The following is a 119637-nucleotide window of genomic DNA, read 5'->3' as shown; positions in this document are numbered from 1 at the left end:
AAATACTTGTCAGTTTATCCATTTAGGCAAAACAAACTGACAGGAGGAGGAATTTCTGGGATTAAGTAATTTCCTGTTGCAAGAGTGATAGGGGCAAATCTACATTCTGCCCTTTTTTTTTTTCTGTGGCCTCGAAGGATGTTTCCCTCAGTTGCTGGCAGCTGGAGCAGTACAGAGCTGTCCTGGCCAAAGTGAACATGGCGGGAGTCAGTGCAGAACAAGAACAGCATCAAGTTGTTCCCTGCAAAGGGCTAAATCCGTGCCGCTTGAATGAGGCAAAAAGCTACTGTATGTTGGAACCATGCACAACAGCTATACCAGGGATTACAGATTTGACTAGCATGGTATGTAAATGTTAATGATTACATTTTCTTTCTTGTCAACATATGTTCCCTTTTGTTTCTTACTGGAGCAGACTGGGAGACAGAATGGCTTCTCGGACTTTTCAGTTATGTCTTCAAGAGCATTGCTAAATGTAGTGAAACTGTCAAGCCTATGCGTGCTCAGACAAAAAAGGCATCTGGAAGAGGGTGAATTCAACTCAGGGCAGAACCTGACACTCTGCAAATGCTAGGTGAACAGGCTTGCTTGGATCTCCATTTCAGAATTGTTTTCTGGGAAATGCTCTTTCAAGTTAAATGCTTTCTAATTACAACCCTTACAAGCAACACACTTTCTTGTCTTACAGTGAAAATAAGGCTGCTGTAATTTTTACTGCCTGTCAGGTTTATGGCATTGATGGGGACAGATTTTAATAGTGAATGATCAAACATTAGCTCACAAAAATTGCCAGTTATTTCTGGAGTGCTATTTCGTCATCAGTGAAGGGACAATCCCTCTGGATGGTGATTAGTTCCAGCTCTGAGCTCTCATTCATAGGTCAAAATGCCTGAGAGTTTCTTAACAAGCCAAAAATAAGGGCATTGTTATCTTTTTGACAGAATGACTGCTGCTTGCACCACTCTAGCCAATGGGACTTCACATTCTGGAAGTTATTTCATGTAATACCTTTACTCTAGCTTGTTCAACAGAATTAAATCAGTATGATTTACTTATTTTGCCTGACAAGTACATGCTTATTTTACAGTGCTGTGTTATAGGAAAGCAGTATGTGTGCCCCTAAACACAGAGATTTTTTCAAGCCTAATTCATGACTGCCGTTATTTTTGTCGCGTTTTTAAAGACAGCTGAAGTCTTTATCCAGTCAAGAGTGTGACAATCATCCAAAACACTGATTTCAGGTTCTGATGCAGATTTCCTACATTTCAAGCACCAGAGACTGTTCAGAGAGACGCTTCTGCTTTGACCCTCCATAAAAGCGAGGTGGAATTCCTGACTAATACCTGATTTTTAGTGCAGATTAGATTTTGTTGTGCCACAGGGGAGGGGACTGAAGCTAAATGAAATACTTCCCATGTGCAGATCAGATTTCAAACAAGGACTGAATCTGGGTTGTTTAGGATTTTATGTTTTGATTCAAGATCACTTCTAAACACAAGGACCATAGTGTAACTATGTAACATTTAATTTCTTTATTAATTTCTTAATTAATGAAGAAATTCATTAGAACTTTGTGCAGAAGTATTTCCTTATTCTTCACTGTGAAGGCAGCAGTAAAATACCTTAAGCTCCAGATTTGTAGCATTACATCCTCTGCTAGACACTGTAAAATACCTGATGCATTGTAGTTTTGTAACAGATAAAGAAAACTAGAGACTTGCATTTTACTTTTGGATAAGTTTATTTAAACATTTGTAAGATATACTAAGTAAACAGTATATTATTTACTTCTATGTGCATGCAATTGTTGTTAAGATTCATATATAGCATTGTTAAGTCTACAGTACAGTAACTAAGAATTTTAAGCAGCATGATGCTGAAAACCTTTCTAGAAACAGTGTCTGACCCTTCTTTGATTGCACTGTGAGGTTTCTTTGTATACATAAGTAGTGCTTGTTTTTAATTAAGTTAAAATGTAAGGTTTCAAAGTGTGCCCAATAGAAAGGAATTCTCAAAAGAAGTATCCATTAAAAACCAGAAATAGCAAGAGCAGGCAGCCTCCGGAGTGATTTTTATGAAAGGTCTAGTTTAAAAGCAAGGAAGTCAGAACTTTTACCATGTGTAGATATGACTGAAGTAAAAAATGTACATGAAATATGAGGGGGTTCATCCTTCGTTATTTAAAAAAACCTGTCATGGCCCCCTCAGCCTTGGCTAACCTTGGTTAAATTCTTACTTCTCTACTTTACAGTTCCAAATACTAGCAGATACAAAGCATGGAGAGCCTTGCTGAATATGGTCCGCAGCTGGAGGCAAAACATCATTTCTATTTAAAAAGATGAGGTAAAAAACTCTTCTTTAAACTGGTTTCACAATCTTCATTGACAAATAGTTCTGTTGGGGGAGGAGGGAAGAAACAATAGAGGTAAAAAGATATACACAAAATAGTTTTGTAAATGACATTTAAGATATTAAAATGGATCAGAATGTATTCAAGGTATGGTAATTTCAGTTAAAATACAGTAAAAATGAGTAAGATATTTCAAATTAAAGTAGACTGAAACCCAGGCTCTAGACCATCTATGAACTGTTTCTAATTGTGCAGGTCATTAACACTTCTAAAGCACTCATTTGCTCATTAGTTAATAGGTTAGTTTTAACATAGATTTTAATTTTTTCTCAGTAAGAATAATTGGAAATTTTTTAGAGCTGTAAGGATATACTCTTTATCTCCTATTAAAACTGAGTAGATAGAGTCTCTTGTCTGAGTAAGGAGTGTGTCCTGTCAGTGACTCATACATAACTGAGCTTCTTAGCTCAGCTGAAGAACAGTAACTTTAAAAAATTCTTACCGGCAACGAATAGAGGAGTACTGCTACAAACAAGAGTACAATCAGCAAGATGATAAGGCCTATAAAGACCCATTTAAATCTGCGCCACACAATAAATTTCATTGTCTTGCAGGGATTTGTAAACCAAAGGAAGGAAGTATCTGGTCGGCTGCATTTTGAAAGAAACAAATATTACTCATACTATAAAAATAGGAGATACTTAAGCATAAGAATATAACACATTAAAACAGTCTGGTTTGGAGGCTGAAGAAAATACAGATAGTTTTGTAATGTAAGATAGCAGGTTCAGTAAATGTGTGCTGTTATACTGAAACCACCTTGCATTTTATCCTAATGCTTGCAGAAAGAAACAAGACTGGCTTTTATAAAGGTTTTACAAAGGATAATTGATATCTAATAGATCCTTCATGCAGATTTTGTCAAGAACATCAGAGTAGATAGATATATATTTCTCAAGTTAGTAAGAGAAAAGTGTCTTACTTTGGTAGATCAAGTTTGGGGTTCATGTTGGGTTCATCTCTTCCTTTACCAGCTGGCCTTTCCTCAGCTTCTTTTTCATTGACAACTTCCAATGTCATTTCAACTTTACCCTTCAGAAAACATGTGGGATGAGACAAGCATCATATTGAAGCAGCGCTAATAGTACTTGTTTGGTGCTTATACAGCAGAGTTTGAGACCACCTCATTGGGTGCATCTGTGTGTTTTTCATTTCCTTCTCAAAATGGAATTGTTTCTGTACTGTGACAGTGTCACCACACAGTATCACAGAATGACAGATAGAAAATGAAATCACCATGCATAAAATGGTTCTGCTAATTCATTTGTAGTTCTCTTTTAAGCTACACATTTTTTTTTCCTATTTAGCAAAACCAAACCAATTTTTCTCTTATTTCAAGAAAACCCAAAGATGGCATCTTTTCCAAATGCTTAAGCATCTCATTTTTAATTGCTGTGCCTGATAGATGCTTCTGAATATTTTTCTTCAATTAATTACATTCCTGTAATAAGCTTTAAAGGCAAAAACATTAGCAAGAAGAAGCAGACGCACCTGAAAGGCTTAACATTCTAGGAAGTGATAAATATACATTTATATTCTGTATAGAACAAGTTAAAATGCTTTAGGTCTTCTGGTTCTTTGGCTTTAAACATTTTTCTTTAGTCTTTAATGCATTTAGGATGTCTCGTGTTTCTTCTAAGCAATAACATGATAAATTCATTCACACAATAACTCTATTGGCTGCTTTGGCAAGATAACATGACTCAACTTGGTGACAGAGTCCTTCAAGTTAAACGGACTTAAAACCAAAATAAATAAATTTAAGTATTAAACTCCTACTTTAAAACAAAAAATTGTTGATGGAGCAATATTACTGAACTTGTGCATGGAATGTTCTCTTCACTCCTCATCTGTTTATCCACTGAAAGCTCACAGCTAAGCAGGAGACTCTTTACAATCTTTCTTTATAATTTGAAAAGCAAGGTGAGCACATTTTAAGTACTTTTTAAAGAAGTAATAATCATACCGCTAAAATGCGGGAGCCATCCTTTTCAATGTAACATGGCCACCACCCCTTCATGGATTTCTGTTCAAAGAGAGAGGCAGTCTTGGGAACCTTCTGGGAACCATCTGCTTTGTACTCTGGAATCATGTCTATGTTGCACTTTTCTGGAACTTTTGCTGGAATGACTGTTTTATGTAAATCAAGTTCCACAAAGCCTAGGAGATGGGTACAAAAATAAACACTGCATAACACAATCAATCATACAACATAGTGGTTCAACATCAACCTTTCTTATCTCTAAACATGTTCTACAGGAAAAACAACACACACTTTACATTCTTGCTTGTCTAAGGAGGTTGTGTGGCAGGGAAGTGGGACCTATCAGGCTGTGTTCAAACCCATCTTGCTGGTGTTGAAAGCCCTGGTGTTGCTAAATTTGACTTAGAAAGCTCTCCTCCCCCTTTCTTAATGTAAGATCACTTGATTTTTAATAGAGGTTTTTCATCCCCACACACCTAAGCAGAAGATAACCAAATACAGAAGTGTAATACTAAGGTAATTTCTACTAGTTAAACACATGATTTAGCTAACTTTAATAATGGTTATAAATAAACTGTTTATTTTCAGATTTTGAGGCCTGTATGGTTTGCATGCAAGCTAAAGGCTTTGGAGCTGTTTTAATACAGAGCAGAGAATCTTCTCCAGAACAACATCTATACAAAAGGTAAGAATTAACAGTGGTGTGAAGTAGCATTAATAGTCGTGTGAAGTAGACTGCTTAACCTATGTTACAGCCTTATGTCAATACTCTTATGTGTAATTGAAGTACTTTGTTTGATATAATTTTACTTAAAGAAATAAGCAAAGTAAGTTTTAATGCACATTATAATTTCATGTACATTGTGATAGGACTTACCTGAATGTAAAGTATCTTGGTTTACCTGCAAGTAGGCCTTTACTGAATAGTCCGTTATTCATTCATGAGCACAAGTAACCCTGTACTGCGTGGGAAAGCAGGAGTGTATTTGCATGCTCAGTGGCTCACTTTGTAAACACAGTCCTTATGCGATCATGTAAAATTGTCCATTTTTATCTCTTTCTTTGAGACAACTGTAATTGTTTTCTTAGAAGTCTTACCCAGGTAGTCATCCAAGGAGAACTTGTCATTATCCCATATTTGGATGATAAGTTTGGGTGGGATTCTGAATTCTGTTTTGTCAAGACTCCAAAAATGTTCCTAAAATGTTAAAAAAAAAAAAATCCAAGCATCTTTTAAAAATTACTTATGAGAATTCAGTGCTGTGGTCTGTTAGTACTTGTGAATTCAGGGGTTGGTGGAAGTATTAAGGACCTTGCTAAGAGGAGAGTGCTGCTGCTGACAGTGTGGTGTTCCTGGCTTGAAGGCAAAATTGAATCTGTTCGCAATAGCAGTTCAAGGAAAGTATGCAGAACTGAGCCAAACCGTCTCTTTCATTATGTCGTACAAAATTATGAGACTAATTACAATCCGTATTATAAGTATTGAAATTTTTAGAAAAACTTACCTTTTTGGAAACTACACAGAGTTGCTCTGCTGGGAGATAGTCAAAAGGAAAAACAAATCTCCAGTTAAAGTTCCCTTCACCATCCAATGATCGATAGTGAACATCCGTTTTCTGCTTATTTTCTTCATTACCAGGCATCCATCTGAAAATACAGAGGGATGTGTCTGGTGCTTGTTTGTACTGTAACCACATCATTAGGTGGTTGCAAACAAGCCGTAAGAGTTGCTCACAGAAGGCTGAAGGGTCTTTCACACCCTTTCTCAGTTTGGTTCCCATTTGGCACTGTAAATAGGAACATCTGAACTGAATTTCTGGTCTGCTAAGACCAGTACTGTATCGGTGGTGGGCTGTTGGTGGCGGCTTTTTTTTCTTTCTTTTTTAGGATAAATTAAACTAACAGCCTAGTAGTATGTTTCTCTGATTTCTCTTGTGGTTTGGGTGAGTGTTTTGTTTGTTTGTTTTGGTTGGTTGGTTGGTTTTTGTTTGTTTTGGTTTGTTTTTTCTTTTATTTTCTGGACTAGGAAATGTAAAAATTAAGAACCCAGGTTGTGCAGCACCAAAGTTAACTCACTATCTTTTCAATTGTTTCCCATCTCAAGAGATGAACTTCTGGGATCTTTCACTGCACATTAACTGGTCATACTTTATCTCCTAATACTTCTGTACTTCTCTGAGGTTAGCACTGTTTCAGAGGCCGTAGTGTGCACTGACTTGGCTGAACCAAATAATCTTTGGAACCTGTGGTCTAGGCATTCCCAGGACATTCTGACAGTTTTTCATTTGTAAGTGTTACATGATAGGGTGCTCATACCCCTTAACGTAAATGTCACTCATTTCTTCCCCTGTGATGCTCTTTTCATCCAAAAGGACGTCTTTGGTGTTCCAGACAATCACCCGCAAGACATACCTAAGAGAGATGTTTGGGGAAAGAGAATTGAATTTGCTTGTGTCAGGGCTGCCAGCTGGTATGCAGTATATATGGATACTCACTTCTTGGCTTTTCGGGGAGTGATGTTGAAGGGAGGGCCTGGAGGTCCTAAGCTTTTGGGGAAAACATCAACCCACATCTGGAGCTTTCCCTGTAGCAGTGGAGAAGATGGATGAGGGATTGTTTGTTGTATATGGTTTTGTCATGGTAATCCCATGGAACTGCTTATTGACATGCTTAAGTACTAATTTTTGCCACAGAGCAGAGCTCACCCATGTTACCAATGTCAGAGCTTCTCTAGACTTCAGATAGGAGCAAGCCCAATCCTTCATGTGATACAAGCCTCTACAAATGAACAATGCCAAGAATTCACATGATAGGGATGTTAATTCCTAGTGAATTCAGTGCAAGTTAGAGGCCTAAATAGTTCTCATTCTGGAGGTCCAACTTCCTGTTCTCTCAGAGGTGGTATTAAGCACAGTGTCATTTGTGTGGCTGATAATTTGCAGCTGGTGGCCTGTGCAGTGTACATGATCCGTCCCCTTACCTAGACTCTGAAGTAAGGCAACCACTGAAGATTATATACTCTATTTCAAATGCAGGCACCTTTATTTTTGCAGTTAAGTTTTCTGGTTGCTGCAGAAACTTTCTTACAAATACAACCGCTGGCAAGTTAGTAAATGCTAGAAAACAAATGTTAGCCTTTGTTCCTCTCTAACAGAGAGGTCCAATGTAAGACTTTGTGTTTAAACGAGCACCTTTGGACCTTGTAGAGAAATTACAAGATTGGTCTCATTTGTTGACTGTAACTTGGAAGCTCTCAAGCCAGGCTGTCTCCATTATTGTTGGTGAGGTATTAAATACATATTTCAATTTATTTCAGTACTGAAGTAATAAAAAAATCTTTCCCAATTTCCATTCCGTCAGTGTTTAAGGTGTCACTTGGGGGTCTTAGTGGCAAAACTTAACTGCATTTTTTTTACATTTCTAGACTAACTTGCCTTAGTTTCTCAGTCAAATAATGTTTTATAGCCCTCTTCCCCCTGAGTGATACCACACCATTGACAACATGACATAAATGCAGGAATGCTCTATCTCTGTATTCAAGAAACCAGAAGTAAACTGGCTCATAGTACCTGGGAGATGTTGGGCTGGAAGGTGCTATATAAGGTCCTTGTCTCCACATGTTCAGGTACCAAACCTTGGGTTCTGAGGATATGAAGGGCCAGCCGCTCTTCACCCGGACCAAGATGCTGATGCAAAATTTTGTTAGCTTCTGAAATAAAAGAAATGGACAAAGAATGTGAGTTAATGAACCAGAATTTGGATTTGAACTTTAAAAAAATTTTAAACCAGATATTTAAAATTGAGTGGAAAACTATGCTCAACATTAAAAAATATTTTTTTTTCTAATTTTCCATAAATAAATACAAAATTTATATATGTATCAATGTGTATTTAAGACAGAAATACAGAATAAGTGAATGAGCTCACCAGCTTCCTCCAAAGTATAATCTCGTCCCCCGTAGTTAATCTTTCTACCATTCTCAGAGAGGACAGGAGGAGCATAGCCTTTAAACCTGGCTACATTTTGCAGTAACTGGGTTGGTTTTAGTTGATCACGCCAGGTATTCACACCTGAACTTTTGGGAAGGAAAAGCAATACATCACAAAATTATTCAGCAGTCAGGGCATTTACATGTCACATAAAATGTATTTATTAAACTCATTCAGAAGGGGCAGCACTGTAACTGCCTAGATTGAGGCCACTTGAGTTTGAGACAGTGACATAATTTTGTACCAGCTCTATTACTTTCGAAGGCAGAATGCTTTTTTCTTTACATATCAAAGTAATTTACACTAAAAGATGCCTTCATGTTTATTTCCATGAGTAGGTCATAAAATTCTTTTAAGTGTATGTTCTCTGGACAGAAATAACACGCATTACCATGTAAAGAGAATATTAAAATGTTTGACATCATGGTTTTAAGTCAAGGTTCTTCTGAACACTTTGCAGCTTATCTTGGCATTCAGATGCTAGAGTGAGCACGACAAACACCCATGAGAAGCCATAGCATTGGTTTTTAACCATATAATTTTTAAAATGCAGGAAGCGCAGGTTTCTGGTAATAATTTTTTGTTTGTTGTTTTTTGTTTTTGTTTTTTACAGAGACTGCTTACTATATCTTACAGATAAAAAATTTTCAATAGACAGAATGACTTACATGCAATACTGCTGTGGGATGCCACAGTGAGATCCATAACGAGAAAGGAATCTGTTCTCAAGATCAATTATGGTTTCACCCACTTTTTCATCCCGAGTCAATGTGTCATAGTCATAGACTGAAATTTTCAGATCCTTTTCTTGAGGCAAGAAGCAGCTGAGTTCATACATTCTAAACATAAAAATGTCCAGTCAATGCTATCGCTCTTTTGAGCACTACTTTTTATTTTTAAACTTAAAACCAAACCAAAACAATCCCAAACTAAAACAAAAAACAACTTAAGCACTTTTGAGTTTATTTTTGAGCAATACCCTTTACAAGATATTATAGAGATGCCAGAGGGGTGGTAGATGCCTGATCCCTGGGATGAGGCCAGGCTGGCCAGCGCTCTGAGCAGCCTGATCTAGCTGAAGATGTTCCTGCTCATTGCAGGGGGGTTGGACTAGATGAGCTTTGTAGGGCCCTCTCAACCCAAACTATTCTATGATTCCAGTGCTGATAAATCTGGCAGTAGTTACTGCTCATGACGCAATTTCTGTTTTCACTTATTAATAATTCCATTAGCACTATGGATATTACATCCTTCCTTTCTGCACAGTGTATTCCTTAGATATTTTCTGTGCAGCACCTTGTATTGGGACTGAGAAAAAAAACAGTGTGGGTCTGCCAGCCACTTTAGAAAACGGATAGTTGGTCAGTCCATAGTATGTGTGTGGTTAGAAACTTTACATTTTTTTTTACCACAGTAAAACCACAGCTGGAGCCTTAAAAACTATGGTCCAAATGTTTAGCTTGTATGACTAGAAGGGATTATTCTGTCATCTAGCTGTCCTACACCAAACAGACTGTATAATTTTCTCAAATTAATTATTGGAATTTACTTCCAAGATATGCAGCCTCAGGGTTTGTACTGCTGCTGAATCTGTTACCTTTGAGGTAAAGTATTCCATGGTTAATTATTCTCTGCATCTTTTTTTGTTTTGCTTTATTTCTAGTGTAACTTTTAAACTGTGGCTTCCAGAGTAATTCTGGAAAAACTTGGAATCTTGAAGGTACTTTATACCCATAATCAAGTCTCTTTGCTGTCTATTTCTTTGCTCTAGAAACCAAGCCAGACCCAGAATTTTATTAGTAATTATAAAGATGATGTAACCTCTCCATTCCTAATTAGTATTTTTTCTATTGATATATTTCAAATTATTGTTAGTCTTTGAAGGAAAGACCAGTGTATGGGTAATGTATGTTAAGCTGATTACTCATTGTGACATCCAGTTAGTTTTCAGAGTTAAAACTTTTTCCATATTCTATAAGCTTATTTTATCATTCTTATATGCATAACAAAGGGCAGTTTTAATACATATACATTATTTGACTTTGTGCAATTTACCCATGTGATACAGAAAATCTGTAGAGTAGCCAAACACCCATGTTGTCCAGTGATTTCAAAGGGAAATGCCTTATGCAACTTTACACACAGTTAATTGTCAGTATACAACTATGACTACAGCACTAGATATTTCAGATAATTGTTTATCTTAAAAAATAGGAAAACATTCTAAAATACAATGAATTGAAAATACAAAAAAATTTGTTACCTGCCAAAAATTGGGTTGAGAGTATTAGGCACATAATTATCTCTGTCTTCAATTACTTTTTTACTCAGGGATATTTTGATATAAGGATCACACTATTTAAAATAAAAAAAATATTGTTAAGAAATAGTTATCAAGACTAACTTTATTTGAAATATACTACAGCAGAGTTAGCTCACAGACAAAAGCAAAAAAGTCTCACCAGCCCATTATTATCCTGGGGTTGAAGCTGCAAAGCTCGAACAATATAAATTCGCACGATGCACTCCTGAGGCCCGCTGTCCGGGAGCTCGCGGAACTGGCGAGGAGGAGCTGGAACAGTGGGATCATCAGGCAATGCATAGATTCTAAAGGATCCCTAAAAAATAATGTAAAGACTGAGTCAAGAGAAATGTAGCAAAGTTACTGTTAGGTTTGTTTTTTCTTATTTGTCCTCCACATTCACACTCTGTTTTATATAGAATAGCAAAATTACAGCCTGATCCATAGTCACTTAGAAGTCTTTTGGTTTGCTTTAGTGGCGTTTGGATAAGACTTACTACAAAGGCAAGGTTATATCCGTAGCTGATTTAAATCAATACAGCTCTTTTGATTTCAACAGTTACTTGGTTTTCTGCAACTGAGAATATGTAATATATATTCCATAAGCATCATTTAATGTACTGTTCTTTTTTATTTTTTTCTTTTGTTTGACCTTTTTTTTTTTTTTTTACATACCATGTTAACATTATTTTAATCTTTAAAAATCACAGAGAGAGTCACAGAAATAGTACCAAATACCTTTTCCAAATTTATTCTAAAAATATACTTTGCTCAGAACACCTGCAGGTGAAGCTTTAGGCCTGTTCACGAGGTCGTCTGGTAAAGTTCTGTACCACAGGTACCAGGGAAGGTCACAGCAGCAGGAACAGAATTAAATTAGCATGTATCACGTTTAGTGTGAGAAACATGTAGCTATACATGCCTTGAAAAAGAAGTGCCTGTACCTAAGCAGTTACGAGCATCTGTTGCCTCTGTTAGCGTGTCCATGTTTAAGCTGAAATGCTTGCATGTAGACTTACTTAATTAACCACTTACATACAAAGCACTGCATGTAGCGTTTGGTTGTTGCCCATTATTTGACATTTACCTTGAATTCCCCGACCACTGATGGATCATCACTGTCCTCAGATTTGCCTCTGTATAGCTTAAATGTGTCACAGAAGTCTGTTAAGCTATTAAATTCAGGTACCTTTTCCAATTCACAGTCGTACACCTTAAAAAAAGAAAAAGGAGAATGAAAAAAATGCAGTTTAGAAATTACCGGACAGATCATTGTGGCATTGCAAAGTGTATTGTATGTTTGATAGAATATCTTAAGGAACCAAAGCATTTGGAACATTTTTATTTTTACATCTAAGTGGAAGCAAATGCGATGCTTGGAGAACATGCTATCAAACTTCATTTAGGCCATGTTAAAAACAGAATAAATAGCATTTCACAAACTTATCTTTCTTCATGAGGTGTATTAGATGAGAAATGAAAGTGGTCTGGCTTCAACTTCTAACCAGACAGTCAAAGTACTGATCTTCTCTTTTCATACTTTCTGAATATGTCTGTTTATTTAGGATCTGCCTGGCACCAAAAGAAGTCAGGAATAAAATTCCATTTGACTGAAGTTTAGATTAAACTCTTAATACATCTCTTAGTAAATGTAGTTAAGTAGAATTGAAGCAAACGTATGTTCTCAAAACCTTCATTTCACCACATGAATTAGTTAAACTCTGAAGAGCATTTAAAAACAAAGGGCACAGCTCTGACCAGCTTTTGGGCCTATAAACATTGAGATAATTTATTTTATCCTGAGCAATACCTTTAAAGTGTCATATCCTTTTTTAATATACTGTCCACATTTTTCATGGTCTCCTATTGAAGCATAAAATTTGCTCCACCAATCAACAATTTCTTCCTCCTTAAAGAAAAGCGAATAAAAAAGTGTTATTGAGATACAAAGCCTTTTTAATATCATGCTGTACAGCAGAAACAATGAACAACAGAAACTACAAAACATACTAAAAGACAGTATACTCTAAAACTTACTATCAGTTAAGTAATAGTAAAGGTTCATCTGAAAGAAAATTAGAATGTGAATATTAAGGCTAAAAACACGGAATTTCTCTTACCCAGGTTTAGGTATCTAACCTATAATCCAGCTGCGTTGATAGTCAACAGCCAGCCATCTCCAAGCAAGCAATTAATTGCTGGCATCTAGAAACCTGTCGCAAACGACTGACTTCTGGAGGTGAGTGTATTTCTCTCCTCCATCTCTGGGCAGGGCGGCACATCTCTCGCCACCTGAGTTCTGGAGTACTTCAGTCAGGGCAAGGGAAGGGAATGTATGCTCAGCTGGTGCAGTCGTTGCTTCAGCTGCTACGGAGAAACATTGTCATACCTGGTATTCATTACAGGAATTGCATGACTTTAAATACTACAGTGAACACGTTGAAAACTTCTCCTGAGGGACAAATGTGCTAGTTTGCTTTCAGCATTCCCATTTATTTCAAAACTGTTGCCTTGTAGTAACACTGGGACAGACCTGTAAGTGCTCTAATCATGCACCATTCCGTTAAAACCAGTGGGGATTGTCTGTGTTGTGACAGAATCTGGCGTTTGGAGATTGACCTTAATGTTTACCAAAGGCACTTGAAAAAAAGGAGCAGTGAGTTTTGCTGTCTTAGAAATACTTTAGTGAGCTTCAGGAGACCCTAGATGTTAGCAATCTATACATTCCACTAAGACAGTTATTTCTGTGGGGTTTTTTTATCTTTCTTTAAGTCTGATAATCACTTTGTTCAATAGTGTGATATTTTCTGTGCTTATCCATAGGGATTGCATAATATAATTATCTGCCCCTGAAAATATCCTTCGATTGGTAATGAATAGTATTCATTCATGGTGTAAATTTGAAAAAGTCTCTAAGATTGTTTGAATTTAAGTAGAGTCTTAAAGTATGTGAGCTGTTCTTTAAAATACCTAGGGGCTTTTATTTCAGTCATGCATATTTTTCCTAAATTTGCCATTTTACAAGTTCACTGTAGGTTTTATGTCAAGCATTTTCAGAGATTACCGTTCTCATCCACATGCTTCAAATGCTAATTTAGGGGCAGTATTGATTTATTGATTTGCAGTTGGGGAAAACCAACGTGTAGATTTTCAAAAATAATACACATTACCTTTTCCGTAAGCTGGTCATGACGATCAATTGGTAAAAAGAGAGCAAAACAAAAACAGTGGTAAGGTTATGATTTTTTTTATGACTTTATGAGTTCTATACAGTTAAACAGACTTTAAATGTTTAGGATTTTTTATATAGTATGTATGTAAAGTAAGTTACTAACATCAATAATTTATATATACTTTTGAAGAATACTCAGACATCATGTTTAACTTTTTTCCTGCTGTTATGTCCTAGATACTAAACTGGAGCATATATATAAAAATTTTTAAAAGCAGGTTTTTAGGACTGTAGGACTTTATCACCCTGCGCTTTGTTCTTCATATAACAAAGCAAAACTGAAACTTGGTTTTCTATTGTGTCATTGCAGTGTTCCACTCTGAATTCTGTTTACTGATTTCCACGACAGCATGATCTGTGCCTTCATCTGCATAGAGCACTGGATCTGATTTATCTCATTTGAAAAATGTTTTTAGGAGCACTTGCAAAACTGAATCTATTCCAGAGATTGTTTTCCAAACAACTTTCACATATATAAAGTTCAAGTTATTTTTTTTTTCCTTCTTGAATATTTAGTTCTTTATAAAACAATTTCCTCAACAGCCTTTTCCCTTTTCCTTCTACTATCATTTTTCAATTGGTTACAGGCTGTGGATTTTCAGGAGTCTGGAAGAAAGTGAATTATAAAGTACAGTAACAACCAGTATATATGTCTATGGATTTATCTGTATAAGTGTATTAGCAATCTACACAATCCAAAATGCTTCACCGGTTAAATCACAGATACCATAATTGTGACCATAGTCCATTAAGAGCAAGCACCATGCATCCCATTTGGAAGCCAAGATTAGCAAGTGTGATTTCGGATAGTGTTTATGCATCATACCGTGTGTGTTAATTTAAAGGCATAATCCATAAATTTTTGTGCAAAGCAGAAGAAATATGCAAAATGTTTTATGAATACAAGCCAAATGCATCAATAGATCAGGACATCACGCTGGTATATCATGGTCATTTACTTCGATTTGCAGTCTCTAAGTAATTCTCTTGCTGGGATGTGCAGGTGTGCTGTATTTGCGTAGTCTTGTCTAACTTGAAATCAGAAATACAGATTTTTTTTTTCAGATTTGCACAGGACTGACAGAGGTTCTTAGGGACATGGTTTAGTGCTAGAATTAGGTTAGGTTACGGTTGGACTTGATAATCCTGAGGGTCTCTTCCAACTGTGAAATGATTCTGTGATTTCTTAAAGGTAATTGGTGAGATTTCTTCTCAGAAACCACGTCATGTAGTGATTTGCAAAACTTACAGGCAGAATTCATGAGGTAATTTTGAATACTTTGCCGTATTTAAATTTGTCTTTGTTTAAACACTGGTTTGTAACGTTGACAATATGAAGAGTAGTTTGCATAACTATGCAATAATAATTTAAACTCTCAATTCAAAGCCTTTTCACAAAACACATTGTGTAGAACTCCGAATCTTTCATCAAAGCATAATGTTGGAAGAGTTTAAATTAGGGTTTGTGGTTTTGTGGTGTTTGTTTGTTGTTGTTGTGATGTAGCGTTTTTTGTTTTTTCCTTGATATACCTTCATATGTCTCCTCAACTAATGCACTTGGTAGCTTTGGGAAGAAGAGATTAATAGAAAAAAAAATCAAAACCTTAAGACCTTCTTTAAAAATTCCCAAAGCAAATAATGCATTTTCAATATTTGGGTATTATTGTTACTAAAACTGGTAAGCAGGATGTTCTCACAGAATGCCAAAACATAGAATAAAATGCCATATGATAAATCTGAGATTTTGGAGTGAAATATTCACATGGTAAAGATCATGTAATGGTTACTGTCCTTTTTTTTTTTTTAACGTATCCATTAACTTTACTGCAGATTTTTATATATGAAGTTTCTAAGACACTAACACTGAACTATTAGCTTTTGGATCCTCTTGAAATTATGGGAAAAAAAATAAGAGATACGTGGATCCCTAGAAAAGCTAGACTTAGAATTTTATTTACTGTAGATTTATTTTATTCTCCAGAAAGTTCACTTTTAAACAAAGTTTTACTATTAATAGTGTAGTTAAATCCTGTTGATTTTGTGCTTTTAGTAAATAGATTCCAAATAAGTTGACACACAAAGTTTTTAATAGTTAATACATATTGTACAAACAAGGTAAGACTTTCGGAATAAGGATACCTTAATATTTGTGACTAATTATACTAGACTTATGAGCATCATCTCCTCCAAAATCTCTGTATGAAATAATTGTCAAGAGAAGTCCAGCCTTGTGACCACGTCCCATTAACACTCTTCCCTCACCCACCCCCAGTCTGGTCATCTCCATGCATTAGCTGGGGACATACATACATACATACATGCACTGTTGTTGGAGAAGCCATTTTGCTGAGTGCTGCTGACATACTGCTTAAACACTAGAAATTGGAATGTAATTGATGAAATTTTGGTATTTTGTGTCCTCAGGGTGTTCTCTGCATATCATTTACACTTTCCACAGTTGCACTAATTTCAATTTGAATTGTTTTGAATATTCTTTCCTCTGTCATAAGGATGCTATCATTGTATCTAATGTTATATTTGGCTTGCGTGATGTCAAACTCAACAAAACAAATTGTGTTTCACCTTATGTAGCATTTCAGGTTTTCCCTGCTATAGCTGAAAATGTGTTTCACCTTATGTAACATTTAAAATTTTCCCTCTTCTGGTTGAATTTAACTACACAAATTCAATCAATTTTGCCAGTGAGTTCAAAGTGATAAGTTTTCTTTGTTGTTTTAATCTCTTTTCTTAAAATTTTTAAAGGAAATAAAAATTCTCCATACCAGCTATGAAACATTTATATTAGAACAGAAGGCTTAATTCAGATAAAAGTTAAAGACTCTTGTAAAAGCCATGACTCTGATAAAATGAGCAGCCAAAGGTCTGTGTTACCTTGGCTTTGGTTCTGTACCCACCAAAGCAAACACTTTCTCCTAGCTCCTTTATTTAGAAGCACTCAGTCTGTGCAAGATCAGGCTGCTGTGACCATCAGCAGTGGACAACTGGCTGAAGTTCTACCATATGCCTTGGTAGCTACTGAACAAAGGAATTCATGCTTAAGCTACTGGGTGAACTTTACCATGCATAAACAGCTATAGTTTTATGTTTACTATATGAAAACAGAGGTTAAAATGATTAATGTATTTCCTTTGCTTTCCTGTCACAAAGTAACTTTGTTCCATCTTGCTTTGCAGGCAGAAGGTTGCATATGTTTCTGACAATTTTGCTGTCTAGATAGTTTCTCAGAAAGCACAGATCTGAAGAAGAAAGTCAGGCATCAAATTTCAAAGCTTACCTGAGCCGCTAGCAGTGGCTGCGTGTCTTCCATTTCAATTACTGTATCCTGGCGAGGTGCAGCAGAAAGGAGACTAACTGTAAGCCAAAGATTTTATTAAAGCAATATGATGCAAGGAAAATATCTTACTAAACATTTTCATCAGAGTTGAAGTCCAAACAGTTACAAAACATGTAAAAGAATTCAGTGGCTGTATGTTTGATCCTCTAAAGAAAGCAATTAGTTGCCATTTGTTGCTAAAAATACACAATATGTTTTTGTGCAGGATATGCAAACATTTCTAGAATATGTAGAATTTTTAAGAAGAGTAGAACTTGGAAAAAAAATATAGAGGAAATGTTAGCATTGTATTCAGAGCATTCTTGCTGGAATACTGGATCATGATGTTGGTACTTAGTGTAGGGGTAATATGCAGGTAGTTAAATTCCAAGTTGATCCTAAAGAAGAACTTCAGGGAACCAGTTATTATTAATAACTATTAATAACTCTGAGGGTGGACTTGCCTTTTCACTCTGCCCTCTTATGTGCCAGCTCCACAGAATACTGCATTAATACTGTGATTTTTTTTTTTCTTTCAGATCATGTTATCTCTCCAGAGGTACACGAGATGGCTATTCATCAGTACAGTATGCGGAGTAAACACTGAAGACAGGTTATTCTAGCATAAGAAAGTAGAATTTTTCATTTTCTAGCTGTTTACCTTTCAGTTGTGGTGCAATGTCTTCTTTAGCAGTGTAGGGGTCACAGCGAAAGCTTTCCAGTAAATCAATAGTACACTGTCCCACAATGGGCTTCCGTCCAAATGGCCTGTGGTCTATTACTTTAATAACAAGAGATGGACTGTACAGCTCCTCTTTTGGCAAAAGCTAAAAATGAAAGGTCAGAGTTTTTTTATAATGCCAACAGAAGAAAAATGAAGACTAAAGATTGCCTTCCTAAATTAGAGCTGTTACTTCATTTATTTAATACTGAACTATGTTCTATGGCTGTTTGGTGAATGAAAATTTCTAACCTTATATTATGATTTAATAGAAGTCAGTAGGAATAAGTTTAATTGCCTCAAATCTTGAATTTTCTTGACTCTTGCACAGATCTCATCCTAGCAATAAGAGAATAGCCACACAGGTGAATTGATGCTTTTTCATATATATATATATATATATATATATATATATATACACTGCACTGAATTATGCATAGAAGATGGTATAATTTACCAGCGATTGTACAGACATGTTTATATGATCTTGATTAGAATTTTCAGGCTCGGTAAATTGCTTAATGTTAAGTCAAAAAAGGATGTGTAAGTTTTTCTATTCATTCTTGCATAACAAAACCTTGAGCTTTCAAAATATGGGATAACTGATTTTTGCCACGGATAGCTGATATATAGCTTTTTGCAACGTACAACTTTCATGAAGAGAACCGAAGATGGAAAATTCGGTGTCTTTTTGAGATTTTTGATCACCACAGATTCCACCCTTTCACCCCCACATTCCACAATGAGACTCGGAGACATAACAGGTGCCAGCTGGTAGTTTTTCATGTTCCGCAAACCCCAAGCCAGGATCTGTAAAATAAAATCTAATATAACCAAAGGTAGAAGAGACATCAAGATGCTTAATGTGGTACTCAAAAAAGTAGGAAAGAAGAAATTAAGTATTTTCCGTAATAAAATGTGACGGGCAATATATTTCAGGGTGGTTCTTCTAGAAACATTAATGGAAAAAATGAAACTCAAAAACACAGAAAAACCCCCCCTGTATTTCTCACTATATTTTTTTCTTAAGCAAATACACAAACTTACTATCAAGAGGATGAGATGATGGTACTTGTACTCGTTTAGTTTAAGAACAACCCATACCTCAACAGCTGTAAGCTGAACTACTGGTCTGATTCCTTGAGGTACCATGTAAAGCTTTGGTGCTCTTTGTGATGGAAGAATTGGAAGGTTGGCACCACTCTATTAAGACACAAACATGAGTATTAGTTTCTCTCATCTTCCTTAAATGAAATACCTTGCAAATACGAAGACAATTCTTCACATTATAACTCACTGTGAGAGGATATATAATATATCATTATATATACACACAATAACGGTAAGAAATATACACCTTGTCCTTCAAAATAAGTTCTGCAGCAAAAAGAATGTCTCCACTGGCTTTGCCATTATTTATTACAGGATACCAGAGCAGTTTCGGTGCGATGTCCTCTTCTGGTATTAACTTGACCATGGGGGAACAAATACTTCTTCCAAGGAATTCATCTTTACCCTGCAACCAAAAATAGCAATCTTAGCCATTAATGTTATTCTCAATTAATATAAATAAATAAAAAACCAATCAGGGTAAAAAGCATTCACCTACCACTTGGTCACTGTCAAAAAGTTCAATAACAACATTAGGTGGGTTTTGGGCTACTGTCTGTGGGTTCCCATAGATCTCAATTTCATGAAATATGAGAGTTTGGTCCCACGTAGGATTTAGAGTTGAATGAATGATCTCGGTTGTTTTGCTTTGATGGAGGAAAGAAACATGAGCATATGGATCTGAAATATCATGCAAAGATTAAAAACACAGAGTTACAAACAAACAAAACCCCATCAAGCCATAAGGCATACAGGCACAATTTTTATCAAATATAGTATATTATTTTTCTTTTGTCATTACCAGTTCTATAAGCCATTCTATTTAAAACAAAAGCCCACATGTACACATAATTTACATTTAATAGAGCAAATTCCATTTCGTTACTAAATAGCTTCCTTTATTAATAGTATAAATGAAAATGATAAAACATCTCGCAAATCAGAAAGAAAATCTGAAAAATAAAATGAAACACTGGCTATACTAATCTCCCTTTAGTTATTGTCCCTAGAAGCTTTTTTTGCTTGTTGTCTCCACTGATATACAGCTGTACAGACTCATAAATAATACAAAAAAATAATTCTAGTTCTGACTAGTTGCGAAACAACATTCTCCCAAGCTGTATTGCTCAGATCAAGTTTTGGTTTCAAACATGCTTATTTATAGCAACCTCTTCTTGCAAAACAGCTGAATGATTAAAGTGGTCTAGGCCCAGTGGCAGAGCCTGATGATATAAAGACCTATAGAAGGTATCCAATGATGGTCATTAACATTTCCTGTACAAATTGCAATTACTAAGGACTGGAGGCTATTTTAAAGGTTATCTTTAGATCAGTTTCAACAGCTTCTGGCTAAGAACCTGAACAGAGTTTTACAAAATTTGGCTAAAACTTCAAACTAGTTTTAGAGGAAAATAAAATTAGACGTGCTAGTTTCTGTGTGACTGCATCTTGGGTCCCAATCTTGAATTCTACATATCCAAATTAGAGGCATGTATTGTTGTTTCTTTGTATTGTGCTGCATTTTGAAGTAAGACCAAATACACACAGGCGGCTGTATAAAAAACTCCCCTCATTTCAGAAAACAGCACTAAAATATCTGTAACTCTATGTCTTTTGTAATAAATTAGTAAATGCATCACACTTAATAATTAATTAAAACACGGAGAAAAAGAATGCCATAAATGGAGATTGATGGGGAAAGAAAATTCTAGGCTGCCCATTTCATCTTTGTCTGGACTTATTTAAAGGGAAGCGTAAAGGCATATTCTTACAGAATCTAATTTCAATTTGCCCTCTGACTACCCTGTGGAATTTTAATTCTGATTAGCAAAAATTAAATACTTGATAATCTGGGTATTGAATTAGCCTGACTACAAAGAGGCCAAATGGATACAACACTGTTGGGATACCTAAGAGCTGAAAATTGCCATTACTATTGAAGAAAGGGCAACAGGTACACTTGGATGAACAAACAAAAGCCATCCTTATTAGTAAGGGGCAGTGTAGTTTTCCACAGGTTCATCTCAGTAACTCATTAATGTAAAATACTGAACGCTGAGAGGCAGTTGGTGACATGACAGCCATCCAGCTTTCCTCATCCTTGCTTTTGTGCGAGCTTCCTGCAGGACAGCTTAGGAACCGCATGTAGGCTTTGAAGGAGAAGCTGAGGAAGGCACAGGGAGACCTTATCTGAATTCCCATTCCCTCGCTGAGAATTAGTTGGCAGCAGCAGGTGCTGCACATTCAGAGCACTTATTTTTGTGCTGCTCCTGGGGCAGTACTAACCAAATCTGGATCATATGTAATGAAGCTGAGACTTCATGGTGCAGTTTCAGTAGCTGGAACCTACCCACAGACCTTAAAGATTTAAGATATTCTATAGCTAAATCGAGTTACACAAGTGGGTTTTCTGCCCCATTATAATGATTTTTCCATACCTGAAAAACTGTCTTTGTCTAAAGCCATGAGATTTCTTGCTTGGTAGACGTAACAGCGAAGGTGGTAAGTATATACTCCTGTATGAAATAAATAAAAGAGTTCAACTGCATTATGCAGGCTTCTTTTCTGCAACGAAGGTATTTTGAGTTTATAAAAATGCTTTACACATTTTAGCTCAAGCACTGCAGCACATTTCTGCTTTTCTAGTCACAGGTGTACTAATACCAACAAGCTACCACCTGAAAGCATTTATTCCAACACTGTTTAAAGCAGAAATTAAAAATAAACATAACAAATAAACAAAAAACAAGCAAAACACAAAAAAAAACCCCACAAAACTAAAGCTACTTGGATGTTTTTCATTGCATGATCATCTAAAAATTCTTCTATTCAAAAATTCCTCTTTGAAATGCTGTGATAATCCAGTACCTCCAAAGAGAATCAAGAACTGGGCATTCCTCGGCTTAATTTAAGTGTTCACTACGGCACTTACAGGGACCTGGGAGTTTCACATTTTTAGGTGTTAGGTCTAGAAAGTTAATTCCAATTGCAACTCTATCTGTTTAGCTACAAGATTAAAAAATAAAATAAAATCACTGCAGTTAAGGCGGACTAGCGAAAACTGAGAGCAGCCCAAGCCCAGGACAGCACGTGGTTAAGTTACTTCAGCTTTTCTTTAAAAGATGTAAGCTCTAACCCTTTCAAGCCCTTGGAAAAATCTGAGCCACACACAGCCTCAGTGAGCTGAAACCCCTGAAGTCTGGCAGGAAAAGGTGCCTTTCTCCTCCTATTGTGGTCATTATTTAAAAGAAACCACAATAATCTTCCTCAGCTTCTGAAAGACAAGATTTAACATTTAGGCTCCCATTCCTGGGGGGAGATCAAGTTCTGCAGAGTCCAAATAAAGACAAGTGTTCCAGTCAGAGATCCTCAAAAAGGATTTTGAGTCTTAGGAGTGGATGCGATTGGCCTTTTTTCCTATTAACTGACAGTGGTGGATCCTATTGCAGTGATTCCAAGGCATTGAGACCCACTCCACATGGGCAAAGTTAACGTTTTGTTCACTTTGCAACTCACCTACATGGTCTTACTACTTCCTCTGGGTCAGGCATTTGTCTGACCCTGCATTGAGCTGGTTCAGTGAGCTGAAACAGCAAAAAATTGGTTGTACATACATCATCTCTGCTGGCTTAGCTTCCTGCATTGTTACGGAAGGACCTTAAGGCTAAAAAAGCATCATTTAAAATAGACTAAAATTCAGGTGCTGCAATAGCTTTAAAATTCCTGTCCTGTACAGGTTTTAAACATGTCTCCATGACAGTGGACTGAAATATCGAAATGACTAATTTTTCTTTTAGTAGCCTAAATAGAGCCCAATCAAGGATCAGATAGTAATTGTAACAGAAGGTATGTAAACCTATATGTAAACCACAAAGAACTACAATTGTGTTTGAGACCAGGGAGAAACAAACATGATTTACAAGAAAGGAATTGTTAAAGAACCTACTGTCAAAGTAGCAGGAAACAAGCGGTGTATTGGCACCAAACACCTTTGTAGCCGACTCCTTGGTTTTGTCTGGACTCTTCCCTTCTCCATCATCAACACTAGTGTCTGCTCCCTGAAGTTATATACAGAAAAAACAGTTACTGCATATTTACAAACATAGAAGGAACCTGATAAAAGTAAACTGTTTGTGGAAATATACATAGTTTCAGTCTCTCCTCCAGGACAAGGTTAAATTTAGTTTCCTGAGTAAATGTACTTAAAAAGATGTTTACTTATGTCTGAAGGTCATTTCTTGCTGCCATTGAAGCTGGGCAGAAGTAAGATCCAGTCATTTCATCTTACTTTCCAGACATTCTGGAGATACACCAACTACCTGCCAGCTCTTACTGAAGGAGAGGTGGCAGGTGTTCTGCACTGCGCTGTTGCAGAGAACTGCTCTAAGGCCTTATCCTAGCAATGGCCCAGGAAGGATACTCAGAAGAGAAACTGAATCGAGAATTTTTAAACTCTGTGGAGCCATTTATGTGGAGAAAGAAAATGCTGTCGTGAATTATGGTCGACATTTGGTGCAAAAAAGAGAAACAAACCAAGAAAAAGCCACAAACATTTGTTAATGCTATACAATCAGATTTAGAATAATTAGTTTAGACAAACAAGTAGCTCTCTCACATTATTTGCTCCAGTTTGTATTTTGGTAAATAGAGCTTGTCTATGAAGCCGTGTTAACCTTAAAAGTTGAGTAGTGGTGGTCTGTTTGTGATTTATGACATTCTGGCTTCCCAACACTTTGTTTTCCTTTCTTGTGTTTGTTTGTTTATACATGCAAATATTAATCACAGCCAGCTGTTTCAGTGCTTGTTGTTTCTATGCACCTGAAAAGCTTGAGCTATCTTTTGACTTTACTTATAGAAGGCTCATCTAGTAATTTGGCCTTTTGTTCTAAATCTCAGATAATGTAATAATAAAAATAATTTGAAAAATAAACTAATGAGCATGTTATGCAAGAGTCTCTACTCTGACTTTCATGGTCCCTTTTCAGACTCTAAACAATTTAAATGCTATAAACTCTATTAGTTCCTCAGTTATACATCAATCTAACAACTCAGGGATTAAAATATCTGATATACTAATTGTTTATTTATGGTAGATTAACAGATTGAATTTATAAAGACTTTTGATACTCTGTCCCTTACCAAAGCACCTTCAAGTTTAAAGATAGCTGCTGCACCATGTGTCTCTGAGGGAGCCATTTTTCGTCTCCATCGTCTTCGACGGAAAGTATCAGAACTGCGTTGTTTCCAGTGAAATTTCCAGCCAATCAAGGAAGCGTATTCCCATCCTTCTTGATCTTCATATGAAGACATTCCCTGGAAGACATAAATCCGTGTAATCCAGAGTGTTGTATAAATGTAATGAAAAACATCAGAACTTGCTCTGGCAGGGATAATAATCCCCTCGTAAACCAAAGCTGGAAACATCAATTTACAAAAAGACAAAAGGAATATAATGAAAACATACAAGGTTGTTCTAGATATTTTTTGTTTGGTATTAAATTATTTTTTCCGCAAATGAGTAATCTCATGTAGATAAAACTCAAACTGTTACAATGTTCCTGTGTCTGACTGCATCTCTCTTCTGCTCACCCTTTCTGCTGTTACGACTTGAGCTGGATCCCTCTTACGTTTTCGCACCAGTCTTCGTCGTCGATGTGTATGATACATTTTCTCTGCAGCAACCCATGACTTTGGTTTAGTGTCTGGAGGAATTGTAATTCCATATTCCCATCCTAAACCAGAATGGATTGGTTGGTATATTTTCAGAAACACAAGATACAGAGAAGAAAACCACAGGAAATAAAGTTGTTATATCTACAGAGGAGGAAGCTTTAGTCACAAGACTATTTGATATTGCAGACCCTAAATGCCCAATAGCAAGGGGGCAACTGACCACATTTGTGATGATGCTATATATGACAATAACAATCTCAACATTAAAATATATACATTTTAAGTTATTTTCTTTGCATTGTTGTTTTTTTTTAAATGCTAGGTATATTGATATCACATTTTCATACTTCACCACAGGAAAACTCATCCTTCATTTTTAATAAGAGTGGATTGTCCTGTGTACTCTTGCAACTCCAGCAGCTTGGCTTTAAAAGGAACACCTACTACTTGAACTCTGAACATAAAACCTTAAGAATTGGTAAACTTGTTACTGTATTTTGGCACTACAAATTATAATTCAGTTTTCAGCTATCTAGGACTCAGGTTTTTATTTAGATTTATCTCTTATTAAAAAGTTACTGCAGACTCCTACCAGAGGTTCCAGTTAAGACAGACATCAGTACTCTTTAAGATTACATTTTTGCTCTGCTCAAATAGCTATTTATTTCACTTCTATTTAAAAGCAGTAACTATTTGAGAGGTTTTATATGTTTTAGAACAAATTAAAATTGATAGTTTTGCAAAATTCTGGGCTTACTGAAGTCTTCTCTGACCTTCCCTTTTGCTTTTACTATACATTTTGTTTTCGAACCATCAAATCAATGTCCTGTAAATACTTTGCTAGGAGGGATTGAGTGCTTTTTCCTATTGCTGTAGAATCCACATTATTGTCTTATGAGATTGTTTAGATCACAACTTTCTAAGCTGGTAACAGTTTTAATTTAGTGTAAGTAACAGGCATATAAAAGTCAAAGCAACTCCAAGAAAAATGGTGGCTCTTTGCACTTAGGATTTTTTAACCTGGTCAGGTTGGTAGTACATCTAATCTGAAAAACTCTATTTAGAAGCATCAGATTCTTCACAGAATTGCCTAATAATCAGTTTCACGCTGTTAAGATTTCATCCTGATCAGTCTTGCATGGCTCCTTTCCCACACAAATTCAGGCAGTTACTCTGCTCTCAACAGTACAGGAATCCTTCACACACTTGTGTGCTGTGTGACCAACACAAACAGGTTCCTGAGTTCCTTTGGTCCCCAGACCTCCTGATTCACCTCTTAGCATTGCTTGGTGACTCGTCCCCTGGCTAAAGGCTCCAGTTAAATTACCAGATAGATCCAAAACTGGCTTTGCTACAGATTTGTGGTTCAATTATAGAGGCTTCATGTCTCAACTTAAGCTTCTGACTTCTTTAAAAAAAAAACCTCACTGTCACTAATCTATATCTTACAATCCTAACCATTGGATGCATTGACATTCAACGTGGGAAGAATGTTCTGGAAATTTATTTCAAACAAGGATGAGTTCCATTTCCAAGCACACAGTTTATACACACAGTTTTCTCAACTGGAACCTCTCACGTTAGTAGATTGTTGTTTCAATTAGCCTTCATTTTGTTAAATTTGCCAAAACTTTTGGCTCAATCTGCTGCTGCAATTAAGACTAATCTACAGCTTCTTAGATTATGTGATTCGCTCTCTAGCAGGCTCTTATAAATGCATTTATTACAAATACTGTTCAAAATACTGTCTACTTTGATCCAAGAAAGGATCAGTGAGAACAGCGAGTTTGTTGAAGAGTGATTAAAATTGAAATAGAAACAGATGCAGATAGTGAACACTTTCTCAAGGTCATTTTATCTGATTTCTTAAGCAACTGTTATCCAAATACTTCCTTGACATTCTTCCATAGGGCAATCACTATTCTGCTCACAAGTCTTGACATGTGTCGTCCTTCAGTATCGACTATGACAAATCGTCCTAATAATCAGCAGATAAACAGTAAATCTTACCATGCTCATCCACTGCTCTATTTAAATCGGATTTCCAAGCATCATCTTCCCACATCCATCCAAGAGGACAAGTGAACTCACGTGGTTGTGGAGCTTTTTCTCCGTTCTTTCATGCAGGGAAAACATAACAGTTCTGTGCATTAACAGATGAAATACACTGTGTAGCAAATCCTATAATTTCTTTTCTTAAACCTTTACTTATTCAGTGAAAAAAACAAGTCTTACCACATCTGTGTAACTGTCTTCAGCTGCTTTCCATTCCCCTCCAGGATAGCGACTCTCATTTTCATAAACCTCATCAGTGAATTCAGTATGACCAGCATCAGCTTCAGTCAACAAACTGCAAGAAGAAAGCAAATATAATATTAAACAAAATATATTTTAGTTAGGTACAGAGAATATACAGAAACAACGTACAGAGAATGTGCACACATGCTGGAATCCTGGATTGTACATCTTTGTGAATTTCTTTTTATTAACAGAGTGCAATGTAGCCCTCATCTACATGAAGGCTACTTATTTCTTTACAATGTCTTCCTAAAACTGAAGCAACTCCAGTAGTAGTGAGCAACAGAAGGAATGAATGACTAGCAGGAGGGTTTTAACTGCTGTGTTATTCAGGATCTGCCTTCAACACTCCATCTTATTAAAAGAAAAAACATCATATAGTTACGTGTAGAAAAACCCAGACTGCCCATAATAGTTATATGCACCTCTAATTTTTATACATCTACCTATGCAATAAAATTTGGCAATATATTTAATTTTGTTCTCCTTTATGCTTTTGACAAGGCAAATAATCAGTTTGCTATTATTCTTCTCACTTGCAAGTAAAATAAAAATAATAAGAGAACATTAAATCAGACAAAATAACCTTGATTTCCACTTGTGATTAACTGTGATGCAGAAAGTGCTAAAGTATGTTCTAAAACGCCACCTGCTGGTCAAATAAAGCCATGCAGATTAGTTTCCAATAAAAGCGGGTGCAAGGCACAAACTGCTTATGCATTTTAACAGTAGTTTTTTCCATTGTCTGAGAAAATATCTCCATGTCTGTTGTTGCTTTTCTTCATGTCAGATTATTAATTGAAACAACCCATTCATTGAATATTGAAATAAATCTATCCATCCATACCTATAAACTGATATGATTTAAAAATGGATCCAATAACAGCACATATTTTTCATGCACAATTTTTCTATAGCCACAGTCCTGCATTTTCATTTTTACCATCAGAACACAAGAACTTAAAGTGGGCTGAACCTTTTATTTTAAGAAAAAAATTATTTCTTTCTCACGCTGGCTTTTGTTTATGAAACAAATAAGGTACACAGTCTGGTTTAAAGCCTGGCAACACAAATATCTGACCTGGCACAACTCAGGAACTGAAAACCTCTGACAGAGCGAGTCTGAACCTGCTAGAGCTGAGGGAGGATTGACAGCTCCTGAATTCGGTTTGCCATGCAACACCACAACGTGACACCGCAGCCTTAAGCTCTGAAAACAAGCCCAGCCTTGAAATAACCTGTGACGGTTGTTTTAACAAGCTCAATGGAACTTCTCAACATTTAATGAAATAAACACACAAAAAAATATCCACTGTATGCGAATCACCACGCCAATGCTGTAATGGTGTTGATACAAAAGGAAGGGCAGATTTATACTGGATATCAGGGTTAACTACCTGCCCAAGGGTGTTTTCTGAAACCATCACAGCAGGGTGTGAGAACCTGACATAGACAGAAGTGATCCTTGCAGTAGCTTTCTAGGAAAGGAAAACTATTACTATCCTTTTTTCCAAGATGAGGCACTGAGACACAGAGAATATAAACCCATCATCACATGGGGACTTTTAAACTGGAAACTTGCACACTTTATTCTACTTTTTAAAAAAGGTAATGTTAATTTTAGTGCTATTAACCAACTTTGACTATTGGCTGGCTTTTGCTGTCCAGTTTAAAAATCTTTCTCAGCCAAGAAAACAGAGAGGAGCTTTCACTCTACAGTCTGAGATTAAACTCCTTTATTGCTGCCTGCATAAAACTAAAAAAATCTGACCTTCTTTCAGGATCAACCATCCATTCTCCTTCCCACTCCCAGCCCTTTGGGGGTAGAAAGTACTCTCTTTTCAGTTTGATTTTTCCTGTGACATCAGAAAACTTGTGGCGACCAACAAGTCCTGAGGTACCCCACTTTCCAAACAGAAGAGCCTGATTTTCATACTGTTTGAGAAAAAAGAAAAAAAAATAAATACTTTAGGAATAATAAAAAGCTTTTAGGAGGAAAAAAGAAAATATGTATTTATGTAAATGTTGCAACAGAAAGATTCTACTATATGCTTAATTTCTCTGAAATTAAGTACTCCCTTCCCACATTACTCTGCATTGTCATCATTAATAGTAGTCTTTCATTTTATTCTATGCTGCCTGGTAAACAATGATTCCACTGCTAAACTAAATTATGTTCTCAATTTAATGCCTCTCCACAACCACAGTAAAAATCCCTGCAAATTACATCTTTGTTAAATAAAATTCCATTACATTATTCAAACAAGTTTCTTCTGTTCCCTAAATGCATGATCCTCTCATTATTCCGATCTCAAATCTTCTCCTATTCATAATCCTTTGTAACATGTAAAACTGAACTACAGTCTTATCATGAAAGCTCCCAGGGGCGTGATTCTGATGTCAGCCCAGTTTATGTAGTGTATTTCCCTTCATGCCACTGCAATTATGCATTGTTTAGGATGTTCTTGAGTTTTCTGCTCTTCATAGAATACCAGGTTGGAAGGGAGTACAAGGATCATCTGGTCCAACCTTCCTGGGCAGAAGTATAGTCTAGACCAGATGGCCCAGCACCCTGTCCACCTGAATCTTAAAAGTGTAAAATTGTTGGATTGCTGTATGAAGAGCAAAAAAGAGATATTCAATAAGCTCTTCAACTTTAAATAATGTCTTTAAACACCCATTGACTATTTTAAGTGACTTACTACAGCACTACTGAATAGGTGCAATGGTGACACAAGCCTCTGTAAAAATGTCTTGTTTCATTAGCTGTTGTAAGACATTGGATTATTTGCACCATTAGGTGATGTGGTATATAAAAGACACCTGCTGCTTACCATTATTGTTAAAAATCTCTATTATATGTTGCGGGACTATTTCAAGCATTTTTATTCTAGATTTGTTAACTCCTACCATTGGAATGTTCTCATTTTGTAGCCTTTTGTCAGCAAAATCTATTGTTTTTCACCAGTTTTTCCTCTAACAATAAATTTTCTACTGCTACAAAAGACCCATTATTAAGCAAAACCACTTGTATCCAAGTATCATTTGTACAAGTGAAAAAGCAATTTAAAAAAATGGGTTATTCACATGCCAAAACATAATGGTCTAGATCCCAATCTTAATTACGCTGATAAAATCTAAACTAAATGTATTTGAAATCACTTGCATTAGCCAGATTTTCACCTGATAAACCAGTTCAGAACCTGGTCTGCTGAACTTCATCTGGTAGGCACAATGGACTTGATCATTAATTGCCTTGAACGGGGTCTACTTGTTTCAGTATAATCAATACTACTCTCCCTTTCTGCCCGGCATGCAAGAAAGAAAAATCCAGAAGAGCTCCAATTTCATTGAATTCCTAACACTCACACCCAAGTTTAAAGAAAACAATGATGGACATACCATTTCTGCAAAAACACTGAACGTTCCCTCTGCAAAGCTATTGAACTTCTTTTCATCTGCACTGAGACCCAGCCAAATGTTAATTCGCAGCTCCACAGGCATTTTAACATCTTTCGTCTTGTCCTGTGGGTACTGGCACACGAACAAAAATGTTCTTTGTTATGTTATGCAGGTATTGTAGCTTTCAGTAAAATATGCAAAGTATATTATACACAGTAACACATAGGTATGAGTAATAATACATGATTTGTCTGTTCCTGTCCTGCATTTCCTCAAAAGCCAGTAATAAATAGTTCAGGAAGGAAATATTATTTAAATGGTACCTGCCTAGGGCATGTAAAAAACACACAGAGTAACAGTAGTATCATCCCTGTTCCTCTATATTCTCCCTTAAGTCTCATCTAGCAATGAGTTTTTAATTATGACAATAACTTAAAACTTCAATCTTGATGTTAGTGTTTCTCGTCAGAAGACTCTGGAAATGCAGAGGTTTTTCAGACCGGTTCACTCAGTGTAGAAGCAACACATCGTAACATGCTTGAGAAGGGGGCTGGCACAGGAACATGAGATATAGGCTTGTCTACTAGTACTTTGACAAACTCTGTAAATGCTATTGTTCTACAATCAGATTGCCTTTTTCTGGTTAAATTTATTTCAATTAAAGACAATATAAACTTAACTAGAGAAAGGCATTCCTATTCAAGAGTAAGAATCAAAGCACGGATACATACTAGGGAACTTCTGGGTGTACGCTCTTTATTACTTGCATAAAAACATCCAAAACTTTGAATAGGTTTTTGGAACTTCTCTGACTTACACTAAGTATTCCCTCTGAAAGTCTCCGTTCACATCCAACCCCAGTAACACGTTGAAAGCCTTCTCACAATTTTGAGCTCTTTCACAAAAGCCTCATAGTTGGGGACTGATGCTGGCTTATGATGAACTTTACATTACAGTTTCTGTGATATTTTGAAGAAGCTATATGCAGTTGGCTTTTAATCTGTGCTCCGATTTGACACCTCATTGTTCATACTTTGTTTCATGCTCATGTCAGAAGGCATCACAGTTTAGGGAGTTAAAGTTAATTATTTTTTAAGGTGGAGGATGAGGGGGGAGAAGAGTACCTTTAGGAAGATTGTTTGGGTCTTTCCACAATATTTACCAGATGATTCGGGGCTTGTTGTGGAATACAGCACTTGGTGTGCAGGAACACGAGCATAAGCCAGTCTTTTCTCCCCTCGGATCATCCATATGATTACATCAGGCATACTGTTTTGTGGCTATGGATTATTTGTGGGGAAAAGAAAGTTAAGAACAGTAATTAATAGAACGTTAAACTAATGCTTACACAACAGAAACATAAATTAGGTTTTATGTCAAAGGATTTATCACTTAGAATCAATAATTAACATGAATTTATGAGAGAGGGAAGTGTTTTACTTTGCAAGTAACGCAATATATAATTCTGAAACAATCATTAAAAAACCACTGAGATTGTTGGAGAGCAAATAATTTTTATTTAATAAAAAACCCAGTTTTTATACTTTTTGCAATTTTTTCTAAAGATGTTTTGTATCTCAGTTGCTTTATGGTGACTCCAGTGACTGATCCCAAATGCTACATATTTAAGTGCTTGTAATGCCTTCCACGTTAAGGGTAGATCATCATAAGACTTTTAGCAGAAGACAGAAACAGCCTGCTGTCTTTTTGCAGCTTTTTGCACACTTTTGCATGCTAGCTGCAAGTCTGCCCTATTAACTGCTATTTTTATCTTTTTTAAATCAGTGACTTTTCAAAGCAGAAGGGACAAATAAAAATATTTCCACAATGCTGTGAAAACCAATTACAAGATAATCAAGACGAAAACTTAAGATGCTGCTGAAAATTTAAAAAACACACAAGCAAACAGATTTAACTCTGTTAGAAGTTTATTACTGAGGCTAACAAGCTGTGGAAGTACAACATATATCCTGCAATCCCTGAACCAGCAATGTGACTTGCAATTCTGGAAGAAAGAGAAGGACAAAATACTGTCACTTTAAACACAATAGTCTATTCTACAAATCACAGAGTGGTTATTTCCCAATGCACGTTCTCAGTAAAGATAGCTAACAAACTAGAAAGTTACCCATCTGGAATATTGTGTCCAGTTCTGGGCCCCTCAGTTCCAGAAGGACAGGGAACTGCTGAAGAGAGTCCAGCGCAGGGCAACAAATATGATTAAGGGAGGGAGCATCTCCCTTATGAAGAAAGGCTGAGGGAGCTGGGGCTCTTTAGCTTGGAGAAGAGGAGGCTAAGGGGGGACCTTATTAATGTCTGTAAGTATATAAAAGGTGAGTGCCATGAGGATGGAGCCAGGCTCTTCTCGGTGGCAAACAATGATAGGACAAGGGGTAATGGGATCAAGCTGGAACACAATAGGTTCCACTTAAATTTCAGAAGAAACTTCTTCTCAGTGAGGGTGACGGACACTGGAACAGGCTGCCCAGGGAGGTTGTGGAGTTTCCTTCCCTGGAGACATTCAAAACCCACCTGGACATGTTCCTGTGTGACCTCACTTAGGCGTTCCTGCTCTGGCAGGGGGATTGGACTAGATGATCTTCTGAGGTCCCTTCCAATCCCAAACATACTGTGATATTTAAGTAAATCCTAATTACAGAGGAGAACTTTCACTGCACCTGATATTACTGTTCTAAGGAGAGTGGATATTGCTTGATCAGCAGCGAACATTCCACCAGTTTGCGTTAGACAGCTATTCCTAAACTAACCGAATCACTGGTATTGTATGGTACTGACCTCTTCACTCAGTTGCAGTAATTTATCCAACCAATCCTCGATTTCTGTCAGAGTGGCTTTCACATCAGTAGCTTCATTTCTCATCCTTGCTGCTGCTTCTCCAATCTGTCTGAGAGACTTGAGGCGCAGTTTTTCTATCTGAGTGTCAAGGACTGTAACATTAGATTTGCCTTCTATGAGGGGAAATGGTTTACTGAAAAGAGAATATTTCTTATTGTTAATAATCTAAGTGGATTTTATTTACCCACACACTAAATGTGGACACGCATACAGTAGCAACAGATTGAGTGCTATTATTTCCCATGATTGAAAACCACTGGAATAGTGATATAGCATCTATTTCTGCAGAGATTTCCACCCAACAAAGTGTTTACAGTAAGCAAAGGAAATGCTGTGCTTAAATAACAAGCACCAATGGAGAACAGCTCAAGGTGTATGCTTTAATCTAGTTACTGCTAAACAAACCAAGCAAAATCTATTTCCCTGTAAACTGAAATTAGAAAATAATTGTCTCAGAACGTACAACTCAAAGATGAAATCAGTGCCTTCAGACCAAGATTAGGTTCTTTTCCTTCACTGGAAACTAAATTCTCAGAACCTTGACACACAAATACAGCTTGTGTCCATGACTAGAGTTTCCTAACTCTCTGGCAAGGGAACATCAGAGAACTCTAAAAAACCAATCCATCACATGGAACTTCTGAGTCACCAGAAGGCAGAGTGCCTATTCAATGGAACTAAGAAATCCCATAGCATTACAGTAAAGCCCAGGAAAAATGAGCTTTTTTGAGTTGGTGGAGGTGTGAGGAAAAGGCAGCTTTTCAAAGACCAATGACTATATCCCTTTAACAGAGTCCATTAAGAGGTCTTTAATATGATACTTTAAAAAAAATTTCAAACTTGGCAGTGTTTTGAGAAAGACTAACTCTTCTCTGACATGTTTTTAATGACAAGCCATGCACTCCTAAGGGCTTTGATTCTGCAAAACCTTGATACTGACTATTGTGCCTTCCACTCTAGCTCTACTAATCTGATTGCAAGTTCTGCCTGCCCTGGGTGCAATTACTTACATATGAATCAAACGTACCAGATTAGAACTTCCAGAAAACCACCTAATTTTAGGTTTAAATACTGCACTGAAAACTCCTTCAAACTCCTAACTCATTTACACTTTAGCATGGCAAGGAAGATTTGTTCTATGAATTTAACAGAAAGAATTATGTCTTTGACACAGTTCTCATGAGTTTGCTGAAAAAAAAATAAAGATCATTGTATCATATGAACAACAGGAAGCTCATCTGATTGAGATATGTAGGTATTATTGCTCCATAATTGTTGAGTGATAAGAAATTTTATAATAATGGATTGAATTAATAATAGTGCAGATTTGTGTCAGGAGGGCAGGCTGACATAACTGATCTAAAACCTGAAGTTCCTACGCTCACTAGATGGCTCCATGTGACAAGTTTGCTGTTCACATTTTGCTTTCCTGATGACAGTTCTTTCTCTCTGCTTTCTTCCATATCACAGCAGGTATTCTATAAAGTTACTGGTTTATATTTTGACATAAGCTTTCTATCATATAATTCCTTGCTAGTATATACTGATCTCCACTGTTTGCTTCTTCCTCTGATCACTTTTATATTGGCCCCATTTGCTATTTCCTCTAATGGAATTTTCCCTTTCCTTTTCCTGTGCTGTTTGATCACCCACTTGTTTAATGTATTTCAAGTGTCTCTTCAGACCTCAATTTCTCCTATTAACGTCTCTTTCACATACAGTTCCTTCCTTTCTATTTAGAATTTATTCTCCTTCAAAACCCTAAGTGCTGACTCCTATTGCCTTCTCTGAACACTCCCATATGTACAGACATGTTGACTAAAGGTTTATTCAAAAATATTATCTTTAGAGCCCTTAAGCTCTAAAGAGCTTTCAAATTGTTTATTCTGGGCTTAACAGTAAATCATGGAATTTCTTACGCCTTCTGTTCCAGAAATAACCTTGAAACATGGGTAAACAAAAGGTACATGAGGAATTCTAAAGAAGGTAAAATGATAAAAAGGCAGCAGAGATCCACAATTTCACATTTTCAGAACAGTTCTGCCTTAGATTTTTTTCAAGAGATGCTGTTTTATTACTGTTGGTGACTAAGATAAAGGAGAATTACAAAACTAGATTGATAACTTCACTGGCAAATCCATGCTGTTTTACTACTTTCAGAGACTTTTGGAATTCCAGTTCTCAGGTCAGTTCACAGGGGTAATCAGTTTTATGGCCCTTAGAATTTGTTTTCTGACTTAGCAAAGGCAATAGCAAAGATTCTGAGCAGGCCTACAATGATAATGCAAGAGATAAAAAAGGTACTTTTACCTTATATCTTCTGTAAGTTCATCAATCAGCTTCAACCACATCTCAGCTAATCGGTTTTCAGAAATTTTAGCCTGCATTCCTGATTTTAAGGTGGTTAAGTTGGATTGCTGAGGAATTTAAAAGAAAAGGATTTGCACTTTTAAACTTCCATGGTGGTTTATGGTCAAAATGAGTTTCAAAACTTGCATGTTATTTGCATGTATAAAGCCCAAATAAAAAAAACCTCACATGTTCAAACTTGCTGAATATTTAACAGGACTATTCCTATGTTCTTTCTCCCTGTAGTTAACAATACATGATATTGCACCAAACTTCCAAAGCAAGTAACAGTTCTAGAGACTTAACATGCCCTTAACCAACACCAAGGACTCCTCCTTCCTCTGGGAATTCCCTGCAGATTCAAGCAGGAGTGTGTTGGGCCTTGCCAGAATACAGACCTCAGATTAGCAGTGCTATTTGTTACCATGAGCTATGTTTATTTTTGAATAGGAAAAAAGGAGAGAAAAGTGTCAGAAAATTGTTCCATAATTTGCGCAAAATGTCGCTTTTTGATTATACCTCTAAATGAGAAAAAGTGAAAATGAAAAGCATATCAGCAAAAGAAAGATTTTAAGTGTCTTACCAGTCTTTCAACCATCTTTAGGATTACATTCACAGGGTCTAATCTATGACTTATGTCCTCCCAAAAGGAAGTCAGTGTTACAACTGGCTTTGTGTTTGCCCATGGCAAGTAGTAGTAATAATTACCTAGAGTAAAATATTTGTATGTTAGAGTTAGAATTCATGGCAGGAATACATACTGTACACTGCATAAACTGGTATATTTATTTCATTTATGTACTACAATTCATTAAATTCACTGTAGTGTCTGTTGGATGGTAAACTTTTACTTCAAATTGTTTTAAAATATAATGGATTTTTTTCAAGAAATCATCCGCTAACATGTTAATTATTCTTTCCCATAACTTACTGATGTAGATAAAACAATGTATGTGTAACTCTGAGATAAAATATTCAAATAATTATTTTCCAGAACAAACCTGATTACTTCATTTAATACACAGAAAAAAAGTACTCCTACTGTTTGCAGTTTATTAAAAAAAGTTATAGCCAAAATATATTTTCCTGTGATCTAGCCAGGTTGTTTTCTTCTAGACTGCCTGGTTTAAAAACAAGTTTTTATTTTGTTCTAAATTGGAATATTCAAGGGTATTTTTCCTATTTCATCTCTGGTTTTCAGATACTTGTAAAATAATGTGATTTTTTCTTGCCAATTTTCCTGTGCATACCTAGTACATGGTCAAAAGATTCACTGAATTCTATCAACATTTCTTTAATAACCTCAGCAGACTTTACAGCATGTATTCCACATATGTAACTTCATCTCAACAGCTGTGAAGAGCCACACATTTCTTTTCTGTCTCGTTTTCAACAGGTTTTTAGTGCAGTTAGGGCTGTCATTCCAAAGCACCTCAAAAAGAGAATTTTACATTTTTTTATCCCCACACCAGCAGCATCCTTACCATCAAAAACAGCACGACTGTACTGAGTTGTTGATGCCAAAGGTTTACAGGTGGTATCAAACTTGTTGCCATAGTTCCCAATGCTCACTTCAAACTGGATGGGCTCACCAGTGTCTTGCAGCATGGTAGCAGAATGAAACACTGCAGCCAAGCAGAACTTTCGTCTGCGCTGGTATTTCTGCAAGAAGAAACTTTTTAGTTGTTTTTCAGTATTTGTCAAACAGGATCCACAATTCTAGAAAACAATAGCAATTTCTTAATGGAAATAATAATTTTAAATATTTTCACTAGTTTCTAAGAAGCGATCAAAATATAGAATGTGTGTATAATAAATTACTGTATATAACATTATAAAAATGTTTCAAATTAACATATAATGCTATAAAAGTATGACATTTTTGTAGCCACACCATCAATAGCCACCTCTCTTAATACTGAGATTCAACTCAATTGTTCCAATTTGAGTTAGTTAGATCATTCTTCAAAAATAACTAGCCATGGCACATCTCCATTACCAACGCTGACAATAAAACAGGGATTTACCTCAACAACCAGTAAGTCATCATTAGGAATCATCTCTAACTTTTTATTGACAGGTTTGCTTTCAAGTATTGTAGATAGTTCAACCAGAATTCTCCCTCTATAAGCAACTCCTTCTCCCTGTAACATAATCACACACTGAATGAAATTTTATATATTTCTCCTAAAGTAGCATACTCTTTCTGCAGAGTCACAGATATATGCATTTGAACAAATGAAAAAAGCAGTTTGCTTTAGTTAATGCTAGAAGTGAAAAATATATATACGAAAATAAGACATGCAAATACATGTAGAGATGCAGATAGTGAAAAATCAGCAAAACCATTGCTGCTCCCACAAAAAAACCTTTACAATGACAACAGATAAGAATGGAAAATACTATCACACTTATTAAACACAAATATAAAATATTATTCAAAAAGAAACACCAGAGGAAGTATAATGTGAAACAAACAAACCACATTAAAATTAAGCAATTCACTGACTACAAACAATTGAAGTTAATCTTTTATTAAAAACAATGAATAAAAAACCTGACCTTCCCAAAGTTTAATTCATCATATGGGTCTGGGAATCCAGTGTATTCTCTTGGACTTCCATAAAAGTTCAGGTAACAGGGCCCAAATGTTGGTAAAAAGCCAACTTCAGTTTCTCCAGTGTTTACTAATGGAAAACATTGCCATCACATCTTTGTTAGTTTTTACTCAGAGACAGAAAAACAATTAACATTACTATCAAACCCGATAGAACCAATGTTAGATATTAGTTAGTTATTAGTAAAGTAAGAAAACTTTATTCCCTGGGTTCATCGTATGAATTTAAAGTAATCATTCCAGTGACTGCACTTGTTCCTAACCTCCTTCATTGTACAATACTTACTATATACTGCTTCATGCAGTAAAAACCCCACAGAATAAGCAGAACTTCTGCCCCACTCCAAATACCAAGTTTCATTTCTGTGAAATAATACACTTTTATGTCAACAGAAAACGTATTTTCTAGAAATAAATGAAACTGAGTAAAACAACATTTGCAACCATTTAAATGCAGAGGCCATTGTTCCAGCTGAACAGCTACAAAAAGATGCACACCATAGCAGAAAAACCCCTGCGGTTCAGCACAGTTATTTCTACTATTCTAATTTTGCATATACTTTATCTGTGGTTATACTTCAGGGTAAAGCACAGACTACTGCAAACTCTAATCGTAACTGCTACAGTGCATTGTTTCTTCCTTTTCAGTAAGGTAAAATCCACACAAGACTGTAAGTCTGCAAACTCAGTTAATTTCGATGACAGTAAACCCTAATTTGTATACTGTTCTAATTCCATCACTAACAAATTAAAACTTCCCAATATCATAATCTAGTTTAAAAAAAAAATAATAAGGATTTAGATATTTTTGTCAGTTTTAATAGCTAAACCAGGAAACTGCACACCAGAGCTACTATTAAGATATCTAAGAACTTGAAAAAGTATTTCCATTGCTAACACTTAATGTCATAACTTTGTATTTTTGAACAGTGTTCTGGTTTTTAGCAGAAAAATATATAGGGAAGCCTTAGTTTTATTATTACTGTTATCTTTTGGGTTTGCATTCATGTCTTGTAAATTTATTAGATGAATGAAATTCTAAAAAGCTCTTTTTCAGAGACAAGATCTATACTTAATGGAGTTGACTGTCCTTTCAGTAATAAGCAAACACATGCCAAGGCTACTGATTGATTGATAAATTTGATGAGTAATCCAAAGAGAATTAGAACAAGGTAAGCAACACACATGCAGAAAAATACTGCACAGTTTTGAGCAAACAGGAATGATTCTATATTCTTTTCCTTCTTTATCCCAGTTTTTGTGGTTGAACAAATGATCCTGGTATAAAAAAAAGAGGAGAATTGGGTTCTAAACCTTGCAACAGATTTCACTTTGACTGATGCGCAGCACAAAGATGGTGCATTTGTCACAGGGAAGTATGGCTGAGATAAGAAAGAGAAAACCAAGGGCTAGGCCTTGTATGACTTTGCCACTGTGACTACTGAGGGACACAATGGATAATAAAAATGAATGTGATGTCTTGATGTAATTTCCTGTCAACACAAAGCCACATAAAATCTGCAAAATATAAAATAAAGATTCGCAGTTCTCTGTTTCACATTGGGAAACTTCAAATTCTTGCTTCTGAATCAGAAACAGATAAAAATTTGAATGAAAAATATTTCAGACTCCTGTTGGAATAGCATCCAACTTTTTAAAAATCCTAACACTGAACTGCTCACATCAGATCTCAATATGACTGGATTTAAATTACAGATTTGTGTTCAATTAATACATTCAATACTTACTGATGTTAATAAATGAAGCAGAATATAAAACTAAAACCAAACACCAACGAAACAAAACCCACAACAAACAAAAATCCCCTCCCAAACCTGGAATAAAAAAAATTTTTGTATTTGTTTAAGTTTTAAATTCAGTTGTTTACATTTAGAAGGCTGATGATATTACAGAAAGCAATTAAAAAAATTACTTCAGCCTTTAACTTAATATTACTTCATTAAGAAACAAAGATAGTAAATGAAGTATTTATGTGGATGAATGTTTGTTACCTTTCAACTGCACTCCATTTGTGTTTATTTCCCACTACATAAATATTTACCACAATGTCTTTCAAAACTGCATGTCAACCTAGACAGTTATGTAAAAACCTCTCTCTCCATCTTTTAATGGAATCAGATTTCATTTTTCAGACTTTATTTATATAGCTAGCTAAGCATAAGCAAAACAGCCACTAATTATTTTAGGCAGTTATTTACTTCTGTGGGGCTCTGCAGCTGCAAATATAGTTGCAATCTCTTAGCTAAGTTAAAAATTGCAAGCCATTGTTAGACTAAGCACTTCATAACTGAAGCAACTGCATGCTCAACAATAAAACACAGCTTGAAGCACCAGCCAAACAGAAATATCTTCAAATCAGTTCCAGTGCCAAAACTGTTTTATACAGTTAGTCATGTTTGATACTCTTTAATCATAAGGGTGAAGTCTTTTATACAAGTATTTACTAAAAATATTTTTAGGATGACTAGTTTTCGTAGGCAATACTTCTCAGTTTGGGCAATGGAAAGCAAAATGAGTAACAGACAAAGATATAAACCTGCATATAATGAAGACCCTGTTCCCAAAGATGAAAATTCTATATTACGAAAAGAGAAGAAGTTACATGACAAATCACAGTAGCATTTTGAAAACAAATACATCATAAAGCAATCTGCTTTTAAAATAAAGTTGAAGGCCTGAGAAAAAATAAAATTCATGTGGGCTAGAATTTTGCTTCCTGAACAAAAAAATGAAAATATTACTCCTCCTGTACAAATTCCAAAGAAAAACAAAAAAGCCTATTGCTGACAAAATATATTGTTTTGATGCTTCTCTTTCAGCTTTGTATAGTTCTCCTCCCCCAAAAATAAAATTTTATTTTAAAATCTTAAGAATATTTAAGAAAACCATGACATTTCAGGGCCCATTAGGATATATCTTCATTTCCTGAAGACCATAGACTAGTTCAGTTCCCCAGTCCTTCAGAAGCCAGAACAGGCTTCAGGCATGGCACTGACCTCAAGGGAAGAAAATCTGTGATTTTACATGAAAACGGTTACTCCAATGTCAGTACCGCAGGAGAGAGTCCAAATAAGATTTTCTCTGTTACTAAGTGCCTGCATTTGAAGTACAAATGAGCTGTGACTCAGCAGCAGTTCAAGTACAAGTGACCTCTCCAGAGCTGCATTCTCCCTAACAGCCCAGCCCTTTAGCTGGGCTGAAGGGATTTCCCATAGTTTTTTTTTTTCTGTAACTCTTTCTTTGGCCTCTGGTTGTGTGTGGGATATATGAAAGGAATGTTTGCACAAAATCTTATTTCAACAGCAGTACTTCTAAGAGGACTGGGTTATAAGCTTGAAGTTATGTGACTGAAAATAGAGTCCCATCTGATAAGATAAATACTTGCTAAAGTGACTACAGGATTGGAGCCACTAATTTTGTTTTTAAACTGACATAGCTACCAACTTAAGGAGAAACTGGTCTGCCTGAGACAAGCACATATCATATAGATTTCATAAACGCAACTGAAAAAATAGTAATTCTTGTTGTGGGAATTGTGTACATGGTTCTGAGCTGGTGTCGTTCAACCTAGTGTAGATGGTCAGATAGGTAAATTCAAGCCTGTTTAGCCATGAACTCTACAATTCTGCATGTACAACTAATATGACATACTATGTTCATTAAAAAGATAAAACATTTTTTTCTGGCAAATTAACACATAATCCTTGTCATGGAGCTGGCTCAATTGCATGAATGATCTTGCTATAAAGAAAAGATTACAGACATAGATCATAAAGAAATAATCAATAATCACAATATTACATTAGAACATAAACACAAGAGGATTTTTTAAAATATTTCCCAAAATCTTGGCACAAAAAATGTTCCTTATAATACTGTAAAGAAGAGTTTTATTACAAAGGTATTTTCTAATGGGAACAACATATTAGCAACTTCATATCTTGCCTAACTAATTTTTTCTTCTTGCAGTTATAATCAGCTTTGGGTTTCAATTTTTATGAAATTAAATATGCAGTCACCTATATTGACTGAAACACAAAGTTAATTGTCTGTGATCACAGTATTGCAATTACAATCTTCATTCATTGGAGCTACTAAAATAAGGGTTACTAAATAGTAATCTGGAGCACTCATGCAATGAGATGCAGTGATAATTTGTAATAGCTACTGATCAGAGCAGAGACTGATCCAACTTCCCCCAGCAACTGAAAGCAGTTTCATAGCACAGAGAAGGCCAGGTGATTCTAGATAGTTCCTGTAGGCTGACTACTCAGGAACCTTGCCCAGCTTTCAGGTTATCTTCCCAGAGAAAGAACAAACACACGTATAAGTGTGTAAGTAGATAACACTTATAAGAAGTGTTGTCTACTACTGCCCAGTGAAGTAGTGATTCTGAAATGGTGACTCCGGATTGTTTTTAAATTAAATGTCCTATTAACTATCTTAGTAAATTTGCATATCTTACTCATGATAGATTGTAGTATCACATAGTTTTCTGAAATTGGGAAAGTACTCACAAATTTAACTATTTAATTAACTTTATCTGTATAGGATAAAACTGAATTTTGAATTAGTTACTGCTATTTCCATGGTGATGTGGTTTAAACGTTAAAATTTTAATACTTTGAAAAGTCCTACAGTATGTTTTCTAGAAGCATTGTTTTGAAAACTCCAGAAACAGATAATCTTGTTGTCACAAAATTGAGGAACCAGAGGAAAATACACTTTCACAGAATACTGATCTTTGCTGTTCCTCGTAACACAAGGGAAGTCAGTTACATGCTGCTGCATCAATTACCTTCAACTTCTCCTCCAGAAGAAGCAATTTTTGAGAGACTTAAATATGTTGTTCCTACTACATCATTTTTTGTAAGACGGTCCCTACAAAAAGAAAAGAAGAAAATTATTTAAATATAATGCTGGTCATCCTACACAGCAAGCTACCAGTGACTAAATGCACTCCAAGATGGTGTACATACATTTTATATCACTTGGAATGCTTTAATATTACTAACACAGATGGTAATGGCTAGTTACAAACGTGGGCTGTATCACAAAGAAGTCACCTGACTTCTACACTATCACCTGAACAGCAATTGCACTCAGTGCTCACTGCACAAAATTAACAATACTTCCATGTTACTCTAATCAGGTCTCTCATAAAGGAACCATAAGGGAAGATACTTAAACACTTGCTTAAATACTCTCACAGACTGTAAAAATATTTAACATCTATAGAAACACACTTCTCTTCACTTAATATCATTTACCTTGTCTGGTACCTTGTTTAAAAGTCATAACTCACCAGTCAACAACTGCAAGTTTTATCTTCTCACACATTGAGGGAAACTGAAAATAAAGCAATTAAAATAAAATAACCTATTACTTATTTCATCTCTGCAATGTGAAATGTCCTGAGTTCCAAAAGGATGCCTGTTTTCTACAGAAACAAGAAAACAACCTGACCTTGATTTGCAGATAAATAATTTGATTCCACTCTGGATTAGCATTTTTCTCAATGATGTTTGTGCAAACCTGTGGAAAATGAAATCAATTATACAGCATATCAAAGATAAAACAGACAAACCCCCATATACTAGCTATGATTTAGGATAAATCATATTTCATTTGGTAAGATGAGGGGTAGTGGTTAATGATGAACCCTGAGTGGTTTATTCTGCAATGAGCTATTAGTTTTCAATTGGTAAGTATGGCTAAACCAATCCACATATGCAAAATTAATGACTACTGAAGGGAAATGGAAATTTTGAAACAGTGTTTAAATCTGAGACTGGAGTTACCCTACCTGTTATTTGCACTAGCTAAAATTTAATGTGCTTTCACACTAGTACTGATCTCTTTTATCACAACAGAGAAACAAGATGAAGGAAAGACTTGATTCACCTAGCTTCATGTAGATTTTAGAGTAGATGAAGAATGTATTCTATGGAAGAGCCTATATTGTTTGCTAGTCATGTCTGCTGAAGGTCCTACACATTACTGGGTGTGGCAACCTGACCATGTAACATAAAGAAGGATTGACATTTTTCTTCTTAAAAAAAAAAAAAAAAAAAAAAGATTGGCCAGCAATGAATATAAGTTGTGCAATTATGCTTCAGCTCAATTTTGGTATTCTAAGGAGCACATTAATTATAAAATGCACAAATGCTATTAACCTATCCAGAAAGATTTGAACTATCAGTTACAAAAAGCAATCAGGAACAATCAGTCGGCAAGCAATCTGGCATGCATCAGTTCCTAGCATTTAGTTCTACATTCCTTTTATTAGTCATCAGCTTTACACCCATTCTACTGTTCCTTGTAGTTTGTCCCCATTTTACAAACTTTAGGGCTAATGCTCTTTTATTGCCATAATTTCAGTAAGCTTAAAAATTTATATTGGCATATGAAATCTGTTCTCAGGACTACAGTTAGAACGCAAAGATTCAGATAGTTGGTAAATTACCTTTTTCCCAGCAAAAGAAACTTCTACAAATGGATCTACCAGGTTTTTCTTGTCTGCTTCTCCTCCAAATATTTCCTTGACAGTCTGTGCAAAAGCATCATCCACTGGAGAGTTGTCAAAGAAGAAATTAAGGTTTATGCATTTTTATTTATATAGCCTAATTAATAATTTGCCCATAGCAATCCCACTGAAAGAAACCAGCTTGCAGATTTAGGTAGGGCAAAATCTAATCTGATAAACAAAATTCTGACCAGCGTTGCTGGTAAAAATGGAAAATTTAGCCTTAGGACCAATTTCAATAACATACATTTTTTTAAACAGTGATAATGTGCTCCTGAATTTAGAGGTATAGTTGTATTTGAAAAACATAATGCAAGTATCTGTAGACACTGTCATTTGTTGTCACAGATATATGTGAGAAATTACGCAAAGAGATAAAAAGATGCCTATATTCTCTCAGAAAACACATATGGCATATAATGAGAGAAACAGTCTTTGTCTCAGCAATATAGGGTTGACACAAGTAAAATCACACTAAACAAATTAAGGTGAAACTGCTTACAAGTTCCCCGGCCCTCCAAGGCTGTTTATTTAAGTTTATGGCTCTCAACTTACAGCCCACAATCTGTACGCAGCTTTCTGAGATACAGCCAGTCCCCAGTTACTCATCTCCTTTGGCCGCTCAGGAGCAGCTGACTGATTTCAACAGCCCTCTGGCCTTTCCCCCATTGCAAAATAGCTGCAGCTTTGAGTACCTATGAAGAAGAATTAATGGACTGCGGGGAAGAGGAGGGTGCAGGGGGCCATCAGCAGTACTACAGCAGGATCTTCTAGGATCTGAATGGCCTTGGAAAAGAAGGCTGCAGGGAACCAGCTGTCTGGTAACCTCTTGAAAGTGGGCAGGGATTGGGATCAACAGGAAGTTAACACATGCACTGTATACTTGAGGTAAGCATGCACAGAACAATGTAAAACACTAAAGATGTTTTATGTTCAAGGAATGTTTCTGAACAGCTAATACAAATATTTCTAATGGTAATCAAATACACTGATGGACAAGTAGGAAGAAACTACATACTTTGTGGAATGTCCTCAGCTCTGTAGATTTTGAGAAGGAAAGTGACCCATCGAAGTGCAATTCCAGCAGGTAATAACAGATTGCTCTCCACATCATCGCTTTCATTATCTCTTTCCCTTTTTTCAACCTGTTGGGACATACAGTGATACATAGTGTTTTGTATATAATGGAGACAAAGCACTGTACGGAATTAAGGTAATTAGTTAAACTGGTGCCCACAATACTCTTCAGATAGAAGACTGTTTTCAGTTTCATTATAAAAAATGAGATTTTTTCCAGTTATCAAACCACAAAAATTAATTCAAGCCAAACTATTTTAGGTACATTTTTATCTCTAAAGTACTCAATTGCAGGAGCCCATTATAATCATACTTTTTAAAACATCATCATATCTTGATGATTTTAGCACTTGTACAATGTCAACTTCATGCAATTTCTCAAGATGAACATTGTGGTAAGGCATCTTACTGCGATTAGAAAATGCACACAACTCTGATATAATTTACCAGAACTTACTGCTTCGTCCTTTAAAAATAAATAGGAAAGAAAATATTTCACCACAAATAACTAGACATATCCTTTCGATATCAAGAATCATGAGGATAGCAGAAAATAAGAGTTAATTTGGAATAAGAAGGATATCTTCCATGGCTCTGGGGACCATATTTTATTTAACTAAGTGGCAGTAAGCAAAAATCTCAGGAAGGAAGAACAGCAGAACTTAAACTACAAACAACAGACAAATAAGAAAACTGTCACACAGAAAAGACTGCCTGTTTTTACTTTGACAGGGCAGCACAAAGTTAAGGATTGGATTGTTAAAACTACCTACTGCTTTCATATGCATCAAATTACTTGTGCCTAACTTGTAATTATTGAAGGGTCTGATTTTCACCTGGCAAATATTTGGAGCTTTCTGGTACTCAGATTTCACTATGGGCTTGTCTACATTACCTAGTAGTGGAGACACTCCAAACTTAGTCCTGGAACCGGTACCAGTATGTTGCTCACCCTGATTAGGTATGCTAAGGAGAATTACATATTAGCTTGCATGCAACACCAGGCTAACACCTCTGGGATATCAAGAAGTATCTATAAATGGTAAATCAACACAGCCAGAGCTGGTCCACAGGTTGCTTAATTGGACAGGATAACAAAATAAGCTTTGAGTTAGCCACTTAGTACTGGATGCCTTTGAAACAACTTGTGAATCTTGTCTTACTTTTAAATACTGTTCAAAGGGTGAATTATACAGTATTCAAAAAATGCCAGGGAGACATGGATAAATATCTGTGAGGTGGAGAGTGGAAGATAAACATATAAATGAAACTCACTGGTGGCTCATCTCCAGTTCCCAGGACAAACATGCTGACTTTCATATAGCCTTTAGCTCCTGAATTTGTATCTTCAGGATCACTCAGCAAAAGCCACTTTCTCATGACTGCATGGCCTAAAATAAAACAGACACCACCACCCGCCCCCAGTAATATCCATTACAAAATGGCAGAAATCATAAAACCCAAGTCAACTGTTCCAAAAGCATGCTTTATCCTAAAACTAATTATTTTAAAAAATTCTCCCGTCCTAGACAGGTCTCAGTAGCACCATTCAAAACAAGAAATCTAGTGGCGTTAAAATGTTGTGGCATACTAATTCAGGGACATAATTATAAAATATTTTTGCATTATTTTCATATTTTAGGTGTTTGATACCAAAAATAATACCAAATTTTAGGTGCTTGTACTTCAGATTGAAACTACTGAAAGAGTTATATCTTATTGGATTTTTTTTCAAGTTAATACTTAAAGCAGCAATCTCAAATAACTCTCCAATAACTTTATTCTTTTACTTTAGAAATGTAATGAAATATTTCAACTTCAAATTTCAAGCTTGGAAAGAAGCTCTGGAGTAACTGTTACTTACCAGGCTCATCATAAACATAGCCAATGTCAATCTGAAATAAAGATCAAAGGCATTACCTCTGGAGAAATAACAAAGCAGAAAAATGCTAGGGCAACTCCCCTCAAGTTTTTAATGAGTACTACTACATTGTTCTCTTGTCACAAAGAAAATAAAGTTTACATAACGTATTCTTGGGAGGATAAAAAGAAAATGCCTTACACTGAAAAATGAGGCATTTCAAATGGATACAGCAGCTAAGAAAGAAAATGCAATAGAAGATAAATTACTAACAGTTGTAGTTCCTTCCTTCTTTCCTCAGACCCCAGCCTTTTCATGTATCAGAGACAGAAGATGGGGCTAGTTTACTGCTTCTTGAATTCCCTATATTCCTCCATTATTTTATGTTCAGACAGGCTTCTCAGAACTCTCACTTCTATTTCCTGGTCAACAACTCATCCTCCAGTTCCAGCAACAAAGCTTCATTTTTAATGAATAATCTCCTTTTTCTTTTATGAAGATGATGGGCATTTTTCCCCGTTAAAGATCTAAACAAGATTGCACATATACCATGACTGTACTCATTACATCAGATTTCAAACATGTTCAGGAAGGTATGTTTGCTCATGGCAATTGGGGCCAGTATTCCTCGCAGTTCAAGTCTGAAAGGGTGATTTTCTAGAGAGAATTACCCTTGGGTTTTTTTCCCAGAATGTGTGCCTGCAGGAACAGAGAGCAGCTGAATGACATGCTGTCACCTGCGTAGTGTATGATCAATCCTCCGCAGAGCACTGACTGAATCACTAGAAATTACATAGATAATAAGCAGTAAGAAGCAAAAGCAATCAGCTTTGTTGCAGAAACGGCTTCATTTAGAAAAGAGCACTCTTCCGCACTTGCATATTTTTGTGAACAGCTGAATTTATGCAGTAGAAAATAAGCAAACAGAAAATACAGCCAACACTGATATTGGAAATGTTATAACAGGGGATCCCAGTAGCCATTACAATTGCCATGTAAATTCTTTGTCTATTGCTTTAGGAATACCTTCAACCGGCAGATGTCTACTTCCCAATATTGACCATAACAAATACAAATAAAGACAATCTCACTAATATCATTAGAGCCACAGAAATTACTAAGAGACTTTGCCACCATCTCTTTTACTTAACAAACTTCCGACCAAAGGAACACCTTTCCACATCACTTGAGAATGTGTATCTTTACGCTGCCATACATTTGACTGTTCTGCCTATTAGCTACCTAAAAAATTACCTCTTCAAACCCTACCTCATACCAAACAATCACCCTGATACCTTTTGAGGAAAAAATTTACCTTTTGGTAAATATTTTTTTCTCTTGGATGCAAGTTAGTGAACTTGGTATATAAAACATAAAAGTTTATTTATCAATAATCTACTCAAATAAGAAAACTCTTTCCTAGTGCTTTCAGCAAATGGGCTCTAGCATGAGCAGCAAGACATCATCTGATAATTCTTTTGCCACACTCTAGAGTAGTATAAATGTAAACATTTAATACAAGTACTTAAAAATTTCTCCCATTTCATTTAATTTAATTGAGATATGGAAGTTGTTTCATACCCACCTTAAATTCTCCCATTAGACAGTCTGCTCGTAGAGAATAAGAATCATACACCTACAAAGACAGACAAGCATGAAACAGAAATGTTCCTAAACATCATAGTGGAATGGACAGACAATGCTGTATGTATCCAGCAGCCTTTTGAACATGCACCATTTTTCTTACCCGAATGCTAACTGTTTCATCAAGCAACTCTAAAGGAGTCATGTGGACATTGTAGAAAAATATCTGTTAAGGTAAAAGAAAAAAAAATCTGTCTCAAAATGAAAACTACATAATTCTCTGAAAAGAAAATGCAAAACCATTATTTTAAGAGGCTTGTGAAGGATGTTAGTTACAGTACTTTTACCCTGTCTACTTGCTGGACACGTTATATGATTATTTAGTGCAGAATAAAAAATTAAATTTAGTAAATAAACTTAGTACAGAATAGACAAAAGACAGTCACGGCTTCCATTTGAATGCATGCAGAATGCACAGGTGTGCTGCAAACTTTCAGCACTGCCCTTGCTCCTTGCCCTTCACTTCACATTTTCCTCAGGGGAACAATTTCAGCAATTATAGTTGTTTGTTCATAATTCACTCAATCCTGGTCTAGCCACCTCTGCTGTAGCTGTCAAAAAGGTCTTGTCTAAGGCTAGTGGTGATAGTGATTGTAATTATTTGCATCTTTGAAATTCAAAGCCATAGGAATAAATCTGATAGTTTGACAGCATGAAGATAAATATACTATTTATTATCTTCTTTGTTTTATAATAGTATATGCCTCACCAAGTTTGGTCTTGAGCCCAGCTATACTCCAGTCCGTACTTTATCCAACAAGAGGGAAGGTACATAAACATGGTCACTCCTACTCCATTTTTAGCCTGGTCTGAGACTGCCTGAGAATTGACTCAATACATGGTGCAACTGCATTTGTCCCTTCCTTGTTTTTTACCACTGCTTCATAAATCTTGACTGCTTAGTTCAAGTCTCAAAGTTTTATAACTTCCTTGTTTTTGCCTGCATGTGTTAAACATGCTTGCCTCCCTGTTCCAAAATCTTCTGTATTTTTCAGACCTGTCCAGACAATGAGTTATACCTTGGTATATTCTCTATTAAGCTTAAGCTTTGCAACATTAGTCTTCCAGAGATGGGATCATTTTTGTGTCCTTTATATGGCTTTGAATTCTCTCTTGTATTTCAGTGTGTCTGATGTACAGACCCCTGTCTAGACAAAGAAATCTAGTTGTGATTTTACAAATCATGGGTAGCAAGGCAATGACATTTCCAGATTCGGTGTGACAGTTGGTGTGACCCAGAGCATTGCACTGATAGCTCATCTGCACACACCATAGAAGTCTAAAATGACTCCTAATTATTTTTTCTGTGATTTTATAAACTGTACACAACTATTCAAAGTCATTACTATGTCACATGGCCAGTTGTATCAATGAACTTGTTCCATATGTCCAGCTGAAGTTTGACTTCCTCTAGATAGCTTTATGTGCTAAGACTGCCAGCGACAGAGATATCTTTAAAGATGTGAATAAGTAAAGAAAGGGACCAGGAACTGCAAAATGCATATTAGCCATAATTATCCTTAAATATTACATTATAACTATTTTTCTATATCTGATAGCATCAACATTTCAGCTACAGCGTTCTAACAGCACTCACTTCATCAAAATATGGGTTGTTTCCTCTTTTGATTCTTGTTCGGTGTGTCTGACCGCAAACGTGAACTTTGACTACTGGTTTTATGTTATTTCCAGGCAACTGACGACCTTCAATGACTCTAACACGAATCTGAAAAAAATATATTCAAATATTTGTGTTAATTCATTCACTATATTATCTGTCATCCTGGTGATAACAATTTCTTACTGTACCACCAAAAATTTTAGATAACATCTGATGTAGCCGGCATATAGGGACTGGACAGACTTTTCAAACTTAATTATGATAGCAACTATAATTTTACTTGAGTTTTACAAGACTAGTTGGGGATAATTATTTCAGTAATCTTTTTTTACTTGCTTTTACTATTTATTTTTAAAGATGCTATTGTATTTTGAAATCTTAACAATTACAAAATAAATAAGCTTCATCTAGATTTCAATCAGAACTGCACAAAATTGGACATCTCTCTAATAAGCAAATTTGAAGAATATTTTTGAAATACAGGCTTTCAAATGAGGATGATAATTGTCTCTGTTGTGCATTAGGCTTGTACAATTTGACATGACATTATACTCAGGCCATGTGAAAGGAGTAGTGTCACACCAGGCAGGAAAAGGGGACATGCAACATTTAATAAATCTATCACCTGGAAATCTTGTGGTTTGTTAGAAAGGATTCTTCGTGTTTTCTTTCCTTTGGTGATGCGTTTAGCTAGCTGGGCTTCCTTCGTGCCACTTGGAACTGTTGGTGCGATACCACCAGCTGGAGCATCCAAGACATCCTCATAACCTCCATCGTCTTCTCCATCTCATACAGAAAAAAAAAGTGCAATTAATAAACAAGTAGTACAGCTTGATGTTACAGCTTGATGTTACAGCCACAGGAGTAAGAGTCTGATATCCAAGAGCTCCACTAAAATTGAATTATCATCTCATTTCAACTTTTTTTTTTTTTGCTAATCATGTGCTTCCAGCTCCTTTTGAAAGTTAGTCATTTTAGCCAGCTTAAGAACAAATTTATATCCTAACCAAACTAACTGTAGATCTGTCCCTTGTCAGGATGCATGGTACCTAATACAATTCCTGATTGAAGTTGTAGCAAAATACAGTTCAGCTGTAATTGCCACCAGACTTGTTCACAATACACCAGAAGTGATTCATTCTATTCCAGTTAAAGCTGTTTCCCAGCAGCAAGACTAGGTTATACCATAGCATTGTTTTTTACTTCAGAATCTTGAAAACATGAAGACATTTAGGGTCTGCCATCCAAAATAAAACTCTGAATCCTGTTCCACAGCATTTAACTCTGGAATAAATTAAAGTAGGGTTCTTTGACAGTTCTGAAATCACAATACCTCTGTGGAGGACTGTTCTACAACCACATGATACTATAATACTGGATTATACAGTGAGATTCCAGTATTACAAAACAAGATTCATAAATATCTAGACCACAAAATTGTGTCACTTCCTCGTGCTTCCAGCTGCTTTTATTAACTGAAGGACAGTGACTATGGTAAAATCTACAGGAAGAACAAGCTGTGTCTCTGGTTAGCATTAACAGAATGTTTGTTAATTTTAAGAATTAGTATGCCAACATAGGGTGATGATCACTTTGCATAATGAACTTCTCAGCAATGCTTTTTAAGAGACATACAAAAACAGAGACTGACATACCACATATTTTATAAGCAAACACCCCACCTCCCTAACATCTCTCGAAGTCCATCTGCCTGGATGGATACATACAACAGATTGATTACACACCTTGACTTAGCACTTAATTTTTAATTTCTGAAACTGAGCTGTAGCCATCTCCTCTGGGGAGGTGATTTAATTTCATGGGAAATAGGTATTTACAATAATTAAGGCGTGTTCGATAAGTTGCACTGAAATACTTTTCATGCAGTTGCTGAGAAAAAGCTCGCCGGGTTTTATCTGTATTACCTAATAGATCAGGTACATTTTTGAAAAGCTGTCAAAATAATCTCATGTAAGTAAATTTTCATTTTTAGCCTTCAAGCTCACATTTCTGTAGAATTATTTTGAAGTGTAGTAATTTAATACACAACTTCTGTATTTGAATTACCTATCATTCCATTCCCCAAGAACATCTCTCAGTGAAGTCAGTGGAATCAAAATTTCCCCCCAGAAGATTCCTCATTTCAATTTTTTCCTTCTTATGTTACTATCTCTCAGCAGATAATGGTCAAACTGATTAATTTCTCCTCAAACATATAACATCTATTACATTTACGTCTTTCCACACAAACATATCCTAGATATTAGGGTAATTATATGCCTGTCAACTGCAAAAACCTGTTGTTACTTCCCACTTCTTTTAAGAACCTGGAAAACCAAAGGATCTTAAAAACACTCTCAGAAAAAGCCTGGTTAAAATTATATAGAGAGATATCAAAGAATATTCCCTACTGATCACAGTATTTCATAGTCTAGCCAAACATCAAGCCTAATGTAAGATACAAAAGTGTCTTTCAAAACTTACTTATCCTATGGGGGAAAGAAAAAAGTGTAATGATTTAAGAAAATATTTCCACAAAGTTCCCTGACATTGAAAGTTATAGAATATATTTTTCCATAAATGTGACTTCCCTGCTTTTTTGGTTAGCCCTGGCATTACAACAGCTAACTGCTGTTTCTTTGAACATTCAAAAAGCATTTTTTCCTAAACAAAAACTTTTAAACATCATTCTTTTGTAACCTGACTCCACTGGAGAAAGTTATGTTAAAAAACATTTTATGTCAGGAAATGCCTATCTTCTTCTTAGATATAGTTCTGAATCATCTTTAATTTCTTTAAAATCACTATTTGGCAGTAGACATGCTTGCTTCTGGTACATTTTTTTCTGATGAACAATGCTGTTGAATCATTTTCTTGCCTTATCTTAAATATCTCCATGCTCTTTTAACAATAATGTTCTGAGAGAAGACTGAAATACCTTCCTGTGTATTGGTTCCTCCTGGATCATTTGGATTTGCAGGTGCAGCTGGTGGCTCATATCCTACTACCAAATCAATCGTTGCCTATAGAGAAATACATGTTTTTTTAATGTATCACACAGTATTCGTAACAATTGATTTAAAGCAGTAAGTTGTTCTAACACTGTAAACGAACAGCTAACTATTCACAGTCACAGCACAGTTCATAGTAAAATTTCAGCTATTAGTAAATCAATGAACTGTTATTAGGCTACATATATGTAAACGCAATAAAGATTACACAATTTGCAGCTAATGGAATAGGCTCTAAAAGAACATTTAACAAACTGAATCACTGTGTTTATATGTAGAAAAAAACTGCTGTTCATGCCTCCATCCTGGAAGAAGAATGCTATGGAATTTTCCATTCTAATTATAGAACTGTCTTTTCTGTGCTTAACTGCAGTTTTGGATTACTGAACACACCATTATTATTCCTAGTTACCACAGTAACATGAGCAGTCAGCAAAAAAAGCCCAACTTTGTGACCAGCTAACCATGACATTAAACTACAGCTGATGAGATACTGAAATTACCCTTATTAAGTGTACTAGAATGCAATATGAAGTGTTTGAACAGCTGGACTGCACAAGCACACTACGGTTCCAGTTATAGACACAACTTAATTAATAACCAGTTAATAACTCTGTTACATTTAAATACGTGCTAGACCAAGTTAAACAAGTTCTTGTGTAACTTTCTGCACTGAGGTGGCAGTGAACATGTACATGATTATGTGCTCCCTAGAACTGGTGTTATCACACAGGTAGATAGTGAAAATACAGCAAAAAAGTGCATATGGGAACTCCATCTGGTACTTAGGAAAATGCACTTTTTCAACATCAGGATGATTTCCCATCCATACTCTGTGGCCCATAAGATTTATAACACTTATATACAAATACATCACGCATACACAGAAAACAATTTATCTAACTTGAAAGATATTAAACAAACTCAGATGATACAGATATAATTGTATCGTGTTAAAAATTTCCTCTGTCTGAAGCTTTTGCTACAAAAGTCCAAGTGTTTAATTTATACAGTAAAAATAACTTGAAAATATGTTTGTTTCATCATTAGCCCCATTGCTGGAGCATTTTGATTAAGAACACAGTAAAATAAGAAAATGTAATCCACTCACTCCAGTTTCTTGTCCCCTTTCATTTAGCAGAGGTATGAGTTTGAAGGGAAAAGATCTGCTTTGGTTACCTACAAGATCCTTAAGTCCTACAGATGCACTGCCAATTAATCTGAAATGAAGTAAAAATCATTATGAGAATGCAAGCATACATCAAACAGAAGTTGCCTTTTGTCTTTTGCAGATGTCTTTCAGTTAGCCAAATAACTCCAGTCATGACTTGAAAACCCAAGACACAACAAAAGTTCACTGCAAATGTTATTAAATGATTGTGTACTGCTAATTTGTATTTTCTGTTTCACTGCACTTAAATGGGCAGGTGTTATTTACAGATGACACAGCTTTAACCTAAAAGAGGTTAAAAACCTAAATTAAATAATTGTATGTCTATTTTTAAAAATAATCTTCTGTATCACTTTCAACAGCCACATCACTTGTTTCAGCCACTGAATTCTCATTGGTAAACTAAAGGATGTAATACTTTATTTGCAAGCTCTCAGATGAGATGTATAAAGGCTAGATACGACATTACTGTTGTACCACACAGAAACAGACACAAAAAGACACACACACATCTCTGTAATGAAGACAATGAAACAGAACAAATGCAATCAATATGCTTACTAGTGGCTTCACAAAATGAATCTTCTTGCCCGTACTCTACATTTTGGAATAGGTTCATCTGCTTGCCTCTAAATTCTCAGAATGTTTTGATACAGCTCTAGAGAGGCCTACCAAACTACGCTGCCCAGGAGATCTGGTATTATGTGGTAGAGTCTCCTGAGGTACTTCTGCCTTCTTTGGGTCTGCACCTGTCACCCTCATTCTCTTTCAAAGTGAAAACTGCATGCACTTTTAACCTGAGAAACTTCTTTTATGCAGAGTTTCTAACAGTGTGATATTGGTCTCATGATATCTGGCACTGTATTTTGTAACAGCTTATTCCTATACTGAAGTGGATTACTGGAATAACTAAGATTTTTTTGCCTGTGAAAAAAAAACCCAAGATAATTTCACCTGTAAATATCACAAAGAACAAGCTTTACAAACAAAATACCAGCTTTGCTGCCAAAGCGGAAAAAAGATCTGTATACTGAGAACTCGACTGAGGTCCAATTGAATAGATTACAGTGCTTGTTCACAGAGAAGCTAAGGATGCAAGGGCATTTTATGACACGGAGCAAGAGCATTATTATAGCTAGTCTCAGGTGCTATGCCACAAGAACATTATTTTTTTTGCAAAGTACACTAGGATAGGTAAGTATAAAACATTACTTTTCTGCAAATATACATTCTAAGTATTACATATTACAACATTTGTTTAGCTGTGCACAAAAAATAACGACACTTACTGTTTGGATGACCTTTTGGAATTACTTTGGTGCTTTCCCAGTTCACCTCACTCCTTCAATCCCAGTTGTCTTTTTTATAGTTTTGACTCCCTACTCAAACCTTTCACTTCTGCCCCCAAATTGCCAGAGTACAGCAATGTTCCAGCTATGCCTCATATTCCTCACACACAAGGGACGGGATAGACATGAAAGTAGTTTAAGATCAGGATGTGCTGCAGAAGATATGCACGAAGTTGTTCTAACCCTTCAGATGACCATAACTGAAACTCTGATGCCATTTCTAACATCTGCCTCTCCTCCCTTTACTGAACAGAAACCTGGATTCAGTATTGTAGTCTTGATCCAGTATCCTTTTAAACACTACGGAAATATACCTAGTTATTTCAGTGACCACTAGATCAACCCTAGGTGTATTATCACTTTTTACAAACTGTTGCACAGAGCTGGACGTTAGCTGAAACACTGACTCCTTGCATTTCTCAACTTTAGGGAGGTTAAGAAGCAATTTCTCCTGTTATGCAATCAAAATTGCATTCAACCCACAAGACAAACCTAGATTTGGAACACCAGATATACAGACAGTCATCTTATTTATCCCTCCAACTGTAGTATTATTTGACATTGCTTATGATTTGATGTAGCAAATCTTGACACCAAACAGTAATGTATACCTAGCTCAGGAAACAATGGCCATGGTCTCAAACAGAAAAAGGCTTATTTTTTCCCCCTGTGGCTTCAACATTCTAAAAATCGTGTGATATAGAAGTCAATACACAGCAAAGAGAGCATCTCCCTCTATATTCAACCAAACTTTTCTATGTAAAGGGCAGGTGTCATGCAGACAGACAATAATATTATTGAACAGTCAAAGAAGAAAAAGATCATTCCATGATTGCAAATCCCCAAACTGTTAAAAGAGGAAAATGCTGAGTAGATTAATGCATTTTTCTCTTTATTACATACCCTTCTAACATGTTAATAGTTTGAAACTAAGTCTAAGCAAAAGGGAAACAATTCCTACAGTTGGAAGAACAAATGCTGGAATTTCATTTACATAGCTGGATACTGACAGAAACAAACTCTTCTTCACTCCTTTCCCTTCAGTGCAAAATTAATCAGTAAAAACTTTCAATTCCAAATACTCTTATTTTCCCCAAATCCTTCAGTTGTGACTATGCCTTCCCATTTGAGAATAACAGAGAAGGGAAAAACCCAGCAAGACTACCACCAACAGCCAAATCTGATTCTACAGAAAGGCCAAGAAAATATTTTCCTATGTACATGGGTAGAAAAAGATTTGCACACTTGCTACTTCGATTTGATATGAGCTGGAGTAATTTACGTTAACTCTAAAAAGCACTTCAGTTAAGAAGTCGCCCAGTCTCACATGATGTGGATGAGTGTTTCAGCAACCACACCCACCTATCTGGTGACATTAACTCAAGAACAGCTGTTCAATAGTAGCGCTGCTGAAATTTTCCATCATAAGTTTCCATTTATGTATCCTCATCAGTCTTGTGCAAATGATAATTGTGCATGCATTTGAATACAAAGTAATTGTTTCTAAAATTCTGATCACCTTCAGGAAACTGAAGTTAGACTACTTGCTCGCTACTAGTTGCCTCTAAAGTCCTTTGTTTCTCCCTCCATTAGCAGGTTGGGCAACAATAGTCTCCAGTCTTTTTCCACTCTAGAAAGAGTGATAAATCTAATATTCAGCCTATACACTATCTTAGCCTACTTCTAAGCTTCAGGTCGTCAGTCTTTTGCCTCCCCTGAAGTGGTCTTGTTCACTGGATTTGGGATGTTTCACCCTTCCCTTGGCAGAACCACAGGACTGATGAGGTTGGAAGGGACCACTGAAGATCATCTAGTCCAACCCCTCTGTTCAAGTAAAGTCAGCTAGAACAGGTTGCCCAGGACAATGTCCAGTCTTGTTTGGATCATACAGCTACTCAAGTGGCTGAAGCAGTATTTTTAAAAGTAACAAGTAATGCCTCAAGGTCAACACTAGGTCTCATTTTGTTGTACAGATCTTGAAGAAAGACTTTTTCTGAGATGCTTCTCTCAGGTCTCTAATCTTTAGCTAAGTCAGGTAAGACCACATCAGCTAAATCAGATATAGCAGCAGCTGTTGTTGCGACACCACATCCCTTAACAGTTCATTGATGTTTAATGCTTTGTTGCAAGGTCTGCTACTGTATGCACTTCTGATATGTAACTAAACCCCCAGTTCACTGCACCACTACTGTTAAGTTGCTCTGTTCCTCTGAACTCTGAAGGCTTTTACCTTCAGGCAGGACTGCATGCAATCTCTCTCTCTGAAGTCATGACTTTCAAGGTGATGAGTCCTTTCCTTTCAGCACAGCTGAAAAGACTTTCTGTCACCTATTCATCCTCAAAGGATACTGCTATTTGCTGGAGCTATTTCAGCTTTCTTCCTATTGTGTAGGCAAACAACATTTGCCCAATTAATTCCAGATCACACTGGTCTCTCGACACCATCAAGTGGGATAGCTTCTGCTTTCAGAATAGCTCAATACATCCTCTGATCTTTTGTTCACCAGTTGTTTTGGCAGTTGACAGCAAATGAGTATTGCTTGTTAACTCTACTTAAGTACCTTTTTGGCCACCCCTAAGATTTGTATATGTATAGTGCCCAGTCAACCATGTCTCAAACCCTTCCAGCTTTGCAGAAGTGAAGCAAAAAACCCTGTCCTGCCACAAGCAGTTTAAACATTCTCATCTACCACTGAATAATATGCTAAAGATAAATGCAAAATATACATTTAGAAGCAGATTTTAAACCACTTTAAATATACCTTATCAGTACTAGGCCTGTAATACTTTCCCCCAGTAATCAAAGGGAAATACTTAGTGTATCAGGATGAAATCAGTGATGACCAACTATTAAACACAGTGTTGCATTTGTGCCAAAGCTAATTAATCCGTTAGTGCTGTGGTTACCACTTCCTGTTAGCTGCCCAAATAACCAAAAGAAGTGAAACTTCACACCCATGCCTGGATCTGGAAATGTTCACTCACAGTATCAGCCATTTTATTCCTCCTCCTCTGTTTGAAGGCAGCAATTTATACTATATTATTTAGCATATTGCATCCTTCAGCTGCTTAAATGTTACTTCTACTGGAAGCCCAGTGATTTTAATCCCCTGAGAATCAAGCATTTAAATTCTTTCGACTTATTTTTAAGGGCTTATTTTGGCAGAGGTTTATACTGATTATTCTCATCAGAAAACCTGATCCCTCACTGCAGTTATAATTGCTACACTCAACCTTTCTTTCTCAGTTGTATACGTTCCATCACAGCTTTTATGCTACATGACCCAACACCCACCTTCTGTTATTTGTGCTGTATTTTAAAATTCTTATTAAGAGCAAACCAACTATTTCTATCTTATTTAGTTATGTGATAATACTCTCTGCAAGAACAAACTTTTAAAAAGAAAAAAACCATGGATACTATTTTGTATGTGGCAGAAAGCCCCAAAAGTGAATCATAACCAGGCTGGATCTTGCATACAACGTACGCAGGGAAAACCTCCAACTATGCATGGTCACGCTGATGTGGAAAAGAATCCACACAAAAGGTCAGAGCTGTAGGAGGATTCAAACAATCTAAAAATCATTTAACTACAGAAAATACTTTAAAATTATTAAATAATTTGCTGCACAGTTCTTTTGTGGCTGCATTTTTCTGCTTGAGAAAAGGGTGTGCCCAGCCTGTTTTTCCTCTGTGTCGCTAGGTTACTAACTATGCAAAGAACCTGGGGAAACACACAATCCCAACTGTCTTTCAAACAGAATGAAAATCAGTTCATTCAGACACGACTGTAACTTCCCGTTAACTTTTTTTTTAACTTCACAGGGACAACTGAAGTTATTGGGGGTTTGTGTTTGTTTTCTAACTGCATAAAGATCTGTGTTCTGAGAGTTTGAAATCTTTTTACTAACAGTATTAGACATAATAGAAAACAGATGTGCTCTCTTTTCAACCATCTTTCTGCTGGAAAATCTAGCTAAGCAGGGATCATATGAGTCCTCTCTAGTTTATTCCTGTCATGGTCTGTCTGCACATATGTCAGTGTGGTTTGCTTTGTTTATCTTTTCCAATGACTGTGTCTTTTTACCATGAACAGCACTCATTTAATCTATCTGCAAAAGTTTAGCGATCTTGTAAATGAAGCAGTAAATTCTATCTCCAGGAAAAAAGAAACAGAAAAATATTCAGATGTTCTTTCGGGGTTGATTTACAGAAACATGCCAAAGCGATGAGTTAAGTGTTTTGGCACAGCGTAAAAACAGAATAACATCCACTGTGTTCCTCCTCCTGCATCAGCATGAGAACAGGCTGGATGAACAACTATATAAGTTTCTAGGAACTGCAACAAATCACAGGTTATATCACAATCTTCTGCTGTGTCATTCTAGAGGGGAGTGTGGGTTCTGTAGTCACATCTGAGGTGCAGCGATGAAGCAGGTGCCCAGAACTAGTCAGGAGTAACCCACCCTGCATGGAACAGCAGAGCGTGGAACAGCAGAGTGTGGACTGGCTGGGAGCTTTGTGAGTGAGCAGCTGGACAGAGGGAGTTGGGTTGAGAAACATACTGTTTTGCTTCTAGCCTACACTGTAGCAAAGGGGGCAGAACCTTGGAGAAAAAGCTGCCATCCTTGAAAATAACAAGAACAATCCCCACTGCTTATTTTCCTCCAGAAGAGAAAATAATGCTAAAGATATGGTGGAGTTTCTTCTCAGTGCTCTTTCTTAGGTGACGCTGTCCCTCACGTGTATCCTTTACAGTCAAAAACTAAATCCCAATTCAATCGAGACTTTAAAGTAAAATAAAAACATGAACCCTCAAATCTCACTTAAACACCAGATACACCTCGCAAGTTAACAGGTCTACTCATTAATAATGTTGAAAGTACACGCCAAACACTGGGTTTCTGGAATAATGGACCTTTACCTATGAAAGACTTCAGTTAACATCAAATTTACAACTAAAAACTAATATAATATTGTCCAGACCTCACTCCCCTACCTCCCTTTTTAAAAAACTGTCATTATAATAGGTGACATTTTCTATTATCTTTCTACAGTCAGGAAGCCTACTCATCTGTTTCCCACTTCACACCCCCTTATCCTGTTTCCCTGCCAATAGCCCTTCCAAACACATCACACCTTGCAAATATGTAGCCATTATCACGGATTTATTTTCAAAAAGCATTACTTTGCTCTGTCTTTAGTATGGACTCTACATATTTTTGCACAGCTCCACACACAGAAGTCACTTTCTCAAAGAATTTTACTGGTTTCCTTTTTAAATCGAACACAGAATAAGTAAGTGGTGGACAACTTCAGTGCAGAAATCCAAGAAAAACAAACAGGCATTTGCACAAGCTGGAGGTTAAGCACTACATATATGAGTCCAGATGATATTTACAAATATGGTTGAAAAAAAATCCCAAATGCCTTCCTTTATTTTCTGATATGTTATAAAATCCATTACAAAATTCTGATTACTGGTAAGCTCTCCTATATCAAGTTCTGGGATTTCTGGGATTTCCCTAAAGTTAGAAGCATGTAATATGTTCCCGCTTTACTGACCTACAGGAATCTCAAGAATGAGAGATCTGGGGGCATCAGCTTGACTCACAGTGATTTTACGACAGAGCTGTTAAGAGTATTGTAAAGAACTGAATTCACATACTGGGAGGAGGCAGAAAGTAGTAAAGATAAGCTAACAATGGAAGTGGACTACTGTCAATAAATATGAATGTATACCTACTTCAGTGTCATCAAATATATGAATGTGCAACAACAAAAGGAAAGATGATGTGATACCATGCTCCCTTTCAAAACAGCAACAGCCAGCTTGGCATTGACAGAAAAGAGAGAGCGTGAGAGTGCAGCAAACAGAGAAACAGATCCTTGTTTAAAATCTATTCCTTTATACAAAGAAGTAGGGAACTGGGATATAATTTTTGATAAGCTGTTCTTTTTTTCTGCACAGATTTAAAAAAAAACCTCTATGAGTGATGCTTGTCCAAATGTACATATTTATCTTTTTAGACAAAAATCCTGTGATTTAAGCAGAAATAGGTAGATCTTAACCACTATAGGATAACTAAAGATTAAACATATTGAAGAAACTTTATCTTGTTATGTGTGTTAAAGAACTCCTAGGCTTTGCCAGAGCTTTTAGTACAACCATGTTTCAACACAAAATAATACACTCTATCCCTGCTGTAGATTATCTTCTGATTAGCTTGCTGCCACCCAAGACCTTACCCTTTTCCTGCAATTGATTTTAGGGACCAGGTTTATTTCTTTGTGATGAGTCAGAAAACAAATGGCATGCAAAACACAAGAGGTTGCTAACAATTTCAACCAGTAACTTATATCTTCTTCCTTCAAATGATGTGCATGTATTGCTTTAAAGTATACTGTACACCTCCAATTCTGATAAACTTAAAGCTTAAATCCTACAAAACTCCAGATACTTAAAAAAAATAAACCAAAATACTCCAATCTTATGTTCAGAACCATATAAAACTGGTTAGAATCTGCATTATGTATTTGTTTCATCACAAATACAGCAGGAACCCCAAAGTCTAGTTCAAAATGACAAAAATTACTCTTCATCTTTACTGAAGTTTATATACTATGCTTTTTAATAGAATGTGTAATGATTGAATTCTACTGTTGCCATATATAACATTTTTAATCTTTCATGGCAACAATTTCTTTTCAGTGGCCACGGTCAAAAGGTCTTACCAACTCAATTCATAGCAACAAATCTATTCTTATTAAAAAAAAGTTTGAGAAAACACAGACTGCTCTTAAAAGTTAGTTGAAGAAGACACCTTAATTATTTATGTGCTTACTTAGTATATGTTCCTATTTTGTAAAAGTATAAGCTTACAAAAAATGTTTAAATGCCAACATGGACACCTGACAGCATTTCAGTACTCTAAAACATTTTATAATGTTATCTCCTTTCATATACAGATACAATCCTCAATTCAAGGTGCCTCCTTTCTCAGTGTCTTCAACAGCAAGATTAAATGAAAAAATTGCCCAATAATTTCCAGAAGATTATAGTCCGTGCATCTTTTCTGCTCTAATTACTTTATGTGTAGAAAAAATAGATGTATTTTTCATTTTTTAGTTGAAGGAAATCTATTTGTCTTTTGTGTGATATTCTTCCAGGCACATGTAGATACAGCTGCTATTTGTTTGTGTTCAGTTTTCTAAAATTAAAAATAAAACCTGATTTTGTCAAAACTAAGTATCTTACTACTACATGAAGAAGTTTTCATCTGAGCACTGAGGACTCAACAAACTGCATGAATGAAACTTCAGTTTAGCCTCTCACAAATGAAAAAAAAGGCCCATACACAAAAAGATCTGCAGCCTCAGAACCAGTAACACTTGATTTTTAGATGTCTGAAAAATGCAGAGCCCAGTTTTAGGTATATAGGTGCTGTACATTCTGCACTGGTAGAGTTTAGACTTCTAGAGTAGGATTCAAGGCTATCGACATGCACTAACAGCACTAACCAAAACAGAAATGGTACATGAGGGAAAGAGCCTTAAATTCCTGCATGTTGAAAATGGGTACGGCATTGAAAATGACATCATGAAAATGGGTATTTCTATCTGCTGAAGACCCTAAGCTCTTGATCCTTTACTGATAGTAGGAGTGTCTGCTTCTACTTTCCAATAAATGAATGTCAGAAAAGACAATTCTCAGAAGCCTCCCATTTTTATAACAGAGTCCTCCTCTAAGGAATGGGAAGCTGGATATCCATTTTCTTCCTCTGTTGAGGTTTTTCAATTTACTTTTCACAAAAGACTCTCATAATATCAAACTACATTATTTTCTTAAAAAAACAAACCAAACCAAAAAAACCTCACCAGCCAAGGAAAAAAACCTCAATCCATTTTTAAACAATGTTTGAAACATATAACCAGAAGAGGAGGAAGCAACAGAATTGCCCGTCTTCCATATACACAAGGAGCCTGAGGTTTATAACACTTGGCCAACAATTGGAGACAGATTCACCTCCCTCCTCAGTGTGAGAGAATTTACTCTCACATCTGACATCAATAGAGAGTTCTGCAAGGTGATCTTGTAGAATTTACTATTGCTTTCAAGTTCAAGCTTTTTAATGACCATGTAGAGAACTCATGATTCATTGTGCCAGGAAGAGTACAGTAGGAACATGACATTTCATAGATTTAAAAAACAAAAAACACACACACACAAAACCCCAACAACAACAACAACAAAAACAAAAAACCAAACAAAAACAAACAAAAAACCCCCACCACCCTCCCCCCAAACAGAAACCCAGATTCCATTCCCAAAACAGACTTTTTATTTTATCCAACATATTTATTGTGATGATTAAGTCAGTGTCCCAGGAGATTAGTCTATGAATTCATTCCCCCCAGACAAGATAGGAAATTGAACTTAGGTTTCCCCCCTTCCTCAAAATACAGCCTCTCAGGGAGATTTTTAAAGATCATTAAGAGACTTAACTGCATTTTGTAATTTTTGGTGGTTTGTGTTAGCTGTGCTCTGAGAATGCCAATTACAAGTTCCTCAGAACTACTTTCTGGACACTTATTATGTAGTTTTTTGTGCTGCCCTGCACCATTCTGCAAGATGATGAACTGCACCAGGTATCTGTAGTGGCATAGATCCAGTTACAGCAGCTGTGGTTTTCAAATGACAGTAACAGGTCAGGGGATCTATGTTTTACCCAAATTCTGCCTTAAATACCTAAAAAGTTCCTTGAGTTTAGCTTCGGCATGTCTGAAATATAGCATAAAAAGAAAGCTGACACTTTGCTTCAGAGTAAAAATCCAACTGGTGAGAGATGGAAAGTCGACTGGCTTATAGGCTACAAGTAGGTATTACATCAGAAAACATCTATTTCCATCCATCATTTCTCTCCAGCAGTCATCAGTTCCATTTTTCCCTGGATGACTGTATTGAAAGTTGTGTTTAACACTGGTGAAAAAAAAAAAAAAAAAAAAAAATCAATCAACATACTTGTTCTGTCCAATTGTTTCGAAATCTTTCACAATAATTGTCAGGGAAGATGAATTATCCAGAGCAATTCCTTTCAAGTCAAATTCAAGAATCTGAACAAAAAAAAGAGTAAAATCAAATTATAATTACAAGTAACATGCAAGCTATTTAACAGCAGAGCAGTATATACAACAAAATCATTCAGAAATAAATTTTGCATTTAGTGACAGACCTAAATTTGCAAAACTTAAGTTAAAAATCTGGGAACATGCTCATAGTACATTCTTGATTTGCTAGTTACTAGTAATAGTAACAGAAAAATAACTGTTTTTTTTTTAATCCAAGCCATTTATCTCTTTTACAGTTCCACTTCCTCAACCTAACATAAATATTTTCTTGTCCTTCATAAGATCTGGTAGTATTCCCCTGCAATACTGGTTGGAGTCAGTTGCTGTTTAATTTAGATAAATATTTGTAGAATCCCTTTCTTTGTATTCCTAATTACAAAATGTAAGAATAATCTTTAACTTTTATTTCTGGTTGTGAAAAACATGCTACTAAGAAAGCATTTTCCCCAAGAAAAACCTTACTGAAGATGCAAAATAAATAAACCCCACAAATAAACCACAAGGAACTTCAGTACAAGATTCATTCTAATTCTGTAGGGTTTCCTCCTAGTATATAATGAAGGATCAATGTGGCTAAGCAATGGCTGAGTATCATTTGGTCCACAGTAAGATGGAGCAAAACCAGGCCCCAAACTAACTCAACAGATATCCATCCACTTTTACATAAAAACATTACTTAATGAATTGTAATACGTTGCAAGATGAATCCATTCACCTGCATTTACCAACACCTTGAAAGAACACATATGACTAGTTCCTGTTTCTAACTGATATTCACAACTGTAGAAATTGACTTACCAATTTTACAAGCATTTTGTCTTAAAAAAGACCAAGGATTGATTAAAAAAAATTTACCTCATTCCAAACAGGATTAAGTTCACTATCAATTTTCTTTGTTTTCTTTTTTTCATCTGCAAACACAAACAAAGCATGATGATCTGGTTTTGCTAAAGCATTACACAAATATCACAATTTTTCCTTTCACTTTTCAAAAGAAAGTTTGAGCTTTAAATCAAATGTTCCAATTCTTTTTGTCTCTTCCAGTAGCTGCACATTTTAAAATCAAGAAGTCCCCTGGGCAATTTTAGTAGCTGAGGCTTTTTATTCTGTTTTGTTTAACCATAGTTAGACGTATTCCCAAAAAGCAAAATTTGTGTTTAGGTTTCTCAACCTTTTATGACTCTTGACTGCAACTTCACTAGTGATGATAGCAGACAGACTAAAAGGCTTAAACACATCAAACCAACCAGTAACCTCAAAGTGATGAACGTCAGTACTAAAGACAATGTGTTATGCATTTACCACATCCTAGTTACAAAATACTTGCAAGTGTTCAGCTCTGAAATAAAATCACTTGGAAAAAAAAAAAAAAGATATGCATACAGTGTCAGCACTTTCTCCTTTAAATGAGCAAATACTAGCAGAAATATACATGTCTATAAGAGGAAATGCAGTCCTTCCTCAAAAAATTGGTTTCCAGAGGTTATGCAGATCACTTCACTAACACTTACTGTAGTCTAAAAATTATAAATTTTCCATACTTCATGGTAAAATTTGCATTTGGTCAACCTACAAATCATGACAGTGTGGGGTGTGGTGTAAATTATATATAGTTTGGAGAATAATACAGTGTTGCAGAGGCCCTGTGCAGGCTCCCCTCAACTATTAAAAATGGAAACAAAATACTGTTCTTACAACAGGTTCAAAGCAAGTAACATGCCATGGCTTATTTTTGCTTTTTGGTAGCACTATATATATAGAGCTCTGACGGAGAACAAATCTTGACACAGCGCTCAGAAGTGCAAAAGAACACCAACAAACATGCAGCTCTCTAAACAGAAATCGCATAGAATAGTGATAGCAAATGAGTATATTTAAGTAGTCAGTAAACTAACTGGCAATCTATCAAATGCTCAGCCACCACAAGAAGGATAAATTTCAGACACACTCTTCGTATGTAAGGACTACTGAAAACGCAATAGCATTTTTATTATTTGCAAGTTACAGCTATACTTTGCCAGGAAAACACTGCAATTGACTGGGAAGCAAGAGTAAAGATTGCTATATGGGCAAGTTCATCTACCTACTATTGAAGCAGCAGACTGTGGTGGCTCTTTTTATTGGACAAGAGGGGGATGTGCTGCAAGAAGAAAAACCAGCTTATACTGCAAATTACGAGAACTGACTCACATTTATGTAACAGGAATTGTCTACAATTTATACAGGATATTGACTCACATTGTACCACAAAGGAAAGAGCATTCATAACATACCATGCTGTGGACCCGCATTTTGCGGAACAAAGAGCTAATTAACATGCTTGTAAGAGAAATTGACCTTCATGTTACTTAATAGGAGACAAAGCATTTTCAAAATTGAATATCCCACAATATGTGGGGTTTGGCACTGGTCCCTCTACCAACAAGAGCTGAAAGTCAGGGAAAAGATGTTCTCAGTGCTGGTGAAAAAAGAAAAAGTTGTTTGTAAAGGAGGTAGTGAATCACAGACCTGATCCTGAGGGAACTAACGGATAAAAGTCCTGTGATCCCTGCCTAAGCTCATATGTAACTCTGTAAAGTAAGGAAAGCCCTGGCTTGAACAACAGTCAAGACAATTCTTGACAAGGAATAAAATTTTGCACTCTGGGATACCTATTTTTATAAATACAAGAGTAAGACTTACGATATCACTAACAATACGCATATTCTAGTTTACACTGAGAAAAATACTTTTTGTGTTATGCATTTGTGTGAAAGTTGGATGAAAAACACTGGGAAACATCTTACATTGGGATTTAGTGGTAATTTTAGTCAATCTGAGTGTAGCATTCACATTGCTTGAGCATGTACTTTTCATGTATTTTATTCACTTTACTGACTTTTTATTACATGTTTTATGATTCTTTTAATGCACTGGTGGTTTAGTTGTTGTGGGTTGGTTTTTTTTAACTGTTGGCAAAGAGCTTTCTTCTTCCCACCGAAAGAAATCTCTGTCAAGCAGGGTAAAATGAACTGTCCAGTTATTCCAGGAGATCACATAAGTTCCAGGTCCTCAGGCTGCCTTCTTCTACTGGTAATGAATCCAGCTACTGTAGCCAAGACTGTAAACCACATCAGAATAAACTGTAAGATAGGGCCAGTCATTATTTTAAGTTTAGCCCTACCAAGAAATAAGAGTAAGAAATTATAATGGATACAGGTAGAACACTTTGCATACTTGTTTCTTTAAAACTAATTACAATAACCTTGGCACTGTACAAGAAATAATTATTTCCTTTATTTTGAAAGAAACATTATACTATCACATATTGTTTAATATTCTCAAGTGGAAATGAATGCTATAAGAACTTGGTGATAGTCAACAAGATGACAGTCTCCAAAAAAAATTCAAGATGAGCTGTTTAAATAAGAACTGCTCCATCATGATAAAGATAATCAGAGTACCACAAAGCAACCACTGGTTACATCTTAAATTTTTTCTTCTATTATACCTAGCTTTTTCATCAATTTCAGCAGGTGGGGAATAGCAGATGCAAACACCTTCAAGAACAGTCTTATGTCTAAGATTCAAGAGAGAATCACATTTCAGTTCACTAAGTTTCCCATAAAACTTTTGTGAATGAAGAATTAGGATTGCACAGTGGCAGCAACTGCAGGATCAAACAGGCAGACCTCAAAAACCCAGGAAATTAAAGTTAGGGTAATTTAAGTCTCTGCAAAACAGAAAATATAGACTTAGTGAATAATTACACTCTAATAATATTTTCTTTTATACACAGAAATATAAACTAACATAGATACGAACTACTGCAGGCCTGCTGGAAAGCTCTAAGATTAAGCACAAACGGAAAAAGAAATTTTATTAAAGTTGGCCCAACCAAACTGAATGCCATTTCACTTCATTTTTTAATGCATAAAGCTGACTGAGGCAGTCAAAAGGAATGATCAAAGCACTAAACATCCTAGTGTTGACTGCACATAAGCAATTTTTGTGTCAGTTTTTACACCCGAAGACAAGAATCTGACACATTTTCCTCCAGTTTGATATTTCTTACAAACCAAAAGAATTGTACCAGTTTAATCATTACAACTTAGTGCCACTTGAGCAAATGGCAACAGTTTTTAATATTAATTTGACGCATAATTTGTATCAAACAGAGTGACAATGAACTCAGAATTCTGCAGTAACAGCACCCAGTTCAGACAGCAATACTCATTTACTCTGAGGGTGTAGTTCTCTTTGAACAGTGAGCTGTTCTTAAAGCAAACAAAAGTTTCATCCCACTGGACTGAACATAAATGTGTAAAAAAAAAAATTAAATACTTGCACAAAACCCCTCTATTTAAGATATCATAACAGAAACAGCTGCCTGTTTCCTCTAGTATATACCTAATATATGTCACTGTATTAAATGTACTGACTATAGTCTATAACTAGCTCATTTATACAAATTTGATGAAGTCTGTTCTATACATAGATGAAACTATACTAACATAGGTGTGTTAACATATAAAGTGCTTGCAGACTCACTTATATATTAATAGTTGTAGGATCATGGCCTTTTTCTTCACAGCTGTAAAGGTCTAATCCTGAGAGATACTGTGTGTTTTCATTTAAGTCTTAAAATTACTGAACCTGACATCAGCAAAGGTTATGTAAGTTAAAGTTTGAAAAAGCTAACAAACAAAACACTGTTCAATGAAATCTCAACTTCTACGGCAATGTTCTGTCAGATGAGTGCTGTTCTCTAAGACTTCTCCAAGAAAACTCCAGATTCAAACAAAAACATGAAAATGTACTGCAGGGCTGTGGCCAAAATCCTACAAATGCCTGAGTTTGTCCCAGTCTGGAAAATAAACTCCCAGCTGGGTTTTTTTATGTCCCTCAGGAGCTACAGTGGGTATGGACTACTGTTAAAGACTGCTGCCCTTTGACATATAGCTTCGCAAAAGTAAGACTGGTTTTCCATCTCTACACACTAACCGGGTATATATATATAAAAAAAAAAATATCTATAAACAACCAGAAATTCAACACATTTCAGATACAATCCCTACACCCTTGTACCTGGCAACCAGCTACTCCACTTACACATTAAATCAGAACTGCTCAACAGGTGGCAAAACTCTAAAATTTTCTGCCCCCCTTGAATCAGTCTGGACAGAAAGCAAAAAAATCAGATTGTTGTTATGCAGTAAATCCACATAAAAAGAAGTGGCAGGTATAATGAGAAACTAAATATCCTACTAAAAATGGTCACAATTATGACATTGTATTTAAGACAATGGTTAAGAATGTTTGTGAACATTAAAACTCCCAGTTATAGCACATAAAGGATACATATAAACTCATTCCTTTAATGTCTGTGGTCCAATTCCTGTGTTTGGATAACTGAAAGATTGAGAAACAAATCCAGCAATGCAGGAAAAAAAAAAAATCAGTAACTTTTATTTACTAGCTAGGACTGAATTGCATTAGAGCACACAGCTGGAACACAGGATTACAAGGAGGAATTAAACAGACACCTAAGGCATAAAGAAATGAAGGCATAAACCAACTCTGGAGTATGAAACTGCGGGAAGAGAGGTAACACAAAAGCAAAACTGTGACAGGAAAGAAGGAGAAGGAATTGATAAGACCATATGAATGCAAAAGAAGCAGCAGAAAAAATAGAACAAAAAAGAGAAATTGAAGTACATCAGTAACAGCACTTTTTGCAAGGCAAATAAAATAATATTTTAATAATTAGGAAGTTCCAAAAGGTGCTGAGCCAGGGTCAATCACTTGTCTGAACACACAGGGGCGTAAAAAAAAAACCAAACCCACAACACCTTGAAAAAGAGAAAGAAACAGAATGCTTTGTCCTTTTCCAGCCTCCAGCAAAATGTCATGATTTCAGATTTGCCTTCTGAAGGTGACAAACCTCTGCAATGATTTTGCATACCTTAAGAAATCCCATTTCCATTTCATTGCACACTTAGGAAACTCAGTCACCAGGAATTAAGATTACCATTTGTCACTGTTTAGCATATTAAATGATCCAAAATTGCTTGGATATTTTTCCACTTTAAAGATAAACCAATACTTGAAATCAAGTTCCTTTAGTCTAGCCAAGTGAGGAAATGATGGCAACAGGTAAAATACACTGAAAAAATACAATTAGCTTTACATGTAAATGTTTTGTCCATCTCCCATATCTGTCTGACAAGCAATGAAAGCATAAAATGTGGTTTCCTTTTTAAATCTTTATTTTAAATTAAATAAACTTAACAGGCATTTTAAAGTACAATTCATTTAAAAAAACACCAAAAAACAAAACCAAAAACAAACACCCAAAACCACAAACACACAAACAAACCCCAAACACAAACCAAACACCTTCAGTAATGGTACTACTGTATTTCAACATGCTGATAATAATAAACCAGTTACCATAAAAATTGGTGTTAACAGTGAGCTGTGTCTGTGCAAAGCAGTCAAGAAAGGGCAATGATTTTTTTCAGATGGAACACAACAAGGTAAACTTCAGTACCAGAACTAGAAGTAGATTTATCTATGCCATTAGATTTGAGTTTTTAAAGCCAAGGGTTAAGGCTTTGCAAAAGCTTGTAAAACATGGATCCTGAAACAGAAGCACTGCTGGCCAGAAAAGACCATTGCACTCCACCCAGTTTAAACTTCATTCAGGTAACTCCAGTCTCTAATTAAAAAGGCTTCACTAAAGTTACATCAGATGTAACACGTTTCCTCAGCTTTTAAAATACTTACATAGAGCACTATCCTTCAGAAAAACCTTCTCCCTGAGTACATTTATGACAGTTTTCCTTACCTTTAAAAATAACAGAAACAATAGGATCTGGTTTCCCAAACTTGGTTTTAGGGATATTGGTAGCAGATTCCACAATCACCCGAAGCATTGTTTCCAGTCTTGACTAAACGTTGAATGTTACCAAAGAAATTCAAGGGAAGTCTTAAGTTTCAAACTCCTTAACTTCGGGGCTGAAATGCTAGCAGGAAGAGGAGGCAGGGAATAACTGGTTTACAGTAAAGGTCTATGGGTGGATCTATGACTGACTGGCTACCGAAAGCTATGAAAAAAAAAGTACCTGTAAACTGACACCAAGTTCTGTGTTGCAGAAAAAAGAAAGACCTCTTGCTAGTGAAATCCAGTAACAGAAAGGGCACAGTGTGAAAATTGCACAGATAGCTTTTGTTGCTTTCATTCTTAAGCTGTGTGATACATCTCTTGTAAGTAACCAAGGCAAGAATAAGTATAAGCAACATGAACATTAAGCACAACTCCAGTACTCCAGATACATCATATCTGCCTGTTGGTATACCTAGGTATTAAATTGCACAGTAGCTTTTATTTCTTGCCTATTAATTTTTAGAACTTCATTTTTTATGTTTTTAGCTTTCCTCCGTGCCAGGGTATAATCACGAAATACGCAGTTTTCAAAAATAGCTTAAGTGCTCCCCCTTCAGTTGTGCTCTGGAACAACTATATTTTACACAGAACAAATACTACAGGTTCCACATTTAACACCTTGAATTTTGTAGATCTCTTGAGAAATTTTAAAAATATATATTCATAAGTAAAAATAAAGACAAATTAAGGAAACACTTGCCTAAAATATCCAAAGACCCTCTGTATTGTTTGGAGGCCTACAAATATTTTGACTTAACATAATACATGCAGGAGGTTCTACTACAATGAAACGAGGAACTTCCATGGTAAGTAAAAAGAACTCTGCTCTCAACGACCCTGTGTTCAGCTTTACAGCAGTTTTAGCTCAGCTGCAGATCAGATGTAAAAAAACAAGTGGTGCACAGTAACACTGCAAAATATGTTTTTAAGCAGAGATGAGAGAGGAAGCCAACAAGACAGAGAAAGTGAGTCATATGTGGACAAAGCCTAGTTTTTACATGGTCACGTGAGTACCATCCTAGCTTATTACCTTTGAAGCCGTCGATTCCTTTCTAAAATGATCAGATTTTGGGTAGCCAAGGAAGAGGATTTCTAGGGAAGAAAAGGTAATCTAAAGACAATGTGTTCAGGAAGGAATGAGGATAAAGACACAGAAGACACAGCACCCAGAGGACCCAGACTTGGCTGAAGCATCACGGCAGGTTGTTCTGCCCTCGTCCACTCCAGACCTGGACAATCCCCCAGCTGGTGCACAGCCAGAGCCACAGGCCAGGATTCCTGCCACTGGCGACTGGCAGCCACTGCCCCTTCCGCCCCAACGGCGAGTGAAATAAGCCTGATGGAGGGTGGGGAGAGCCACCTGCTGGGAACAATATGAGGGAGCACTCACCTGCCACCAGCTCTCCTTCCACAACTGCCCTTTAACGGCGAAATGGAAATCCCCTCACAGGTAAAATTAATGATGGTCTCGCAAAGGGGAAGCAAACGCCCCTGCAGCCCGCCCAGAAGCGCCGGCCGCCCCTGGGTGCGGCCCCTCGCCTCACAGCGGCCAGGCGCCAGCACGTGCGCTGGGCAGACAAACGAGGTGAAGAGAAGAAAGGCTCCATGATATTGGCCAGACAGGTCTCGCGGCGCGCACGCCAGCCAATGGAGAGCCTCCTCTCAGACATTAGAACTCGGCACGCCCCGACGGCCGCTAACGGCCGCCCAGCGCCGGGCAGCTCGCGCCCCTCCAGCCCCGCCCACACCTGCTCGTCCAACTGCCTCTAGCCAGCGTCCTCGCGGAAGCGTTCTTTAACCCCTCCCCACTTTTCTGATCTATCGGAGACGCCGTAGTCCGCGCTCCGACTGTGAGGTGGCCCGGGCGGAAGTGACGATGCCGGAGCCGCGGGATTCAAACTCCCGGAAGCGGGGCTGGGCCGGCCGGAGCAGCCGCTGCCCGCCGCGCGGGTCCCTCTGTCCGCGCCGGAGCCCCCGGTGCTCCCCGCGGCCCGGCCGCCGCCAGCACAGGCCGCGGAGCCCGGTACTGCCGGCTGGGATCGCTGTTCCGTAACGCTACGGCTGTTTTTTGTAGGTGCCTGAAGATGAACTCCAGGACGGCCAAAGATATAATTACTGGCAAGTGGGGCTTAAAGTCGGGGAGCTCCAGAGCTGAGAGTGATCTCGGGAAGTACAAGCAGGAGAACTCATCCCTGAGAAAATCAGCGGAGGAAAACGCGCCAGGGACAAGCGGGATGCCCGACCCGGAGAGGAACCGGCTCCTGGAGGTGAGAGCGGGTCTGGGACACCCCGCCCGGGCGCGGTCAGCGGCACCTGAGTCTGCCGGGCTTTGTAAGGGACATGCCAGTCTTTTCTCTTAGAACTTAATTTACTTGGATGTTACTGCTGTTTCAGTTTGACACGAGGTCAGACGTGCTAATTAGCCCATTAATATCTGTCCTCACGTGTCCAACTGTTTCAAACAACGCCAGAGAATTATCTCGAGCACTTCCTGCAAAGAACATTGTGTTTGCAAACACTTGTCTAAGAACATGCCAAAGAGTTCTGGTAGTTGCTTGAACTAGATTCTCAAGCTTCCACTGTCATCATTTCACCACATTATTTTTTCATTACAACCAAAGAGCAGAAACAGGCGCTGCAGTTTCCGCACCTTGTAGTCCATTCAGGGTAAACCTGTGGCTGCAGAGAAGGAAGTTCAAGACTCAGTATGTGACCAAGTCTAATACTGTCAGGCTGCCCAGAAGGACTGTGAACCTTCAAATGGACTCTGTCAGAGGCTACAACTAATGGAGAGCTGGCACACTAACATTTCTGGGCCACTTCTGTTGACAATGAGGTTTTTGATGTGTCTGTGCTACAACAGCAGTTGAGAAGTGCTAATCAAAGTGCCAGCTATGGCTAGACAGCTCATGTACCACTTTTGCTAAATTCCTTAGTGCACTTGCTGTGTCTGGTGGAGTTTGGTGCTTGCTCAGTGTTGATAACTTCATGCTGGGTTCCTAGTTTACGGGTGGAAAACCACAGGCATGCCTAGATATACGAGGCACTATTTGCTGTCAGTATTTTAATTCTAGTGAGCACTGTGTGGTCTTCAACCACTCCCTATGTGAGGCTCTCTAAAATTCTATTTCTTTCAGTTTCTCTGTCATCTTCTAATGACTTTATATCAGCATGTAGGATTTCAACATCAACCTTTCTAATGGAAAATAAATGTTATCATACAGCAGGGCTCTACATAAGCCTCTGTTATCTGAAATGCAGTACTAATGCTATGTAAGAGTTACCTGTGCTGGAGGCATACTGAAAAGAGAGTGCCTGTTGAAAATATCTAAAACTAAAAGGCTGGATAATTTGGAAAACAAGATCCTTCTCCTGAACGCTTGATTATAACTATTTTGGGACTTCAGTTATTGTCATTTAGTTTGAAAGAAGGCTCTGCTGCTTCTCAAAAGCTACTAAATATGTGAACCAATACTAGTAAATGTATCATCAACCCCTTCACTGGAAGTGTCCAAGAGTTCTGGTACTGCTTGTGTTTTAAGGTTCATCTGTTGTAGTGATCTGTGTTCATGTACAAAACTGAGTACCTACCAAGTCTGTGAAACTTAATTCTTTGCATTCTTAACTTGTTTCATCTACTTCAGACTGTTTTTACTATCCCTTGAAATATTTCAGATGATCACTGTAGTATTGTCTGTTTTGAGTAAAAAGTAATATTCTCAGCTAATTAAAGGCTAAAAGAGAACCTTTCAAACTGAGTATCTTGTCAAACTCTTGTAAGCTTGCTGATGCATTTATTGCATAGACTGGTACTTATTCATTTGTGTTATCACTTTTAATCTGTTTCATTTAGAAAATACTTTCCCTTGAAAAAGAAAAAGAAAAACACAAACATCTTCTAGGAGAGAAGGACAAAGAAATCCAAAACCTGAAAGACAAGCTTAAATCTAAAAACAAGAATAGTGAAGTCTCCTTGTTGCAAAGTCAACTAGAGGAAAAGAAAAAGGAAGCAGAAAGGAGAGAACAGTTACTTCATTCCCTATCGGAAGAAATGAACCGGTTAAAATGTAATCTGTCTGCTGTTACTGCAAAATGTTCTGAGCTTGAAAACAGAGGCAGTACTACTCAAGCATCCCAGGTAAGTGCTGAAGAAACACTGTAGTGGCATATTCCAAGTCTAACCTGTTTATACCCACTTAGCACTGACATCTGTTATAAAAAAAAAAAAAGGATGGATTTTTAAACTTACTACAAGTTGCATTGCATGCTGAAATATTCTTGTATGAAGAGAGATGATACCCAGATTGAATGCTAAATAAAGAACAGTCAGGGAGCACAACTTCAGGCAATGCAGCTGGGGAGGGGATTCTCTAACACCGTACTGCAAAGTCCCTTTTGCAATATCAGACATAGGTGATATGATGTGATACTATGTGTAATGGTCCACTGTTGCTTATGCAGATATTATACCCTTCTCAGTTTGTATGACCAGTGACTAAATAGACTGAGAAGGCAGCAGTAAGAAACCTAGGGCACTAATAAAGACAAACCAAGCTCTTCACCTAATTCAGCTTCAGTCACGAGCTCATTGGTGATGTCAAGATTGGAGGAGACTGAGTTACTCCTCTCATTTAAAATAGTTAATAGGTTTGGTGCCATGTACGTGGCAGCTTTTGTAAGTGCATTTAGATTTCTGCAGTTGTTTTTCCATCCCTGACTGTTCTTATGTTCCGTGGAAAATGCAGTAGCATCTCAAGAAGAGGCCGAAGGAAGTTGGTGCCTGAAAGAGGCGTCTTTAAGCCTTTTCCAGCTCTTCACCTGTAGATGGTGCTGGTTCCCCATGTGCTACAAGGAAGTTGAGTAATTTCTAGAAATCCAGCTTTAGCCAAATCCTTAGCAAAATAACTTAATCTACTAATTTTTAATGATAATACATATAAGTATCACTTATAATAATGCATGTCTTGGAAAATATCACTTTAAATGAAATGTGTTTATTTTCAGTTTCAAGAGACTTTGAACTTTGTTAGAGAACTTAAAATGTATGTTAATTTAACAGATTTCTACAATAACTTTGTCAATGAACTACCAAAATACTTTCTTTTAAACGTTTTACTGATTTATCAATGGAGGATGACAAAATTTGACTGATGTTTTGACTGGATGTCTTGGAAAACTTGAAAACAAGCCTAGCAATGCTCCTTGAAACTGCTAGATGTCGTATGAACAGCAGGTATACTCTGAAACAGAAACAACAGTTGTACGACTGTTTTGAGAGTTTTCACTGAGACAGAATTCTAATGTTTATAGAAATAGGAATATGAGCAGTTGTAGTGTCTCTAAATCCTATTTTTATTAGCAAGAGCTGAAGTTTAATGATTGCACTCAAAGATCTCCTATATTTTTTCAGCTATAAAGCTGTTTCTGATTCATGCTCCAAAAAACACAGGAAAACTTTTGAAAAATGTAGCTTGGGTTTGTTAGTAATCTACCTTTTTATTTCCTTAAAGTTCCCTGTTGTGGTTTAATCCAGCAGGCAACTAAGCAGCACACAGCCATTCACTTACTTCCCTCCCAGTGGGATGGGGAAGAGAATTGCAAAAAAGTAAAACTCAGTGTTTCAGATAAAAACAGTTTAATTGGACAGAAGAGGAAGGGGAAACAATAATACTGCTAAAATAATGTACAAAACTAGTGATCTGCAGTGTGACTGCTCACCACCTGCTGACTGATGCCCTGCCAGTCCCTGAGCAGCAGCTGACACTCCTGGGGCCAATTCCCCCAGTTTTTTGTCTAGCATGATGTCATATGGTATGGAATAGCTCTTTGGCCAGTTGGGGTCAGCTGTCCTGGCTGTGTCCCCTCCCAGCTTCTTGTGGACTGTCAGCCTCCTCCTTGGTAGGGCAGTATGAGAAGCTGAAAAGTCCTTGCTTAGTGTAAGCACCGCTCAGCAACAACTAAAACATCAGTGTGTTATCAACATTGTTCTCATCTTAAATCCAAAACACAGCACAATTCTATCTCAGCTGAAACCAGGACATATATCTCCACAATTTCAAAAAGCTTTCTGTCATGCAGTGAATAAACATGTCACATTCTGAAAGAAGTACAACTGTTTAACTGCTGTTTAGTTTTAGATAGGTCTAGAGAACTGAGTCATGCTTTAAGCACCCTACTGTGGATCACGTCTCAGAAAAAGTCAGTATGTTCTTATGGTTCCAGGCAGGCTTGCACAGTTTCCCAGATGTTTATAATCCTTCTGTTATCCCAATGAAGTTGTCAAGGTCTCTGTCTTTCTCCAACAACTACAACAGGTCTAATATTGTCAAACATATGAGGATACAAAATTGAACAAATGTCTTTTAGTGTGTGTTTAAATAATATCATTAATATCTTCATTTTTCAGAAACTCTCCTGTACCCTCCAGGTCTTCCAAGATAGCAGTTCAGCAGAAGACATAATGCATTCTTCTTCAGAAATGTTTTAACGTAACAATGAGTTGCAGAGTTATAAAAGAAATTAAATGTACACCTTTGTCCTGGATCTTCCAGGAGATTTTATTTTAAATCTTTGAAATAATTTTCTATACAACTTAAATCCTTTTTTTTCAAAAAAAAACCCAAACCCAACAAACAAAACAAAAAACCACCACCAACAAAAACCAACTATAAAGATTTTTAAACACAAAAGGCACTTGTATGCATCTGTTTTCCTTTTTAAAAATATTCTTATGCTATTTAGGTGAGATTAATACTGACACAGGACTAGCTTTATTGTTTCAGCCATCTATTTTAAAGAACACTAACATGTTCTTTGTCTGCAGGATGCGGTAACAAACAGCACTGGATCACTGACTAATCTTTATGAAGTTGAAAAACAACTGAAAGATGTAAGTTTCATGTACAACATTGCAAGTATAAATCATCTGTATTGAGATGCATAAGAATGTAAATTATCACCAGATATATATTTTTTAGTAGTATGGGACCTCAGAGGGTATGTTTCCCTCTAAAATATAATATCTAAAATGACTTTATGACAATAATTCAAATTTTCTGAATTCTTGCAAAAAAAAAAAAATCTGCAACAATATTTCCTTTTTTTTTTTTTCTTAATAAAAAACCTTGCTTGAAACATCAGAAGAAAGTGGTTGCTGACAAAACAGAAGCCCCAGGTAACTTGGTCTGATCTCAGTGCTGACACTGCCTGGGATAGCATGAAGTTGGATTAGAAACCTCCCGAGGTCCCTTCCCAACTTAATTCTATGATCCAATTGGATGTATAATCCATTTCCTTGTTCTTACAAGCTTTAAGTTGCAATGATACAGTTTTGGTTTATTCAATTTTCAAAATTTTATTTTATATTTAATTTTATATTTGAGACTGAAAGGTTAATTCTTCATACTCTGGGCATGACTCATGGAAGCCTTTGTTTTTAAGTCATTTTCCCATTCCAAGAAATCAGCCAGTCTGTGTTTAATATTGCTCCAATTTTAACTTATGCTCAATAACCTGCCTTCTCTTTCCAAATGAAGATCTTTATTGTACAGAGAAGGTTACTACAATTTGCAGCAGAACTAACTAGCTTATCTTTAAACTGTATTATATATAACTTTTAACATTTTAAGATGACTAACACTTTTAAAATATATTAAATTACCTAAGGCTTTTTTGTTGTTCTTTTGTTCCTTTTCCTGAAGGCTCTTGAGAAAAACCAACAGTGGCTATTGTATGACCAGCAACGTGAAGCATATGTCAGGGGGCTGCTTGGAAGGATCTTTGAACTTGAACAGAAGTCAGAAACAGTTAGCCAACAAGAATCGAAAGAATTCAGTTCAGAAGGTATCAACATTTTTTTTTCCCCACAAGTGACCCAAACTAGAATTGTCTATAGAATAAGTTTTCTGAAAACAAATTATAGCACAATTAAACAAAATCAAGACTGACTTCCCAGCATTTTCGTTTCTTAATGGTAAAACTTAGTTAAATAAAATCTCTTTGCTTCCTGTTATCCAGCTACATTACTTGACTGACAGTATTTAATATTCTTATCTACTTCAAAGCTGTTTCTTAACAGCCTTAACACTCTATTACCACCCTCTCTGTTTGCAGAAAGCATTGAGGAAAACACACGTGTGTCTCCCATCCTTCAAAGTACACATTCAACCTGTATAATGGAAGCATTAGGGATTTATTAGCTAGGCGTGGATCTGGGGTATCATATTTTTTTAAAAATAAATATTATAAAAATGACTCAAGACTGCCACATTCTTTACTCACCTGAACAGTTCTTACAGGGCATGAAAACCTGTGGTAGATTATGGCACCTATCCAAAAAAAGTGTTTCACAATATGGATCTGGCCACCTCTAGCTCACTTCTGTGCTATGTAGTTCCTCAATAATGGGCACCCTTTCAGTCCTCTGCATTTAGACTGACTTGTGCTTGACCAGCATGTGGAATAAAATTAAAACCATGTTGAACAGAGGAACCAGAAGGAGCTGACTTGCTATTCTTAGTATCAAATTATTAACTTCATATATGCTGCAACTGACCTGCAAGGTAAATTCACTAAATAAAACTAGCATCATCTGGAGTTAAGAGTATGCCCACTGATATGTACCAGTTAGAAATTCATGTGCAGTGGTTTGGTTTCTGTATTACTGCTTCAATCTTTATGGAAAACAGTAAAATATCATAATCTTGTTTTGCTGCTGCTTAGAAATCTATGAAAAGCATTTTAGAGGGAGGCAGACTAAGGTAGCTCACCAGGAAATGTAACTTAGAGTTACTGCCACTAAATCTTTGTCATCGGGACACTAGGAGTAAGGGTATAAGAAAGTTCCCCTCTTCAAGCAGCTACACGCTGGCAGAGACCCAAGGTTCTCAGAACCAATCTGTACAGGGTGCAAGTAGATATGACAACTTTTTCTTTGGTATTGCTCTGAAGATCTTGCCACCCTATAAAGGAGTATTGCTAACCAGAAGGTAAGGCTTAGCTCATAGTTGAGGGGAGGGAGAACAGTCAAGAAACTTTCCCTAGTAAATTACACTTTGAAGAATGAGGAGAGCTTTCAATAGGACATGTATCAAAGTCAAGAAACTTACAGTGCCCAAAATCAGCAAAGCCTGGGAAAATCTGCATTCCTTGTGCTTTCAGGTATATTTTGTATTACTACTGAATTTCTATAGACTGCCTACTTTTATTTTCCTACTTATTAAACTTTTCTTGGGTTGACGAGCAGAAATTTCTCAAACTCTGGTTTAAGTAACAGTCACTAGCCAAAAAGCAGGCATTTCTTATCAAAAATACTATCCTAGTTCCTTTTATTTGCAATTTAGAAGTAAATGATGGTGTATAATTTGAAGAAGATAGTCTGGCTTTGGTCAAAAAGGGTGAAGTAAAGCCTGTCCAGTCCCCAGGGTATCTCTGGGGAGGGAGGTGTACCAGACCCTTGGCTAAGGAGCCTAAATCTGGAAGTGAGCATCAATCCGGTGTCTTTGGGCCTCGATTCCCATGCATGAGGCCATACAAGAACTATGTGTGGGTCATGGAGCTTGTGTGGTCAGGGTAAAGGATCTACTGTTGCTGTAAGGGATAGTGAAAGAAGAGGCTGTAGCACAGAATACACAAACCAAGTTGCAGTTTTTCAGTAACTATACAGGGAAGGAGACTTTACTGCATTAGAAGTATTGAAAGCTGTTTTGCTTGAAGTTTGGTGCCAATCTGAGCTGTGTAACAGCCTAGAATGTCCATTTCTATCAATATGTCTTAAAATGTCATCAAAGATTTGGTGTTCTGATTTTTTAAGTGTGTTTTTTTTTCTTCCCCTTCCCTATTATTATCGCAATTATTTCTGACTCATTAAGGTCACCTACAAGAGGAAAAGCAAAAATATGACCAGCTGTTACTAAGTGCTAAGAGTGACCTTGAGGCTGAAAGACGCACTATAACTCAGCTGAGATCTGAACTGAACGAATTCAAAAATAAATATGAAGAAACACAACGAGAAATATTGAGTTTAAATGCCTTATTGCAGTCACAACAGAGTGCTGAAATGAAGACTCTAGAAAATGAAATTAAAGGAGAGAAAGTGCAGAGACTAAAACAAGAAAATGAAACTATTAAAGGACAGCTCAGAGAGGAAAAGAAAAAGTCTGAAGATCTTGTATGTCAGGTAAGTGGATGCATTTGGAGATTTAAGATCATTAGCAAACAATTATCAATTACTTGCTCTGATAACTTTTTATGCACATCTAGACTCCTGTCCTTGTGCTTAAAATTAAATTATTTCTTTAAGATATTGGTTTGAATCAAAATCCAAACTTCTGTGAAATTTTCTTGCTTAAACGAGGAACGTATTTGTTCACGTATTGCCCTGGTCTTGTGGGACACAAGAGGGAGAAGTGAGAGAATACTTAATTGATTCTGATTTAGTTCATCTTCCAGGTTAATAGGAAATGAGAACAGGAAAGGTTAAAATTCAAGTCCATACAGGCTATTTTATCCTGTGGTCCTAACTATAGAATATCACTGACATTTGCTGTCACCTGGTTGCTACAAATACACATGTGGGTTTGCAGTTTCACACTTACTGAGTAAGCAGCTGTGTCCCTGGATAAGTGTCCCCAGCCACCCATTGTGGCTGTGCACCTTGGGGGTGTGGTGTTTGTTCTTCCATTCAGATGAGTTCCTGCATTTGGGTCTCTGTATGATGCCATGGATAAGAACTGTGCAGGCACACCTGAGTACCAGACAGCAATGGCCAGAGAAGCAAGGGAAGGGATGGAACTGAAGATGTCACTGTCTTGAATACTGCTATGGTAGAAACCACAGAGAAGAGTTCTGTAATTCCCTATAAAGCCTAAGAAGTGCCTGTTGGGCAGGCTGTTCAATATGTGTGGTTCACACTATTGCCAGATCTGTTCTGTTGTTTTGTGTCAGATTCTAATGGTTTGCAGGGCTTGCCTATCTCCCAAAGAGCACCGTGATGACTTCAGTGAAATAATTCTGTTCATATGAGAAGTTCTTAATTCTTCCTTCCTTCTTTTTTTGAACACAATGACTTTAACCACTCTGGCTGATCAGAAGCGGAGGGAAGACACATGTTATATGTTTGTATTTAAAAATATTCAGCGCTTACCTCCTTCTGCTTGGGATGCTCATGAGGACTTTGTAACTTCCCCTACATGGAGAGTTACAGTGGTGTCCTGGAATATTCCTATCAGCACGGTGATGCTAACAAACAAACCTGTTGTTGCTGCTTCTCCTAAAATCATGACCACTTATCTCCTGAAGAAAAAATGGAAAGTCCTCCTTGGAGGATTGTCCTCAGGGCATCCAAATAAGACTTGCTACTTGGAGAAGTTCGTTCTCCATAACAATGCGAAACAGAACTGAAATTTGAAATGTGAGAATAAAACTTACTAGGCACCAAAGTAGGCTAAAACCAGAACAGTTTAGCTCTAACCACAGGCTGGTTCTCACTGGTCAATAATGATTAAAAGGTGTTGAGTTTTTTGTTCGGTGGTTGTTTTGTTTTGTTTTTTCTTTGTTTTCCAGCAGAACATCATCATTCACTACCAAAATTGCTACATACTGATAATGGAAGATTTTTTTTTTTAACATTTTCTTAATCCATTATACTATAATACTTAGTCTTAAACTTCTTACATTAAAAAAAAAAAAAGTTGCATTGCTTGTTTCTTAATGTCATGGCATGTTAGTGCAAACATAGATTTTGTGTGTATATTTTTGTCTGCATCCAAGCCTAGGAAAGTTCAGGGAGGTTTTTTGTGTCACGTTTGTGGTTTTTTTTGTGTGTGTTTTTTGTTGGTTGGTTGGTGTTTTGTTTTGTGTGGGGTTTTTTTTGTTTTGTTTTGTTTTTAAACGATAACATCATCCTGCATTCCCCCTACTCAAAACGGTGATAATGTTTCCCTGGGGTTTCCTCCCAAAGAATTAGGTATATTTGAATTGGGTTTGGCTGTTGCGTAACAGGCGTTCATCTTTCTGTTGGTGCTGGAATACGAAGGTTTACTTCTGTCCCTTGTTAGATTCATTATTTAAGCTTATTAACTGTTGCATATGGAAGTTCTTTCTAAATGCTTTTCTGCCTTGCAGGTGCAACTTCTTAGTAAATCATTACTCAAACAGCAGGAGGAACACAGTAGGATAGCTTTGTTGGAACAACAGGTACCAAATTATATTCTAAGACACTGCTGCTTAATCTGTATTATGCATAAAGGCTTTCTAGACTTTTCAAGTTTAAGAATGAGTAGTATATTGAATCAAGTAATGAGATGTGAATATTCAACCGTAATTTCTTAATGGTTCTAAAAATTTTGCCACATCTGTCGAGGAAAATCTGTAACCTTTTACTGATAAGGTGTGATCAAACCTAATGTTATTTTCTCCACAATCACTTATTCAACTGTGTAGCCTCAGACTAGGTATGGGAAACATCCTAAAACAAATCAGCTCCTTGAAGTTTTGTAATGTACTCTTATAAAGTTATATAAAGTATTGCATTGCCCTCTTTTCCATCTTGTTTATTTTTTCTAATTACATTCTTACAGATCTAATGGATATTACTGGAAAAAAAAAAGATACATTTTTTGCTAAGCTTGTGTGTACACTGTTACCCATAGTTTCTGTCCAAATTGTCTGGCTACAAGAAAGATCCTGGAGAAGAAATGGGGTTTTTTGATGAGAACTTGCACTAAATGCTTTTCTACAGAATACTTAGTTGACGATTGCAAGACAGCTTGAAACACCCTCCAACCAAAATAATTTTAAACTCTACCTTTAGTAATGGAGAAGAATTTTGAAGAATTTCATAATTAGGCATACATGAATTTCACTGTAATGAAAGTGACAAGTGATGATTGTTGTTGTTTTTAATCCTATTGTAAGATATGATAGCAGAGTAAAACTTTCTTCAAATATATAGAGGCGAAACACCTCTCTCTCTCCTTCCCTCTCCCTTTCACCATCGTAATTTCTTAATAATTCTCACTTTAATTCTTTAATTTTCACGTTGGGGGGTTGCCAGATCCAAATATGTACCACAGACTTTGAGAATGAAAAGCTTGATCGCCAGAACTTGCAACATCAGTTAAACAAAGTCCTTAAGGAGCTGCGCAAGGCCAGGGAGCAAATAAGCCGTCTGGAACCTCTGGTATGTACTGAATAACTTGCAGGTAAATTTAGTCCAAGATTTTGCATCAATGTACATCTCTTCACTTTGAGATCTTATTTCAAGCATAGTGAGTCTTCTGTTAATGTCATCAGATAGTCACTGTAGGCACTTACATCTTTTAAGTATGTGGCCCCAAGGTGCAGAACCTTACATCAACTAGCTAGGCATCATTTTTCTGTACAGCATGCATGGAGAACTAGTACTGCAGAAGGAGATCTGGAATAATCAGGTTCCTGAGCAGTGAACATATCTGTATTTTGTACCACAATGTGTATCTAGTTTCATCTGTTGCACAATGGCAAAGCTGCAGGATACTCCTGCTCAGACTTGCTGCTAGTGAACAGGATGCAGTCCTTAAATATGGAAGTTGAATTCCTCCTCCATCTGATACAGGATGGATGGGTCATTAAAACCTGGGCTTTTCAGTTTCAAAAAGTTAGGCTCCCTACCACAATGAAAAAGAACATTTGTTGTATTGCGTGGGCCACGGTTTATTTGCTGCTTATTTTGTAAGCCCAAATGAAAGCCACTTAGATTTGAGCCCTTGACTTAACCCTTCCCTACACATTCCTCCAGTAAATATTAAGCAAGCCATTCATCATCTGTCTTGCTCTATCGTATCTATGCATTTTGACTGTTGGTGCTTCTGAACTCTGCAATAAGGTATCTTGTAAGATTAGGTGACAGCTGAATGAGATTGTCAAAACTGCATTTCTGGACTGACTTAAATAAGATTCAAAACAGAAACTGGATACTTGTGTCTTTCATTAGATCAGGCCTGTGGCTGCTGTGTTTCTTTTACAGAGAAATGCAAAAGCTCCTAACAAGTTACAGATGACAGGAACTCTTCTGTGACTCTGCCAGACTGCTCTCCCTCTTAGTTATATGCAACTTGGAAGTATTTTCTCAAATGATGAAGAGAACAGAATGAATTCTGAGATGCTGGTGTTCTTTGTTCATGTGTTGCCCCTGGGAGAGCCTTGCTTGCTAGGGTTGCAGTTGGTGCTGCTGCCAGGGGAGGCCACTAGAAAACCTCCTGTTTACTGGGAGTAGAGCGGAAATTGGGGCAGAGCAGGGAAGTTACAGCTTTGAGTTTCTCTGTGCTAAGAAGCTGGTGGAGTAGCTGTCAAATAGACAACTGGATGCCCTTTACAGTTAGGGACAGCCTTCACACACAGAATCTTCATGCATGGGATCAGGAGAGAAAATTATGGCAGGGCATGTGGGAAGGTAACTAGGCAGCATCCTATGTAGAGAGGACTGAGGCATCATTTCTTAAGGAAAAAAAGTGAATGGCTAGGAGGACAGCTGGGGCAGGATTCCCTGTCCCACACTGTGGGAAGCCTATCTTAAGTACTCTGCCAAAAAGCTACCTGCAATCTACTTTAAATGTGATACTAGAATTGTACAACAGGCCCTTTGTTATTGAGATGAATAGCACAACTGCACTTAGCCATCTTTAACACTCTGTCCTTAGGGCTATAACACACACAAAGCTTGTGTGCCATCAAACCTTGAAAGTTTTTTCCTGCAGTATTTGATCAGTGCATACATGCCCCAGTCTTACACTAAAGCTTCTCCTTTTCCAGAAACTCCAGGTATCTGGATGTATCGAATCACAAGAAGATTTGCAAGCTGTGTTTGAAGAGAAGCTGACCACATATGACAGAAGTCCTCCCCTGAAACATTCAAGCCTTCTTGATGAAAGTTTTCTCGAGTGTCCCAAATGTCAAGTGCAGTATCCAACAAGCCAGCACAGAAAATTAGTAGCACACATTGACTATTGTACAGCCTGAGTTCCAAATGGACTTACTATATTTGCTTTATACACATTGCCAATATGCTCTTCTACAAAGGTAAAAGATCTTTTTAAAGCTTGTTTCTTAAGGTTGTATGAAGGACTGGTAGTTTTGTAATTCAGTTCCACAAAAATGTTACAGTAATCTATTTAGCCTCAAATATTCTACCTGACGTTTTTGCAAGAAACAGGTTTGGTTGCAAATGGAAAGATTTTTAGAACTAGGAATATCTTAAAATAGTAAACTACTGACTTTTTTGCACTATTAAAAATGAGAACAGTGAAAGCACACCTATTGTGTCAGACTTTATTTTAACGTTTGGCATATCCAGTTTCTGTTCGGTGAATCCTGATGATTGTGCTTGTACCTTAACTGACAGTAATAGCTGCAAAAGATTTTTGGCCCTAGTTGGTGTACTATATATATTTATATATACATGATGTGTGTATATGTATAGTGTGTATAGCATATATATATATCTATCACATACATGTTTAATGTATCACCATCTTGATACATTAAAACTCGGGAGGCTCATATTAAAAGGTCTTTGTTGGTTTAGATACATGTTGAAAACATAAATCATAAGTCGCTTGTTTTCCTGAACCACAGTCAGGGGTGACTTGGAGCTCATATAAAAATGCTGACCAAGGTTTAAGGTCTTCTCAGAAAAACGTCATTTAGAACACAAATTTCCTAGCAAATACAAACTTCCTTGATACTGAAAAAAGTTTGCATTGCAGACAATGTCAGAGACCATTTTCAAGTTTGCATATAGAATTATGCCAAAGAAAACTTGTTTGCACTTCTGTATTTTAGGGGTTTAAGTTGAGAAATGTCAGTTATTCAATGTTACATTTGACAAATGGCCCAGCTTAAAAGTGCAGGTTTTAATAAATTGCTCTAGTGGATTTGAAGTGTCACAGTATTTCAGTATCTACAGAAAAGAAGTTAGCAATAAAGTCTTGCAACAAATTAGAATCTGGCAAAAAAATGCCTTATGGATTTGTAATCACAGAGCTATTTTCCTCCAGTGCCTGCTGTAACCTCGAATCTGTTGCTAGCGTTTTGTTCCTTGCACCTGCAGTGAAGTCCAACAAGCAGTTCCTTCTACAAAAGTTACTAAAGTGAGGACATTTTACAAAGATACACTAGTTAAGATAAACTTGTAAAAGAAGCAAATTTATAATTTGCTGAGGACAGTGAAATACCCAAGGTCTATCTTTCTCTGGTATACTGATTCTGATAGCTAACTAATATCATGCTTTGCTATAAAACTGCATGCATTTATCTCATAATGTTCACCCTAATTTCTGATGGTTAAACGTTATTCTTAAATATGAGGGTGTTTTCCAAGTTGATTTCAATAACTCTTATAATACCAAGTGATGTTGTTATTGATTTAAATCCAGTGTTTGTGAGACAAAAAATGTTAAAAGCTATTGTCTTTGTACCTGAAATATCTTTGCCAAATGTATTGTATTAACCACTATCTACCAATTTTTCAGTTTCACTGACAAGGTCTCAGGCTAATTTTTGTGTTTGACAATTTGCTTGGTTGTAGCAACAGGTTTTTTGACCAAAGATGAACTAAGAAGTAAAACAAATTGTGCTTTAGAATATCAAGGTTTTGCTGTGATGGAAATTGCCTTAACTTCATGTCTTTTTAAGCACCTTTTAAATTCAGGATAATAACTATGCTTTTCATTGCAGCCTGATAATTTTAATCTCTAATTAAACTACTTTTGGAAGTTTAAGTTGGTTGTTTTTTAACAACATGTTAATCAGCTAGTATTCTATCCCCAGTTGCATACTTGGCATAGTTTCTGCAAAAGGAAATTCTGATCTTTTATGTATTATAGATGAAATAAGTTTTCCTACTAGAGGTCAGCAGTCTTCTCTTCAGTAGTTTTGAGGCTTTCTTAAATTAGCATAAAACACTTTCTCATTAGAAGCTGGTACTGTAGAGGGGACACTTTTAATAATGTGATAACCTTTAAAAAGTTTTGTTTGTTCCAGCACCTCTTCTGACCTTTAACAGTGCATTTAGTCCTGTTTGCTGAATATTACACCTAAGCACAAAAAAAGTTACTGATAACCACAACACTGATGTTGTGGTATATATGTTTAAAAATACCCAAATAACATTCTAGTGCAACAAAAGACCTATCCTGAAGGCAGAACCACAAATATTATTGTCATAACTTGCATGTAACTAAAACCAACTATAAAACTCCAACTCCATAAAGCTTGCAGACTATGTCATTCATTTTTTTTCACTCTTCAGAAGCTAAGGAAGAGTCTAAGACTGAAAATTATTTTTTCCTCCTAAAAGTAAATGAACAAGAAAAAGGTCTGTTACTCCTCTGTGTGTAACTATATGTAAGAAAGAGAGGTTTATGCCTAATGAGCTCATCTTAATGCTAAGATTTAGCTGTAAGCTTATTCTTTGTGAGGCAGGAAGTATTTTTTTTTTTTAATGCTGTTATTTAAAGCAGTTAACTCAGGAAAAAAAAAAAAAACCTGAAATTTAAAGTAATGTGCATTTCAAGTAATTGAAAAAAAAAAAAAAACCCAGCAGACATTCTGTAAAGTCTGCATCATTTGAAGATGTTGGTCTAGAGAAGCTTCTGGATTAATGCAAGGGTTCACCAATACCAGCATATTTATAAATCCTGGCTTTCATAGTGCTCTTCGTAAACTGTAAGTGAATTAAATGGTTTTGATGCAATGTGGTTGAAAAGACAGCTAAACTGTGCATAACAACTGACATTTTTTGCATAAAGAGAGCTGCTTGTGAAATAAAAGTTGAAAGATGGCTCTGTTATGTTTCTTACTTGCTTGTGCAGCTTTGATAACTATCTTTCATTACGGTTTTGATAACCATCTTTCACACAGTTACTTGCTGTGTGCCAATTACTATACTATAGACATTTAGGCAGACTATGTAATAAACCACTTACGTTTAACTATGCAGATAAAAAGTGGCAGAGAGGCATAGTGTGGTTATGCTGTAAAAGAATCAACCCGAACAGGCAAATATTTAGAGACAAGGTGATGTCACTGTTCACCTGGCAAAGAACGCTAATGTCAATGGTGCAGTGTCTTCAAGAAAACTAGGGGGAATATTGCTCTCGTGATAGTTCCGTGACAAAGCAGAAGGAGGTGGGAGTTCACAAGTGATAAAAAAGTAGCAGTAGAGAAGCTCTAGGCCTTTCCATTTTCATCTGGCAGTCAACCTGTCTGTTAAGATAACAGTAACAGTTGTCACAAGTTTCACCTTAAAAATGAAAAGCAATTATCTCTGTCATACAAGATACAGTTTATGTAGTAAAACACATTACATTACATAGAGTGGGAGTATGCAACTCCGAATACTACTTGCAGCATTTTTAAATATTTTCCTTTCTCTAATTTGGAAAAAAATGACAGAACCATGTAGCCAAGTGGTACTCCCTCCAGGAAGGGACCGTCCCACTGAAAAGCTACTGGAGTTAAAAATACAGTCATATTGTCAGTACGGGGGTCTGTTTGGGTTATTTTCAAGGCAGCCATCCAAAGCAATATCAGGGAAGGGCAGGACCTCTCTGAAGTCACCTGCTGCACAGTGAGTGATTGTGTTGGAGAATTCTGCAGGATTTTAAAAGGCAGAGAAGGAAATAAAATTGTGGTGCCTAACAAAGAAGAAGAGAAGCCAAATAATTTCAGACCAAACCTTTTGTTTCAAATGCCAGTTTCATAACAATATAGGGAAATACACTTATTTCCTCTAGTCTATGCAGTGGGTGGCATAACTGGCTGAAAAGCTGCATTACATAATTAAGTATCAATAATTTACAGCCCTAAGACTATAAGTGCAGCAAAAAATTGATCTTTGTTCTGACCCACATATAGTGTCTCTGACAAGCAGCCTAAGGTGCATGTCTAGGACATAGTCTAAGGATTGGGGATACACATGTGGGACCTTCTAACAATCTCAAGCTTTAAGAGCCAGGTGTGTTTCCCATGTGTTAGTACCTCGATGGATTTCTTTTCTAGCCTCCCCTTAAGCCCCTTTTAAAATATGAAATTATTAACTAAGGGTAGTGTACTAGACAATTCCATGGTGGTCTGATTCCAAAACTATTTATGTTTTCATAGGTGATGCAGATGCTACATAAAATCTGAGACACTCCAGGGTAGGAACTGAGAGCTCTTCAATTTATCAACACCAATGTTCTGAAATAAATAGGATGAATTATTATATTAACTACCAAAACCCAAAATAAATAGTATGACAGTATATCAGCTCCTCCAGAAAGTTTCTCAGAATTACTGTAAACAGAAACTTGAACATGATGCAATACCCCACCTGCATGATTTTGCAAGAGTTTTACAACATGATGAATAAACAGACTCTTCACATGTTTTACATGTAAGCTTTCATTTCTAGTCACTGCAGATGAGACTTTTAGCTGGAATACTGTATCCAGTTTTGAGTATTGGACTTCAGGAACATTTTAGACCAATGTGAATGTAGCAGATGTCTTTCAGAGTTCTGATCAAATTTATGAAAGAATCAGGGTTGTGCAGTCTAGAAAAGACCATGAAGAAAAATGACAAAACTTCATACAGAGGAAAGAAATAAAGTCTTTCTGTGCTCATAAGAGTAACAAGCTCAAAATTGCAAGAGGCAAAATGTTGACATAAGGAAAATCTCTCTGGTGGTTGGAATAGATGAGCAGTGAAGCCCATTGCTTACGGAGGCTGCAAAATCTCTACCACTGGAGATTTATGGGGACACTCAGGTAACTATCTTAACCATTCCTGACAGGTGAGTCTGCCTGGGATCAGGGACGTCAGCCATATGATTTCTCGGAGTCCCTTGAAACCTTGTTTTAAGCACATGTATAGACCCACAAACAACTTTTACCACAAGATTTAAATTTTTTTAAAAAGCAGGTAACACTACAGTTGTTCTGCAGTGACTCTTCATGTTATTCCACTCCATGCAAAATCAGTAGCTACCGCACCAGAAGTCAATATAACAGTTTAACTTCACCTTGTTTCTCAACTGGAAAATTGCTGGCATTCTATGTCTGTATAAACCTCTAGCCTGAGCAGACAAAGTCACGTAGAATTGGTATTTGCACTCGTGCATCTCAGCCCTGCTGGAAAAGATAAATGACACAAGTGCAACTTGATGTCACTTAATTCCTTAGGGTTGGGAAATGCCTTGTTCCCACATTGTTTTAACAAGCAGTGCTGTGCTGTTTGGTTCTTTGGCATTTGGGGAGTTCAGGCTCCCCTCCATGGGGTGCCCAGGAACAGGACTCAGAAGCCACTGTATTGAGTGGGAGTGACCCAAGCCAGACGGTGAGAAACACAACTCCTCAAGAAAGGTTGAAAGGTGCTGCACAGAAAGGAGGTGCTGTTGAGGATTCAAAGATGTAAATTCTCTTCTACCGTTGGCTGCCTATGGCAAACAATTCTCTTCTTGCAAAAAAAAAAAGCTGACTTCGAACAGGACACAATACAAGCCTGGGACCTTATCACAGTGATATCCAACTGGCTTCTTGACAGAAGTGCAATCAGGTTTCATTTCCCTGATAAACTCAAAACCAGTGAACAAGCACATTGCATCAGCAAAAGCACAAGTTTTATCAATGTAACAAGTGTGATCTGGTCATTATTATCTCATTCAGCTAGACAGAAAGCTATACAGCCTAATTTAGACATCCATGCCTTCTGGACATGGTTTATGAGAAGCTCTAAGTCAAATCTTTTTAATCATTTCAAATTATAATGCAACCAGGCCCCAAACAGCCACTGATAATGAAAAACATGAACAGTGCATAAAATAACATGTTTTAGCATTACACTTGGGAAGTCATAAGGGTTTATAGCAGAATTTAAAGCGTTATCTGTACTTTCCCTCATTGATGTCACAAGAACAATTTTTCCGTTTCTCCAGCCCTAGATTAATTCTAGCTAAGCACAAGCCTTGTCTTCCAATACAAACAGATCTTCGCAGCAGACTGACCCTCTGACAATCTAATTTCAGAAATACCCGACATTTAAAAGTAAAGCCTTTATCCCGATTCTGACCTGAATAACTCCTGTTGCTCCTAACAAGTTACTCTTCTAAGATAGGATGTAAGGGAAAGAAAGCAAGCTGATTCTCCTCAAACCTCTAGAGCATTCTCTAATCACTGCGTCTTTGAATATGAAGGAAACTATTACATCTATGATCTCTGCACTGCGTGCAATCCAGCAGACCAATGTGTTCAGGGAATGTCTGAGTACAACTCATGAGAAAAAGAGGTTGGTGACAAGTTTTGCTTGTAAATCCTTCAGAGGCACACCATAGTATTTTGTTTGATGGCTCTGTATCAAAGCTTATCAGCGAGAATGTAAGTAACTTTATGCACAATTGAGAGTTAGCCAAGGGCCAGTGGCATTTAAATATCAGACTTATAATTCTCCATGTAAATCCCACTCAGGGTCTCAGTTCTATAGTGAGAGTGTTCTACCAGATCCCATAATGTCCAAATGAACCATTCTGATACCCTCTATTCACTGATAAACTCCCTAAATCTAAGGGCTAGATGTGGACAAGTAATCTAATATCTAAAACTGTTAAGAAACAACCTCATTCAGTTAGAACAGTCTAGCTAGAGCTGAGTCACCCTGGTGAAGCTTGGTTAGCATGCAGTGTAACAGAGATCATGACCTTTCAGGGGAATTCTCTGTTACATGGATTATGTACTTACATTTGCACTTGGTTCAGAGACAAATCGCTCCCTCACTGCAAGTCTTGAGGACATTGTTCAATGTTGCTGCTGGCAAAACTTCTGGTGGTCTTGATGAGAAAAAGCTGATTTGGCTCTTATTAAAAGCATACCTCCTGAGAATATTACCAGCAGCTCTGCTACCGACTGACGTATTGGTCAGTAAGGCTGTTGCTACAGCTTGAAACTACAGCACCACTGGCACATAGCTAAGGAAGCTTCTGTTGGATATTGACCATGGGAAAATGAGACACCCTAGAAGAAACAGTGACTTGCTCACTCTCCCGAAGAAACAGGGACCAGTTCTTGATATAATCACACAGATCCATAGAAGCATCTGGTATTTCCAGTGGATGCTAGAGTGGGAGAGCTTGCTACTATGTGAAGACAAACAGTTGCATTTGTATTTGCACTAAAAGTTTCAAATTGTCCTTTAGACATGGGTGTAAATGCTTCAGTTCACCGATACAAAAATGCTACAATAGGTGAGTACTTAGAAAACTTCCTAAAAAGCAAATTCAGTCAAACCAGTTCTGTATTTGAAACAAACCTTACAATGGCATAGCTCCTAAGCACTGAATTAATAGTGTCTAGAAGCAGAACAGCTGCAGTATGGTATATAAAAGCAAATGTTAAAATGAAAAGCTAACCTTGGTTGTAACTTATGCTAAAACCCTTATATAGACACAGCTTGAGTCACCTACAATCTTGTAACCTCTTTGTGAAGACAGAGACAACTTTTCTAATCCAACAAATTTAAATCACCTAGCAAACATTAAATATGTAATACATCTGTTACAGAAGTCAGTACTATTCACTCATTGTGACACGGGTGCATGGAAATAGACCCAAAGACATAAACACCAATCTACATGCAAGAGGATGCATAGATAAGGCAAAAACTTTTACTAGATAATGTCCAAATGCAACGAGAATCTCCATCTCCCAGAATCACCTAGCCCAAGAGGTCCCTCTCTCTGGGACTATTTTTTATGACCAAGTTGAACTATCCCCATCTGTCTTGACAGTTCATGGTTGTCAGGGAAACAATCTGAAAAACAAAGCTTGACTTCTGAGTTCTGGTATGAGGTAATACAGCCCTTATCTGCCACAGAGAAGGCAAAAACTCAGGCTTTCATTCAGGACTAAAAAAACAAACAAACAAACAAAAAAAAACCCCCACAAAAAAAAGAAATAAGATTTTTCCCTGCTAGGCTAGTTAACCAGTTCCACAGAAGTCCTCGCAACTTTAATTTAACCTAGAACGAGGAAATCTGAGTTGACTCCATGTTTCACCACTTCTGAGCATAAAAGAACATACAGGTTGAAAAAATAATATAGGTTAAGCAACCAGAACAGGTTTCCAAGCATCTGTTAATCACTTCCTTGTCAGCGGCACACGTGGAACATACACTGCACACAGCATCCACCTATTCCAGCAATGCCTGGGTAGCTCTAGCAAGGTTATGATTCCTCCTTCCTCAGATTTCACATTGTAATGATTGCTATGATTGTAACCACACAACAACAAATTCAGCTTTTGTACTTCATGGGAGGGAAAAGAAAACAATTTTTTTAGATAATGGATCCATTAGACCCAAGAGTAATCAGGCTGGTTGTGTTCCTGCAAGAAGCTCCCATTCATTTGATTAAACTCCATGGAAACATGCATGTCTCTTCCCACCTCTGCTGTCCCCCAACACAGGATTTTGTACACAGGTCAGTGTGAATCTCACTCACTAAGATCATACTAAAACCAGCATTTTGCTTCGGTTCTCCTGAGCAAATAACAGGCTTGTGTCAAGTAAGTAAGGTTCTCATTCACACCAAAGGACCACAGCTAAAGGTGATCTTTTCTAAAGAAGATCTATCCAGATATTTCCACACATCAACTCATTTTCAAACCTTCTGCTCCACTATGGCACTCCTTTCCTCCCTGACTGAACACATCTTCATTTCTTCAGGAGTGCTGCTTTGGATGTTTCTCTCCCTATTTTCCTTCACAGAATCACAGAATCACAGTATCACAGCATGTTAGGGATTGGAAGGGACCTCGAAAGATCATCCAGTCCAATCCCCCTGCCGGGGCAGGAACACCCAGATGAGGTTACACAGAAATGTGTCCAGGCAGGTCTTGAATGCCTCCAGCGTAGGAGACTCCACAACCTCCCTGGGCAGCCTGTTCCAGTGCTCTGTTACCCTCACTGAGAAGAAGTTTCTTCTCAAATTTAAGTGGAACCTCTTGTGTTCCGGTTTGTACCCCTTGTCCTACCATTGTTTGTCACCAAGAAGAGCCTGGCTCCATCCTCGTGACACTCACCCTTTATATGCCTGTAAACATTAACGAGGTCACCCCTCAGTCTCCTCTTCTCCAAGCTAAGGAGACCCAGCTCCCTCAGCCTTTCCTCATAAGGGAGATGCTCCACTCCCTTCATCATCTTTGTTGCCCTGCACCGGACTCTCTCCAGTTCCCTGTCCTTCTGGAACTGAGGGGCCCAGAACTGGACACAATATTCCAGGTGTGGTCTCACCGGGGCAGAGTAGAGGGGGAGGAGAACCTCTCTTGACCTACTAACCACCCCCCTTCTAATACACCCCAGGATGCCATTGCCCTTCCTGGCCACAAGGGCACAGTGCTGGCTCATGGTCATCCTGCTGTCCACCAGGACCCCCAGGTCCCTTTCCCCTATGCTGCTCTCTAATAGGTCATTCCCCATTCCCCATTCCATTATACTGGAACCTGGGGTTGTTCCTGCCCAGATGCAGGATTCTACACCTGCCCTTGTTATATTTCATTAAATTTTTCCCCGCCCAACTCTCCAGCCTGTCCAGGTCTCTGGATGGCAGCACAGCCTTCTGGCGTGTCAGCCACTCCTCCCAGCTTGGTGTCATCAGCAAACTTGCTGATAGTACACTCTATTCCCTCGTCCAAATCATTGATGAATATATTGAATAATATAGGCCCCAGTACTGACCCTTGAGGCACTCCACTAGATACTGGCCTCCAACTAGACTTCCTTACCCCATTCTGTTTCAAATGTGTTTACTAATAGGACCACTTTCTGACTTCATTTCCACTAACGTCAAGGGGCTAAAGATTTCATTCATAATACAATTTGCATTTATCTGTGCTACCATTTCCAGCTGCCCCGCTCCTCTCCCCCCTAGACCCTGTTAATGCTTTCCAAGTTTTCACACAGGTATAACCAGACTTCCAATAATAGCTCTTTCCCAAATCACAGCCTCTATTCTGAGCTGACCACATCACTGCTACTGCCAGCAGCTGACCAGAACTTTGGGGCTAGCTTGACAGCTTGTATAAAGTCCCAGACCTGTGAGGCTGTGGCAACTGGAAGGTATTTGCTCTATTTCAAGATTCACTAAGCACTTTAGAGAATCAGTCCACAGCAAAGCCAACATAAATTGTGGCTAAATATGTCAGACTTTGATGATAAATATGAATAATCATCCTCATTAGTTCTAAATTCACTGAAACTTTTGCAACATGGGCACAAAGTTTTTTTCTCCCAGCAAATGATGTAGAATAAAATATGTGTTCCAAGACACTTGCCAGTCACTTGCATTGCTGGCTGCCAAAATACATCTTTGCAAGATTTCTTATTATCTTAATTTGAGTTAACAGTTCATAGCAGCCACCTACTTAACAGCAAATCTGCCCACATTTCACACAGTCAAAGAAATCAGCAGGAATTAGTAGGAGCATCTCATCCACCTGTTTAAGGTGCCCTGCAAACTCTGTTTGATGGGACAGCATAGATAGAACCACTTATAGCACAAGAGAAGACGTTAATTAAAATCAATGTAAATTCTGCACTGGCAAAGACGTGGGAAGTGGTCCAGGAAAGACCACACTCTTGTCATTCCTCATTAGGAGATTGTCCCTTAGAAGGACCGAGTTTCTGGAATCCCCGCTAATCTGGAATCCCCACTAATACCATTGTGTAAGTGGCTGATGGTAGGGTCACATCCAGGGTACCACAGAAGCACCGCCCAGTCACTCCGTACCATCAGCACACTGGTTTGGAATAACTCTCACCTAATCAAAAGGTGCAGCTCCATACAGCCCAGCCTGTAACTGCACCCTTAAGCGCCTACCCTGGCACTGAGTCAAATGAATTCATCCAGAGCCGTCTAAAGTTACAGAACTGTTAACATACTTTATGAAAACATTTTATCTTATTTTATGAGACATTATCTGTTCATCTGTGACAATTTACACACTTAAATCCTAGTTCACTTCTAAACCATCTGGAATGAAGAACGTAAGCAGAAAGGCCTACTTTCATTTACAATTTGAGCAACTGCTTTCAGGAATTAAACTCCAGAGAAAAAATGGTATTTTCTAGGTCCTAATTTACACAGCTTCTTCAGCAAGAAATCATAACTGAGGTGGCTAAGACTATGGATCAGCTAAGTAAACAGATCCCAAAAATCAAGATGGGGCACTTCCCCTCCACACCAGACCATGGTTAACACAAACATGCACAGGACTGCTTGTTCCAAACACCATCATCAATGCACAGGGCGATGGGTAAATTCCTTTTTTTACCTTAGAGCAGAGTTCGTTATCCCGGGCTCCCAAGAAGAGCTCTGGAGTGGTCTGACAGTCGTCCCTCTGTTTTAAGCCATGCACACACCCTGCACACATCCCCAGCCAGGGGAGCAGCCGCGGTGGCTTCTCTGGGTCACTGGCACCCCAGGGGCCTGCCTGTAGACCAGAACAGACCAGGGCTGGCACTGGAGGAAATGGCCAGGCCTGGGACCCTCAGCATGGAGGTGCCAGCATACAGACCCATGCCCTCCCAGGGAAGGTGTCAGGCGGCCTTGCTCGCCTCCAGCCCCTCACTGCCCCCCACGCACAGCGGCCTCGCCTTTGTGTGAGCTGTACCGTGTTTACCCTCCCACTTCCTTGTTCCACTGTAGTGTGAGGGCCATAAACCACCTGTCTGGCACAGCTGAGCCCTCAGCAGCACAGGCAGGAGGAAGAGGAGGGAGGGGGATGGCGGCCAGCCCCCTGCTCTGTGCCAGGAGGGCAGCCCATGTGCCACCATGGTGGTTGGGAGCACAGCCCTTCCTCTAAGGCTGGCAGCGCTGCCTGCGGCAGGCTGCTCATGCCTGCTGCTCACCCTCATGCCGAGGTCTAGGGGCGTGCCAGGGGGGAACAGGACCTACTTTCCCTTCTTCTCAGACTTCAGGGGAGGCAATATGACGGCCCTGCGCACCATTGAGTCATCTGCCCTGGCCTCCATCTTCCTGCTGGCCTTGGCGGGAAATATCTGGGGCATCTGCCTGCTGGTGCGGCCGCGGCAGCGGCTGAGCGCTGCCAACTGCCTCGTGCTCAACCTCTTCTGTGCCGACCTGCTCTTCATCACCGCCATCCCCTTCATCGCCGTCGTGCGCTGGACGGAGTCCTGGGTGCTGGGCGACGTCGTCTGCCACATGCTCTTCTACGTGGTGAGCCTCAGCGGCACCGTCGTCATTCTCTCCCTCTCGGCCGTCAGCCTGGAGCGCGTTGTCAGCATCGCCCGGCTGCGCCACGCCGCCTTCCGCCGCCGCAAGGGGCTGGCCGCCGCCCTGCTCCTCATCTGGGGCTTCGCCGCCCTCGCCACCCTCCCGCTCTGCTGCTTCTTCACCGTGGTGCGGCTGCCCGACGCCGCCGGCGAGGTGAGGGCGAACGCCGCCGGGGAGGGCCCGCAGGAGCGGGGCTCTGTGCGGCCGGGGGCGCCGGGGCAGAGTGGGGAGGCGGGCGCGGGGCCGGGCGGCGACGGAGCCTCGTCCGCCTCTGCCGCCGGAGGGAGACGGCTTCGGGGGAGCGGGCAGGTGCCGAGGGAGTGCCTGGAGCAGCGGCCGGAGCTCCCCCGGCAGGGCAGCCCTGACACCCGTGGCCGCTGTCGGCAGCGCCGCCGTCCCGCTCTCCCGGCGGGCCCTCACGTTAGATCGGCTGGGATTTTTTTTGCGTTTCCCGGTGCAGCTCGGAAATCCCCTTTTCAGCGCTCTTCCCCCTTACCGAGGGGTCGGCATCCCGGGAGAGCGGAGTAGCTGCTCCGCACATGCGGTAGCATCTGTATGAAATGACCACACACGGATTTTTCTGCCTCGTCTTTTGAAATGTGTACAAAAGTTCACCCAACGTGAGACTCAAACACGTGGTTAAGCCTCAGGTCTGTAAGTTTCAAAGTTGCTGTTAGCATTTGATATGAAATTTATGGCAATATTTAGATTGTGGACAAAACATCTATTTGCAATTATATGAGCTTTTAAAACCATGAAGTAATACAATCATTGACTGCTCTCTGAGTAGAGCGTTTTAACAAACTCGATTTAGTCTGCAGCCATTTTCTCTACAACCTTGTAGTAAGAATGACTGTACAATGTTAATTTTCTTGTTTTTTTCTTTGTAAACAGAATGTTCGCATTTGCACCTTGGTTTGGCCCAGCACTGCAGGAGAAATATTTTGGGATGTGACCTTTGTTATTGTTTGCTTTCTAATACCAGGATTAGTAATTGTCATCAGTTATTCCAAAATCTTACAGGTATGTTTTTCCTTTAAAGTTTGTTATAGAGCAAAGGGAAGTAGACAGTAACTCACTAGGCATCAACAGGTTGTCACTGAATACAAATACACCATTTGCTCAGTAAATGGTATGTGATAAAAAATGAGGCACTTCAACCTATACATAACAGCCTGTATGTTTCAAGTGAGAACATACTTGAACAGCTCATTAACAGAAGCCTAACAAAAAGTTTGTCTTCATTTATATACAGTATTTAATGCATTTCTCTATTTATGTGCTGTTCATATTTGAGGACTTTCAATCTCCTAAATGCTAAAAGAGTTGAGCATTTGCAATAACTAAAAACTGAATTTTGCTTTCCTTGAGTCTAAACTCCAGAATCACAAGGGATTTGTAAGAAAGCAAAGAGAGGCAGGACTATAAAAAAAAAAAATCCTCTTTTAGATCTGCTGTTTTTCTACATGTATTTTTAGTACACAGATCTTGTTAGAATACACTTATTCCTCCACAATTTCAAACTTCACAAACAAAAACTAAATTAAGCACTCGGCTTCCACTGACTTTCTGAATGGATGTTGTTTAACTGCTGAAATGTAGGCCAAGACACCAGGCACCACAGAGTTTTTATCTATATTCTAGCAAGCACGATATTAGTTACCTGAATTCCTTTTAAAACATCTAATTTCATACCACTTCCTCTTCCAAAAACAGAGTGAGAAGAGTGAGAAATCTTCAATCTAGGTGCTGAAATGCCTAGTTTTTAGCAACTGCCTCCAAGAGATTCTTGATTCCTGTATTAGGTAATTAGACTTTTCACACTACATATAAGCAAAAATATAGGGTTTGAAAAGTAGCCTCAAAATACACAGATTATTGAGCAGGGAATTAACTGATGACATGCTGAGCACTGAGGGGTTGTGGGTACCTGCACCAGAGCTGCAAGTAGTTGTTTCCATGAACCTAGAATTTTGGCTCTGTATGTACTTGCCTGTTGATCAGGCTTAAACTCGTAGTCAAAATCATCAGCTCTTAGCTTCTGTATGGTCTATGAGCTCGTTATAACCTTCAGATAAATGCATTAGGTAAACCTCTTCTAGTGAAGTAAAGCACTTGCCTTTTGCAACCTTGTGTTTGCTGTAGGCGAAGAACATGCAGTAACTCAGTGGGGAGTCTGAGTTCTTTGAAAGAACTCCGAAAAACTGCAGACCAAGGAATGCCACAGTTCTTGGTCAGAAACCAGGATGGGAACAGTATTCCTCTTGTCCTTGCAGAATCCAGATTACAACAGGTGTATGTAGAAAACACAATGACATGTAGGGAGCTAAAAGCCCCCCAAAAATGTTTGGAATACTGGATTACAAGACAGCCCCATGCTGCCATGTTCATGTTTCTTTTCCAACTTGGTAACACAGGTTCTGTGTTACCATTTCTCCTGAACTGAAAAAGGAACAAGGCCCATAGCAGGATCCCACCTGTTATAATTGAATCTTCTCTCTCACACATCTCTCCAGGAAGCAGCCAGGACTGAGCTGGAGAATGTCTTAATCTCTGAGTCATTGCCAAGAGCAGATTCACTCTCACTGCATGAGAACACTCCATGGTGCCTGTACACACACAGAGAACAATGCTCAGCGTTACCAGAAGCAGTTCAAAGCATTAATGTATTCAAATAACACAGCATCTATCATGATGATGATTCACTACAGCTATAAGACCTCAATTTTGTTAACAAATATGCTCTACAAATGTATACTTTACAATTTAATCTGAATCTGAATATTATTTTAACTTTTATTTATTGCACTTACCAGAACCCTGGCAAAAATGATTGGAAGCCGTGATTTGTAATTAAGTTATTTGTTTCTGCACTGTTCCCCCTCTCAAGCAACGCTTAGATAAGAGGCTAGAACTAGTAAAAACGTTCATGTTCTGTAAGTTACATACTTGTATATAAGTGACTTCTAAGTCTCTGGTTCTCAGAGTGCGGTCCAGATGCCCACTGTAGGTATCTAAATTCCTTGTACTAGGCAGACCAAAAAGTGACCCCAAACATATCACTGCCGCCCCATTTCAGCTGAGCATTTCCTTAGGATGCAGTTGTGCCTTATTTGCTGCAGTCCTGGTGATTCCTGCATTCTTAGTTGTAGGCTATGCAGCTCCAGCAGGAAAGATGGAGGGCACTTAGGTGGGAGTGTTACAAAGGTATCTGATGAGGACATTCTGTAGCCATTTCAAACAATGGAGGCTGAGGAGGGCACGGAACTTGGTTTTCCCACTTTTCCCCACTTTTATATTAGATGTGGATATTGGTCCTTTGTATTTTATGGAACCTTCATTCCTACTAAGGCAGGTAAGGTGTTCTCTGAGAAAAACTCTTGGATTGGATTGTTTGGAGGAGTTAACCTAGTTTCTGGATTCCAAATGCATACAGCAGAAGATCATCAGCTGGAATAGTTTTACTTGTTCAAAACATCAGAATTCTCTGCCTCTTTTAAATCAGGGAAGCAGCTAGTGAAACTGCCCCCTTCTCAGGCTCAGCAGCTGCTGAGAAGGCCATTTTTGGATCACAGGTTTTGATTTATTCACCTACATTCTGTTGAAATCTTCGGTAAACGTTTAGGTTCTTAATGAGCATTTATTCTAGGCCATCTATGTGACAAATTCAGAAAACTTCAGAAAGAACATCAGATTACTCTCTCTCTCTCCATATATATATAACCAGTTTCATCCTTACCTGAACCAGGAAGCTATTTAAGTATCACTAGTATTAGCATTATCCTTCCTTTAGTTACTGCTAAAGGGAAATGTCACACATAAAAGTAGGAGGAAGAGTGTTACGCCTTTTGACTTTCCTACTCAGACACCAAATTGATCCAGGCTTTTGAAAATACTCCTTCTTTACCCATTCAGGGCGTAAAGTGACATCTCAATTATTTAGCCTAAATGTTTGTTTCCTAAATATTTCCATTTTATTTTATTTGCATCGGATGTGTGAATGTAACAGACTTACCGTGCTATACTAAGTTCAGTGGAGACAGGGATGTAGAACATGAGATTTAGAGTTTTTTCAAGCCATTGGCATTCAATATTCTACCTAATAACAGATGACTCGTACTGACGAATACTAGATTCCCAAACTACCCATAGTCTGCTTTATTACATCAAGCAGTACTTCTACAAGATGCAGATTTTCATAGTGACAAAAGAATCCATAAGATTTCAGGTTAGTCCACATAAAGCAGTTCTGATTACTGACTGAAAAAGTAGAAGTTTACACAAAACAGTGTAAAATCTCATTCAAATTTAAAACATATAATGATTTAGTAAATATATAATGTAATAAATTCATGCTCCTTTTAATACCTACCTTATAATAACAGCATGGCAATAAGAGATTTGGATTGCATTCCTGCTTGTGCATCAACAGCATTGTTAAGTATGTTCCAGTCTGCATTTGCGAAAAAAATCAATGGGTTTATTTAGATAGAACAAATGAGGTCATAATGTGAAGTTAATGGGATTTCATGAGTAATTAAGGCTGTGGTTTGTGCTGAAAAGTATTTATGGCTGGTAGAGAGCCATGAGGAGAGCAACCAGCTTGACTAATATTGAGGCGAGCTGAGAGGAAAAAAAAAACTACTAAAGTGAGAATGTTTGAAATGGAACCATTGACAAAAAGTAGAAGTGGAATTCTGCAATACATTTTTTGTAGTCACTTTTCAAAACAGAAAAATAATGTGCCAAGATTTACTTTCGCCCTTGTAAAAATGTATTATTAATTCTAGGTTTCAATGAAAGTTACTTTCTTCTCTTTTACTGCAGATTACGAAAGCATCAAGAAGGAGTTTAAATGCTGGTTTAGCCTACTCAAAAAATCATCAGATTCGTGTTTCCCAGCAAGACTACAAACTATTTCGAGTCCTCTTTGTGTTGATGATCTCTTTCTTTATCATGTGGAGCCCAATTACCATAATTATTCTTTTAATTTTAGTCCAGAATGAAAAGCAAAATTTGTATATTTTGCCATCAGTTTTCTTCTGGATAGTGTTGTTCACTTTTGCCAACTCTGCTGTCAATCCGATTTTGTATAATGTTGTCTATTTCAGACGTAAATGTCAGGAAATTCTTCTCTGTTGTACAGGGAACCCTGTAAGGCACAGGGCTGGTACAGAAACCACTGCAAGAAGAACTAACCAAAAACAACCAAATTTGTCTTTCATTACCAGATAATTATTTAAAGTTTGAGCTGTGCCACACTTTGGATGTTTTGTCTACGCTTTCCCAGGTTTAACAGGTCACTACGTTATAGTATTATATGCCAGAGAAGGAAAATAAAAAGCTGAATCTGTATTTTTAATTCCTGCAGGTAAAATTCTCTTGACTTCACTGCTTTGCCACAGTAAGATTTAGACAATTTTATCCAATTGATTGAATTCTCCAGTTACACTGAAATAAACAGAATATGCCAGTGAACTTGGTGAATGTAAAATAGCTGAAATAAGGACTTACCAGACAAATTAATTTCTATGAGGGTACATTTTCAGTTGGCATAAATGTCATTAACTTTGATGAAGTTATAGGGAATCTATATCAAGAAGACATCTGATCCTTTTTTACTCTATTTTCTACTAAGAGAGATAAACTTTCTAATGAAAATGTACATCCTCAGAAAGTATCTGCTCTTTTTTAAATCTCATTTTAAAAGGGCACGTGATTATACACTTAGATGACTGACTGCCTGAATATTCCATGTAGGAAACAAGATGATGTATTATTACCAACAAAATGACCAATTTGGTTCCATATCTAATTAAAAATATGGACATAATGCCTGTTAATTATAAATAAAGAAGAAATAAATAAATGTTTGCTTGTTGTGTGTGAAATAGTCCTTTAAAAAAGATGCATATTTTTTATGTCTTCAGTAGTCATATAACAAAGTTAATCAGTGATACGTAGTGTTACTGAAATTCCTTCCTTCTTTCTAAAATGTTATTTAGAACGATTTCCAATATTTCCTAAAAAAAGATGACATTTTATTTGAAAAGAAATTTAAAGTTTTAGAAAGCAAATACATTTTTAACATTAAAACTCTTTTAATCAGAAATTGAAACCACAAAAGAAAGGTTAAATTATCAATTATTGCCATCTGTTACTAATTCAAAATAGTGCATTAAGATAACAGTTAACTAATAAACCAATGTCTACATATGTACAGATGTGCATACAAACAATTTGCGTCCCCTGCAACCCAAATTTATTAAAATGTTTCATTGGTTTATTAACAAGATGAGCCACACAGCTCAGATAAATATACTCAAAATCTAAATGAAGCCATTTAAAAGGTTTTCAAGAGAACACCCAATCAATGTGTTAACATTACATCCATGGTGCTGTTACATGGTTTCTTTCCATAGTTTGGATCTTCTTAAGAGCAAAATCCTGAAACACACAAGAAAAAAAAAATTGTCTTTTAACCACACTAGACAAAAGTATAACATACAAACTTTCACCAAAATTAAAATGCATACATATCTAATTTCTTTAAAATGCTTGTGAGTCCAGCAGTCCATTACTTGTAATGATAATGCCAATTACATTGCTCTGTAGTTTGTAATTCCACATTTTCAACTCAGAACAAAATAGGAATTCACCCAACCTGTTACATCTGTCCTAAGCATTTTAATACTTTGGCAAACAAGGTACTGGCTAGATCAGTGATAAAGGAGTTATTTATTTACTTTAACAAGCTTCAAATTATTTGCTTTTTATTAACTTAAGAATGTCTTTCAACCAAATAAGAATCTAAAGCTTCTAATGGCAGTAGTAAATTAGCTGAAGGAATATAACACTCTTTAATTCACACTTTTTCCTTCTGGTAAATGCCAACAGCAACTTCAGCTTTCAACTCTAGTAACATGACATTGTATTGTATTTGCAAAAAGTCCCACTGTGGTATCCACACTCCCATTGGATAACTTAAAACAATTTGAGCTATTACTCTGAGACATTAAGTTTATCATAGCCTGATCCAACCCTATCTGGAAAGGAGCTACCATCAGAAATGCAATGTAAGTTACTACCTAAAATCTCATCATTTCCTAGGTTTCCTTTTGCCTTAAAGAGCCAGTATACAAGCAACAGATTTTTTTTTTTTTTTTTTTTTTTCCCACCAAGATAAGTTTTGTACACCTATTAGTTTTCTGGGGGAACTTGAATTGAATACAGTATTAATTAAAAAAGCTAAAGAAAAATCTTTGGGGAAAAAAACAAACCAAAACACAGGCAGAGTATGCACAATTAGAAACAGAGGCAAGCTTATTCTTGCAGCAGCTATTAACGCCACTCAGAATTTTACCACAATTTTCCACTTAAATTTGAGAAGAAACTTCTTCTCAGTGAGGGTGACAGAGCACTGGAACAGGTTGCCCAGGGAAGTTGTGGAGTCTCCTTCTCTGGAGACATTCAAAACCCGCCTGGACATGTTCCTGTGCGACCTCACCTAGGTGTTCCTGCTCCAGCAGGGGGATTGGACTAGATGATCTTTTGAGGTCCCTTCCAATCCCAAACATACTGTGATACTGTGATAACAACAGAATGCAGGTCAGTATAGACAACTGAAGCTGGCTTTTTTTTGCTACTAATTCTGCAGCTCTTAATAGCAGAAATAAAATGAAAGTAGCTTGGCTTCCAATCCACACATAAGAAATTAAGTGAATTTTAAAAGATATTCTGATACAAAGCTTTCAATAATTTTTTTTCAGTTTAGCTTTCAATCTCTCCCTCATTCCCAAATGTACTTGCTTTGCAGGAACTTTGCCTTAATGACACGTGAGAATTACGAATCATCTAACACTATGGTAATTACAGATTCTGATCACTGTAAGGGGAAAACGCAAATTGCTGGCTTTAAGTTTCATTTATATTTTGATGCTGGGCTCATAAAGATAATCTCTGGCATAATCCTCAATAAAAAGAAGACAGCGTTAAGGACCTGAGCTACTATTTTTCATTTACAAGCAGTATGGAACTCACATGGTCTTATCAGACACTGCACTCACCACCTAACATCTGGATAGAAATTAGAGTAACAGACAAAGAATGCAGCATTGGGTGCAACTTAGTAGATTTAATATTTCTATAACAAACTAGTGGCAGCATGATCAACTTTTAAATTAAGGTCAGGAAGTCAAAGAATGTTTAAGGCTGAACTTTCAAAAGACATTCTGAGCTTTTATTTTCAAATTACACTGTCGGTTCTATATTCTGTGGAAAAACAAACATTCTGTTATATAAAAGTTCTGAGATCTTTGAAAAAGTTATATCACAATTATGAATAAATGAATATATTCAATTTTTCTTTTTGGTTTATATTTTCTTGCAAAGATTGACAATACATTTATTGCCTTGCAAGCCTTATATAGTGTAGAAATAATAGAAACCAGACTCCAGCAGGCTTAATCAGACCAGTACTTGGACTCAACCAACATCCTGATTTTACAGTGAGATAGTACTTTCTCTGGGTTTGACAGAAATGCAGGGAACCACTGTAACACACACCTCCCAAGGTCACAGCACAACAGCTGCATATCTGCATTTTATCTTAGATTTAATAAAAAAATGTCCCTAATCATTTCATTATTTTGTTTTCTTATCTTCAGAAATTTACATTCTTGCCCATTTGAAGAGCAGTGAATGCAGCATTCAGAACAAGTATAATCAATTTATATAATGACATTGTTTCTTTTCTCTCCTACCCTTTATGCAATCATGCACATCATTCACAGAAGACAATTTCATTTGCATTTATGATGTCTCTTAGTCTTGACTGCCTCAAATCTCAACTGTCTCTTATATTGTCTCCGAATTCTCATTCAAGACAAAACTTTTATTTTCATTGTTGTCAGGCACTTTTTCCAGGTCACTAATCAGTATTCTGAATACCACCCACCTTTGCAGATCTTTCAGGCACCCTGTTATCAGCATATCTACTTTACAACATGGCAATATTTTACACTCTGTTTATAGATCAGTTGCACAGGTAATAGAGCCACAAGAGCTGACTGTGCTCCTCTATTCTGACTTTCCTTATAATACACAAAAGTTCCTTCAGTCAATCCCAGTTTATTCTAACTTGTCATTTAGAAAAGCCTTTAATCTTGATTTACAGATTTCAGTGATGAAGAGCATATGACAGCTCTTGGTAAACTGTTCCAAAGGTTAATGACCTTTGGAGTTAAACAAATGGCTATTTATTTCTGCTCTGAATGTGTCCAGTTTAAAGTTCCATTCACTTTAATTTGTTATTCCTAGGTTTGCAAGTTCCCATTGCTGGTGTCGGCAAGCACAGACTTTGCTCGGGTCGGCTTTTAACCTCTTTCTGATGAGAAAAGATCAAGGTCTTTGAAACACTCACTAGACGACACATTTTACAAACTTTCAATCATTTTCTCTCTTCTTCTTTGAAAATTCTAAGTCATGCTTGGTACTCTTTCCAGTTATGATTAACATTAAACATGACATAACAAGCAGACCTATGTCAAGCACAACAGTCTCATGAGTCTGTATATTAATCTTTGGCATCCTTGGTTTATGCACCCAAGAATCACATTAACTCTTTTGGCCACAGCATTACATTGGGATTTCACATTCCGCTGTCTGTAGGTATTGTGTCTTCCAGAATGCGAGAAGTGGGGTAAGGACTACACCACTGTTTTGTTTGTCCTAAATATCCTGATCTGTCTTCTCCATTTTTACTATTCCCCACTCTGGGAGCAGTCTTTATTGGTAAGTATATCATGTTTTCCCCTAGATCACTGATTAAAGTAGCATAAATTGTCATTTGGCCTTTTTTCATATACTTGAGCATAAGCTAGCTAATCTGTATCTTCCCTTGTGCTGGCAGCTCAGCCTGCCTATATGACTCAAGATAGGGTCATACTTTCAGTATGAGGGATATGTCCCTCTTCCACAATCCTTTGTGAAGTGGTTGGCATGAGGACCTATGAGAAAGGGTCTGCTATAAGATCCTTACCAAGACTTCTGATTTTCTTTAAAGGGCTTTTATGAAGAAAGGCAAAGAGTTCTGATTAAAGTGACACAATTTCTTTTTACAGTAACTATGAAGTTTATCCTTACTATGTTTACTCATACTACATTGATTTAATTGTTTTACAACTTCCTCTAATTATTGTTTCAGCTGATGTGATATGCCACATAATAACCTATACACCTTAGCTCTTCTTCAGATAATGGAAGTAAATTTTGGAAATAACTACAAGCTTCAGTTTTCAAAAGATAATATGATAACTACTAAGTAAAAGACTTCATGCATTTGCTATTTAATGAGCAAAAGACTCCCAGTGCTTAGTCATTAAACCCTAAAATAAAATTCTTCAGAAAAAGATGTTCTTACCATTATGAACAATAACTCTGTATTTTCTTTCCAAGCAGAGGTCTACTTGTCTTTGTCTGACAATTTTCTGTGCCTCTGGAGGCAATCCCTTGGGGTCCCGGGAGAACACAAAGGAATAGCTATCAGCACAAGTGCCGTCTTCATTTAGCTGGCGGCAGGAGTAATGAAGAGCATACGTATCATAATCCGTATCTACTACCCAGTGATCATCATCTGGAAAAACCCATAGCAAAGAAACAAAGGTGTTAGAGACACAAGAAAAAATAGTACATCTAAAGAGATGGCTGCCATAGCTCTGTAAAGAAAATAATATGACAAAGATTGGTGTGAATAATAGCAGATTAGCTCTTATTTTATCACTGTGTCCAGTATTTAATTCCATATTTGGGGGGAAGTTGTGTTTGGTTTTTTGTTTGTTGGTTTGGTTTGTTTAAAAAAATAAAATAAAACGAAATAAGCATATTTGTCATGGACAGTGATGGAGAGAAAAGGAATGGTTGGCACCACTTCTTCTCTAACATGGGCACAGAACAAGAGCAGTATGAAGAAATGCTAATAAATGCTTTATAAATCCATATTTGAACATCATTATAATATGTGGCAACAGACACAAAAAAGAACTGTGTATTACAGTAGCTACCACGAAACAGAAATAAGGTTTTCTTATTTTAACCAAAAAAGTGGAACAGTCGGACAGAAAATAGTAAAAAGGAAAAAAATTAAAATAGCCCAAACAAACAAACAACAAATGTTAGAGAAGCTAAATGTGCTGTTGGTCATGCTAGTCAAGCTCCAGATCACTCAAAATGGCAACTGTTTGCCTACCGGGGATGTTGCTTAAACTGTGTTTTTAAGGAAAAAGATTATCATGCAGTGCCCATCTGTTAGAAGTGTACTTGCTACAAGCTCTATCATAAACCCTCTTCTCAAAACACGGTTACAATTTCAGATAATTCTTCGCTATTTAGCTAGGTCATCTGATAAATACCTGGTTGCACTGATACTTTGTGCTCACAGAAGTGAACGTAGGTGTTTGCAGTGAAAAGTGTCACCTCTGCACCGTCCTCCACTGGAGCACAAGATCCTCCCTTGCACTATATGCTGGTGAAGGCAACACTTTAAGTTCTCCTCCTTATCTCTCATGTGGGTGGGGACCACAGTTTTTAGAAAAATAGAGTCTGGGGTCAGCTAGCAATCTGAAGTATCCATGAAAACATCATTCAGCAGTATGTCATGAGGAGATTTGGCAACAATTCAAGAGCAATTGACATCCAAAGCATTCTTTGTAACTGTGTTTTTGGAGAGAACAGAGCCCCAATCACTTCCAAATTCCACCTACTTCTCTTGGAAACAATCCATGGAAATGTCTTGAGCTACAAGTGTCTGAATCTCTACTTGGATCAATAAACTATTTTTGCATAGGGTGTGACAGATGACAGGAAAATATGAATATATATGTATACTGGATCATATTTGTTTCTTAAAACAGATAAATCCCCACATTTACAGACACAAGCCTAAGCAAAATAACAATTGCAAAATCCTCTTCCTTCAACCAAGTCTGACGTTAGGCTTTTCAGAGTGAACAGAAGCATCTGGTGATTGAGTTCTGAACTAAAACATGACCTAAAATACTTCATTTACCTTTAATTTCTTTCCAAACAGTGACCTTTGATTATATTGTTGGGTAACAAACAAAAGAAATATGAAGGCCTGGTCTTCACTTGTTTAAAGAAAGCCAACCAGCTGTTCCATATAAAAAAGTGATTACCTTGTTCACATTAAGGTTTTCCAGTATGATAGTTATTACATGTTTTAAGTGTGCTTAAAAAATTCAACACTACTTTTTCCTTCCCCATCATGGACATATAACATAACTAGGCTCCCAAGTAGTTCTACATCTTCTATAGCTATATACTCACTTCCTTTCTGCAGAAAAGAGGCAACACCCCAGTACTTCATCTTGAACTTGGCAGGATCCTCTGTGTCAGTGAAAGAGCCAATCATGTCAGCACAGACATCCCAGTTACTGCAGCCAGAGAGAAAGAAAACATCACATTTAAAGTTAGCAGCACAGATTCAGTGTGCCTGTGTGACTAGCACAGGGACAGCAGGTAGGATTAGAGTGCTGGTAAGTGAAGCAGAAGCTTAGTGAAATGGAATAAGAGGAAGATTGCAAACAACTTACTTGAAGAGTCTGACCCTGCCTTTTGCAGTGGCAGTCATTTGTCCATTCTCATCTACAGTGAACTCAGCTACCACGTTGTCCTGAAGAAACAGCCCCTCAGGATCTTTTTTTGCCATGGCATACCAGATGCCACTGTACTACAAGGACATGAGAAAGGCTGTAGTTAGACCTAGAAGTATGGGAAACATTACAAACTAGGGGAGGTGGCAGAGGGGAGGACATGCAGATCTGTGACATCATGTCTCAAAGTTGTACCTAAGAAACAAATCTATCTCTTCCAACAGCAGAAACCCACCAATATACCCATGATGTCTGAAAACACCAGAGTATCAATTTTTCATAGAAACAAACAAGCCACTGCACTCCCTTTCTCTTTAGACCATACAGTCTGAGGCCAGTCCACTAAACCTCAGTTTCTGCAGTATTCCTTTATCAGATGCATCAATATCCAGCATCTGTGGAGGTGTGGGCAATATCACACACTTCTGCTGTTTCTCAGTGTTGCAGTCTCTGACTGAGTGAAAATGTGAACACGCTGCTACTGAATGCCAGCATTTGATAGCCTGGGAAGAGGAGTTAGGTAAGACATCACAGATCCAAGAAAGAAAGAAAATTTACCCTGCTCTTGTCGAAGTTCTCCTTGACTTTGAAGCTGCTTACTCGGCAGTCCCGCTCCGCTGTGCTGCTGCCCAGCAAGGCCAGTGCCAGCAGCAGCAGGTAGGACAGAGCTCTCTCCATGTGGGCCATCCTGTCCCTGCAGCAACAGCAAACAGAGAGAGAATAGTATCAGAAACAGGCTCTGACACACAAGCAGGGAAGGGAGGAAGGCTGTCCTGACAGGTCCCCAGGGCATCGTGCAGCTTTCCCTGATGCATGTGCAGGCAGTGTACCCTGTTGTCCCCAGCTCACCACAGCAGGGTCCCTTACAGACAGTGCTGGTCCCTGTAGCTTCTTGGAGCCCAAGTGTCAGTTTGAATGCAGTGGTAGGGCAACCAGACAGGGAGGGCTTTATGTAGTCCTGAGGCTTTCGCAACCCCCCGAGGTACAAAGCCAGCATTGGAGGGGGCGTAGGAAGGCGGGTTGATGCATGCTGCAGGCTGGGGCTGCTTCACAACAGCCTTTTGCGTAACACCCGTGGGCTCAGGTGGTCTTTGACCCTGACCCATAGCCAAGCAGGCGCTACGAGAAAATGCCTCTGTTTGCTTTTCCTAACCCAAAGGCAGAGCTCATATCTGGGGGAAGGGGTGTGCACATGTGTGGGGAGAACAAAGGAAAAGAGAGGCACTTCATCTTTGCGTGAGGGAGAGTAAGCAGCCTGCACCTCCTCTGTGATTTTACACACTGCAGTACAAAGTTCCTCTTACCCAATGTGCTCAACCCAGTTACAAGGTGCAGACCTGTTTCCTCCACCTCCTTCCCGAATTCCTTTCCCCTCTTCCCCTGATAAACAGTGGCAAACATCATACTCGCAAGTTTCTGCTTATGTTTCTGCAAGCTTGTTCGTGCCAGAACCTCTTCAGATCCTCATGACTGGTTCCCTCTTGTTGCCCAAAGGCTGGCTCAGTTGCTAAACCATCCATGATCAGCTCCCAGCGACAGGAACCAGAACCCTGTGAATCTTCAGGAAGGCAAAAGCACTTTTGTGTGGCACTGGAAAGATGGCAAGACATATGCGTGGCTTGCAAATACCTGAGTGCATGTATGCACCACACCTGGCCCTTTTGACATCAGTTTTAGATCAGAACTTCCAGAATTTCTATTCTGTTTTTGGCAAACTGTTTTCAGTTATATAAACCATTATTGTTTTCTCCTGTCCAGGCAAGTTTTGCTGTCTCTCAGTCAATATTTGTTCTATAGTTTCAACATCTTTAGGAAGCATTAGAGAAAACCTGTTAATTATTTTCTAGACATGTAACCAGAGCAGGACAGGAATGATTGTTACCAAGAGAACTAATTCACCTACTTTTTTCACCTCTCAGTTTTGAAAGAACAAAGGCAGAAGCCTGTTAGTTGAAAGGTCTGTGTTCATTACTTAAAGAAATAAGCAAAAATATAATGTAAATATGGAGATACCAATGTAGTATAAAAAATACTCTAATAGTAGCTGAAGTACAGAATTAAACCAATTTTTTCAGCATGGCCTTTCCCAGAAATTTACTTTAGACTTCTATTCCTTTCATATACTCAGAAAAATATTAAATTCTTGCAGTTGCTGCCCTTTACAATCTTTTTCATACGCAATGCGAACAGTGGCACAGTCTCTTTGATTTATCTGTCATTTTTTCTTTCCTACTTTCTGTTGAAGCCTTTTTGCATAGAGAGTATGTGTTTGTTCACTTTCTGAAACATCAAATCCTCAGGGATGTTCCAAGTCTGCTCTGAAGCCTTTCCTTCCCTGGATAACATCAGACACTAAAAATTCTACTATGTTTAATATTAAGCTTCTATTTGGAGTAAAGAACATATTTAACACAGGTAACAAGAAAGGTTGATGCATAATAATTGTCCTGAAATTTTAAACAGTAGTCTTTGAATAACTCAACATTTCCACTTTTAAACTGAGATTTCAAGTTTGCTAATTTCCACAGAGACTGAAGAGAAACAGCAATAAATATGTCCCTCTGGTAGATTTAGAACCTTGCTTCAGCCCCTGGCAATGATGATGTCAGTTATATACATGCATTTTCACAAATATTTTACAAAATACTCACTAGTCTTAATTCATCATACTTAGAAGATCAAAATCAACATGGATTTTCTTTGGTCAGTGTCTCACACGACTGATAGTAAGAAGAAGGACTATAGCTTAATTTATAACTTTTAAATCTATTACTTTCTTGAATATCAAATAAAATAATTATTTATTTATTCTGTGCCAATTTGCAAATTATTATTATTATTTCTCCTAAATTTCTTATCTTCAAAAACCTGTATCCTGCTTTATATTCTCAGGGAGATTCTTTCAGGATCAAAGCTATTCCTATAAGATGTTGTCAATAGTGTAGTTTTCCATAAAAATTCTATGGCAGAGGTTTTCAAATGAGTCTACAGTTACTCATACAAATGAAACAAAACCTGATGAGATATGGTCACCTCTGAAAATCTAGGTGAGTAGTCTTATTATACTTACTGCATGTTGTCCTCAGCACTTTTACAGACAAGAGACCAATCCTGGCTTCACTGAAACAAAAATTTACTTCTGTTAATAATTTTAAATAAGATCAGTTCTAAATATATGCAAGAGCCATTACAGTCTCTTAAATTAATCTAAGGTCGTAAACAAAAATAAATAAGAATAATAATAAATAAATAAGAAACGTAGTTTTGTATTAGCCATGACACAGCATTTCTTTAATTGTGTGCCTCCACTGATTTCTGCAGTGCTGGGCAGCTCATATCTGGTGCTGATGCCTGACAGAGACTTAGTAATTATAACTTTTCTTTCATCCAGCTCCTCAACTCTGGGATCTATATAAAGTCTAAGCAATGCCTGAGAAAACTCTTATTTTGAACTGTTATCATGGTGGATTTGTGGGAGTGCAACTAAAGTGAAGTCACACCAGTATTTCCCAGTCAGATTTCAACAACTGCAGAAGAGGACCTAGAGAAGTCTGTACAATTTGAAGGTTACATAGTAAAATTTTGGCTCTATGCCTCTTTCAGTTTAGCTATACTTCCAAACACTGCCTACCTGAGACACAGTTTACATTAACGAAATCCTTTCACAAATACAGCTAAAACACTTCTTTGGTTCAATGAGACAAGCTTTTTAGGCAAAAAGGCCCCTCTGTGGTCAGTTACATCTAGATTGGGAGCACATTGGAGGAGGGATGGAAGCTTGTTGGCAGACTAGCATTGTTATGGCAGTTCAAGGGTGATTTTTTTCTAAGTCCTAACAGATGTAGCTATGCCAGCACAACTATGTAAACTCATAAACAGTGTAAACTTTGACTCAGTTAATCATCATTTGGATTGACTTGGGCTATGGGTTCAGCTGAGAGATGATGCCAGCAAGTGATCATAGATCTTTGAAACCTGGATATACCCCTTGCAGATTTGTACTTCTCACCCAAACAGAAAGGAACAGAATTTGGGTCAGGACTTCAATTGACTCTGACAGCAATGTGCACAGATCAAGTCAATGGCATCGAAAGATTGCTGGGTTTTGAGAAAGCTCAGACAATCAAATTTAAAAGAATTAATAAAACATTGATAACACACAAACATGCGAATAACCTCTATTGCAAAGCATACATTTACAAAACCTGTGCTGAATTCAACACCAAGTGTGATAAATTTCATACATAACTTCCCATTCCAATGTTTGAAGCTGGCAGCATATTTTGACTACTATAGAAAGTTTTTTACAAGTTGGTACAGATTTTTTTTGGAACTGTGCTTAGCTGAAGGGGAAAAAAGTCTTCTACAATCGAATTTTGCCAAGAGGTGATAACTTCAGGCAGTGATACTGTGATTGAAATGTTTTCTGCATTAATAGCTTGTAAAAATTTGCAAGACTTTCCATTAGGAATAGCAATAGAAAATACGCAGAAAAGGTCAGTTTTTCAAAGGAAATGGCAGAAAAAAGTTTTCATTATAGGAGTTATTCTAGTTTCATTTATGACTTTACAATAAAATGGAAGAAACGAGACTCAAATTACTTTTTAAATGATTTTAACACGGCAACATTGAAGCTTTAAATATTGAAAGAACTAGCATTATATTTGTGGTCACAAGAGCAAGTCTAGCTCTTAAGAGAAAGCTGGCTCAAAGAACTGGTAATAGAAAGTGGAGCATCCATTTCCAGCCAGACTACATATAGATTGAAAGACTTTTTTCTCTCTTCTTGTGGTTATTTATGTATGGAGTGCCATTCACAAACAGGGGTATCCATTAAACTCTTAGGGGCATTTTGCAGAGGGATGAATGACTGCTGTGTACACAGAGCATCCAAGTGTAGTCACTGCCCTGTGGAGCCAGGTTCAGATGAAAAAGCGACAAATGGCATGAGCTGAGCCAAGAACCTCCATGTACTTTGTAAGGAACAATTGTGTACACTGCCACCATCACAACTGTTCCTCTTGGTGGCACTCTGAGTACAAGGGTCAAGGACAGAATGGAATTGAAAACATTGGCCTTTGCACCATGCCAGCCTGTGTGCTACCTGTTTTTGTAATTTAATGATATGACAATCTGCTTAAGGAGTAAATTTACATTGAAATCTTTATAAACAGCATTTAAGCAAACCTTGTTTTAAATGGTACCTTTATTCTCTTTGGCAAAACTTTGCAAGGATCGTGATTCTGAATTGAAATGTTTTTTCTAGATGTATTGCTAAAATGGAAACAACTTGAAACAAAGATGTAAAGTTTGCCAACAGGCTGGACAGCCTGGTGAGGAGAGCTTTAAACTACGAATGATGAAAGACATGGACATACAGGAGTGAGTCCAGCAAAGAGCCATAAAGATCATTGAGCGATAAGGGAATCTGACCAAAGAAGAGGCTGAGAGAGCTGGGACTGTTCGGAATGAAAAGGGCTCCAGGGAATCTCATCAAGTGCATAAACAATGGGCAGGAGGGTATGAAGAAGACAGAGTCAAACCCTTCTCAGCAGTGCTTAGTTATATTCCCAGTAATAAAAAATGGTCAGGTAGCCTAAGATCCCCAGGGAGTAAATGTGAGAGTGGATGAGATTAAAAGGCTGCTGTCCTTTGCCCAGTTTGTATACTAGAATTCATGCCGACCAGCCAAGAATCCCACGCTCACAGTCAAAGCTCCAGCCCATCTGGCAACGCAGGTTAACCCCTTCATGCTAGACTGGCCATTTACTTAGTAACTCTGCCCTAGAAGCTAAAATCTCTGTTGACTACTTGGTTCATGAAACCCCAGAGCTAATAATTGGTAGTTTTAAGGGACCATGAATATTTGCAGCTGTCTGGGAAAAGCAGCTAACTTACTATCTTCAGAAAAGGGACAGAAAATTATTTTAAAAGAAATGTAAAAGTTGAGGTTGTTTATGAAGGTCCTCAAACCATACCAGATCAGTGACACAAAAAAATTTCAGTTCCAAAAAACCATCTGTGTTAGGAGCAAACAGGACCTGTTGTAAATACCTACAGAATCCATTCACACAACATAATCATTCAGAAAAAAAACAATAATATTTCTGAATATTAATTTCTTGGATTATACATATGAATTTCAAAGGTCCAGACAGTGGTCACAAAACAGTCCACATCAATAGCCAAGTGATTGAAACAAACACATTTGATCTGTTTCTTCAGAAAAACTCAACTGAGTAAGCCACAGAAACTGCTGTTGAGATGGACAGAGACAGTCAGATACAAACACTGAGCTGAACTGGGAAACCTCATAAATACCTTTGGCATTTACATGCTGCTTGAATCTATTTAAATAACCACGTCTGTCACTTATCCTTCTTAGAAGTTTCCATGTCTCAGAAGGGCTCAGGAATGGTCTACTGCTAAGAACTACTCCATAAATAATTTGATTTCTGTAGTAACTGTAAACGTCAAAGGCAAATGATGTCATATCTATTAAAATCACAAAGCACACAGATTTCTGGTATTCTCTGAAATTAAAACAATTTGAAAAATATTGCACCTGGCTCATTGTGGTTTTAAATCAAGCCACCTTAGCATGGAAAATAATCAAAGCCAAATGCATATTATTTTTGCCTTTAAAAGTGCAGTGAAAATGGCTGTGTGAGGTTAGCCTCCAGTGTTAAACTTTCGTGCATATAATGGATCCTACATTAAAATGCATTTTCTTAATAGGTGATCTTACTAAAAAATTTCTAGGAAAGATGATAGCAAAATCATATTTGAAAGTGCCAGACACGTGAAAGCGTTTTTTTTTTATAGTTTCTTACAATAAATTTAAACATAAATGGGAATTAGCATTACTAGATATAAAATGTTCAATAGCATGGAAAATGAGAGTAAAGGAGACAGAACAGAAATGAAATATCTTATTCCAGCGGAGAAAATTTTAAATTCATTACAATGCTAGATGTGATATATATTTGTTATCTCAAAGTAAAAATAGTGTAATTTACCATTTGTAAAAACATTTGGGCATAGGGGAGA

At 37.4% G+C, this 119637-nt stretch overlaps 4 protein-coding genes and 1 long non-coding RNA gene across 8 annotated transcripts; 3 read left to right on the top strand and 2 right to left on the bottom strand.

Moving 5' to 3' along the window:
- Positions 1-2246: 2246 nt before the first annotated feature.
- Positions 2247-17877, top strand: LOC309440128. 3 transcript variants are annotated; one of them, XR_014184135.1, is made up of 6 exons: positions 2247-2343; positions 4983-5079; positions 12811-12925; positions 14506-14546; positions 17113-17292; positions 17792-17877. It is a non-coding gene; the product is annotated as an uncharacterized lncRNA (long non-coding RNA). The 3 variants fall into 3 exon arrangements; XR_014184134.1 differs by lacking the exon at positions 14506-14546; XR_014184133.1 differs by lacking the exons at positions 12811-12925; positions 14506-14546.
- Positions 2260-72693, bottom strand: MYOF (myoferlin). Of its 2 annotated transcripts, XM_082053500.1 has the most exons (54): positions 72519-72693; positions 66545-66600; positions 65583-65674; positions 55151-55259; positions 53967-54051; positions 51654-51814; positions 51005-51133; positions 49511-49573; positions 49349-49399; positions 47767-47797; positions 47178-47293; positions 45844-45970; positions 44766-44869; positions 43766-43834; positions 43605-43648; positions 43098-43180; positions 40836-40874; positions 38224-38348; positions 37689-37805; positions 37146-37323; positions 36245-36369; positions 35623-35729; positions 33253-33445; positions 31581-31736; positions 30457-30588; positions 28826-28989; positions 26992-27106; positions 26767-26872; positions 24673-24815; positions 24223-24396; positions 23030-23141; positions 21522-21599; positions 19583-19764; positions 19331-19489; positions 19078-19176; positions 18622-18783; positions 17914-18079; positions 17214-17290; positions 16225-16293; positions 12497-12595; positions 11774-11899; positions 10847-11002; positions 10648-10739; positions 9053-9223; positions 8322-8470; positions 7964-8103; positions 6890-6978; positions 6711-6806; positions 5900-6041; positions 5493-5592; positions 4377-4570; positions 3333-3442; positions 2853-3000; positions 2260-2394 (listed from the first exon to the last, which is right to left on the bottom strand). In XM_082053500.1, exons 1-54 carry the CDS (start codon positions 72604-72606, stop codon positions 2359-2361), a joined length of 6234 nt encoding a protein of 2077 aa, XP_081909626.1. In that variant the 5' UTR covers positions 72607-72693; the 3' UTR covers positions 2260-2358. The 2 variants fall into 2 exon arrangements, 1 of the variants encoding a protein (XP_081909626.1); XR_014184132.1 differs by lacking the exons at positions 2260-2394; positions 2853-3000; positions 3333-3442; ... (3 more) ...; positions 6711-6806; positions 6890-6978 and having other exon boundaries at positions 8322-8465.
- Positions 72694-74525: 1832 nt separating this feature from the next.
- On the top strand, positions 74526-90435 carry CEP55 (centrosomal protein 55). Its single transcript, XM_082052996.1, has 8 exons — positions 74526-74884; positions 76471-76755; positions 79441-79506; positions 80318-80459; positions 82487-82794; positions 84741-84812; positions 85672-85797; positions 87408-90435. Exons 1-8 carry the CDS (start codon positions 74702-74704, stop codon positions 87612-87614), a joined length of 1389 nt encoding a protein of 462 aa, XP_081909122.1. The 5' UTR covers positions 74526-74701; the 3' UTR covers positions 87615-90435.
- Positions 90436-99538: 9103 nt separating this feature from the next.
- FFAR4 (free fatty acid receptor 4) lies at positions 99539-105154 on the top strand (the record flags this gene model as incomplete). Its single annotated transcript, XM_082053373.1, has 3 exons — positions 99539-100072; positions 100814-100942; positions 104747-105154. 3 exons carry the CDS (start codon positions 99539-99541, stop codon positions 105152-105154), a joined length of 1071 nt encoding a protein of 356 aa, XP_081909499.1.
- A 1198-nt stretch (positions 105155-106352) lies between these two features.
- RBP4 (retinol binding protein 4) lies at positions 106353-113283 on the bottom strand (the record flags this gene model as incomplete). The annotated part of the gene is made up of 5 exons (XM_082054192.1): positions 113146-113283; positions 112528-112664; positions 112262-112368; positions 110340-110552; positions 106353-106366 (listed from the first exon to the last, which is right to left on the bottom strand). Exons 1-5 carry the CDS (start codon positions 113272-113274, stop codon positions 106353-106355), a joined length of 600 nt encoding a protein of 199 aa, XP_081910318.1. The 5' UTR covers positions 113275-113283.
- Positions 113284-119637: the final 6354 nt, after the last annotated feature.

This window comes from Streptopelia decaocto (genome assembly GCF_964273445.1).
Source record: "Streptopelia decaocto genome assembly, chromosome: 5".
Lineage (NCBI taxonomy): Eukaryota > Metazoa > Chordata > Aves > Columbiformes > Columbidae > Streptopelia > Streptopelia decaocto.
Note: the sequence above shows the minus strand (reverse complement) of the source record. Positions and strands in the feature narration are given on the sequence as shown.

What these genes read in the sequence shown, in the direction of transcription:
- CEP55 (XM_082052996.1), top strand. Translation starts at nt 74,702, where the DNA reads ATGAACTCCAGGACGGCCAAAGATATAATTACTGGCAAGTGGGGCTTA. An exon ending in AGAGGAACCGGCTCCTGGAG is followed by an intron (nt 74,885 to 76,470) that starts GTGAGAGCGGGT and finishes TGTTTCATTTAG; the next exon opens with AAAATACTTTCCCTTGAAAA. An exon ending in GTACTACTCAAGCATCCCAG is followed by an intron (nt 76,756 to 79,440) that starts GTAAGTGCTGAA and finishes CTTTGTCTGCAG; the next exon opens with GATGCGGTAACAAACAGCAC.
- MYOF (XM_082053500.1), bottom strand. Translation starts at nt 72,606, where the DNA reads ATGCTTCGGGTGATTGTGGAATCTGCTACCAATATCCCTAAAACCAAG. An exon ending in AGACAAAGACAGTTTTTCAG is followed by an intron (nt 19,765 to 21,521) that starts GTATGGAAAAAT and finishes ATGATATTTCAG; the next exon opens with ATCCATATGCTCATGTTTCT. An exon ending in AACTTATTTTGAAGGACAAG is followed by an intron (nt 19,177 to 19,330) that starts GTGTATATTTCT and finishes GTGTCTTAATAG; the next exon opens with AGTGGTGCCAACCTTCCAAT.